General features: G+C 42.1%; 4 protein-coding genes across 13 annotated transcripts; all 4 read left to right on the top strand.

Annotated features, from left to right (window-relative positions):
* The first annotated feature begins 16920 nt into the window (after positions 1–16920).
* On the top strand, positions 16921–26341 carry dcps (decapping enzyme, scavenger). The gene is made up of 6 exons (XM_021617623.2): positions 16921–17153; positions 17616–17766; positions 22081–22226; positions 22954–23067; positions 23249–23359; positions 23802–26341. The coding sequence occupies exons 1-6, from the start codon at positions 16950–16952 to the stop codon at positions 24066–24068; spliced, it is 993 nt and encodes a 330-aa protein (XP_021473298.1). The 5' UTR covers positions 16921–16949; the 3' UTR covers positions 24069–26341.
* Positions 26342–36306: 9965 nt separating this feature from the next.
* Positions 36307–89240, top strand: LOC110533427 (CMP-N-acetylneuraminate-beta-galactosamide-alpha-2,3-sialyltransferase 4). 9 transcript variants are annotated; one of them, XM_021617616.2, is made up of 12 exons: positions 36307–36503; positions 41577–41660; positions 54012–54083; positions 54811–54886; positions 63810–63884; positions 64550–64647; positions 65071–65134; positions 65349–65444; positions 65569–65758; positions 67295–67438; positions 76118–76270; positions 88267–89240. In XM_021617616.2, the coding sequence occupies exons 3-12, from the start codon at positions 54062–54064 to the stop codon at positions 88465–88467; spliced, it is 1119 nt and encodes a 372-aa protein (XP_021473291.2). In that variant the 5' UTR covers positions 36307–36503; positions 41577–41660; positions 54012–54061; the 3' UTR covers positions 88468–89240. The 9 variants fall into 9 exon arrangements, with proteins under 9 accessions (XP_021473291.2, XP_021473297.2, XP_021473294.1 ...); XM_021617619.2 differs by lacking the exon at positions 88267–89240 and adding an exon at positions 76715–76890 and having other exon boundaries at positions 36334–36503; XM_036989810.1 differs by lacking the exon at positions 36307–36503 and adding an exon at positions 36513–36964.
* Positions 89241–101827: 12587 nt separating this feature from the next.
* On the top strand, positions 101828–103028 carry kcnj1b (potassium inwardly rectifying channel subfamily J member 1b). Its single transcript, XM_036934568.1, has one exon. It carries the CDS (start codon positions 101828–101830, stop codon positions 102827–102829), a length of 1002 nt encoding a protein of 333 aa, XP_036790463.1. The 3' UTR covers positions 102830–103028.
* Positions 103029–107770: 4742 nt separating this feature from the next.
* On the top strand, positions 107771–130645 carry LOC110533426 (protein c-ets-1-B). 2 transcript variants are annotated; one of them, XM_036989808.1, is made up of 9 exons: positions 107771–108081; positions 114414–114494; positions 115300–115419; positions 118076–118276; positions 126053–126127; positions 126272–126502; positions 127872–128132; positions 128274–128392; positions 128627–130645. In XM_036989808.1, the coding sequence occupies exons 2-9, from the start codon at positions 114434–114436 to the stop codon at positions 128840–128842; spliced, it is 1284 nt and encodes a 427-aa protein (XP_036845703.1). In that variant the 5' UTR covers positions 107771–108081; positions 114414–114433; the 3' UTR covers positions 128843–130645. The 2 variants fall into 2 exon arrangements, with proteins under 2 accessions (XP_036845703.1, XP_036845704.1); XM_036989809.1 differs by lacking the exon at positions 114414–114494.
* Positions 130646–131045: the final 400 nt, after the last annotated feature.

Raw genomic sequence — 131045 nt, 5'->3', positions numbered from 1 at the left:
CTGGAAGGGCTGAAGTCTTATACCAAGAGTTCAAATTCACTCCTGCCTGTGTGAAAAGTAAATGTGATCAGATATTAACCAAATCCAAATTGGTTAATATCTTTATCCCACCAACACAACTGAAGAGTTTAACAGAACCAGATGGAGACTGCAATGGTGTTTCAGAATGTAGCAGTGTGTGTGAAATTACTTGTGTCTGATATCTGGATAGTCACATTTGTGACCCTCCTCGTGTGGTAAATGTTTCAAATTGAACTCTTATTGCAAGTCCTACAAGGGCCCATACTGGGGAGAAACCTTACTGATGCAGTGAATGTGGCAAATGTTTCAGTCACAACTCGCAAAATATGAGGGAACACACAAGTGAACAACAGTTCAGTGTTCATGTTTGAGGCAAACGTTTCGATTGGGAATCTGATCTGAAAAGGCGTATGAAGGGACACACGGGAGAGACCATACAGATGCTCTTTGTGTAGAAAATACTTAATCAAGGCATCCCAATTAAAAATCCCATGATCATTCACACGCAGGAGAAAACAATGTGTGTGTGTGTGTGTTCTGGTAACAATCAAGAGACTAGGGAAAAACTATCAGTGCAAGGAATGTGGCAAATCCTTCAGGCAGAAGAGTAGCCTGATATGGCATATGAGGAATCGCACAGGAGCAGTTAATGCAGCAAGAACTACAATCTGTGTGAAAAACTGACATTTTATGATTCACATAGAGGTTGCGAGGTGGATGTATTTACAGATGTCCTCAAACATAACCGGCATCCAACCGTCTTAGTGTTCTGGGACAGACAATGTGTACATTGTAAAACAAATGTATGTTTAAAAGTTTAACATCCTTGGATATTTTTTGGGGGGCATTTTGTTTGTACAGTGCCTTGCGAAAGTATTCGGCCCCCTTGAACTTTGCGACCTTTTGCCACATTTCAGGCTTCAAACATAAAGATATAAAACTGTATTTTTTTGTGAAGAATCAACAACAAGTGGGACACAATCATGAAGTGGAACGACATTTATTGGATATTTCAAACTTTTTTAACAAATCAAAAACTGAAAAATTGGGCGTGCAAAATTATTCAGCCCCCTTAAGTTAATACTTTGTAGCGCCACCTTTTGCTGCGATTACAGCTGTAAGTCGCTTGGGGTATGTCTCTATCAGTTTTGCACATCGAGAGACTGACATTTTTACCCATTCCTCCTTGCAAAACAGCTCGAGCTCAGTGAGGTTGGATGGAGAGCATTTGTGAACAGCAGTTTTCAGTTCTTTCCACAGATTCTCGATTGGATTCAGGTCTGGACTTTGACTTGGCCATTCTAACACCTGGATATGTTTATTTTTGAACCATTGCATTGTAGATTTTGCTTTATGTTTTGGATCATTGTCTTGTTGGAAGCCAAATCTCCGTCCCAGTCTCAGGTCTTTTGCAGACTCCATCAGGTTTTCTTCCAGAATGGTCCTGTATTTGGCTCCATCCATCTTCCCATCAATTTTAACCATCTTCCCTGTCCCTGCTGAAGAAAAGCAGGCCCAAACCATGATGCTGCCACCACCATGTTTGACAGTGGGGATGGTGTGTTCAGCTGTGTTGCTTTTACGCCAAACATAACGTTTTGCATTGTTGCCAAAAAGTTAAATTTTGGTTTCATCTGACCAGAGCACCTTCATGTTTGGTGTGTCTCCCAGGTGGCTTGTGGCAAACTTTAAACGACACTTTTTATGGATATCTTTAAGAAATGGCTTTCTTCTTGCCACTCTTCCATAAAGGCCAGATTTGTGCAATATACGACTGATTGTTGTCCTATGGACAGAGTCTCCCACCTCAGCTGTAGATCTCTGCAGTTCATCCAGAGTGATCATGGGCCTCTTGGCTGCATCTCTGATCAGTCTTCTCCTTGTATGAGCTGAAAGTTTAGAGGGACGGCCAGGTCTTGGTAGATTTGCAGTGGTCTGATACTCCTTCCATTTCAATATTATCGCTTGCACAGTGCTCCTTGGGATGTTTAAAGCTTGGGAAATCTTTTTGTATCCAAATCCGGCTTTAAACTTCTTCACAACAGTATCTCGGACCTGCCTGGTGTGTTCCTTGTTCTTCATGATGCTCTCTGCGCTTTTAACGGACCTCTGAGACTATCACAGTGCAGGTGCATTTATACGGAGACTTGATTACACACAGGTGGATTGTATTTATCATCATTAGTCATTTAGGTCAACATTGGATCATTCAGAGATCCTCACTGAACTTCTGGAGAGAGTTTGCTGCACTGAAAGTAAAGGGGCTGAATAATTTTGCACGCCCAATTTTTCAGTTTTTGATATGTTAAAAAAGTTTGAAATATCCAATAAATGTCGTTCCACTTCATGATTGTGTCCCACTTGTTGTTGATTCTTCACAAAAAAATACAGTTTTATATCTTTATGTTTGAAGCCTGAAATGTGACAAAAGGTCACAAAGTTCAAGGGGGCCGAATACTTTCGCAAGGCACTGTATATATATAAACTCAGCAAAAAAAGAAACAATCTCTCACTCTCAACTGCGTTTATTTTCAGCCAACTTAACATGTGTAAATATTTGTATGAACATATGATTCAACAACTGAGACATAAACTGAACAAATTCCACAGACGTGACTAACAGAAATTGAATAATGTGTCCCTGAACAAAGGGGGGGTCAAAATCAAAAGTAACAGTCAGTATCTGGTGTGGCCACCAGCTGCATTAAGTACTGCAGTGCGTCTCCTCATGGACTGCACCTGATTTGCCAGTTCTTGCTGTGAGATGTTACCCCACTCTTCCACCAATGCACTTGAAAGTTCCCGGACATTTCTGGGGGGAATGGCCCTAGCCCTCACCCTCCGATCCACCCTCCGATCACACACAGAACGAGCAGTATGGCTGGTGGCATTGTCATGCTGGAGGGTCATGTCAGGATGAGCCTGCAGGAAGGGTACCACATGAGGGAGGAGGATGTCTTCCCTGTAACGCATAGCGTTGAGGTCCTGCTTCAGAGTACTGACCTCGGTGTAACGCTCATTCCTTCGACGATAAACACGAATCCGACCATCACCCCCAGTGAGACAAAACCGCGACTCGTCAGTGAAAAGCACTTTTTGCCAGTCCTGTCTGGTCCAACGACAGTGGGTTTGTGCCCATAGGCGACGTTGTTGCCGGTGATGTCTGGTGAGGATCTGCCTTACAACAGGCCTACAAGCCCTCAGTCCAGCCTCTCTCAGCCTATTGCGGACAGTCTGAGCACTGATGGAGGGATTGTGCGTTCCTGGTGTAACTCGGGCAGTTGTTGTTGCCATTCTGTACCTGTCCCGCAGGTGTGATGTTCGGATGTACCGATCCTGTGCAGGTGTTGTTACACGTGGTCTACAACTGCAAGGACGATAAGCTGTCCGTCCTGTCTCTCTGTATCTCTGTCTTAGGCCTCTCACAGTACCGACATTGCAATTTATTGCCCTGGCCACATCTGGAGTCCTCATGCCTCCTTGCAGCATGCCTAAGGCACATTCACGCAGATGAGCAAGGACCTTGGGCATCTTTCTTTTCTGGGTTTTCAGAGTCAGTAGAAAAGCCTCTTTAGTGTCCTAAGTAAGCTGTTAGTGTCTTAATGAGCTTTCCACAGGTGCATGTTCATTAATTGTTTATGGTTCATTGAACAAGCATGGGAAACAGTTTTTAAACCCTTTAAAACCCCTTTGGATTTTTACTAATTATCTTTGAAAGACAGTCCTGAAAAAGGGACGTTTCTTTTTTTGCTGAGTTTATATAAATAATGGCCGGGCCTGGCTCCCAAGTGGGTGGGCATATTCCCTCCCAGGCCCACCTACTAGGGAGCCAGGCCCAGCCAATTAGAATGAGTTTTTCCCCACAAAAGGGCTTTGTTACAGAATGAAATACTAATTATGTTACTTTACAGCCTTATTCTAAAATTGATTTAAATAGCTTTTTCCCTCATCAAGCTACACACAATACCCCATAATGACAAAGCAAAAACAGAAAAAAATAAGTTTACAAAAGTATTCAGACCATTTACTCAGTACTTTGTTGAAGCACCTTTGGCAGCGATTACAGCCTCGAGTCTTCTTGGGTATGACGCCACAAGCTTGGCATACCTGTATTTGGGGAGTTTCTCCCATTGTTCTCTCCAGATTCTCTCAAGCTCTGTCAGGTTGGATGGGGAGCGTCGCTGCACAGCTATTTTCATGTCTTTCCAGAGATGTTTGTCCGGGCTCTGGCTGAGCCACTTAGGGACATTCAGAGACTTGTCCCGAAACCACTCCTGTGTTGTCTTGTCTGTTTGCTTAGGGTGACCCTTCGCCCCAGTCTGAGGTCCTGAGCGCTCTGGAGCAGATTTTCATCAAGGATCTCTCTGTACGTTTCTCCATTCATCTTTCCCTCTCCTGACTTGTCTCCCAATCCCTGCCACTGAAAAACATCCCCACAGCATGATGCTGCTACCACCATGTTTTGCTGTAGGGATGGTGCAAGGTTTCCTCCAGATGTGACGCTTGGCATTCAGGCCAAAGAGTTGGTTTCATCAGACCAGAGAATCTGAGAATCTGTTTCTCATACCCTGAGGCAAACCCCAAGTGGGCTGTCATATGGCTTCTGTCTGGTCACTCTACCATAAAGGCCTGATTGGTGGAGTGCTGCAGAGATGGTTGTCCTTCTGGAAGGTTCTGCCATCTCCACAGAGGAACTCTGGAGCTCTGTCAGAGTGACCATCACGTTCTTGGTCGCCTCCCTGACTAAGGCCCTTCTCCCCCGATTGCTCAGTTTGGCCGGGCGGCCAGCTCTAGAAAGAGTCTTGGTGGTTCCAAACTTCTTCCATTTAAGAATGATGGAGGCCACTGTGTTCTTGGGCACCTTCAATGCTGCAGAAATGTTTTGGTACCCTTCCCCAGATCTATGCCTCGACACAATCCTGTCTCGTGGCGCTAAGGACAATTCCTTTAACCTCATGGCTTGGTTTTTGCTCTGACATGCACTGTCAACTATGGGACCCTATATAGACAGGTGTGTGCCTTTCCAAATCATGTCCAATCAATTGAATTTACCACAGGTGGACTCCAATCAAGTTGTAGAAACATCTCAAGGATGATCAATGGAAACAGGATACACCTAAACTCAATTTCGAGTCTCATAGCAAAGGGTACTTATGTAAATAAGGTATTTCTGTTTTTTATTTTTTATTCATGTGCAACAATGTCTTAAACTGATTTTTAACTTGTCATTATGGGGTATTGTGTGTAGATTGATGAGGGAGAAAAAGTATTTAATCAATTTTAGAGTAAGGCTGTAACGTAACAAAATGTGGAAAAAGTCAAGAGGTCTGAATACTTGCAAATGCACTGTATAGATTTTGTTGCCTTAGTATAACCATAGGCCGTAGGGTCCCATTAATTCTGAAAATATGTCCCAAACAAATTGTACGATTCTTAATGACCTATCCTTCTCTCCAGACCTCCAGCAGCTCTCTTTCCCTGTCTCTGAAGAGGAGCTTCCAACTGAGCAGCAGCACTGTGAGCAGGAGTGGAACTCCAGTCTGGGGCAGGAGGACCCAGAGCCCACTCAGATTAAAGAGGAACAGGAGGAACTCTGGACCAGTCAAGGGGAACAGCTGCTTGAAAGACTGAATTCTGATAACAAAGAGTTCATATTAACTCCTGCCTCTGGGAAAAATCAGGAACCACCTCAGCCCTCTCATCTTTTCCAAATCCGAATTGTGGATTCGCCCACCAACACGACTGAGATGAAAACAGAACCTGATGGAGACGGCTACAGAGTATCAAATAAAACATTTACTTGTCAAATTTGTGGCAAATGTTTCAAACGGAACTGGGATCTTAAGAGGCATATGAAGAACAAGATTCATATGAGAAAGGTGCTTATGGTTTCTCACAATACGGAGAAACCATACAGGTGTCATGTTTGTGGCAAAAGGTTCAATTGGGAATCTTTTCTGAAAAGGCATATGAGGACCCATACAGGGGAGAAACCTTATTTCTGCAATGAATGTGGGAAGTGCTACGGTCAAATTGGACACCTGCGAGTGCATATGAGGAATCACACAGGGGAAAGACCATATAGATGTTCTTTTTGCAAAAAAGGCTTTACCACATCATTCCAGTTAAAACGACATAATTGTCCTCCAATTGTTGGGAAATAAGAGATTTTAACGATATCGTGCTGAAAGGACAAAAAAAAGTATTTTACCGAATCATGGCGCTCTCTAGATATGTGCAAATTCCCATAGGAACACAGCCATTTTAAAAGTGCAGGGCTTGGGCCATGCCTTCATTTTTTGTCTTACAGGAATGAAAAGGAAGTCTCTTTTCTCATCCATCATCCATTGATGTAAAAACACATGTATACATACATATGTGTATATACACTGCTCAAAAAAATAAAGGGAACTAAAATAACACATCCTAGATCTGAATGAATGAAATATTCTTATTAAATACTTTTTTCTTTACATAGTTGAATGTGCTGACAACAAAATCACACAAAAATTATCAATGGAAATCAAATTTATCAACCCATGGAGGTCTGGATTTGGAGTCACACTCAAAGTTTAAGTTGAAAACCACACTACAGGCTGATCCAACTGACGTAATGTACTTAAAACAAGTCAAAATGAGGCTCAGTAGTGTGTGTGGCCTCCACGTGCCTGTATGACCTCCCTACAACGCCTGGGCATGCTCCTGATGAGGTGGCGGATGGTCTCCTGAGGGATCTCCTCCCAGACCTGGATTAAAGCATCCGCCAACTCCTGGACAGTCTGTGGTGCAACGTGGCATTGGTGGATGGAGCGAGACATGATGTCCCAGATGTGCTCAATTGGATTCAGGTCTGGGGAACGGGCGGGCCAGTCCATAGCATCAATGCCTTCCTCTTGCAGGAACTGCTGACACACTCCAGCCACATGAGGTCTAGCATTGTCTTGCATTAGGAGGAACCCAGGGCCAACCGCACCAGAATATGGTCTCACAAGGGGTCTGAGGATCTCATCTTGGTACCTAATGGCAGTCAGGCTACCTCTGGCGAGCACATGGAGGGCTATGCGTTGCCCCCTAAAGAAATGCCACCCCACACCATGACTGACCCACCGCCAAACCGGTCATGCTGGAGGATGTTGCAGGCTGCAGAACGTTCTCCACAGCGTCTCCAGACTCTGTCACGTCTGTCACATGTGCTCAGTGTGAACCTGCTTTCATCTGTGAAGAGCACAGGGCAACAGTGGCGAATTTGCCAATCTTGGTGTTCTCTGGCAAATGCCAAACGTCCTGCACGGTGTTGGGCTGTAAGCACAACCCCACCTGTGGACGTCGGGCCCTCATTACCACCCTCATGGAGTCTGTTTCTGACCGTTTGAGCAGACACATGCACAATTGTGGCCTGCTGGAGGTCATTTTGCAGGGCTCTGGCAGTGCTCCTCCTGCTGGGTTGTTGCCCTCCTACGGCCTCCTCCACGTCTCCTGATGTACTGGCCTGTCTCCTGGTAGCGCCTCCATGCTCTGGACACTACGCTGACAGACACAGCAAACCTTCTTGCCACAGCTCGCATTGATGTGTCATCCTGGATGAGCTGCACTACCTGAGCCACTTGTGTGGGTTGTAGACTCCGTCTCATGCTACCACTAGAGTGAAAGCACCGCCAGCATTCAAAAGTGACCAAAACATCAGCCAGGGAGCACAGGAACTGAGAAGTGGCCTGTGGTCACCACCTGCACAACCACTCCTTTATTGGGGGTGTCTTGCTAATTGCCTATAATTTCCACCTGTTGTCTATTCCATTTGCACAACAGCATGTGAAATTTATTGTCAATCAGTGTTGCTTCCTAAGTGGACAGTTTGATTTCACAGAAGTGTGATTGACTTGGAGTTACATTGTGTTGTTTAAGTGTTCCCTTTATTTTTTTGAGCAGTGTATATATATAAAATAGTATGTGGACACTAGTTCAAATTAGTGGATCCGGCTATTTCAGCACACAGCCATGCAATCTCCATAGACAAACATTGACAGTAGAATGGCCCTACTGAAGAGCTCAGTGACTTTCAACGTGGCACCGTCATAGGATGCCACCTTTCCAACAAGTCAGTTTGTCAAATTTCTGCCCTGCTAGAGCTTCCCCGGTCATCTGTAAATGCTGTTATTGTGTTATCGGCAGCGAAGTGGTAAACCACACAAGCTCACAGAAAGATTCTGCCGAGTGTTGAAGGTAAAAATCGTCTGTTCTCAGTTAGAACACTCACTACCGAGTCCCAAACTGCCTCTGGAAGCAATGTCAGCACAAGAACTGTTAGTCGGGAGCTTCAGGAAATGGGTTTCCATGGCCGAGCAGCCATACACAAGCCTAAGATTACCATGCGCAATGCCAAGCATCGGCTGGAGTGGTGTAAAGCTCGCCGCCATTGTACTCTGGAGCAGTGGAAACACGTTCTCTGGAGTGATGAATCACGCTTCACCATCTGGCAGTCTAACGGACGAATCTGGGTTTGGCGGATGCCAGGAGAACGCTACCTGCCCTAATGCATACTGCTAACTGTAAAGTTTGGTGGAGGATGAATAATGGGCTGTGGCTATTTTTCATGGTTTGGGCTAGACACCTTAATTCCAGTGAAGGAAGATCTTAACTCTACAGCATACAATGACATTCTAGATGATTCTGTTCCAACTTTGTGGCAACAGTTTGGAGAAGGCCCTTTCCAGTTTCAGCCTGACAATGCCCCCGTACACAAAGCGAGGTCCATTTAGAAATGGTTTGTTGAGATCGGTGAGGAAGAACTTGACTGCCTGGCACAGAGCCCATCGAACACCTTTAGGATGAATTGGAACGCCGACTGCGAGCCAGGCCTAATCGCCCAACATCAGTGCCCAACCTCACTAATGCTCGTGGCTGAATGGAAGCAAGTCCGGGCAGCAATGTTCCAACATCTAGTGGAAAGCCTTCCCAGAAGAGTGGAGGCTGTTATAGCAGCAAAGGGGGGACCAACTCCTTATTAATGCAAATGATTTTGGAATGAGATGTTCAACGAGCAGGTGTCCACATACTTTTGGTCATGTAGTCTATATCTCCTGATTCCCAGTTCATCCACAAGATAGCAGTAGAAGATCACATGACTTCTCATGGCTACATGAAACTAGTTGCATCTGGTTTGGGTAGTGAGTCACTGTGCCAAAATGGCTGAACTGATATTAAAGCTTGCCATCCCAAAATTAATTTTAGCAATGGGGGCTTTCAAGTTATGGAATTTCTATTTTATTTTACATAAGACACAGACAGCTGAGGAAACTTCAAACTTATTTTCCCATTCACCCTTTCCATGCATACTAAATTTAGCATATTGCCCAGCCCTTTTTTGGTCCAGAGGGAGGAAGCATGACAATGTGATTTGTGAGAAATATGTCAGAGAATAGGAAGGACATACCACTCTAGTCTCTGGCCCTTTGTTCAAATCTGTATGATGTGACGAATGTACATTTTCTGAAGGCCTCATTTGTTGTTTTTGAAGATATATTAAGGATTTCTAAGCAGTCTCCAGCAACTTTCTACATTACATGTAATTTGTAGACAAAGTTGTAATTTGTATTGAAAAATGAAATGTGTCGGTCAAATACATTACCCCACGCGGCATTCTAGAATATTGCATTTGTGGAACATTATATTTTGCTGTGTGTTAAAATTACCATTGAATCTGCCATTTTAAATCTGGGGATAATCACTGTCCCAGTAATTCCCATCAAAATTGATCATAAGTTTGTGTCTGTTTCCTTCATGCAAACTCCATTCATTATAAGTTGTGAGGCGGATGTTATGTTCAGTATCCAAAAATCACACAGGATTGCCTAAAAACATGCCACTTTGATACAGCTACGAGCGGAAGGGACTTTTCATAGCAGTTTAGGAGAGCATTTTACCTAACCCTTTTTTAAACCTAATTCTCCTAACCTGCTACGTTAATTATCCTAACCTGCTGCGTAAGTTCTCCTAACCTGCTACGAAATACTCACTTGCAGTCGTAGATGTATCGAAGTGGCATGTTTTTAGGGAATCTCCAATCTCACAGTGTGCCTTGTTAAGTTAATTTGTGGAATTTCTTTCCTTCATAATGCGTTTGAGCCAATCAGTTGTGTGTGACAAGGTAGGGGTGGTATACAGAAGATAACCCTATTTGGTAAAATACCAAGTCCATATTATGGCAAGAACAGCTCAAATTAGCAAAGAGAAACGACAGTCCATCATTACTTTAAGACATGAAGTTCAGTCAATCTGGTAAAGGAAGACCCAGAATTACCTCTGCTGCAGAGGATAAGTTCATTAGAGTTAACTGCCACTCAGAAATTGCAGCCCAAATAAATGCTTCACAGTTCAAGTAACAGACACATCTCAACATCAACTGTTCCGAGGAGACTGTGTGAATCAGGCATTCATGGTCAAATTGCTGCAAAGAAACCACTTCTAAAGGACACCAATCATAAGAAGAGACTTGCTTGGGCCAAGAAACACAAGCAATGGGCATTAGAACGGTGGAAATCTGTCCTTATGGTCTGTTTTGCGCTTAGTTGGGACTATCATTTGTTTTTCAACAGGACAATGACCCAACACACCTCCAGGCTGTGTAAGGGCTATTTGACCAAGCATGAGAGTGATGGAGTGCTGCATCAGATGACCTGTCCTCCACAATCACCTGACCTCAACCCAATTGAGATGGTTTGGGATGAGTTGTACCGTTGAAGTGTGAAGTTTACATACACTTATGTTGGAGTCATTAAAACTCATTTTTCAACCACTCCACAAATTCCTTGTTAACAAACTCTAGTTTTGGCAAGTCGGTTAGGAAATCTACTTTGTGCATGACACAAGTAATTTTTCCAACAATTGTTTACAGACAGATTATTTCCCATATTATTCACTGTATCACAATTCCAATGGGTCAGAAGTTTACATACACTAAGCTGACTATGTCTTTAAACAGCTTGGAAAATTCCAGAAAATTATGTCATGGCTTTAGAAGCCTCTGACAGGCTAATTTACATAATTTGAGTCAACTGAGGTGTACCTGTGGATGTATTTCAAGGCCTACCTTCAAACTCAGTGCCTCTTTGCTTGACATCATGGGAAAATCAAAATAAATCAGCCAAGACCTCAGACAAAAAAATGTAGACCTCCACAAGTCTGGTTCATCCTTGGGAGCAATTTCCAAATGACTGAAGGTACCCCGTTCATCTGTACAAACAATAGTACGCAAGTATAAACACCATGGGACCACGCAGCCGTCATGCCGCTCAGGAAGGAGACGCGTTCTGTCTCATAGAGATGAATGTACTTTGATGCGAAAAGTGCAATCAATCCCAGAACAACAGCAAAGGACCTTGTGAAGAGGTACAAAAGTGTCTATATCCACAGTAAAACGAGGAAGAAGGAAGAAGCTACTATTAAGGAACTGCCATAAAAAAAGACAGACTACGGTTTGCAACAGCACACATTTCTCCAAAAATATCGTACTTTTTGGAGAAATGTCCTCTGGTCTGATGAAAAAAAATAGAACTGTTTGACCATAATGACCATCGTTATGTTTGGAAGAAAAAGGGGGAGGCTTGTTAAGCCAAAGAACACCATTCCAACTGTGAAGCACAGGGGTGGCAGCATCATGTTGTTGGAGTGCTTTGCTGCAGGAGGGACTGGTGCACTTCACAAAATAGATGGCATCATGAGGAGAGAAAATTATGTGGATATATTGAAGCAACATCTCAAGACATCAATCGGGAAGTTAAAGCTTGGTTGCAAATGGTCTTCCAAATGGACAATGACCCCAAGCATACTTCCAAAGTTGTGGCAAAATGGCTTAAGGACAACAAAGTCAAGGTATTGGAGTGGCCATCACAAAGCCCTGACCTCAATCCTATAGACAATTTGTGGGCAGAACTGAAAAAGCGTGTGTGAGCAAGGAGGCCTACAAACCTGACTCAGTCACAACAGCTCTGTCAGGAGGAATGGGCCAAAATTCACCCAACTTATTGTGGGAAGCCTGTGGAATGCTACCTGAAATGTTTGACCCAAGTTATACAATTTTAAGGCAATGCTACCAAATACTAATTGAGTGTATGTAAACCTCTGACCCACTGGGAGTGTGATGATTATTATTCGGACATTTCACATTCTTAAAATAAAGTGCTGATCCTATCTGACCTAAGACAGGGAATTTTTTACTAGGATTAAATGTCAGGAATTGTGAAAAACTGAGTTTAAATTTATTTGGCTAAGGTGTATGTGGGAAATCCTTCAAGACTGTTGAAAAAGCATTCCAGTTGAAGCTGGTTGAGAGAATGCCAAGAGTGTGCAAAGCTGTCATCAAGGCAAAGGGTGTCTACTTTAAAGAATATAAAATATATGTTGATTTGTTTAACACTTTTTTGCTTACTTCATGATTCCATGTGTTATTTGATAGGTTTGATGTCTTCACTATTATTCTACAATGTAGATACTCATTGCATATGTATTCCTTGTGTTATTGTCTTTCTATTATTTTTTTCTCAGCATTGTTAGGAAGGGCCTGTAAGTAAGTATTTCCCTGTTAGTCTACACATATTGTTTTCAAAGCATTTGACAAATTACATTTTATTTTAGAACACTCAGCTATGCATTTAATGAGTGATTGCCCGTAAAAAACAACTTCTCATTTTGAAAATGACCTATGTGTCATCAATATCAATCCGAAACCTTTATTATTGCGTAAAAATTGACTACCCAGCTGAAATAGGTTAACTTTGGTCATAAAGTTAGTCTCGTCCAAAAACTGAGATTTGTGTAATGATGGGGAAAAAAATTCTGTTACGGAATGAAAGGTACTGTAACAATTTTCCTTAGGTTGGGTTTATTTCAATTCTGGACACATTTCCACAGCTGGAGACACCGAAGTGCAGCTGCACTTCATCCAATTGTAATCCCTATGGGGCTAGTTATGGACCATCAGTAAATTACACAATGGGACAATATTGTAAAATGTCCATAGTTCCAAATGTCGATGATACATTTTTTAAATTTAAAGTCAGGAAGTTCAGCCACCCTTAAAAAATACAGTAGCCTAGCAATGCATTACAAAATGCAGTATCTGCAGTTTTGCCACAAGAGGTACTGCTTTTGAAGTCGAGTGATTGGCTACCCAAAGAGCAGAAGAAGAAGGCACTAAGGCTCCAAGGACCAGGGGTCTAGTGATGTTTGATGACATTCCCCCTGCAGATGTAATGCTGGGGTATATTAACCCAGCTAACTAGGGTTAGGATTAGTGTTCCCACACGGCCATATCTCCATGTTACAGTGTTTGTTTATGGAAGACAGAAGGAAGGCAAAGGTGCCAACTTGTGCTGATTAGCGATCTAGAGTTCTCTGAACACATGGCTGTGTGTTAGCATAACTAGGAAGGAAGTGTAGTTTCTTCAACTGGAGGCACACATAATGTATTAATCTGTGCAAAACTGCTACAGTAAGTGTATATTTTTATTTAAAATTGTATTTCTTGCTGATATGAAAGATAAGGGGCATATCGGCATATGTTTCTAAAAAAAATGTTTGGCAAGCAAAAACCCTACAGAGAAGGGTTTTCGAGATATATTTGTAGTTATTATGGATCCCAATTAGTTGCTGCCAAGGCAGCAGCTACTCTTCCTGGGGTTTGGCAAAATTACATCAGTTATACAATTGTAAAAACATTACAATACGTTCATAACAGATTTCACAACACACTGTGTACCCTCAGGCCCCTACTCCACTACCACATATCTACAACACAAAATCTATGTGTACGTGTGTGTATAGTGCGTATGTTATCATGTGTGTGTATGCATGTGTCTGTGCCTATGTTTGTTGCTTCACAGTCCCCACTGTTCCAAAAGGTGTGTGTGTGTGTATATATATATATATATATATATATATATATATATATATTTTTTTTTTTTTTAAATCTAAAATCTGATTCTACTGCTTGCATCAGGTACCTGTTGTGGAATAGAGTTCCATGTAATCATGGCTCATATATAAAATATGTGGTGAGAGCATATGTGCAAAAGACACTACAATGTTGCAAGTGTAGGAAGTTTGGACTCCTGGCAAGTGTCTACTTTGCTGTTATTCTGGCTGCACTGTTTGACGTGACTGTAAGTTAGCCGTAGTTGGCGAGCTAGCAAGCAAGGGATGAGAATGTTGCCAGCCAGTATGGCAATGGAACATTTAGAACGAACGACTGGGTAGCGTCTACAGATACAGAACAAAAAGACTGAACGACTGGCTTGCGTCTCTGACAACCGAACCAATAGAACAAATGACCAGCCGGCTTGGGTAGAAACCCTAGATTTGTGTCGGGACTATATTTTGTGGAAGGATGAAATAGTATGAATAAATTAATCAAAATAAGTGATAATGCCCGCAAAGCCGGTGTTTGGAGGATATAGTGGCACAGTTTGCCGTCCCTCGACTTTGTCTCGAGCCTAACAACACCCATGCCAATATATCCTACAAACACCGGCTTCGCGGGCATTATCACTTAAGTAGAGTCTAAGGATCAACAATGTTACAAAAGTATCATTGTTCCAGGAGTGTCCGGTTAGGATGAAGGAGATTGAAGTAGTGGCGTGTATTCATGGATGCCAAGGGAAGCCAGGTTTGCCAATTTTTTTTTACCAATAAAATGATAAAATAATTTATCTTCTCTCTCTCTGTTTTCTTAATTTTCCTGAATCTCACCGGAGAAATCATCTGAGTGAGGGAAACAGCGCCCCTCTTCTGTCTCAGTATGTGTAGTCCAGGTATCTGATGCTGTCTGACCAAAAGAGTACAGTACATAACATGTAGCTGTCGTAGCATTTGATTGATTGATGCCAGCAAGCATTTGGCCTCCCTTGATAAAAAAAACATATAAATATTTAGCCAATAAGCATTCAGGTGAGCTCAACTTAGGGTTGTCCTGGTGCAGCAAAACACCCACCAAGGGAGGCCAGTTTGGATTTAGCTTCAAACCAATCAAATCACTTCCTAAGCAAAATGGCATTTTCAGAAAAACTTCTGTTTCTGGTCTACTTGTGTTATTGTCCTGCAGTAGCTAGCTTGCTAAATCGGCCCTTTCTACGCCATGGATGGAGGTTAGGGCTCTGCTCAATCAGTGGCCCGCCCCTGTGAAGAGACATGGGCTGTAAACTACACCCTTCTCCCTCCACTATATAAGCCCTTGACGAAAATGTAACCTCCTGTTCCGGGTACATTAGGATGACGGTCCGATGTCAGAAGGGTTCAGATAATAGCTGTTCCGAGGACGTGAGGACGACGGTCCTATGTCAGAATGGTTCAGATAATAACTACAGAACGAAGCCAACATCAGCGTGAGCTTTGGTTGCGAATGGTATGAACTTTGAACTCTTATTCACTACAGAAGTGATACCTCCTAGCAGTTGAGTTAGCAACCGCAGCTGCAAATGCATAGCAGAGTTTCCTGTCTACCACACAACGACGTTACTACAACGTATACAATTTACCAGCAGAGACATTCTTCAAAGGACTCGGTTGGGCAACACGGCCTGCCATCTACCACCAACCTACCGAAGCGCAGTTCAGAGTAAATATTTATTGCATTTTCCTATTCCAAATGGGTGGTAATTTAGAATGCATAAGATACTGTATTTACGATAGCACAGCTTCTTCCCTTTGTTCCCCAGTCTCCCGCTCTTTCACTCAAACCCAGACCCTTTTATTTTCTGTAACAAGCTGTCATATCGGTTCCGCCCGCTAGGGACATTTTCCTTTATGACGTAATTTGTAATCATGTTATGATTTAATTATGTGTATGTGTAATTCTGTGTGATTAGTTAGGTATTTAGTAAATATATAATTAAACCCAATTTTGTATTGCTGATTCAACTTGTGAGCCAGGGTTTGTGCAGATAACTAAGAATTCACAACTTTCAGATGAGACTGAATTAAGATGACGATTAATATTGACTGCTATTGATGTAAAATATTACTAGGTCTTTAACAGTTTATTCGGAAGATAACAGCTCTATAAATATTATTTTGTGGTGCCCGACTCTCTAGTTAATTACATTTACATGATTAGCTCAATCAGGTAATATTAATGACAGAGAAATTATTTTATAGAATAGCATGTCATATCACTTAATCCGGCATAGCCAAAGACACGACACTGTTTAGTAAACTGGCGAAAACATGAACTTGTTTGACCATGCTGCAGGTGATATACCTGTTTGTTACATGCAATATTTGCTATTGGACAGATGTTGCTCTCTGGTTTTGTGATGAAACAAATGTATGTGTAGTTTAATTTATTCCCCTACTGTGTGGCTGTCGTCTTTTTGTTGTCACAACCTTATTGTATATCATGATGGCTTATGCACAAATGGGTTATAGAGCAAACAATGCAATTATCACAACAGGTTGCAATTTGGCTTTTTTACTGGCTTGGCTTGGCTTCCTCAGTGATTTTACCCACACATAGCTACTGGATTGAAGTAGCAAATATCAGGAGGCAGTGGACATAGTTAGACCAAATGAAGATGAGGAAGACATGGCAATGTATGCCCCACAGTGTGCTGAGAATGTTGTTCAACAGTTGCTTTCCTGATATAGGCCTTAATGATCGTGAAGAAAGTGTATTTTGTTGCATTCATTGAGCAGGTGATAAATTGTACTGGCCAAACAAGCAGAAATTGGAAATCATTGTGAAAGGGTCTAAAAGGCTTTTGGATCTACATGACTAATCAGCTGAAATATTGCAAGGAATATTGTCCAAATAAGTCACCCTTCGTTTATTTCCTATGTTAAAGTTTCTCAGTTTTCTCCCCAACCAGTAGGTCGAGGCAATAAGCATGTAGTCAGTCTGTCGTAAAACCCCACCGAAGAAGAAGTGCCTCAGAATAAAAATGGCGGAGGCTGGTAAACGTGAGGTTGATTTTGCGGACAGAAATGAAACTGATACTGTTAAGGCCAAACGACTAAAGAATGACCCGAATAGTGACCAAGATAATCACAATGAATCAGCATCTGCAAATCCTTTGTTCGGATTTAAAACAACAACGGTTCTGCGGGACTCTGCACGGGAGAAAAATATGTTCATACACGGAAAGGTGGCTAACGTTACTGCTATCTAGGTATCTAACTAGTTAGTCAATGTTGGCTAATAGCTAGCTAAACTAAAACCAAAAAGCGTATAGATGTTTATAAGTGGTGACGTTAAATAGCTATATTTTATAGGTTGGAAATCTGTGGTTGCGGCCACTTAAACTTCAAATGTTAGTAGCTTGGTAGAAGCTCGCATCGCATAATTCGTCTTGCTTGCCTGTTGTCAAAGTGACCAGTCGTCAGTGTACGAACCAATTTAGCGATGGCTGCCCAGGGTCGCGAGGTGTCGTTTGTTGAATAAAATTGTTTATTTGTATCATGCATGTCCTGTCCAACTATATGACAATAATACATGTAGTTAAATACTTAACCTTGTTAACGTTCGATTGTCTAGGTAGCTAGTTAACAAGGTGTACAGTCCATTGAATCTCAAACAACAATGTATTATTTCCTTGATACCCTATCAGTTGAACGACCAGGATGCGGTCATCATTCTGGAGAAGACCCCTATCAGGGAAGACACCCTGTTGGAGATTTTCAATGGCTCCAGACTGAAATTGGACATGAGGAATGATATCTACAGCACGTATCAACTCCAACCCCCTGCTCATTTGAATGGTATGCCCTAGGATACATAGGCTAGATCTGTTCCAAAATGACATGAACAGTTATGATATGAAAATTCGTGATTCCCTTGAGAGGGAGCTTATTTGCATATAGGTCCTACTGTACCTATGATTGGCTATGGCTCACTGGTCTGTGTAGAATCCGGGCCTGGACATGACAAATGTATTATGTCGTATTTACTGCAGTGTCTATTAATTGTCCAAATGCACGGCCGCTTTCCCACTCTATATTGCTATAGTGTTTTCACAAATCCTTAATGTAAGTAATTCTCAAACATATGAATGTGAAAATGACCATATCTAAGTGCTCGCTTGTCAGAAAATGTAAAAAAAGTTGTCAATATTCCTGGGGATGTATATGAACATTTGATATTTTATTAAAATCTGTTAAGTTACATGCGCCGAATACAACAGGTGTAGACACAGTGAAATGATTACTTTACAAGCCCAACAATGCAGTTAAGAAAATACTTTAAAAAAAGAGAGAAATGTCAAATAATTAAAGAGTGCAGTAAAATAACTATAGCAGGGATATATACAGGGGGTACCGGTGTCAAGGTAATTGAGGTAATATGTACATGTAGGTAGAGTTCTTAAAGTGACTATGCATAAATAATAGAGTAGCAGCAGCATAGAAGATGGGTGGGTGGGGGGGGCGCAAATGCAAATAGTCTGGGTAGCCATTTGATTAGCTGTTCAGGGTGGCTTAGGGGTAGAAGCTGTTTCGAAGCCTCTTGGACCTAGACTTGGCGCTCTGGTAGCACTTTCCGTGCGGTAGCAGAGAGAACAGTTTATAACTAGGGTGGCTGGAGTCTTTGACAATTTTTAGGGACTTCCTCTGACACCGCCTGGTATAGAGGTCCTGGATGGCAGGAAGCTTGGCCCCGGTGATGTACTGGGCTGTACGCACTACCCTATGTAGTGCCTTGTTGTCGGAGGCCGAGCAGTTGCCATACCAGGCAGTGATGTAACCTGTCAGGATGCTCTCGATGGTGCAGCTGTAAAACCTTTTGAGGATCTGAGGACCCATGCAAAATATTTTCAGTCTCCTGAGGGGTTTTGTCGTGCCCTCTTCACGACTGTCTTGGTGTGCTTGGACCATGTTAGTTTGTTGGGGATGTGGACGCCAAGGAACTTAAAGCTCTCAACCTGCTCCACTACAGCCCCGTCAGTGAGAATGGGGGTGTACTCAGTCCTCCTTTTTCCTGTAGTCCACAATCATCTCCTTTGTCTTGATCACATTAAGGGAGAGGTTGTTGTCCTTGCACCACACGGTCTCTGACCCCCCCTATAGGCTGTCTCGTTGTTGTTGATCAGGCCTACCACTGTTGTGTCATCAGCAAACCTAACGCTGGTGTTGGTGTCGTGCTTACAAGAGGGAACTAAGCATGCACCCCTGAGTGGCCACCGTGTTGAGGATCAGCGTGGCAGATGTAGCTTTGCCTACCCTTAACACCTGGGTGTGGCCCGTCATGAAGTCCAGGATCCAGTTGTTGAGGGAGGTGTTTAGTCCCAGGGTCCTTAACTTAGTGATGAGCTTTGTGGGCACTATGGCTTTGAACGCTAAGCTGTAGTCAATGAACAGCATTCTCACATAGGTGTTCCTTTTGTCCAAGTGGGAAAGGGCAGTGTGATTGAGATTGCGTCATCTGTGGATCTGCTGGGGCGGTATGCAAATTGGAGTGGGTCTAGCATTTCTGGGATGATGGTGATTTGAGCCATAACTAGCCTTTCAAAGCACTTCATGGCTACTGACATGAGTGCTTCGGGGTGGCAGTCATTTAGGCAGGTTACCTTCGCGTTCTTGGGCACAGGGACTATGGTGGTCTGCTTGAAACATGTATGTATTACAGACTTGGTCACGGGGAGGTGGAAAATGTCAGTGAAGACACTTGCCAGTTGGTCCACACATGCTCTGAGTACACATCCTGGTAATCCGTCAGGCCCCGCGGCCTTGTGAATGTTAATCTGTTTAAAGGTCTTGCTCACATCGTCTACGGAGAGCGTGATCACACAGTTGCCTGGAACAGGTGGTGCTCTCATACATGCTTCAGTGTTGCTACCCTCAAAGCGAGCACAAAAGGCATTTATCTCGTCTGGGTGGCTCGAGTCACTGGGCAGCTCGTGGCTGGGTTTCCCTTTTGTGTTAGTCTTTTTTTCCGCCTATTTAACTTAACCCTTCCTGTGTACTAGATCGCAAACAGCATACAACTGACCTAAACGTTTGGAAATTATAAGTTCACTTTCGCAAGCATGGCCTGAAAACGCATCCCAAGTGCACTGTTTACCTCACTTCTGAAGTATAGAAAAGGTATAGAAAAAAAACTCCAGGCTTCCATCATAACTGTCAATTCATTGGAAAAAAATTAAGAATTACAGGACGCAGTTTGGGAAAAGTAACCTTTTATTTAACTAGGCAAGTAAACCTCTCTGGGATATGTGGGACGCGCCTGGCCAAAAGCCAGGGGAAATGCAGAGCGCCAAATTCAAATAAATTACTATAAAAATCAAAATTTCATTAAATCACACATGCAAGATAGCAAATTAAAGCTACACTTGTTGGGAATCCAGCCAACATGTCAGATTTCAAAAAGGCTTTTCGGCGAAAGCAAACGATACTATTATCTGAGAATAGCACCACCGTAAACAAAGAGAAACCATATTTCAACTCTGCAGGCGCGACACAAAACGCAGAAATAAAAATATAATGCATGCCTTACCTTTGACGAGCTTCTTTGTTGGCACACAAAAATGTCCCATAAACATCACAAATGGTCCTTTTGTTCGATTAATTCCGTCGATTATATATCCAAAATGTCCATTTATTTGGCGCGTTGGATCCAGGAAATCACCGGTTCCAACTTCCGCAACGTGACTACAAAATATCTCAAAAGTTACCTATAAACTTTGCCAAAACATTTCAAACTACTTTTGTAATACAACTTTGGGTAATTTTTAACGTAAATATTCGATAAAATTGAAGACTGGATGATCTGTGTTCAATACAGGAGGAAAACAACTGTAGCTAGCTTTCTGGTCACACGCCTCTATCTAACAGTACACTTCAAGTGACCCGCGTTCAAGATGGCCGTACTTCTTCATTACAAAGGAATAACCTCAACCAATTTCTAAAGACTGTTGACATTCAGTGGAAGCGATAGGAACTGCAAGGTCCAATAAGGTCCCTTAGAAATCTGGATTCCCAAAGAAAACCCATTGAAAAGAGTGACCTAAAAAAAAAAAAATCTGAATGGTTTGTCCTGTGTTTCGCCTGCTAAATAAGTTCTGTTATACTCACAGACATGATTCAAACAGTTTTAGAAACTTCAGAGTGTTTTCTATCCAAATCTACTAGACTCTCTAGTACACAAATGTATTTACCGTTTACACTGGTCCAACCGGTCAGAAAAAATATTGTAATCTAAAAGCAAGTGTTTGGCACACAATACTCACGCAACACTTGCTCCAAAACCCTACTTTTTCTAGATCTCCAGTAGTTTCCACAACTAAGTCAAATGTCTTCCACAGATCTGACTTCCTCTTTCCCTCCTGAACAACCTGTAAACATTTGCCCATTTCAAGTTTATTTTTCACATCCTCCCCATCCATTTTGCTGTCAACATTACTGTGTTCGGAGTTGGTTATAACCAGTTCATTGATGTGACTGATTGGCTATAGGTCATGCCCTATTGGTCGCATGCAATGCTCACGTTTCGAGTAAAGACAGCAAGGGTTGAGGGAATAGGGAATGTTTTTTCCTAAATAAATGAGGGATTTCTATAAAATTTCTAATTCAAAAACAAGTAAACTAAATGGCTGAAATTGTTGCAGCTTCAACACAGACAGCGCAATAAAGACTTGTTGTGCATTTTTTGCTGCAGTTAGGAGGAGAGCGAGAAAACGTGCACCAGTCACACAGGCAATCGCTGTCATTTTTTAAAACTGCGTGTGACCATCAGGCTCTTTCTTGAGTCGTGTGTATGTGTCCTAATTATTTAATCAAACAGTGTGCTTAAAGCATCAGACAAGCTCAGTTCATATGTCGTTGGTTTTATTCAAACACAAGGTGTGTCTGTCGATAAATGGAAAAACAAGTTTAAACATCTTGACCAATCGATTGGAACAGAACGACTCTTGGTCGACCAAGATTTGCTTCAGTCGGGGACAGCTGTAGATTCAATACATTGGACCAAATCAAATAATTCTGCAATGCGAAGTGGCACCATTATCATTTCCTAATGGAATTCAAATCTCTGACTGAAATTTGATGTGATATTGATCCTTGTCTTGTTTCTTGGTTCCAAAGAGATGAAGACCACAGTGGTGTGTCCGGCCACAGAGAAGCATGTGAAGAAATACCTGCGCCAGGAGACCTACTTGGTGCAGGAGACTGGGGAGGACTACCGCTCTATCACCCTACCTTACATTCAGAGTCAGAGCTTCAGTGTACAGGTAGCATTTCATTGCTATCAAGGTGAAAATATTAGTCCCACAGTATCCCACTACACAGTCTCCCACTCCACATCCGAAGGCCTTGATTGTCGACTCAGTAAATGCACGGTTCTTACAGGTGATCATCCTCAATCTGGGATTACAATACCATCCATATAAAAGAGCCAGATTGGGCAATGCGTCACGGATGCTTGAGAGGTCATTAGTAAGGGCTTTCCTCCGATCTTAAAGGGTTAACCTGATGCCGCTGTCAGGGGCAGACTAGTTATTTGGAGGCCTCTGTCAGAGGCCAGTCTGAGGCCCCACCCATGTTTATTTAACACAATCATGGCTACTGAACAAAGAGGTGTTTGGAGCCGGCTCTTTTAGGTGAACAAAGAGGAATGAAAAGGCTAACTGAAAAGACTTGAAATGCCTTTCACTAATAAAGGTCTTTGCATCACCACATAGAACACGAGTGGGCAATTTTCAACAAATGGCAGGTATTTGAAACAGTGTACATTAACAGTACATCGGCAAATATGCCCTTCTGCTGCTTGACAGGCAGAGCCCACAAAGGATGGGGAAATTAACCTAAACTTCTCATACTTGTCAGGTATAGTTTACTTTTATATCACTCAAATATCCAATTAATGGTTGCCAATATTGAAAGATTGTGATTTGTAAACCTGCACTTCTATGATTTATGTGGTAATGATTTTCTTGTTGCTGTGTTTTTCCCCTCCAGTGGGTGTACAACATCTTGGAGAAGAAAGCGGAGGCAGAGCGCATCGTTTATGAGGACCCAGACCAGGACGTCGGCTTTGTCCTGCTCCCAGACTTCAAGTGGGATCAAAAGCAGGTGAGATACCTTGTATGATCCTGTCCAAGTAATCTTATTCATTGTGATCTAAAAGTCTAAACCTATCCTAAATCAGAACTTCAACTTTGAGACACTTTATACATAGGGCCAAAGTGGACAATGGAGATGCCATTCAAGCCTATTCTTGAACACATGGTTACTTTCACCCCCCCCCTCCTAGTTGGATGACTTGCATTTGATTGCCATCGTTCATCGAAGGGACATCAAAAGTTTGCGAGACCTGACAGCGCTGCATCTGCCATTGCTGACTAACATCCACAAGAAGGGAGAGGTGAGAAAGATCCTATAATACATACATATTTTCATATTTAAATTTTATTGTTGAGCGTATTGCGATTGTTTGAGGGATGGGATTTGCCTAGGAATACTGACTGTTTATTTAGCAACCTTCTTGTCATTAAACCATTTCCTTTTCCTGTCAAATACATTCCGTGGTGAAGTTTCCCATAGGTACAGATTAATGATCAGCCTCACTACTTAACTCTTACACTACACGGTCTGTAGCCTGCTAGTTTTCTGTTCTACCTGATAATTCATTGCAGACACCAGGTGTCCCAGGTCTAAATCAGTCCTTGATTAGAGGGGAACAATGGAAAAACTGCAGTTGAACTGTCTTTGAGGTCCAGAGTTGAGTTTGATGGGTCTTGGGGCAACTACTCCTTACTCTGTCATATAGTTGTGCTTGTTTTTCATGGTGCTTTCCCCTATCACAGGAGAGCATTCTGAAGCGGTACGGTGTGGCAGCCAGTAAGCTGAAGGTGTACCTCCACTACCAACCGTCCTACTACCACCTCCACATCCACTTCAACGCCCTGAGCTACGATGCCCCGGGCTGTGGGGTGGAGCATGCCCACCTGCTTTCGGACGTCATCCAGAACCTCCAGGCAGACTCCCAGTACTATCACAGTCGCTCCCTCTCCTTCCCCCTGCGGGCTGACCAAGGCCTGCTCAGCAAGTTCAAGGATGCTGGCAAGCTGTAGTGTCTAGATGCCCAAACACGACAACACTACTATGGAAGGACCTCAGAGGGATGAACACGTTGGGAATGGTGGTGGTTTGGAACTCTGGCCTTTTCGCAATTGAATTTGCTAAAATCCTGTATCTTCTCTTCTCCGTCCTCTCTCGCCTCCTTTTTAAAAAGGAAAATATGCTTGTATGAAATTACTCCTCCACTCGCGTGTTGCATGAATGACGTTTACAGGGGTAAATCCAAAAATACATGTGTTAAGTGATAAAGACAAATAAAGTTAGTTGTGCCAGACATTTTATAGATAAAACGATAAGTAGCATATTGATTTTCAACGTGTGCATGCTTTTCTCCTCAGAAAAAACTAACGCTGATTCAAAGCGGGTTTGGCAGATTTCAGAACTCTTCCACGAAGGACTTGCAAGTTTATCCTCACCTATTAACGAATTGACATCTCCTCAACCACTTATCGGGTTCCTGGTCATGGAGGAGAGAGGGTGGAGGACAGACTTTCCCCAAATGAGAAAAGGCCACAAATGTCCGTCACTTTGACATTCACTTACAAACCAAAAATCAGTATTAGAAAATATTCATGCAGATTTTGTTTTCTAATAATTTAGCCAGATACTGTACATACAGTGCCTTCAGAAAGTATTCATACCCCTTGATTTATTCTACATTTTGTTACAGCCTGAATTCAAAATGGAGAAAAAAAAGTCTCACCCATCTACACACAATAGCCCATAATGACAAAGTGAAAACATATATATATTTTTTTTAACAACATTTTTGCAAATGTGTTTCAAATGAAATGCATCTCATTTATATACGCATTCACACATGTTAGAATCACCTTTGGCAGCGATTACAGCTGTGAGTCTTTCTGAGTACGTTTCTAAGAACTTTGCACACTTGGATCGTACAATATTTGCCCATTATTCTTTTCAGAATTATTCAACCTCAAGTTGGTTGTTGATCATTGCTTGACAACCATTTTCAAGTCTTGCCATAGATTTTCAAGCAGATTTAAGTGAAAACTAACTCAGCCACTCAAACATTGTGTCTTGGTAAGAAACTGCAGTGTAGACTTGGCCCTGTGTTTTAGGTTATTGTCCTGCTGAAAGGGGAATTCACCTCCCAGTCTGGTGGAAAGCAAACAACCAGGTATTCCTCTAGGATTTTGCCTGTGCTTAGCTCCATGATGTTTTTATTTTTTATCCTGAAAAACACCCCACTCCTTAACGATTACAAGAATACCCATAACATGATGAATCCACCAATATGCTTGAAAATATTGAGAGTGGTACTCAGTAATATGTTTGGGGCAAATCCAATACAACACTTTATATTCTGGACAAAAAATGAATTGCTTTTCCACATTTTTTGGCACTTACTTTAGTGTCTTGTTGCAAACAGGATGTATGTTTTTGGAATATTTTTCATTCTGTACAGGCTTCCTTTTCACACTCAATTAGGTTAGTATTGTGGAGTAAATACAATGTTGTTGATCCATCCTCCCTTTTCTCTTATCACAGCCATTAAACTCTAACTGTTTTAAAGTCACTATTGGCCTCATGGTGAAATCCCTGAGCGGTTTCCTTCCTCTCCGGCAACTGAGTTAGGAAGGACACCTGTAACTTTAGTGACTGTGTGTGTTGATACACCATCCAAAGTGTAATTATTAACTTCACTATGCTCAAAGTGATATTTGATGTCTTTTTTTTACCCATCTACCAATAGGTTCCCTTCTTTGTGAGGCATTGGAAAACCTCCCAGGTCTTTGTGGTTGAATCTGTGTTTGAAATTCACTGCTCGACTCAGGGACCTTACAATTATCTGTATGTGTGAGGTACAGAGATGTAGCCATTCAAACATCATGTTAAACATTTATTGCACGGAGTGAGTCCATGAAATTTCTGTGACTTAAGCAAAAAAAAATACTCCTGAACTTTAGGCTTCCCATAACAAAGGAGTTGAATACTTATTGACTCGACATTCAAGCTTTTAATTTGTCATTTTTACCCAAAAATCTATTTAATCTGTTTTAAATTCAGGCTGTAACACAATGTTGAAAAAGTCAAGGGGTGTGAATACTTTCTGAAAGCACTGTATTTGTTTCTCTGTAGCCTATAGATTATTTTGTTTTTAATACGTCCTGAGGCTTGAGGTTCAACTGTAGTTGTACTGTATTGCCTTGGTGGATTCAGAATTTGCAGTTGCTCATTTTTTGTTAAACTTTTTAAAAATATATTTGTTGAACAGAAATAAAGAATTGTACAACCATTTTTGTTTGTCAGTTGTGACTTATCTGAATATGCTTGATGTATTTGGACAAGTGCAGTGGTAGAAAAATAACTGAATTGCCATACTTCAGTAAAGGTACCATAATAGAAAATGACTCAAGGGAGTCACCCAGTAAAATACTATATGAGTAAAAGTCCCAAAATATCTGGTTTTAAATGTACTTAAGTCTAGTGGTGCAAAAAGTACTAAATTGTCATAAATATAAATGGTAAAGTACAGTCGTGGCCAAAAGTTTTGAGAATGACACAAATATTAAGTCTGCTGCCTCAGTTTGTATGATGGCAATTTGCATATATTCCAGAATGTTATGAAGCGTGATCAGATGAATTGCAATTAATTGTAAAGTCCCTCTTTGCCATGCAAATTAACTGAATCCCCCCCCTCCAAAAATTCCACTGCATTTCAGCCCTGCCACAAAAGGACCAGCTGACATGTCAATGATTCTCTCGTTAACACAGGTGTGAGTGTTGACGAGGACAAGGCTGGAGATCACTCGGTCATGCTGATTGAGTTCGAATAACAGACTGGAAGCTTCAAAAGGAGGGTGTTGCTTGGAATCATTGTTCTTCCTCTGTCAACCACGGTTACCTGCAAGAAAACACGTGCCATCATCATTGCTTTGCACAAAATGTGCTTCACAGGCAAGGATATTGCTGCCAGTAAGATTGCACCTAAATCAACCATTTATCGGATCATCAAGAACTTCAAGGAGAGCGGTTCAATTGTTGTGAAGAAGGCTTCAGGGTGCCCAAGAAAGTCCAGCAAGCGCCAGGACCGTCTCCTAAAGTTGATTCCGCTGCAGGATCGGGGCACCACCAGTACAGAGCTTGCTCAGGAATGGCAGCAGCAGCAGAGTGCATCTGCACGCACAGTGAGGCAAAGACTTTGAGGATGGCCTGGTGTCAAGAAGGGCAGCAAAGAAGCCACTTCTTTCCAGGAAAAACATCAGGGACCGACAGATATTCTGCAAAAGGTACAGGGATTGGACTCCTGGGGAGTGGGGTAAAGTCATTTTCTCTGATGAATCCCCTTTCCGGTTGTTTGGGGCATCTGGAAAAAAGCTTGTCCGGAGAAGACAAGGTGAGCGCTACCATCAGTCCTGTGTCATGCCAACAGTAAAGCATCCTGAGACCATTCATGTGTGGGGTTGCTTCTTAGTCTAGGGAGTGGGCTCACTCACAATTTTGCCTAAGAACACAGCCATGAATAAAGAATGGTACCAACACATCCTCCGAGAGCAACTTTTCCCAACCATCCAGAAACAGTTTAGTGACGAACAATGCCTTTTCCAGCATGATGGAGCACCTTCCATAAAGGTAGAAGTGATAACTAAGTGGCTCGGGGAACAAAACATTTATATTTTGGGTGCATGGCCAGGAAACTCCCCAGACCTTAATCCCATTGAGAATTTGTGGTCAATCCTCGAGTCGGATGGACAAACAAAATCCCACATATTCTGACAAACTCCAAGCATTGATTATGCAAGAATGGGCTGCCATCAGTCAGGATGTGGCCCAGAAGTTAATTGACAGCATGCCAGGGCGGATTGCAGAGGTCTTGAAAAAGAAGAGTCAACACTGCAAATATTGACTCTTTGCATCAACTTCATGTAATTGTCAATAAAAGCCTTTGCCACTAATGAAATCCTTGTAATTATACTTAAGTATTCCATAGTAACATCTGACAAAAATATCTGAAGACACTGAAGTAGCAGACTTTGTGAAAATTTAAATTTGTGTCATTCTCAAAACTTTTGGCCACGACTGTACAGATACACCAAAAAACTACTTAATTAGTACTTCAAAGTATTTTTACTTTACACCACTGGTTAGGTGGAATATGATCGTGTGCCACTGACTACACTAACAAACATTTTGGGAGGAAAAACAACCAAGTTTAGAGAAACCATTTTAATACCTGAATAGCATATTTAGGAAACATTTCTAAATAACGGGTATTTAGAAGGGATGGACCGACTCGACCTAGTACAGTTGGTTATAACCAAACGATTCTTCTGCATGACCATTTTACAGTGCATGGCGCATGCGTTTAAGTGTAGCCTAGAAGTCATCAGGAATGTCTATCTGTATAAAAGCAGTTGCTTGACAACAGCGTTTCGAGGTGTGTACTTTTGGCTACATCTGTCTTCAAATATTGTGATCTTTCTGAATTGTCAGATTTGACCCTAAAGAATAGTGTGACGCATAGACGCATCCTCAGTCTTGTATGCATTTACCCACTGTATAGAATTACCTTCAGCTGACAGCTGCAGGGAACAATATTTGTGGTTTTCCAAGGTAAGTTCTATGCTTTTCTTTGGTTTTCTAAATCTATTTACCGTAAGACATGAGTTATAATACATGTTTATTATATGTAACAAGTTGTGGACTGCTGATAAAATTCTGAATCTTTGGCAATGTGTGTGCAAAAAACATCCCAGTTAGCAATGAGGAATCGGCCTGAAGTGGCCCTCTTCCCGGGGCCAGAACTGATTGAATTTATTCTGGGCAGTCATTCAAGTACACTGAGCGTTTCTGTCTAACAGAATTGAGCCGACTTTGCAGGCATCTTACCAGAATCTCCCCAGCTGATGCACATTTAAATACATGTATACAAAATGACCCAATTGTAATAATTTTAAATATGACTATTACACATTTTATACATACAAATTAGACCCATCCACAAAAAAACATTTTGTGTTGGAGGAAACGCCATACACATGATGACCGTGTCAGCTTGCATGCGCCTGGCCCGCTACAAGAGTCGCTACAGCATGTAGGGACAAGGACATCCCGGCCGGCCAAACCCTCCAACGGCGCTGGGCCAATGCAGGTTTTATTATCAAAACAATCTCTGAACCAATTATATTAATTTGGGGACAGGTTGAAAAGCATTGAACATTCATGGCAATTTAGCTCGCTAGCTTGTAGTTGCTAGCTAATTTGTCCGTTTTAGCTAGCTTGCTGTTGCTAGCTAATTTGTTCTGGGATATAAACTATGCGTTGTTATTTTACCTCAAATGCACAAGGTCCTCTACTATGACAATTAATCCACACAAAACGGTCAGCCGAATCGTTTCTAGTCATCTCTCCTCCTTTCAGGATTTTTCTTTTGACTTTATATGGCGATTGGCATCTAACTTTCATAGTTACCACGACAACCGACCAAACTCAGTTCATCTTTAAATCACCAAAGTGGGTATAACCAATGAGGAGATGGCACGTGGACATATGCTTCTAAAAGCCAATGAGGAGTTGGGAGAGGCAGGACTTGCAGTGCGTTCTGCACCACAAATTGAAGCAACTTCTATTTTAGTGCCTGGCAACGCAGACGCTTGTTGATGTGCAATAATTGAATAACATCTATGTTTACGATGCGAGCGGTGTGTTCATGCTTTTCGACCTGTCCCTAAAATAATATAATTGGTTTAAAGTTTGTTTTGATATTTCAACCTGCTTGTCGTGATCGCGTTTGGTGTGGGGGTCAAAATCAATTTGCGCAAGATGCCGCATGCTTGAGTCAGGTTTGGATATGGTGTTAGAGGGAGGCTCGATCCACAACATTATTTATGCTTATCAATTGGCTTGCACAAAGTATCAAAATACTAAAATACTACACAAAATACGACTCTTTAAGAATTTCATTTAAATGTTAATTTTATTTTTTGATCACAGAAACAATGAGAAAATAAGGAAAAATAAATAATGAAATGTTAATTATTTAAAGCAGCCCGTGTAATCATCTGCCAGATAGTAGCCCCATTCGGCCCGAGCCCCAAGTAATACATTTGGACCAGATAACTCACACCGGAATTGGCCCGAGCACAATCCCTGCATACTAGCCATAAGTAATACTGCCTATTTCCGCCAAGTGCCCCAACTCAACCGGGAATCGGCCCAGATCCACTGTGCTAGCTGGGATGGCATCACTGAATAATGTGTATAATTTATCGAATTCATGCAATTTTTTGTTAGGCTACCAAAATTGCAGCATTACATTTTACCTAATCTAGCCTACACTAATTTATATGATGATGTTTGGATTTATCAGACTACATTTATCAGACTGGTGAAGGATATAAGAGTATTAAATTGACTTTATTTTTACACAACTCAAATGTGACTAGATAAAAGAAGGGACGGTGAATAGTAGTTTGATTCAATGCAGACTCACCAATCCATTACAGACATGTAATTAGCTGGTGCTAATTGGGGAAACATTAAATATGGTGTGTAGGCCTATAGCAGCCAGATAGACGCTAAAGAGGTTACTTTTGCTACATTGTATTGTATTCATTTTCTTTTGAAATGATACATCGACTCTGTCCCAAATGGCCTATTCCCTATAAATTAGTGCACTGGGCCTTGGTCAAAATAAGTGATCACAGAGCAGGCCTTAAAGCCTAATCTTGTTGATGCGTGCTCCGTCACAATGGGCTAGTTCCATGCCGTAAACTTTATAGGTCTTCATCCAGGAGTTCACTGCTACAGACATCGGGTTTGCTGAGGTGAAGTTTCCCTAGGTACAGCTCTAGGATAAGCTTCCCCTCCCTCAATCCTAACCTTAACCTTTCATGTGAGAAATGCTAAACTGACCCAAGATCAGCATCTAGGACCAACATCTCACTACAATCTATAGGTATTTGGGAGCTCCTGTGTGGCTCAGTCAACAGACAACTCAATAATACTCATTTCAAACCCCTTTGTTGTGCACACAGTAGTGTGCCTGTAGTGATGGTGGTGGAAACATTTATTCTCACACATTCACCACAAGAGTAGTCTCCCTCACATCCACTTCACTTTCTCACAGGACATACAGACACTCTCTCTCACACATTTAACACACACATACTGTTTTAACTGTGTTGGGATAGTTCAAAAATTAAATGTCACCTTAAGGCTGTTGTTTTTTAGTTTGTAAGCAGGTGTATATTAAGTCCCGTGTCAGCTTATCTCTCTGCAGTGCTCCCCAATCCTGTCCATGGAGAGCTACCCTCCTGTGGGTTTTCGCTCCAACTCCTGGTGTAACCATCCTGATTCAGCAACACAACCAGCTAATTATTAGAATCAGGTGCGCTAGATTAGAGTTGGAATAAACCTACAGGACGGTAGCTCTTCCGGAACAGTGTTGGAGAGTCTTGGTGTAGAGTCATTGCTTGGGTATCAGCCCAGAGAGAATTGTGAGACCTCAAAAGAAGACCACTTTTAACGTGCATAATTTTTTTTAAACAATAATGAACACCATAACCTTTGATATATCCTGAGGAATCACATTTTGTCATAATCCCTAAAGAAATGTGACTAATCACATAAAGTGAGACTGAGCAATTCTGACTTGTCAACTGGGGTGAATTTCAGTCAACTAAGTGACAACGTTTTTTAGGTTGTTTGTGAACAGTCACATTGAAGTCATCTTATCCTTGATGCAGGTGCTTCCCAAGAAACTGATAGGGAGTGACTACAAAATTATTATCTGATGTAGAGATACAGATTCAAGGTGCAGTGTTTGTCTTCATTGTGAAACACCATTAATCTGACCAATTTCAAATAGAAATGTTTAGTTATAGATCTGTCGTTCTCATTGAAAGCAAGTCTAAGAAGTGGTAGATCTGTTCTATGTGTGTTATTTATATGCTTCCTGTTCTTAAGTTTAGTTTTTGCGTCTTTTACTTTGTTTTGTACAGCAACTTCAAACAGCTGAAAATGCAATATTGTTTGTTATTGAAAGGATATTTCAAAGCAGTTTAGATGGTACAATAATTCTTTACATTTATTGCTTTGTCACATAAACTGAAATTAGGCGAACTATCTGAATTTTCGCTACCAGGAAATGGCGGGAGCGATTTCTGCATATTGAACGTTTAAGTCACCTTTGTTTTTTAAAGAGAGTGGATATCCACTCTACTTTAAGGTATTTTTTCATGCTTTGTTAAGACAGGCATGGACACATATGGGGAGATAGAAATGAGGGAGACACAGGAGGAAGGGTGGAGACAGGAAATGAACCCTGTTTCCAGTGGGGAGCCATGTGCTTGATGCCGGGTTCTGCATCACCTTTAGTATTTTTTGACAGAGACATTTGGCATTTTAGTCATTTAGCAACCGCTCTTATCCAGAGCAACTTACAGGAGCAGTTGTGGTGAAGTGCCTTGCTCAAGGGCACATCAACAGATTTTTGTTCACCTAGTCGACTCTGGGATTCAATCTAGCGACCTTTCGGTTACTGGCCCAATGCTCTTAAAGTAAAGTGTGGTCTTAGTGCTGTTTCCTCCTCTGTGTGATTTCCGGTTTAGTCACTGTTTCACATCCACCTGACAAAACGATAGTTAATTGTGTTTCTTTCTTATACGGGTAATTTGTTCTTTTCAGCAGTGTAACATTCATTTCCATTTTGGTCATTTAGTTTATATCAGAGTGATTTATAGTCAGTGCATTCAGATAAGGAAGGTAAAACAACTACATATCACAGTTATTGCAAGTAAAATCTTCCTAAAAAACAGCAGTTATTAGCAAAATTGGCGGTGGTGCTATTAAGTGCAATAACAACAAGTACAACAGTTATGTGTTAATTTAGGGTACCACACAACATGCATTAATTCTATTTTGCTTATTATTTTTTTTGTATTGGCTTTGTGCCATACTGTCTGTCTAGAAATTACAGTGAATGGATGATGTAGCCTAATATTCAATCCCAAACGGTATTCTGTACGATACCAACTGCCACGTGTGACTCCAATGACACTATAAATCCCAACTAATCTTCAATCTTAACATAGGCCGTCCCGAAGCAGAACCGCAAAGCATTGGACCCCTTTTCTATAGGCGACAATGACAGATTATAGGTCCGCCTTGTCTTTGTGTTATGGACAGTTTGTCGCCATGTGTTTGAATGGTACTGTAAGTGTAGCCTTTATCTGTTCTATACACTGGGATATGATGTAGTCAGCCCTTCTCTTATGGACCAACTGTTTGTTGCCAAACATGTTATTTCCATGTGAGGCTGCATGAAAACTTGTAGATAAAGGACGGTGTGTAGAGAGAGCATAGGAGTAGGCCATGGATATAGGAGCATAAATGAGATGTGTGCTTGGTTTATGAATGATGTGTATGCTATTAGGGGCTCCCGAGTGGTGCAGCAGTCTAAGGCACTGCATCTCAGTGCAAAAGGCGTCTCTACAGTAACCTGGTTAGAATCCAGGCTGTATCACATCAGGCCGTGATTGGGATTGGGAGTCCCATAGGGCGGGCACAGTTGGCCCAGCGTCGTCCGTTTGGCCGTCATTGTAAATAATAATTTGTTCTTAACTGACTTACCTAGTTAAATAAAGGAGTGTAGGGGTTGGTAATGATCTCTAGTTGCACCGTGATTGGCTCAGTGTTATGTCACTCATGGGGACACTGTCACCACAAAACCTACGGGGAGAGCTCGGAAATTCAAGCCCCTTGCTACCATAGAGTTACATTAAAAGTGCCAATCCAAGAAGGCTCAATGTCACAGATAAAATTACGTCAAATCACGTTATATCTACCGTAGTTATAAAGTAGATAGACAAGTAGTCATCCTCATGAATCAAGTCCACAATCTACTGGCAAATCCTTTTAAATCCTTGTCATATGAAGATAAATTATAGATAAAACGTATTGGTGGTCATTGGACATAAACATTACACAACTATTTCGAAATTGCAAATTCAACAATGATTGGTTTGAAAGGAATCAGTGGCTAACTGCATACATTGGAAAGCAATCACTAGCCTGCTATTCAGTGGAGTAGGTGTATGGTCTAGGTTTAAGGGTATCTTTGATGACTAAATTTACCCACAAGAAGGACCACCACACCACCTTCCTGTTCAAGTGAGCACATCACAACAAGGTGAGCCCAAAAATGTGTTGTATGCTGCTGCATAAATGATGTAATATGACAGGGATATATGCATACTGTGGATAAGAAAGTAACACTGTGTATGTTGTCTAGTAAGCTTTTAGTAGCCCATGTGCCTCACCCTAATAATGTGGTTCCTTTCCCCCTCATAACTTAGCCTACTGTTCTGACTTGGTGGTGCACATGTAGCCTATAGTCTGTTTTAGAGAAATGTAATCATTGAATATTGTAAGAGCTTTCATTGTCTGCCTATATGCCCCCTTTATTTATCTTGCGGTTCTGGTGTACAGGGAGAATACTGTAAAACTGGCCCATGATCTGAGTTCTGTCGCTGTACATTTCAAAAGTGCTGAACAAATAGGTAAATTGACTATTTCCGTTTTAGCCCGCTCAAGTTTAGGTTATTTCATTCCATTTACGAGTTTTGTCAATTTAGTCATTGTCCATTGTTTGGAGCGCTCCTGTCAATGTTGAGTAAAGAGGCACAAGCATAGATGTAGGCCAATAGGCTACCTGGCCTGCGTGCAAATGTGGGTATATAAATGTGCCTATTTGGGGATCTAATAGTATTTCTGATTGGCTTAACACACCACCACTAATGAACTGTGGAGCTTCTCAAAGTAATGTTTTCTTCACCTCAAACAGCAAGCAAACAAAGTTCATGATTGAGATTTACAATAGTCCCTCAATGTATATGAAATATCTTTCCATCGCTCTCCTTTTCGATAAACTCTTGATAACCACTCAGCGTGAAAGGTTAAAATGTAATGTTCTGATCCAGTGGAAATGTCATACTTCTTATCAGTGCTTGACTTGGACTGAAATAGGTTCCGGTACTCATTTTGGGTGCTGGTACTGTTTATATGTAGGTGCAGGAGCTCCACGATACTTTGAGCTAATACTCTATAAGAGGAACAGGAGCTCAAGCAGTTGAACATTTGAGGTGCTAGTCCTCAGCTCTGGTGAACTCTATATATATATTTTTTTATATATATATTTTTACCCCCTTTTTCTCCCCAATTTCGTGGTATGCAATTATTAGTAGTTACTGTCTTGTTTCATGCTACAACCCCCGTATGGGCTTGGGAGAGACTGAGGTTGAGAGCCATGCGTCCTCCGAAACACAACCCAACCGCACTGCTTCTTAACACAGCGAGCATCCAACCCGGAAGCACCTGGTCAGCGTGCACTGCACCTGGCCCGCCACAGAAGTCGCTAGTGCGCGATGAGACAAGGATATCCCTACCGGCCAATGTGAACCGATGCTTTCTTGGTACGTTTCGAAGGGCTTTGCACACCTGGATCGTACAATATTCGCCTATGATTCTTTTCAGAATTCTTCAAGCTCTGTCAAGTTGTTTGTTGATCATTGCTTGACAACCATTTTAAGTCTTGCCATAGATTTTCAAGCAGATTTATGTCAAAACTAACTCAGCCACTCAAACAATATGGAGAGTGGTACTCTGTAAAAAATACATAGTATACAATCGGTGACTCAATGTCATATTTATCCTGATACCAGATTCGAATTGACGCAACCCTAACAATATTCCATAAAAAAATCTGCCGTTTCCAGCTACAATAGTCATTTACAATGTCTACACTGTGTTTCTGATCAATTTGAAGTTATTTTAATGGACAAAAAAATGTGCTTTTCTTTAAAAAATAAGGACATTTCTAAGTGACCCCAAACTTTTCAACTGTAGTGGACGTTGTCATAGTTTGTCTATTTGATTATTGATTGATTGTACATTGGCTAATATTTTATTTTATTTATTTATCCATTATTTTACCAGGTAAATTGACTGAGAACACAGCAACGACCTGGGGAATAGTTACAGGGGATGAATGAGCCAATTGTAAATGGGGGATTATTAAGTGACCATGATGGTTTGAGGGCCAGATTGGGAATTTAGCCAGGTCACCAGGGTTAACACCCTTATGATAAGTGCCATGGGATCTTTAATGACCTCAGAGAGTCAGGACACCCATTTAACATCCCGTCTGAAAGACCTTACCCTACACAGCACAATGTCCCCAATCACTGCCCTGGGGCTTTGGGATATTTTTTAGACCAGAAGAAAGAGTGCCTCCTACACCACTTCCAGCAGCATCTGGTCTCCCATCCAGGGACTGACCAGGACCAACCCTGATTAGCTTCGTCCCTGATACCTCCGTCTCTTTCTCCTGCGAGTGACGGGGATGAGGGCATTTTCGGGCGTCTAAAGTAAATCCTTCCCGCCCGACTCTCCAGTACGGGGTGAGTAATCTCTGTCCTGATATCTAGAATCTCTTTTCGGTCATAAGACACATACAAAATACGTTTCAAATAACGAGAAAAAACATACACAATAGCACAATTAGTTACGGGATCGTAAAATGGCAGCCATCTCCTTCAGCGCCATTCTCATTGTACAGTTGGTAAAAACCGAAAGATTCTTCTGTAGTGACAAATTTCCAGTGCATGGCGCATCCGTTTAAGTGTAGCCTAGAAGTCATTGGGTATTTGTCCAATATCGTGCGTAAAAGCAGTTGTTTCTTGACAACAGCGTTTCAAATGGTGTACTTTTGAAAACATCGTCTTCAAATATTGTTATCTTTCTGAATTGTGTCATATTTGAGAAGCATAGCCACCATCCCTCAGTCTTGTATGCATGTATCCACTGTATAGACCTACCTTCAGCTGACAGCTACAGGGAACAATATTTGTGGTTCTACAGGGTAAGTTCTCGGCTTTTCTTCGGTTTTCTAAATGTATTTACTATTTTCTAAATCTATTTATGGTAAGAAGAACAAGTTGTGGACTGTTGGTAAAATTCTGAATCTTTGGCATGAATAACAATGCGAGTTGCAAAAACACATGGCATCACTGAATAATGGGTATTTTGTGTATAATTTATTGAATTCCTGCAGGTTTTATTAGGCTACCAACATTGCAGCATTACATTTTAACTAATGTAGCCTTCACTAATTTATAGGGATGATGTTTGGATTAAGGAATATGATAATGCCATATATATATTCATAATAAATAATCTAATTTCAACTGGGGACTTAAAAGTTCTCAAACAATATGAGAAGAAGGGATGGTGAAGAATTCATTGCAAACACACCAACCCATTACAGACTATCAAGACACAGAACCATGTTGATTGGGTGTTTTATAGTAGTAATAGCACCAGATGTCTACATGTCAAGTAGAATAGAGGAAACATTAAATATGGTGTGTAGGCCTATAGCAGCCAGATAGACGCTAAAGAGGTTACTTTTGCTACATTGTATTGTATTCATTTCGTCTGCTGCTGCTGCTATTAGTTTCCGAGGTGAAGTTTCCCTAGGTACAGCTCTAGGATCAGCTTCCCCTCCCTCAATCCTAACCTTAACCTTTCGTGTGAAAAAGACCTCAATAGAAGACCCCTTTTAATGTGCTTAATTTTTCAAAACCATAATGAACACCATAACATTTGATATATCCTGAGGAATCAAATTTTTTCATAATCCTAAAGATGTTATGAATGTAGAAATGTGACTAATCACATAAAGTGAGACTGAGCAATTCTGACTCGTCAACTGGGGTGAATTTCAGTCAACTAAGTGACAATGTTTTTTAGGCTGTTTGTGAACAGTCACATTGAAGTAATCTTATCCTTGATGCAGGTGCTTCTCAAGAAACTGAAAGGGAGTGACTACAGGCTACTATTTCAAAATGCTTATCTGATGTAGAGATACAAATTCAAGGTGCAGTGTTTGTCTCTCTGTGAAACACAATCAACCTGATCAATTTCACATAGAAATGTTTAGTTATAGATCTGTCGTTCTCATTGAAAGCAAGTCTAAGAAGAGGTAGATCTGTTCTATGTGCGTTATTTATATGCTTTCTGTTCTTAAGTTTAGTTTTTGTGTCTTTTACTTTACCTTTAAGTGACCTTTGTTTTTTAAAAAGAGTGGATATCCACTCTACTTTAAGGTATTTTTATCAGGCTTTGTTAAGACAGGCATGGACACATATGGGGAGATAGAAATGAGGGAGACACAGGAGGAAGGGTGGAGACAGGAAATTAACCCCGTTTTCCAGTGGGGAGCCATGTGCTTGATGCCGGGTTCTGAAAAAAAGCATTGTTCACTAAAATGAAAGCATTGTTCACTAAAATGGTCTGTTTCCGTCCTGTTGGGGCAGGTCTATTGGTTACACAGTAATGTCTGGGAAAGTTTAATAATGATGATGTAGATCCTGCTAAGATTGTGCTGGTCTGGGCAATGAGTGGTGAGTTTGTATAATGGCAATTGGTGTATTATACAGCCAATGGTAGCACATATTTCCCACTGCAACCCTGAATTGCTTCACCATTACTCTAATTTAGACATGTCTGTGTGTGTGTATGTGAGTACTCTCAAATATATTTCAAATTGCAGTGGTACTTCAGCCTACAGACACCATTAAGATTGGGGTCATATTTTGTTTACAAATGTGTCACACGTAGGATGTGCCACGTTCAGATGAGTGGGCTGGGACTATATATTTACCTGGAATTTGCTTTGGCATCTCTTACCACCTCTGCCACCATCGCAAGCAGTTAACCAATGTTTTCTGTTTGGTAGAAAGCTGAGTGGTGGGGCTGGGAAAGTATGTATGTAATGTAACCACTCTCAAATTCACTACCATGTGAGAGTTTCACTACCTTGTGAGTGGAACAACTACAGATCCACAGTAATGACCATATTTCAATCAATGGTATGAAAATTATTTTGGAAAGCTCAACCCCTGACCTTAATTGGTGATTTAGCGAGATAGAGAACTTCTCAAAAATGCTGTTTTTACAGAGAGTCAAGTGTGGTCTTGGTGCTGTTTCCTCCTCTGTGTGATTTCCGGTTTAGTCAATGTTTCACATCCAACTGACACAGCAATAGTTTCTTGTGTTTCTTTCTTCTTATACTGGTCATTTGTTATTTTCAGGAGTGTGACATTCATTTCCATTTTGGTCATTTAGTTTATACCAGAGTGATTTACAGTCAGTGCATTCAGACAAGGTAGGTAAAACAACTACATATCACAGTTATTGCAAGTAAAATCTTCCTAAAAAGCAGCAGTTATTAGTGAAATTGGCGGTGGTGCTATTAAGTGCAATAACAACAAGTACAACAGTTATGTGTTCATTTAGGGTACCACACAACATTCATTCTATTTTGCTTTATTTTTGTATTTTTTGTTGATGTATTGGCTTTGTGCCATACTGTCTGTAGAAATTACAGTGAATGGACGATATAGCCTAATATTCAAACCCAAACGGTGTTCTGTACGTTACGAACTGCCACGTGTGACGTCAATGACACTATTAATCCCAACTAATCTTCAATCTTAACATAGGCCGTCCGAAGCAGAAACACAAAGCATTGGACCCGCAAAGCATTGTTCTTATTAACTGACTTACCTAGTTAATTAATGTTAAAAAATATATATATGCTTAGGATGGTTGGCAGGACCATAAAATCAATAGCTCTCACAATGTTCTCTTGTAGAATCTTTCTTTGCGTAAATAATAAGGCTAATAAGGCTCAAATGCACTACCTTGTGAGATTTTCACTACCTTGTGAGTGGAACAACTACAGATCCACAGTAATGACCATATTTCAATCAATGGTATGAAAATTATTTTGGAAAGCTCAACCCCTGACCTTAATTGGTGATTTAGCGAGATAGAGAACTTATCAAAAATGCTGTTTTTACAGAGAGTCAAGTGTGGTCTTGGTGCTGTTTCCTCCTCTGTGTGATTTCCGGTTTAGTCAATGTTTCACATCCAACTGACACAGCAATAGTTTATTGTGTTTCTTTCTTCTTATACTGGTCATTTGTTATTTTCAGGAGTGTGACATTCATTTCCATTTTGGTCATTTAGTTTATACCAGAGTGATTTACAGTCAGTGCATTCAGATAAGGTAGGTAAAACATCTACATATCACAGTTATTGCAAGTAAAATCTTCCTAAAAAGCAGCAGTTATTAGTGAAATTGGCGGTGGTGCTATTAAGTGCAATAACAACAAGTACAACAGTTATGTGTTAATTTAGGGTACCACACAACATTCATTCTATTTTGCTTTATTTTTGTATTTTTTGTTGTTGTATTGGCTTTGTGCCATACTGTCTGTAGAAATTACAGTGAATGGACGATATAGCCTAATATTCAATCCCAAACGGTGTTCTGTACGTTACGAACTGCCACGTGTGACGTCAATGACACTATTAGTCCCAACTAATCTTCAATCTTAACATAGGCCGTCCGAAGCAGAAACACAAAGCATTGGACCCGCAAAGCATTGTTCTTATTAACTGACTTACCTAGTTAATTAATGTTAAAAAATATATATATGCTTAGGATGGTTGGCAGGACCATAAAATCAATAGCTCTCACAATGTTCTCTTGTAGAATCTTTCTTTGCGTAAATAATAAGGTTAACCCCAATTAGTCGACTAGTAGATTGTTTGGTTGTTATGCTGTTAGTCGACTCAAATGGTTTTAGTCGAGCAGAAACAAATATATACAGTACCAGTCAAATGTTTGGACACACCCACTCATTCCAAGGTTTTTCTTTATTTTTACTATTTTCCACATTGTAGAATAAATAGTGAAGACATTAACACTATGAAATAACACATATGGAATCATGAAGCAACAAAAAAAGTGTTAAACAAATAAATATATATTTTATAATTGAGATTCTTCAAAGTTGCCACCATTTGCCTTTATGACAGCTTTGCCGCATACGAAAATTGTCTCTTTTTTTGCTTTCTTGAGTAAGGCACCTCCAACATGCAGGTGTGTTAGCCAAGCTCATTGCTTTCTGTGGTGGTGAGTCAGCCAGCGGGAATATACGGAGTGTCGGGGTTGGTAATGATCTCTAGTTGCGCCGTGATTGACTCAGTGTTATGTCACTCATGGGGACAAAAATTCCAAGCCCCTTGGGTGCTACCATAGAGTTACATTCAAAGTGCCCATCCAAGAAGGCTCAAGGTCGCAGATAAAATGACGTCAAATCACATTATATCTACCGTAGCTTTGATTGGACTGATGTCAACATCATACTTTCAAAATCTTAGCTAGCAAGATAGACAAGCAGTCACCATCATGAATCAAGTCCACAATCTACTGGCAAATCCTTGTCATATGAAGAGAAATTATAGAAAAAACGTATTGGTGGTCATTGGACATAAATATTACACAACTATTTGGAAATGGCAAATTCAAAAATGAGTGGTTTGGAAGGAATCATTGGCTAACTGCATACGTTGGAAAGCAATCAGCTATTCAGTGGAGTGGATGTGTGGTCCAAATCTAGGTTTAAGGGTCTCTTTGATGCCAGCATTTGCCCGCAAGAAGGACGGCCGCACCACCTTTCTTTTCAAGAGGACAGCACAACAAGGTGAGTCAAAACAAATATTGTATATTGCTGCATAAATTATGTAATATGACAGGGAGATATGCATACTGTAGCTAAGAAAGTGATACTAAGTGTATGTTGTGTTAGTAGCCTACGTGCCTCACCCTAATAATGTGGTCCTTTCCCCCTCATAACCGAACCTACTGTTCTGACTTAGTGGTGCACATGTAGCCTATAGCCTGTTTTAGAGAAATGTAATCATTGAATATTGAAAGAGCTTTCATTGTCTGTCTACAGTGCCTTGCGAAAGTATTCGGCCCCCTTGAACTTTGCGACCTTTTGCCACATTTCAGGCTTCAAACATAAAGATATAAAACTGTATTTTTTTGTGAAGAATCAACAACAAGTGGGACACAATCATGAAGTGGAACGACATTTATAGGATATTTCAAACTTTTTTAACAAATCAAAAACTGAAAAATTGGGCGTGCAAAATTATTCAGCCCCCTTAAGTTAATACTTTGTAGCGCCACCTTTTGCTGCGATTACAGCTGTAAGTCGCTTGGGGTATGTCTCTATCAGTTTTGCACATCGAGAGACTGAAATTTTTTCCCATTCCTCCTTGCAAAACAGCTCGAGCTCAGTGAGGTTGGATGGAGAGCATTTGTGAACAGCAGTTTTCAGTTCTTTCCACAAATTCTCGATTGGATTCAGGTCTGGACTTTGACTTGGCCATTCTAACACCTGGATATGTTTATTTTTGAACCATTCCATTGTAGATTTTGCTTTATGTTTTGGATCATTGTCTTGTTGGAAGACAAATCTCCGTCCCAGTCTCAGGTCTTTTGCAGACTCCATCAGGTTTTCTTCCAGAATGGTCCTGTATTTGGCTCCATCCATCTTCCCATCAATTTTATCCATCCAGAGTGATCATGGGCCTCTTGGCTGCATCTCTGATCAGTCTTCTCCTTGTATGAGCTGAAAGTTTAGAGGGACGGCCAGGTCTTGGTAGATTTGCAGTGGTCTGATACTCCTTCCATTTCAATATTATCGCTTGCACAGTGCTCCTTGGGATGTTTAAAGCTTGGGAAATATTTTTGTATCCAAATCCGGCTTTAAACTTCTTCACAACAGTATCTCGGACCTGCCTGGTGTGTTCCTTGTTCTTCATGATGCTCTCTGCGCTTTTAACGGACCTCTGAGACTATCACAGTGCAGGTGCATTTATACGGAGACTTGATTACACACAGGTGGATTGTATTTATCATCATTAGTCATGTAGGTCAACATTGGATCATTCAGAGATCCTCACTGAACTTCTGGAGAGAGTTTGCTGCACTGAAAGTAAAGGGGCTGAATAATTTTGCACGCCCAATTTTTCAGTTTTTGATTTGTTAAAAAAGTTTGAAATATCCAATAAATGTCGTTCCACTTCATGATTGTGTCCCACTTGTTGTTGATTCTTCACAAAAAAATACAGTTTAATATCTTTATGTTTGAAGCCTGAAATGTGGCAAAAGGTCGCAAAGTTCAAGGGGGCCGAATACTTTCGCAAGGCACTGTATATGCCCCCTTTATTTATCTTGCGGTTCTGACTTGGTGTACAGGGAGAATACTGTAAGACTGGCCCATGTTCTGAATTCTGTCGCTGTACATTTCTAAAGTGCTGAACAAATAGTTATATTAACTATTTTCGTCCTAGCTCACTCAACTTTATGTTTTGTCGACTAGTCATTGCCTTTTGTTTGGACTAGTCATTGCCTTTTGTTTGGAGCGCTCCTGTTAATGTTGAGTAAGAACGCGCAAGCATAGAGGTAGATCTATAGGCTACCTGGCCTGTGCGCAAATGGAGGAATATAAATGTGCCCATTTGGGGATCTGATAGTATTTCTGATTGGGTTAACATACCACCACTAATGAATGACCTGTGGAGCTTCTCAGAGTAATGTTTTCTTCACCTCAAACAGCAAGCAAACAAAGTATGTTTTAACATTATTTGGAGTTACAATAGTTCCTCAATGTATTTGAAAAATCTTTCCACCTCTCCCTTTCGATAACCACTCGATAACCACTCAGCGTGAAAGGTAAAAATGTAATGTTCTGATCCAGTGGAAATGTCATACTTCTTATCAGTGCTTGACTTGGACTGAAATAGGTTCCGGTACTCATTTTGGGTGCTGGTATTGTTTATATGTAGGTGCAGGAGCTCCACATTACCTTTGAGCTAATATTCTATAGGATGAACAAGAGCTCAAGCAGTAGAACATTTGAGGTGCCGGTACTCAGCTCTGGTGAACTCCTGCCCAAGTCAAGCACTGTTTCTTATCCCTTGCGCAAATAGCCTACAGCTGTGTCTGTCCCAAGCTCACTGGTGCAGGAAACTCTGAGAGCCCAGAATATTTTATACAATGTTGCAAGTTCACTAGCTCAAGCTTCAGGCGGAACTAAGTTAATAGTTGATGAAATGTTTAAAGTTTGATGCAGACAGGCATCCGTAGCCAATGTGATTTATAGGATATATTTATACCTTGCTTGTTGAGCGTATTGCGATTGTTATAGGGATGGGACTTACTTTTCCTAAGACTACTGACTGTTTATTTGGCAGTCAGTAAGCTGAAGGTGCACCTCCACTACCAGCTGTTCCTACTACCACTTCCACATCCACTTCACCGCCCTGAGCTACAAGGCCCCGGGCTGTGGGGTGGAGCATGCCCACCTGCTTTCGGACTTGATCCAGAACCTCCAGGCAGACTCCCAGTACTACCACAGTCGCTTCCTCTCCTTCCCTCTGCGGGTTGACCAAGGCCTGCTCAGCAAGTTCAAGGATGCCGGCAAGCTATAGTGTCTAGACTCCCAAACACGACAACACTACTACGGTAGGACCTCAGAGGGAGGAACACATTGAGAATGGTGGTGGTTTGGTACACAGGCCTTTTCGCAGTTGAATTTGCTAAAATCCTGTGTCCTGTCCTCCGTCCTCTCTCGCCTCCTTTTTAAAAAGGCCAAAAGTAATCATGGAGTGGCAGCGAGGTGAGGTAATGTGGACGAAGATATGCTTGTATGAAATTACTCTACTTCTCCAGTCGCATGGCGCATGAATGACGTTTACAGGAGTGGATCCCAAAATAAATGTGTAAAGTGATAAAAACATATTAAGTTAGTTGTGCCAGACATTTTACAGATAAAATTATATGTTTTTCAACGTGTGCATGTTATTCTCCTCAGAAAAAACATAATGCTGATTCAAAGTGGGTTTGGTAGATTTCAAAACTCTTCCACAAAGGACTTGCATGTTTATCCTCGATGAAAAGTGGCTATCGAGGAGGGGAGGACACTCTTCTGTTCGCCTGTTAACAAATTGACATCCATTTATCGGGTTCCTGGTCATGGAGGAGAGAGGGTGGAGGACAGACTTTTTCCCAAATGAGAAAAGGCCACAAATGTCCGTCACTTTGACATTCACTTACAAACCAAAAATCAGTATTAGAAAATATTCATGCAGATTTTGTTTTCTAATAATTTAGCCAGATACTGTACATACAGTGCCTTCAGAAAGTATTCATACCCCTTGACTTATTCCACATTTTAGTGTTACGGCCTGAATTCAAAATGGAGATAACCAATTCTCACCCATCTACACACAATAGCCCACAATGACAAAGTGAAAACATTTGCTAATTTATTGACAATATCTCATTTACATGCCCTGGGACAATACATATTAGAATCACCATTGGGAGTGAATGCAGATATGAGATTTCTTGGTACGTTTCGAAGGGCTTTGTACACCTGGATTGTACAATATTTGCTTATTATTATTTTCAGAATTCTTCAAGTTCTGTCAAGTTGGTTGTTGATCATTACTTGACAACCATTTTCAAGTATTGCCATAGATTTTCAAGCAAATTTAAGTCAAAACTAATAGTGATGCACCGATGTGACATTTTTGGCCGATACCAATATCCGATATTTTCCGCGCCAGAAAAAAACGATAACGATAAACCGATGTTTAACATTTTAGCAGCCTTTTTAGCATTCTAATACAGTTAAATAGTTAACACACACACATGGACGGAGCATCTCAGTGCAAAAGGCTTCACTAATGTCCCTGGTTCGAATCCAGGCTGTATCACATCTGGCCGTGATTGGGTGTCCCATAGGCCGGCGCATAATTGGCCCAGAGTCATCCGGATTTTGCCGGGTTAGGCCGTCAATTGTAAATAAGATTTTGTTCTTAACTGACTTGCCTAGTTAAAAAAAGGTTACACATACACACACCACACTGACCAAAAAGTTATATTGTTGGCATTTACGTATGTCCACATTACCAGTAAAACATTATCAAACTGTTTTTTCACTTACTTGCTGTGCTGTTTCGTTGTTCATTTGTTCTGTCGTTTCATTCTCAATCAGGATTTCTATGGAATGCCGTTTTGGGCTTTGCATGTGAAAAACAGATACAAGTCAAATAACACTATTTGACGTGTCAAATTAGCTTGTTGACCAATCAGGACCTGAATATGACTGCACGTTACATAATAATTTAACGCGTTCATACTTTTTTACATAGTTATTACACATTGATTACACTATCACTCGTATTTCATATGTCACAACGATTCATCGATACGCATGGTATGATGCTGGTAATGTCACGTTCTGACCTTAGTTCTTTTGTTATGTCTTTGTTTTAGTATGGTCAGGGCGTGAGTTGGGTGGGTTGTCTATGTTCGTTTTTCTATGATTTGGGATTGCTGTGTTTGGCCTGGTATGGTTCTCAATCAGAGGCAGCTGTCAATCGTTGTCCCTGATTGAGAATCATACTTAGGTAGCCGGGTTTCACTTTTGAGTTGTGGGTGTTTGTTTTCCGTGTCAGTGTTTGTTCCACACGGTACTGTTTCGGTTTAGTTATTTCACGTTGTCGTTTATTGTTTTTGTTTCAGTGTTCACATTTCTTATTGATGAACACTTACTGCGCTGCGCTTTGGTCCTCTCCTTCATACGACGACCATTACAGGTAAAGTCTTGCGCACCTATAGTGCTGGTCATAGAAAAAGCTAGCTAGCTCATGGATGCAAACAATGTTCTTCCCCAAAAACATAGCAAAATGACAATCTGTGTCAGTAGCTGTAGTTAGCTAGCTAACAATATAGCAAGGTGTTGTCATGACGTGGCCTTTTCTGGGTATAGATTGTGGCTTCCCCCTCTCTCACTCTCTCCTACACCCAGGTTCTGTTATCTCAGATCGTAAATTCCTGGCGGAAACTCTCCCCCTTTTCATACAGAGAGACCACAGAGTGAACAAAGGATTTCACGTGGCCGAACTCCTAACTCCCCAAAATGGGAAAGTGAAACAATATGTCCACTTGTGAGATGGTGGGAATGGTCCGTGGACACTAAAGGGACATTATGATGAGTGTGTTTCATTTGGTGACCTCAGAGAGGACAGGAAACACACATAAATATGTCTCTGAATGGGTACATTTCTCAATTATGGGGTTTGCATCTAATTCTTGTATAAAATGAATGAGTAATGATGAAACTATTTGTGAAATGATGTAATGTGATGTTTAACCTTTAATGTGAGCATAGATATGATCAGGCGCCTTTTCTACTTTTACAAATAAAAGCCCCTAAGAAAATCCTCTTTAAACTGAGCAAACCCCTAGCGTGAGCTGTGATTGTGAATAGTTTAGACCACGCATACCTCGATGTAAACTGAGGTGGCACAGGTTTGATTACCAAGATTAGAAAACCATACCACGTGGAGAATTACACGGCTGGAAATGGTTAAACTCTGAGACTATCGATCCCTACAGAATAAGTGCAAATCATAGATACTAATTACTAGTCTGCAGCTAGAAATTATGTAAACCTGGGACAAGAATACCGACAACCGCCGCAACATCTATTCTATGAGAAGAGATGGTACTCTGAAGTATCCATCCTAACCACGAAAGACTTTGATCTTCAAGGAAACTGAAGGAGAGAGAGAGACTCTAATGAACTCTCCACCAGACGGACCGGATGCCAACAAAGACCACAACGACACATGGGCGTAAATATATATTCATTGCAATTATTCCCGAATGAGTGAGCGTTCATGTGCAAAGGATTAGCATTTCAATGAATATAATTATCAACTGTGTGTAGTGATCCCTTTGGTCTTTCCAGTTTCTTTCTCAGTCCGCACCCACTTCCTGTTGTCCACCAAGCTTTCATATCGGCTTAGCCCACTAGGGAATCTTCCGTCAGGCCAAACTGTATGATTTCTGTTGGTCAATATTAATTTCTAGAGCAAGGGCATAGAGCCAGTAAGGTTAGAAATTAGAGGATAGATCTGTCCACCTACCGCGCTAAGCCAGTGTTGGTAGGCCACAGGCGTATCTGTTTTTATTTATGATGCACTCCGGTAATATAATGCTAGCAAAAAGTATGCCGAATAGGTTAATGTGAGACGTCACTAGGAAAAACCCAGTTCAATGTGTTATTGAATTCCTTGTGCTGTATAAGAATAGTCGTGGTTTCTGAAGTAGCCAGTGGGTAACATTAGCAATACATTTCTAGTGCTAGGATACAATCCAGCTACTTATAGAAATTTGAGAAATGGAGCGTTTGGCCAAATGTGGGCAATTTCTGCCTCCCGCATTTCAGAACCGGGTAGCTCAGTCATTATTAATTTCTCAAGCAAGGACAAAGAGCCAGCCAATTGAAATTGAGTAGAAATTAGCTTGACGAGCGATAATTATCTTTCTCACATTTCCACGCGAGTAGAACACGGTGCATTTCGTTGATTGCCGTGCATTCTGTTTAAAACATCTAAAAGATAACGCAGAGAAATGGTTTGAACGTAATTACGTTAGAAGTAAAATCACCCTATTTTGTGCTTGGAAGTGAGATTTCTGTACAAATAGGATAAGTTTAGCATGATAGACTAAGCTAACAAAGGGAAAGCAGACATGTTGTTTTTCCTGTGTCACATTGAAAGTGCCGCCCTTGGTATTTCCGTTTGATTTCAGCTTTCTGCAATCAGTGACCCCCTGCTGGTGAAGAATCGGCAGTACATTTTCTTCAAAAGGAATTATGTAACACCCAAATGTGGATCACGTTAAGATATCCAGCCAATCGCAATTGACTGGATATCAATGTCTCATTCAATTGAACTAATAACTAGAATTACCAGATTTTCCTTTTCAGGTGGACCTTTTAAATAATATCCAAATTGATTGGGTTTCTACAATGAGACAATTTAAACTTTTTCCACATTAACCAGCTGAAGCATGAGCAGGTAATGGTAGACATAAGGGGACAGGTGGAGAGAACCGGGAAAAATTCTGCTATCTCTGGAACTGCCTCCTCATGTGTCCCTCAGTCTTCTCCTCTTGGCCATTCGGCACTGAGTAATATGGTGCCTCTTTGCCAACAAAGCCAAAGCTTGGCTTCTCCTCTTGGCCTTTTGGCCCCAATTTTCCCACGGGAGGAAACCAACCCTCTCCGCCCGCTTGTCGCAGAATTTCCCCATCTTTGACGCTGTTCCAAGTCAGCCAAACGATACTGAGACGTTCCTAGCTGACATAGAGGACGCATTGGATGGCTAACCGGATGCTACGGGTTCTGACAGAGTTTACCTGTTGAAGCGAACATCAAATAGACACATGACGGGGTTCATTCAACACGTGCTAAATGACTACGCTAAACTTGGAATAGCTTTGAAATTAGAATTCAGTGGTTTTGCGACTCGCAAACATGATAGCTAAATGGCTAACATCGTCAAACAAGCTCGGAACGAACACCCACAAGCTTATTATCATAGGCTTCGTTCAGCTTACTTTGGTCTACTCACTGAAACAGGAATGGAAGAGCTGTTACCATTCAAACAAATGTTTCTATCAAACATGTATCCCACCTTCATTACCTACTTGGGCCCTGCAGCCCACATTGGCTTGCCTATCTTACAACTCAGAGAGAATGCAAGCACAGCTTTTGAGGCATCAAAAGTTCACAACGCTAAGAGCCCTGACCACTCGGTTTTGAAGTTTGACCAGGAGCACTCACTCCAGTTAAAGGGTGCATTATCAGGTATTGGAGCGTTGACGGTTTCAACAACGGTTTCTACCACGAAACCACGATTCCAATAACCTCTGCGGTCAAAATAACTGTAAAGTACGTCGCCATTGAAACGCCTACCGCTACAATCGACCTGTTCGCTACATTCCTGCACCCGATCCACACAAAGTGTCAGAGCACAAGGGTAACAAAGGGTTAAAGGACGATCAAAACGTAGACCAATGTTCTCCAGAAGTTCCACTACGTGAAGAACTAAAGTGAGAAACATTTGAGAAAAGGGTAAAAGATAAGTCACAAGGACTAGACGGGGAATTACCGGACACCAGGTTCGCAGGAATTAACACCCATAGCAAGGACGTTAAAATTCAAATTTATCTCGCTCGAGACCATATCCAGGGCCCGCTTGATCAAGCCAAGCCCACTCAAAATCCGAAAAGTCGATCTGCTTTCACCTTGAACAGAAATGGCACATCACGTCGTTGCGAACGACCACTTCACTTTGTGGGGAATATGTCCACTAAACACGAATCTAAACGCCCATATCTGGAAAGAGTCCTGGAGGACTGCTTAACTGTGTTGTTACCTACCCTTACCACCTGGGGGCGGCCTGTCAGGAAGTCCTGGATCCAGTTGCAGAGGGTGGTGTTTAGTCCCAGGCTCCTTAGCTTGGTGATGAGCTTTGAGGGTACTATGGTGTTGAACGCTGAGCTGTAGTCAATGAACATCATTCTCACATAGGTGTTCCTTTTGTCCAGGTGTGAAAGGGCAGTGTGGAGTGCAATAGAGATTGTGTCATCTGTGGATCTGCTTGTGCGGTATGCAAATTGGAGTGGGTCTAGGGTTTCTGGGATAATGGTGTTGATGTGAGCCATTACCAGCCTTTCAAAGCACTTCATGGCTACGGATGTGAGTGCTACGGGTCTGTAGTCATTTAGGCAGGTTGCCTTTCCGTTCTTGGGCACAGAGACTATGGTGGTTTGCTTGAAGCATGTTGGTATTACAGACTCAATCAGGGGCATGTTGGAAATGTCAGTGAAGACACTTGCCAGTTGGTCAGCACATGCCCGGAGCACACGTCCTGGTAATCCGTCTGGCCCCGCAGCCTCGTGTATGTTGACCTGTTTAAAGGTCTTACTCACGTCGGCTACGGAGAGCGTGATCACACAGTCGTCCGGAACAGCTGATGATCTCATGCATGCCTCAGTGTTGCTTGCCTCGAAGCGAGCATTGAAGTGATTTATCTCATCTGGTAGGCTCGTGTCACTGGGCAGCTTGCTGCTGGGCTTCCCTGTGTAGTCTGTAATTGTTTGCAAGCCCTGCCACATCGGACGAGCGTCGGAGCCGGTGTAGTATGATTCAATCTTGGCCCTGTATTGACGCTTTGCCTGTTTGATGGTTCGTCGCAGGGCATAGCGGGATTTCTTGTAAGCCTACGAGTTAGTGTCCCGCACCTTGAAAGCGGCAGCTCTACCCTTTAGCTCAGTGTGAATGTTGCCTGTAATCCATGGCTTCTGGTTGGGGTATGTACGTACAGTCACTGTGGGGACGACGTCGTCAATGCACTTATTGATAATGCAAGTGACTGATGTGGTGTATTCCTCAATGTCATCGGAAGAATCCCGGAACATGTTCCAGTCTGATAGCAAAGCAGTCCTGTAGTTTAGCATCTGCTTCATCTGACAATTTTTTTATAGACCGAGTCACTTGTGCTTCTTGGAGAACATCTTCTGTATTCTGTTAGACAGGTAACTCTTTATCCACAATATAGCAGGGGATGTAAAGCCATAACATATATGTTTTTCCAGCAGCAGACTATGATGGGTAATGTCAAAAGCTGCACTGAAGTCTAACATAACATCCCTACAATATTTTTATCATCAGTTTCTCTCAGCCAATCATCAGTCATTTGTGTAAGTGCTGTGCTTGTTGAATGTCCTTCCCTATAAGGGTGATGAAAGTCTGTTGTCAAATTGTTTACTGTAAAATAGCATTGTATCTGGTCAAACACATTTTTTTCAAAACTTTACTTAGGGTTGGTAACAGGTTTGTCTTTCATAATTTGTTCAGATATACTTGGATTTGTCGTATCAGCGGTTGTTGTTGGCATGTCATGTCTAAATTTGCTAATCTTGCCAATGAAAAAAATCATTAAAGTAGTTGGCAATATCAGTCGGTTTTGTGATGAATAAGCGTTTGCCTTTTTTTTATTAATTGAAGGTGCTCCAAGGCTTTGTACTATCATTCTTTATGTCATTTATCTTTGTTTCATCGTGTAGTTTATTCTTTTTATTCAGTTTAGTGACATGATTTCTCAACTTTCTCAGTTTGCCAGTCGGTTGTGCAGCCAGACTTATTTGCCATTACTTTTGCCTCATCCCTCTCAACCATAATTTTTCACTTCCTTATCAATCACGGTGATTTAATAGTTTTTAGTCATTTTCTTATTGGGTGCATGCCTATTAGTAATTGGGATAAGCAATTTTGCAAATGTGTTAAGTGCAGCGTTTGTTTGCATTTCATGACACACCACAGACCAACAAATATTCTTTACATCAACAACATAGGAATCACTACAACATGAATTGCATGTCCTCTTATACACTATATTAGACCCAGCCTTTGGAACTTTGGTTTTCCTATATATGACTACTATATTGTGATCACTACATCTGATGGATCTGGATACTGATTTTAAGCACATTTTCTGTAAATGTTATAATGTTATATTGCTACCACTGTATCATCAAATGTATTATCTAAGTGAGTTTCAGAGATAGTCAGAATATGAATGTCATCTGTTACTAGCCAGTTATTAATTTCATGAACCTTGTTTCTTAAGCTACATATGTTAACATGGGCTATTTTGAGCTCTGTTCTGTGATGCTTTTCATTGCTTTACTGGGAAGCTTAGCAGAAGTAGATATTCTCATGTTATTTATGTTAGTGCAGGGTGAGCTGCACACAGTGGCATTCCTACTAGGGCACACCACCTCAGTACAAACAGCATAAATCTGGTTCATAGGCATATGATTGCTGCATACAATAGCTGTAGGATCAGCAGAGGCATTCAGGGCAGTTAGAGGGACATAAATGAGGTTACTTACATTGTGTCTACCAACGCCCCTGGTATAATGTACATTTGCTAAAGCTAATTATGACGACTCAGAGTCACAATGGTAGGGATTAACGTATTTGGGCTGGGGCATTGATAAGTCATTGTCTCAACGTAGCCTTATAATGCTGTGAAAGGATCCAGGAACCCAAATTATTTGTTTGGATCCCATACTCCTTATAAAACGTGTTTTGTTTCCAAAAGGTATCAAAATTGTCAACAAAATTACACCCATTGAGCTGCAATAATCACGTAGCCAGTTGTGAAGAGAAAGAATCCTGCTAAAACGTTCAATGCCACATGGAGCGCTGGAGCTGTCTGCAAGCACAGCTCCATGAGTGAGATTTCCAACTGCTCAACTCCGCTCACATGCTCTGACCCCCTCACATTGACTAGGTACTGGTACCACCTGTATATAGCCTCGTTACTGTTATTTTGTTACTTTTTTTCTTACTTTAGCTTATTTTATTTTGTGTTTATTTATTTTTGCTAATATTTTCTTACTTTAAAAAAAATTCTACATTGATGATTAAGGGCTTGTAAGTAAGCATTTCACGGTAAGGTCTACACTTGTTGTATTCGGCACATTTGACAAATAAAATTAGATTTGTGTGTGTTAGTGATGCTGAATTGTTTTTACATATCGGAATATTATTTTTGACAAGATATCTTTTTGACAATATCGCAGTATTATTTTTGCACTAATTGGTTGTACCTGCACCAAAACTCCAGCATTTTTCCTTCATAGCTTGTTCTCCATCTTCTTTTTAAATAAGGAGCCAATTTGTTTTCAGCACTTTTATTTCCATGATTGACCAAAACATTTTATCATGGCTCTCTCGTGTCCCAATATGTTTGGACTATGGAATCTCAATAAAATCACATTATTTAATGGCAAAGCATGTAGAATCGCAATACATATCGTATCGGCACCTAAGTATTGTGATAATATTGTATCGTGAGGACCCTGGCAATTCCTAGCTAGTGTGTGTGTGTGTGTGTGTGTGTGTGTGAGAGAGAGAGAGAGAGAGAGAGAGAGAGAGAGAGCTTTTGTGTGTGTGTGTAGACCAACCTATGAGGGGAGGGAGGAAAAGGGCAGTGTTACAGCTGACTGGTGGCTAGCTGATTGGGCGATCTATTAAATGGGATGTTCCTCTCTCTCTCTCTCTCTCTCTCACTCACTCACTCACTCACTCACTCACTCACTCACTCAGGGTGAAACCATCACCACAAACACTCCAGACATGAGAAGGAGCAGGTGAAGATGTCCCTGAAGAACACCAAAAGTAAGTGATTTAAACCAGTATTTCAATGAATTAGATCCAATTCTATCAGTTTGAGAATTGTCAGATGCTTCAGATTTCAGATAACCTAATGCCAGGTAATTTAGTCAGTTATGGTATTATGTTATTGTATATTCTGCTATTGGGTTTTCCATAACATTAGTCAGTTCAAATGTGAGCGGAGGTTAGTAAAGAAAATGGGCTTTTCTTTGTGAATATATTGAAATGTGTTGCTTGTAACGCCTTATTGTTAATAAGCACCCCAGACGTTATTTTGTTGCTACTCTGCTATATGTAATGTGTTGAAAAACAGGTCGGTTACCATTAGTCAAATTCCAGGGCGTGTTCACTGTCTTGAAGTTCAAGTTCAATTCACTTAAAGGTCACATTTTCAATGACTCATATATTATTATCTGAAAGGATAAACTGATCCTAGATTGATATATACAGCCCCCAGAGCTTGAGTTTGACCAGTCTTTTTTTGTTATTTGTGTCACAGCATTGCACAGCATGTTGCACTCGCCTGGGTCAAAATCGGCTAGTGAAAAATATTTTATTGCATTAAATTGAAATAACAAATGCCCTTGTATCTTCAATACCACCAGGGAGATTATTTTGTGTCTGCCTTTCTTTTACGGATTTTGACCCAGGCGAGTATGGCATGCTGTGTGCTGTGAAGCGTGCAAAAGGTATCTGTACATTAAAATCACCTCCCTGTGTTAATTTGCAGCATGGTCCAGAGTACTTGTACCTGTGCTGCTGCTGTGCTGTGTGTCCTACTACTATTCACATTTCTTCCTTCAGAGGTAAAGCTCCCCTTTGTCTTCATTCAGCCACCTGGTGCTCCTCAAGGTCCTTCTGCATTTGACAGGATTTGAGTGCTACAGAGGATGGCAGAGTTTATGTAAGCACGGTGTGGCTTGTAAGAGAGATACAGGTTGCGTCTCAAATGGCACACTATTCCCTATATAGTGTGCTACTTTTTGACCAGGGCCCATAGGGCTCCGGTCCAAAATAGTGCCTATGGGGCCCTCTTCAAATGTAGTGCACTATATAGGGAATAGGGTGCCATTTGGGACGTACCCATGTGCTCTTTAGCACTGCTGGGGGGAGAGATTAAGCTTGGTTCAGGGCTGCCCTGACCAGGCACTGTTAGAGAAAGACAGAGGAGGGTCTGCTAGACTTCGATAAGCGGCACATTTTATTCAGTATAGCTATCTAAACAGAAAAATTACAGAACATTACAAATTGTACGTATAAGAGAAAAATAGAGCAGTACCGATGACAGATAGCTTCGACCAGACCATCGAATCAAGTTTAGGATTTGCATCTTTTGACCAATGGGTAAAATGATATGTTAATTGTCTAGACAATCGTCTAAGAAAACCAGTAGTCCAAACCACGTCTGTCATTATCCGTTCAAAGGTTATTTGAGGTTTTACCCTTGTATGATAGCAGAATTACGGTGACTAAATCAACGGAGGCCAGAGAAAAAAAGTGGTCAAAAATCTGGAAAATTGCACTGCGTCAGCTAGGCTGGATTCTGTGCCAGAATTAAGGCTAATGGCTTACCTGACAGGCTCACTTTCCCATTGAACTTGTCATCTTTCGTCTCAAATCCGCAGGACATGAAACAACATAGAGACATGACATGTAGTATTTTCATATTTTAGTATACACTTTTCATATTAATTAGAAATTCCTGTTCTTTTTCAAACTTTTCTCACAAAAACAAGCTTTTTATTTTTTAAAGCCTTTTACATTTAATTCAGCTCGTGTCATGATAATTTAGCTTTTAGCTACCTGCGGAAACAACTTTGAAGTCGTCAACAACAAAATGTAAAATCATCAAAAGTTATGAGAAACCTGCACCACTATGTCAACAGAGTTCAGTGCTTATTATTGCATTCATTAGGTTGTGAAATCTGATTTAAAAAAAATATAGAATGTAGTTAGTTATATGTTAGAGAAAGAGCCCACTGAATGATTCATAACATGAATATTCATATTTGTCTTGGTAAAATGTATTGTATAACATAAGGAAGTGAAATTTCACTTCAATTTCAGCGTGTTTTCACCCACTCTTTCACCCACTTTTATCAAATTATAAGATATCCACCCACCCACTCTTAGCAGAGAACCCTTTGAATAACCCTTTTTGGTTCCAGGTACAGTACCAGTCAAAGGTTTGTACACATCTACTCATTTCAGGGTTTTTCTTTATTTTTACATTGTGGAATTATAGTGAAGACATCAAAACTATGAAATAACACAAATGGAATCATGTAATAACCAAAAAAGTGTTAAATAAATCAAAATGTATTTTATATTTGAGATTCTCCAAAGTATCCACCCTTTGCCTTGATAACAGCTTGGCATTCTCTCAACCAGCTTCATGAGGTAGTCACCTGGAATGCATTTCGATTAACAGGTGTGCCTTGTTAAAAGTAAATTTGTGGAGTTTTTTTCCTTCTTAATGCATTTGATTCAATCAGTTGTGTCGTGAGAAGGTAGGGGTGGTATATAGAAGATAGCCCTATTTGGTAAAAGACCAGGTCCATATTATGGCAAGAACAGCTCAAATAAGCAAAGAGAAATGACAGTCCATCATTACTTTTAGACATGAAGGTCAGTCAATCCGGAAAATTTCAAGAACATTGAACATTTCTTCAAGTGCAGTCGCAAAAACCATCAAGCGCTATGATGAAACTGACTCTCATGATGATCGCCACAGAAAAGGAAGACCCAGAGTTATCTCTGCTGCAAAGGATAAGTTCATTAGAGTTATCAGCGTCAGAAATTGCAGTCCAAATAAATGCTTCACAGTGTTCAAGTAACAGACACATCTCACCATCAACTGTTTGCTGCAAAGAAATCACTACTGAAGGACACTAATAATAAGAAGAGACTTGCTTGGGCCAAGAAACACAAGCAATGGACATTAGACCGGTGGAAATCTGTGTCTTTGTGAGATGTAGAGTAGGTGAATGGATGATCTCTGCATGTGTGGTTCCCACCATGAAGCATGGAGGAGGAGGTGTGATTGTGTGGGGGTGCTTTGCTGGTGACAATGTTAGTGATTTATTTAGAATTCAAGACACACTTAACCTACATGGCTTCCACAGCATTCTGCAGTGATACGCCCATCCCATCTGGTTTGCGCTTAGTGGGACTATCATTTGTTTTTCATCAGGACAATGACCCACGCTGTGTAAGGGGTCTTTGACCAAGACGGAGAGTGATTGATTGCAGCATCAGATGATCTGGAGTCCACATTCCTCCAGCCTAAATCCAATCGAGATTGTTTGGGATTAGTTGGATCGCAGAGTGAAGGAAAAGCAGCCAACAAGTGCTCAGCATATGTGGGAACTCCTTGTTGGAAGTAGTGCCAAGTGAAGCTGGATGAGAGAATGCCAAAAGTGTGCAAAGTTGTCATCTAGGCAAAGGGTGGCTACTTTGGAGAATCTAAAAAATAAAGGAAAACTCTTGAATGAGTAGGTGTGTCCAAACTTTTGACTGGTACTGTAGTTCTACCTGGAACCAAAAATAGTTTTACTATGGGGACAGCTGAAGAACCCTTTTGAAACCCTAAGTGTGGCATAACCTTGGGCAAAGTGGTGTGTGGTATCCCAGGCGGTCTACCCTGGGGGATGGTAATAGAGGGGAGGTACGTGAGTCGACATTGGCTCCCTCTGCTGGGAATACGGGAGCTGGGCACCTCGACACGGAGAGCTAAATAAAAGCAGCACGATGGCACACCGCTGGAGAGAAGGGAGAGAGAAGGAAGACCGAGCAAAACCTAAGTTATTTCTTTGATATATTTATTTTCTGTCTTAGTAAAGTTGTTTTTGCGGACTAAAGCCTCACTGTCTCTGTGTCAATCTGCACGCTCAACCCAACACCCCACGGTTTACCACATATGGTGGAGATGCGGGGAACTCAATAGATTTGGGTGCCGTGGGGTCGAGTGTGCGGAGATTACCATGGAGGGCTGCGGGGAACTCAATAGATTTGGGTGCCGTGGGGTCGAGTGTGCGGAGTTTACCATGGAGGGCTGAGCTGGTAGCTCAGTTCATCCTCAGCCAGCAGAAGCAACAGGCTCTCCAGGAGCAAGCACTGGAGGAGCAGCTCCAACAAAACCGCAGACTGGTAGCTGAGGTAGCCCAGTTGAAGGTTGGGAGGCCTCAGGAGTCTGGCCCGAATCAGTTCTTGATTCAGTTAAGGAAGGAAGATGCCGTGGAGCCGTATCTGTGCACCTCCGAGAGGACGGCACATCGGGAAGGATGGCCCAAACCCCAGTGGGCCAGCCTGTTGGCACCCTACCTCTGGGAAGGCCCAGAAGGCCTACTTTGATTTGAACACTGACCAGGCCGCAAATTATGAGGAACTCAAACGGGAGATACTAAGCCGTTATGGGTTCAATCTCGCACGCCGTGCACAACTGGTCCACGACTGGACCTTTGACCCCACCCTGTCCCCGCGTGCGCAGATAAGCGACCTGGTGTGGCTGGCTACTGACGGAAGTACCGTCCCTCCCGATGCTCGACAAACTTGTCCTGGATAAATACCTTTGGGCCCTGCCCTACGAGATGAAGAAGATGGTGAGCATACAGAACCCCCAGAGCCTGGAGGAATTGCTGACAGCGGTGGAAATTCACCAGAACACCCAGGACCTGCTGAGAGGGGCCCGAGCGGAGAAAGGAGACGCGGCGAGGGGGGCGACCAACACAAAGAGAGGCGAGGAGCTGAAGGGGGCCCGGACGGAACCAGCCAAGGCTGTGAAGCGGGAGGGTGACTCAAACCGACGACGCCGGCGGCTGCTGGACCCCGATCAGAGACTCTGCTATGAGTGCGGTGAGCCGGGGCACCTCGCGTGGAGCTGTCCCGCCCGGGAGGAGGCCATGCCCTCCGCACCCCACAGCTCTGGGACAACTCGGATGGCGAGTTACGTCACTTCCTGTTGGGCGCACACCGAGAAGGAAGAAAAGGAAAAAGCATCCACGGGGTTCCCAAGCATCCACTGGGTTCACCCCCTTTGAGCTCCTGTATGGCCGTCGGCCCCGCGGGCTGCTGGACCTAGTCAGGGAGGTCTGGGAAGAGCAGCGGACCCCCCTTCGCAGCATAGTAGAACATGTGGAGGAGATGAGGGAGAGGATGACGGGGATTGGCCAGTGGTGAGAGAGCACATGGCCCAGGCACAACATGCCCAGGAGCGTGTCTACAACCGGGGGGCCCAACCACAAGAGTTCCAACCCGGTGAGAAGGTCTTGGTGCTGATCCCTACCATGCAGAGTAAATTCCTGGCTACAGTGGGGCAAAAAAGTATTTACTCAGCCACCAATTGTGCAAGTTCTCCCACTTAAAAAGATGCGAGAGGCCTGTAATTTTCATCATAGGTACACTTCAACTATGACAGACAAAATTAGAAAAAATAATTGAGAAAATCACATTGTAGGATTTTTAATGAATTTATTTGCAAATTATGGTGGAAAATAAGTATTCGGTCAATAACAAAAGTTTATCTCAATACTTTGTTATATACCCTTTGTTGGCAATGACAGAGGTCAAACGTTTTCACAAGGTTTTCACACACTGTTGCTGGTATTTTGGCCCATTCCTCCATGCAGATCTCCTCTAGAGCAGTGATGTTTTGGGGCTGTTGCTGGGCAACACAGACTTTCAACTCCCTCCAAAGATTTTCTATGAGGTTGAGATCTGGAGACTGGCTAGGCCACTCCAGGACCTTGAAATTCTTCTTACGAAGCCACTCCTTCGTTGCCCGGGCGGTGTGTTTGGGATCATTGTCATGCTGAAAGACCCAGCCACGTTACATCTTCAATGCCCTTGCTGATGGAAGGAGGTTTTCACTCAAAATCTCACGATACATGGCCCCATTCATTCTTTCCTTCACACGGATCAGTCGTCCTGGTCCCTTTGCAGAAAAACAGCCCCAAAGCATGATGTTTCCACCCCCATGCTTCACAGTAGGTATGGTGTTCTTTGAATGCAACTCAGCATTCTTTGTCCTCCAAACACGACGAGTTGAGTTTTTACCAAAAAGTTATCTTTTGGTTTCATCTGACCATATGACATTCTCCCAATCTTCTTCTGGATCATCCAAATGCTCTCTAGCAAACTTCAGACGGGCCTGGACATGTACTGGCTTAAGCAGGGGGACACGTCTGGCACTGCAGGATTTGAGTCCCTGGCGGTGTAGTGTGTTACTGATGGTAGGCTTTGTTACTTTGGTCCCAGCTCTCTGCAGGTCATTCAGTAGGTCCCCCCGTGTGGTTCTGGGATTTTTGCTCACCGTTCTTGTGATCATTTTGACCCCACGGGGTGAGATCTTGCGTGGAGCCCCAGATCGAGGGAGATTATCAGTGGTCTTGTATGTCTTCCATTTCCTAATAATTGCTCCTACAGTTGATTTCTTCAAACCAAGCTGCTTACCTATTGCAGATTCAGTCCTCCCAGCCTGGTGCAGGTCTACAATTTTGTTTCTGGTGTCCTTTGACAGCTCTTTGGTCTTGGGCATAGTGGAGTTTGGAGTGCGACTGGTTGAGGTTGTGGACATGTGTTTTTTATACTGATAACAAGTTCAAACAGGTGCCATTAATACAGGTAACGAGTGGAGGACAGAGGGGCCTCTTAAAGAAGAAGTTACAGGTCTGTGAGAGCCAGAAATCTTGCTTGTTTGTAGGTGACCAAATACTTATTTTCCACCATAATTTGCAAATAAATTCATTAAAAATCCTACAATATGATTTTCTGGATTTTTTTTTCTCATTTTGTCTGTCATAGTTGAAGTGTACCTATGATGACAATTACAGGCCTCTCTCATCCTTTTAAGTGGGAGAACTTGCACAATTGGTGGCTGACTAAATACTTTTTTGCCCCACTGTATTTGATGCACTGCCGATTTTGCAGGTTTTCCTACTTACAAAGCATGTAGAGGTCTGTAATTTTTATCATAGATACACTTCAACTGTGAGAGACGGAATCTAAAACAAATATCCGGAAAAACATATTGTCTGATTTTTAAGTAATTAATTGGCATTTTATTGCATGACATAAGTATTTGATCACCTACTAACCAGTAAGAATTCCGGCTCCCACAGACCTGTTAGTTTTTCTTTAAGATTCCCTCCTGTATTCCTCTCATTTCCTGTATTAACTGCACCTGTTTGAATTCGACTTGCACAAGGCTGGGATGGGCTACAGGACAATACTCAAGCAGATTGGTGAGAAGGCAACAACTGTTGGCGCAATTATTAGAAAATGGAAGAAGTTCAAGATGACGATCAATCACCCTCAGTCTGGGGCTCCATGCAAGATCTCACCTCGTGGGGCATCAATGATCATGAGGAAGGTGAGGGATCAGCCCAGAACTACACGGCAGGACCTGGTCAATGACCTGAAGAGAACTGGGACCACAGAAAACCATTAGTAACACACTACGCCGTCATGGATTAAAATCCTGCAGCGCACGCAAGGTCCCCCTGCTCAAGCCAGCGCATGTCCAGGCCCGTCTGAAGTTTGCCAATGACCATCTGGATGATCCAGAGGAGGAATGGGAGAAGGTCATATGGTCTGATGAGACAAAAATAAAGCTTTTTGGTCTAAACACCACTTGCCGTGTTTGGAGGAAGAAGAAGGATGAGTACAACCCCAAGAACACCATCCCAACCATGAAGCATGGAGGTGGAAACATCATTCTTTGCAGATGCTTTTCTGAAAAGGGGACAGTACGACTGCACCGTATTGAGGGGAGGATGGATGGGGCCTTGTATCGCGAGATCTTGGCCAACAACCTCCTTCCGTCAGTAAGAGCATTGAAGATGAGTCGTGGCTGGTCCTTCCAGAATGACAACGACCAGAAACACACAGCCAGGGCAACTAAGGAGTGGCTCCGTAAGAAGCATCTCAAGGTCCTGGAGTGGCCTAGCCTGTCTCCAGACCTGAACCCATTAGAAAATCTTTGGAGGGAGCTGAAAGTCCGTATTGCCCAGCGACAGCCCCGAAACCTGAAGGATATGGAGAAGGTCTGTATGGAGGAGTGGGTGAAAATCCCTGCTGCAGTGTGTGCAAACCTGGTCCAGAACTACAGGAAACATATGATCTCTGTAATTGCAAACAAAGGTTTCTGTACCAAATATTAAGTTCTGCTTGTGTGATGCATCAAATACTTATGTCATGCAATAAAATGCAAATTAACTACTTAAAAATCATACAATGTGATTTTCTGGATTTGTTGTTTTAGATTCCGTCTCTCACAGTTGAAGTGTACCTATGATAATTATTACAGACCTCTACATGCTTTGTAAGTAGGAAAACCTGCAAAATCGGCAGTGTATCAAATACTTGTCCTCCCCACTGTATGGGGTATTACCCTACGACATCATTGAGCGGGTAGGCGACGTCAATTATAAGGTCCGCCAACCAGTGCAGAGAAACCCCACCAGTTTTACCATGTGAATTTACTGAAGAAATGGCACCCACGCAAGGCGCTGTGCGTAACAGTGCAAGCTGGGCTACGCCGAAGTGGAGTATCTGGGATATCAGATCGGGAGGGGAAATTTGAAACCACAAGAAAAACAATTTGCTATTAGATTTGTACCTAACTTTGCCGCAATAGCTTCTCCCCTCACAGATTTATCCAAGGCACGACTACCCCAGACGGTGAGATGGGCGGAGGACACAGAGGCGGCGTTCAAGGCCCTGAAGGATGTGCTATGTTCGCACCCGGTACAAGTCACCCCGGACTTCTCAAAAAAACTCCTGGTCCAGACAGATGCGTCTGACACCGGGGTAGGGGCCTTTTTGTCCCAAGAGCAGGAAGGCGAGGAGCACCCCATCATGTATGTCAGCAGGAAGCTTCTCCCGAGGGAGAAAGAATACTCAATTGTCGAGAAGGACTGCTTCGCCGTGAAGTGGGCCCTCGCCACCCTCAAGTATTACCTCCTCGGGAGGAAGTTCACCCTGATTACTGACCATGCCCCCCTCATGTGGATGGCACGAGGTGAGGACACGAATGACCCTGTCACCCGCTGGTTCCTGTCCTTACAGCGATTCTCTTTCTCTATCATCCACAGGTCGGGGTCCCAGCACGGCAATGCGGACGCCCTATCCAGGAGGGATGCAAACCTAGCCCTGAGCATGCCTCCCTCCTAGTCAGGGCCAAGGGGGTGGGGTGGCATCCCAGGAGGTCTACCCCGGGGGATGGTAATAGAAGGGAGGTACTTGAGGCGATGTTGGCTCCCTCTGCTGGGAATACGTGAGCTGGGCACCCCGACACGGACAGCTAAGTGAAGGTAATTAGAGGAAAGTGCCAACCAGTTGTGGAGGCTAAATAAAAGGAGCACGATGGCACACCGCGGGAGAGAAGGGAGAGAGACGGACACCAGTTAAGAGAGAGAAGGAAGACTGAGCAAAACCTAAGTTATTTCTTTGATATATTTATTTTTTGTCTTAGTAAAGTTGTTTTTGCGGACTAAAGCCTCTCTGTCTCTGTGTCAATCTCTGCACGCTCAACCCAACACCCCACAGTTTACCACAGGTGGCTAATTTCTACCACAGATATCCACAGTGGAAACCGACGTTATGTCCCCAGCTGTTGGTTCCCAGTTGAGACCTTTAACCATCCCAGAGACCCCATACTGTGTGTGTTTCAGTCGAGTCTCTATTTCAATTGAGTGTTTCTGTTTCGTTTCCATGTTCTGTGTCTTTCAGTAGTGAAAGGGCTTTCAGTAAGGCCCTCTGTGACAGCTGGAATATCTCTCAGAAGTGGGAGAGACTCAACTTCAAGTGAGTAATAAAGTCTACTTGATAAGAAACATGGAGGAGAGGAGGGGGGAGTTGATTTGTTTTTATTCTTTCTTTGTCCCTCTTTCACTCTCATTCTCTCATTCTTTATCCCTTTCTTTCTCTCTCTCACCCTCTGCTGCAGATAAGATGAAGCTTTCCTTTCTCAACTGCCAAATATTTGGGTCATAGGCTCTATTTGAATAATTAATGTAAATATAGCATAGAAGGAAAAAAAAAATACATCTGCAACTTTGGTAGTGACAACAATATCACAAATTCAAAACATGTGCATGTTTGTCTCTTCTGTTTTTTTTTTTAACTTTGTGCTTTCTTGGAAATGTGACCAGTTAGGTGTGTCATGTTTTGCCATGGTAACAGAAGTTTTTTTTTTAAATTTTAGACCGTTAACAAACTAATTTGGTTTTGCAATGATACAATGAGTTTGGGTTTGTTTCTCAACACAAGTGTAATTCTTAACAAATTCGTATCTAAATCAGGCTTCGAAGAAAGTATATAACATCTTCCTTCCAAAATCATAGTTATTTTAAGTGAGTCTATGTAAGTCTATGCCACATTGATGGCATTTAAATAAGTCTATGCCACATTGATTTAATATTTCTTATCAGCAGGTGTATGTATTTCTACCTGTGTTTTTGTCCTACCAGTGTAAGCAGGAATGCTCAACTTTTCTTGAAGCTGGAGGATTTCTTCTGGCGACGCTACTTGTCCACGTCAGCCTTGCCTTATGGTGTTAAGGGCAGTGGTATGTTGTCACCATCCTCCACTTCAAAGGGTATTTCCAGTGGTGGCTGGTGGCATTTTAAATAGAATGGCAGGCTTATTGTAATGGCTGGCACGGAATTCATGGAACGGTATCAAACACATCAAACACGTGTTTGACACCATTCCATTCAATCCATTTCTATGAGCCGTCGTCCCCTTCACCAGCCTCCTCTGGGTACTTCATACAAAATGCATATTCTGTTCAAGGTACTTTTCAGTGTGCTTTTATTTGAATTATGCTTTTGGACTCGACTAGTGCATGTTATGTTATTCTTATGACAGTGTTATTACTGACATGTAATAGCAAGCATCAATGTTACTAGTGTTATCTGCATTAACCATGTCTGTGTCTCATGTTTACATTTCTTGTGTGAGATGCTTATGTTAATTTTCTGTTTTCCAGAGCTTTTTCTCATGAAAGCATTGGCAGCCATGGCTAGCTATGACATGCCTGAGACGATAAAACAGTTAGGTCAAAGTATATCTCATCCCTGACAATGACGCTACTGTAGAAACTAGTCATTGTTTGCATCAGATTACAATCTAGTTTATGAATCTATTGATGTTAATATTTTATTCAGCTGACAGTTGACACATTCCTGATGGACAATTCATGTTTTTTAAAGGTCTACCATGATACCTTGGTTGAGCTGTACTGTTTTGTCCTCTTCCTGCCCTCAGTTTGCCTTGCAAAACCTGCATGGTGGTTGGAAATGGGTTCGCGATCAAGAACACCTCGTTAGGAAGTGCCATTAACAAGTATGACATAGTGATCAGGTAAAGAGACTGAGTGCTTTATGTCTTGCTATGTCACATTTATTTCACATTATGTCATGGTTCTAACAGCAGTATGTAGGCTGTGTGACTATGGTTCATGCAATGTCTTATTGGTCATACCCAGATTGAACGATGCACCAGTTCGGGGGTATGAGGACGACGTGGGGAACAAGACTACCATGCGCCTCTTTTACCCTGAGTCGGCTTCCTACAACCCCAGCATCCACAATGACCCTGACACCCTCATGGTCCTCGTGCCTTTCAAGCAGCAGGACGTGCGCTGGCTCAAAGAGATCCTGTACAATGAGAAGAGGGTACTATACTGGATGTGATATTTTCAACACAAAGACAGGGATGCCCATTACTCCCCATATACCTTTAAGACAACATATGAATAGATGAAGTAAGGTTTTATTGTCTGTTTATACAGAAATGTGCCTTGTAACTTTAAATTGATTACAGGGCATACAGTATCATATATGAGGTAAAAAACATGAATGGAGGACAGGGGATTATACAACTGATTACTCTTTCTAGTTAGTCTAGTCTACCTCTTTCTGTTTCATACACACACACACACATACATCCATACACACACTCTTCTCTCCCCAATGCCACATTAAAACACCCTGTCTGTTTAAACATGATCACCCTCACCTGCTGGAACATTGTATTTCCCACCCTATCTTCCTACCCTGAGGCTCTGTTAGTAGGTTGTGTTGGAGCAGTGTCTAATAATAATGTTGAAAGGAACGGCCTTGGGGTGTAGGGTCATGCCACCCTCATTTACACAGTAATCTAATTCTAAGAGGGACGAGAAGGCAAGTGTGATCAACCAATGACTGGGCAGGAGTTAATACTTAGATCTAGGCTCTGTTGTAATTTCCATGCTAGTTTAGCACATACAGTGCTGTGAAAAAGTATTTGCCCCCTTTCTGATTTTCTACATTTTTCATACTGAATGTTATTAGATTTTCAACCAAAACCTAATATTAGATAAAGGGAACCTGAGTTTGCAAATAACCCCCAAAAATTATACTTATTTTATTTATTTAAAAGTTATGCAATATCCAATTCAACTACAGGAAGCATTTGGTTACAGTCATTGCAGCTAATGGTGGCACAACCAGTTAATAAGAGTAAGGGGGCAATCACTTTTTCACACGGGGGAATTGGGTGTTGCATAAATTTGCTAATTAAAGAAATTAAATAAGTATAATTTGTTTTGTTATTTGTAAACTCAGGTTGCTTTTATCTAATATTAGGTTTTGGTTGAAGATCTGATAACAGTCAATATCAAAAATACAGAAAATCAGAAAGGGGGCAAATACTTTTTTACGGCACTTTAAAATTCAGCAATGTATTGGGAATGCATCCTAAGCAAACCTGGGTTCAAATACAATTTGACATTTTTCAAATACTTCTAGTGTTTGGTGTAGTCTGCCTGCAGTCCTAGATGGGTAGGGTTTGCACTTTTGCAACAATTCCATTGCGCCTTGCTAGCTCAATCAAACCGAGCGAAAGTATTTGAAATTATTTCAAATAGTACTTGAATCCAGGTCTGATTCTAAGTAGTGTGCTGGTGTGGATATTGGCCCTACTAAGTAGTGTGCTGGTGTGGAACGTAAACCTACTGGTGAAGCTGTTTTAACCAGAAGCCGTATTTATCAAGCGTCTCAGAGTAGGAGTCCTGATCTAGGATCAGTTTTGCCTTCATAATGAATAAGAATAGATGGACAAGTGGACCTGATCCTAGATCAGCACACTTAATCTGAGACGCTTGATACATACGGACCACCCAGGACTCTTTCTAACTAGACTCACTCTATTCACCCTATCTGTGGCTTCAGATCAGAAAGGGCTTCTGGAAACCCCCTCCTGAGATCTGGTTGGGTAAAACCAGCCACATCCGCATCCTGGACCCCTACTTCCTGCAGCAAACGGCCAGCCGCCTGCTCCGCTTGCCTCTCAACACACCTCCAAAGACCAACCAGGTGAGAGCTGCAATGCAAATAGTCTGGGTAGCCAATTGATTAGCTGTTCAGGATTCTTATGGCTTGGGGGTAGAAGCTGTTTAGAAGCCTCTTGGACCTAGAATTGGCGCTCTTGTACCGCTTGCCGGATTGGTGAAAGGTATGTTATAGGACCTTTGCTTTCAACTATACAATCACATACTGATCAATGACTAGCTCAAAGAAGGGAAGGCAGGAGGATGCATTTTCTGTGTGGTCCAGTGGTTTCGCCACTGACCCACTGCACTAGTGACAGAGTTGGCATGGGTTTGCATTCGCCCACTGCCCTTTGGCTCTATCTCCTCCAATCTTTCCTGTCTCCTCTCTACTGTTCTATCTGTTCAATATAAAAAACATTTTTAAAAAAATAGTAGAGCTTAGCCTGTGTCTTGTAAACTTGATTAAATTATTTAATGACTGTGACATGGCCACTCTTGATGAGGTCACTTTAGGGAATGGCGCTCCTCCCATTAGTCACAGCTAGGAGTTGGGTCACTGATGCTATCCTTCCTCTCTCGTCTCCTTCTTTCTCTGGAAGGCGTGACTAAGAAAACAAGCCTTGTTTTGTAAGGGAAATGACTGAAAGGGTGGAGAGTCATCTATGTTTTGGAACCTACAGACCTTGGTGTCTGAACTTTGGTCCTTGGGGTTACTAGTTGTCCTTTGTAACTAATGAGTTAGATGGTAACAATGAGTTAGACCCTTTAGTGTTGTGATGCAAAAATATTGGCCAAATGTATTGCTCATAGACTAAAAAAGGTATTTCTGGACGTTATTCATCACAATCAGACGGGATCTTAGAGGGAAGATATACTGGAGACAACGTTAGACAACTACTACAAATAATGGAAAACTATGAGAATGCAGGTAAACCATGTATAACCGTTATAGCAGATCTTGAGAAAGCATTTGATACAGTACGTCTAGAATCTGTTTAGTGCCTGTTTTTTTTTTCAACTTAAGATGGGTAAAAGTATTGTTCAAAAACCTTTATGTAAAATAATAGATAACAGTTACTTCTCTGAGAACACCTCTCCATTTACGAGAAGATTACCCTAATTCATTTTCTAGTGAATTCTCAGTTTACATACATGACCACATGACCAAAAGTATGTGGACACCTGCTTGTCGAACATCTTATTCCAAAATCATGGGCATTAATATGGAGTTGGTCCCACAATTGCTGCTATAACAGCCTCCACTCCTCTGGAAAGATTTCCACTAGCTGTTGGAACATTGCTACTGGGACTTACTTCCATTCAGCCACAAGAGCATTAGTGAGGTCAGGCACTGATGTTAGGCGATTAGGCCTTGCTCGCAGTCAGTGTTCCAATCCATCGTAAAGGTGTTCAATGGGATTGAGGTCAGGGCTCTGTGCAGGCCAGTCAAGTTCTTCCACACCAATCTCAACAAACCATTTATGTAGAGACCTCGCTTTGTGCATGGGGACATTGTCATGCTGAAACAGGAAAGGTCCTTCCCCAAACTGTTGCCACAAAGTTGGAAGCACAGAATCATCTAGAATGTAATTGTAGGCTGTAGTTTTAAGGTTTCCCTTTACTGGAACTATGGGGCCTAGCCTGAACAATGAAAGCCCCAGACCATTATTCCTCCTCCACCAAACTTTACAGTTGGCACTATGCATTTGGGTATATTACGTTCTCCTGGCCTGCCATCTTCTAAACCCCGATTCATCCGTGGGACTGCCAGATGGTGAAGTGTGATTCATGACCCCAGAGAACGCGTTTCCACTTCTCCAGAGTTCCATGGCGCCGAGCTTTACACCACTCCAGCCGACGCTTGGCATTGCACATGGTGATTTTAGGATTGTGTGCTGCTGCTCGGCCATGGAAACCCATTTCATTAAGCTCCCGACTAACAGTTATTGTGCTAATGTTGCTTCCAGAGGCAGTTTGGAACTCGGTAGTGAGTGTTTTAACCGAGAACAGACCTTTTTTTTCTCCCTACGTGCTTCAGCAGTCGCTCCTTTGAACACCAGTATCTCTACTTGCACATTCATCTTCTGCACATCTATCACTCCAGTGTTTAATTGGTATATTGTAATTTCTTCGCCACCATGGCCTATTTATTGCCTTACCTCCCTTATCTTAACTCATTTGCACACACTGTATATATACTTTTTCTACTTTATTATTGACAGTATGTTTGTTTATTCCATGTGTAACTACAGTGTGGCATAAAAGTATTTAGTCAGCCACCAATTGTGCAAATTCTCCCACTTAAAAAGATGAGAGAGGCCTGTAATTTTCATCATAGGTACACTTCAAATATGACAGATAAAATTAGAAAAAAAATCCAGAAAATCACATTGTAGGATTTTTTATTAATTTATTTGCAAATTATGGTGGAAAATAAATATTTGGTCAATAACAAAAGTTTATCTCAATACTTTGTTATATACCCTTTGTTGGCAATGACATAGGTCAAACGTTTTCACAAAGTCTTCACAAGGTTTTCACACACAGTTGCTGGTATTTTAGCCCATTCCTCCATGCAGATCTCCTCTAGAGCAGTGATGTTTTTGGGCTGTTGCTGGGCAACACAGACTTTCAACTCCCTCCAAAGATTTTCTATGGGGTTGAGATCTGGAGACTGGCTAGGCCACTCCAGGACCTTGAAATGCTTCTTACGAAGCCACTCCTTCGTTGCCCGGGCGGTGTGTTTGGGATCATTGTCATGCTGAAAGACCCAGCCACGTTTCATCTTCATTGCCCTTGCTGATGGAAGGAGGTTTTCACTCAAAATCTCACAATACATGGCCCCATTCATTCTTTCTTTTACACGGATCAGTCGTCCTGGTCCCTTTGCAGAAAAACAGCCCCAAAGCATGATGTTTCCACCCCATGCTTCACAGTAGCTATAGTGTTCTTTGGATGCAACTCAGCATTCTTTGTCCTCCAAACACAACGAGTTTAGTTTTTACCAAAAAGTTATATTTTGGTTTCATCTGACCATATGACATTCTCCCAATCTTCTTCTGGATCATCCAAATGCTCTCTAGCTTCAGACGGGCCTGGACATGTACTGGCTTAAGCAGGGGGACACGTCTGGCACTGCAGGATTTGAGTCCCTGGTGGCGTAGTGTGTTACTGATGGTAGGCTTTGTTACTTTGGTCCCAGCTCTCTGCAGGTCATTCACTAGGTCCCCCTGTGTGGTTCTGGGACTTTTGCTCACCGTTCTTGTGATCATTTTGACCCCACGGGGTGAGATCTTGCGTGGAGCCCCAGATCGAGGGAGATTATCAGTGGTCTTGTATGTCTTCCATTTCCTAATAATTGCTCCCACAGTTGATTTCTTCAAACCAAGCTGCTTACCTATTGCAGATTCAGTCTTCCCAGCCTGGTGCAGGCCTACAATTTTGTTTCTGATGTCCTTTGACAGCTCTTTGGTCTTGGCCGTAGTGGAGTTTGGAGTGTGACTGTTTGAGGTTGTGGACAGGTGTCTTTTATACTGATAACAAGTTCAAACAGGTGCCATTAATACAGGTAACGAGTGGAGGACAGAGGAGCCTCTTAAAGATTAAGTTACAGGTCTGTGAGAGCCAGAAATCTTGCTTGTTTGTAGGTGACCAAATACTTATTTTCTACAATAATTTGCAAATAAATTCATTAAAAATCCTACAATGCGATTTTCTGGATTTTCTTTTCTCATTTTGTCTGTCATAGTTGAAGTGTACCTATGATGAAAATTACAGGCCTCTCTCATCTTTTTAAGTGGGAGAACTTGCACAATTGGTGGCTGACTAAATACTTTTTTGCCCCACTGTATGTGTTGTATGTGTTGAACTGCTTTGCTTAATCTTGGCCAGGTCACAGTTGTAAATGAGAACTTGTTCTCAACAAGCCTATCTGGTTAAATAAAGGTCAAATAAAAAAATGACGGTGCCACGTTGAAAGTCAGTGAGCTCTTCAGTAAGGACATTCTACTGCCAATATTTGTCTATGGACATTGCATGGCTGTGTGCTGAATTGTATACACCTATCAGCAACAGGTGTGGCTGAAATAGCTGAATCCACATTTTTTTGTCAGAATCCACATATAGTGTTATATATAGTGTATTTATTCATTGCTCTACCGACTGTACCGACTTTTCAAATCATGCAAAGAAAAACATATTTCACTTTATTTGGAATGGAAAACCAGATAACGTTATACAAGCATATTTGAGTTTGGAGGTTTAAAACAATTAAATATTAAGGCATAAAATCTCTCCCTTAAAGCCTCCATTTTACTGAAATTGTATCTAAATCCAAACTGGTTTTCGAGCAAGCCTTCTAAGAGAGCCCCATCCTATGTTTAAGAGTGGGCTCTGCCTTTTTGCAGATTAAAACCTTGACAATGGGTCCCTCTTTAAAGTATCTTCCTTTTTAAATGAAGTCTTACAGAGTTGGCTACAATTTCAATTTCATCCTCCAGAAAAGGAAGATCTAATATTACAGCAAATAATATGTCTAAACTCCACAATGTACTGAAAGAGAAAAAAGTATATTTATTGGAAAAACTACAAGGGTATAATATTTATGAAGGACATTGTAAACAAGAACGGTAACATTGTCACACAAGCATTTAACAACAGTGTATGGAGGTGTATACTCAATACAAAATTAGAACCAACTCACCATGGCTCTGCCACAAAATTGGAAGAGACAATGACTTAAAGATGAAGTAAAGAAGAAATTAAAGAATTGGTCTGTCTGCCACCCAATCAAGCCTTTTTTTTTAGATCAATAGATGACACAAAGTGGTATACAGGAAGCCAGCCTAAAACCCCATCAGCAAGAAATGCAGATGTAGAAGCAAGATGGCTAGGAAAAACTCCCTAGAAAGGCAGGAACCTAGAGAGGAACCAGGCTCTGAGGGGTGGCCAGTCCACTTCTGGCTGTGTCGGGTTGAGATTATAACAGTACATGGCCAAGATGTTCAAACGTTCATAGATGACCAGCAGGGTCAAATAATAATAATAATGATAGTGGTTGTAGAGGGTACAACAGGTCAGCGCCTCAGGAGTAAATGTCAATTGGCTTTTCATAGCCAAGCATTCAGAGTTAGAGCACGCAGGTGCGGTAGAGAGAGTCAAAAACCGCAGGTCCGGGACAAGGTAGCACGTCTGGTGAACAGATCAGGGTTCCATAGCCGCAGGCAGAACAGTTGAAACTGGAGCCGCAGCACGACCAGGTGGACTGGGGACAGCAAGGAGTCATCAAGCCAGGTAGTCCTGAGGCTTGGTCCAAGGGCTCAGGTCCTCCGGGAGGGGAGGGAGAGAGTGATAATTAGAGGGAGAATACTTTAATTCACACCGGACACCGGATAAGACAGGAGAAATACTCCATATATAACAGACAGATCCTAGCCCCCCGACACAAACTATTGCAGCATAAATATTGGAGGCTGAGACAGGAGGGGTCGGGAGACATTGTGGCCCCAACCAGGCAGGATATAACCCCACCCACTTTGCCAAAGCACAGCCCCCACACCACTAGAGGGGTATCTTCAAACCACCAACCAGCACCACCATTGAATCATAAATGGCTTAAAATCGTTACTATAAATCCACCAAAAATGATGGCTTAAAGTCTAAAAGTTTTGACAGCAATACCATTCTTGATTTCCCAATACCTTGGCATCGGGTCTATGAACTGACATACAGTATAAAACAAACAATCCGTTCGTTTCAATTTAAAGCTGTTATATAAAATACTTGCTACAAAAATAATGCTCAATATATAAGGCATTGAACAGTCCGTCTTGAGGAAACAATCAATTGAACATATTTTCTGGTACTGTCCATTTGTGGCTCTCTTTTGGAGTCAGGTCCAGGTACGGTTGTTATGTCAAAATATTAGGGTTTAGATGGACCTGCAAACATTGTTAGGGGATCTGAAAAACCACGATCAGTTAATGGAAAATATTATTATACTCTGGGGTAAGGTATTTATTTTTAGGGCAATATCAGTAGAAATGTAATAAATAGGGAGATTCTGGACCCTCATAAGACATCATAGTAAAATGGAGGGATGTATTGCAAAAGGAAATATCATTATACTTGGAAAGATGGGTTAATCTGTGGACATTGGAGGGATTGAGTTAAAATCGGAATGATTAGGGGATTGGCCACTGTGAGATTAAATCCAGCACTTGAAGAAAGAGAATATTAGGAATATACGTATAATTATTTAACTACGGGTACTGTAGATGTGAGCGAAAATAGCTGTAAGTAGCAGTATTGCTGTCCGTTAGTTTACTCCAATCAGGATAGGGATGGTAGGGTAGGAGGGAAAAAGTATAAAGAAAATTAAAATAAGGGGGATTAGAAATTATGCAAAATTAAATTCATAGAACCTACAATATATCTGCAATATTAAAGGTGATCTACCCCCCCCCCCCCCCCCCCCCCCACACACACACACGCACACATACAAAAAGGAACATTTATTAGATGGTACAAAATGAGTTAGATGGTACCAAATGAGTTAGGTAACAATGATTTAGATGGTAACAGTGAGTTAGATGGTAACAATGAGTTAGATGGTACCTAATGATTTAGTTGGTAACAATGAGTTAGATTGTACCTAATGAGTTAGATCAGGGGTGTCAAACTCAAATACCCAGTGGGCCAAAATGTAAAACCTGAACAAAGTCACGGGCCAACATTGAACAAATTAACCTTTTAATATGGACCCAAACAAGTTTTGCTTTAACATTGAATATGGAACAAGCATCGCTTATTACCATACAATATATAATTTAATAGTGGAGACATGCAAAATCGAATTTCAAATGAAAAAACACATCAATGGCATTAATTTATTAAATAAATAACATTTAAATAAAAATTGTATGCCTCTTTTCTATTTGCAGCCTTCTGATTTAAATACCAAAATAAACTTTTTCCACTGGCTAATAATTTTACAAATAAAATGATAATAAATCAATCAACCATTCAAGCCCATGCCTTGTAGCAAGAAAAAGTGCATAAAGAAAACGTTAATTATTGCACACTGGTCTAATCTGATGTGCCCAAGCCAGATACCTGGCATCTCTTCTTGGATGCTAGTTCATCAATGTCTGGGCTCAAGCTCTGAGCTGAAGAAATCCTCAGTATAGAGCGAAGATGTTCATCAGTCAGACGTCTCCTGTGAGTTGTTTTGGTTATCTTCATCGAGGAGAAAAGTTGCTCGCATAGATAAGTGCTGCCGAACATGGAGAGCATCTGAGCAGCTTGGGTGCGGAGCTGAGGCATTGTGTCAGGGATGAACCGTGGAAACTGTGCGGCGCCCACAGCATCATACTTTGACTTCAGCGTGTCGTTGCACTGGAGTTCAATCAGCTCCATTTGGATGTTGGTTGGTGCATTTTCCACATCAACTGCGAAGGGATTACTAAGCAGTTCAAACTTGCATTTCTGGGCATCGAAGTCGGCAAATCGCCGGCTAAACTCAGCGGCGAGAACACTGAGTTTTTCAGCAAACTGTGCGCATGGGAACACGGCGGTAGAGATCTGCGCTTTTATGGATTGGCAGCAGGGAAAATGGCAAGGGTTTCCTTGCAGCATCTGATTCTCCCACAACTCTCCCTCATTAAAGGGCCGGGCTGATTTTGCGATCTCTGCTGCCACTATATAACTAGCCTTTACAGCAGCCTCGCTTTGTGATGTGGCTTTTTTAAACATATTCTGTTGTGAAACCAAACTTCTTTTCATCTCCTCTACTTCCTGGCTCCTTTGAGTCATGTCCAGGTCCTTGTATTTGTCATGGTGTTTCGTTTCATAGTGTCGTCTAATGTTGTACTCCTTACTTACAGCCACGTTGACTCCACAAACAAGACAAACAGGTTTGTCTTTTACATATGTAAACAGATATTCTGCCTCCCACTTGTCCAGAAAGCTCCTGTTTTCTGCCTTTCTTTTCGCCATTTTTGGGAAGGGTTAGCTCGCTGACAGTTGTAGCGTCTATGTTGCTATGACTACTGTCACAGAGGAGAGAGCGTTTCTGGGTCCTGTCCTGATTGGCACGCGAAAACAGCAGAGCATTATGGGATTCATAGTATTAGTGGTGAATGCGCTGTATAATACCGGCGGGCCAGCTCTAGTAGTAATTTGGTATTGTCTCGCGGGCCAAATATAATTACCCCGCGGGCCAAATTTGGCCCACGGGCCAGAGTTTGACACCCATGAGTTAGATGGTAACTCATATGGTACAGTTAAATGGTACTGTATTGTACGGTATATACACTAAGGTCCATTTAAGTGTAGTTCTGGACTAAAAAGTATTTTTAATGGATAATTTTTTTAATCCAGGACTAGGCTTCACCTGTGTGTGTGAAACTGGAGGGATGTAAGTATGTACAGTGTTTAGGCATTATGGCTCAGTTGGTAGACGATGGTGCTTGCAATGCCAGGATTGTGGATTCGATACCTGGGGCCACCCATATGTAAAATGTGTGCACCCATGACTGTAAATCACTTTGGATAAAAGTGTTTCTAAATGGTGTATATCATATTATTATTATATTAAAACTGATGTTGTAGTGATGGAGAAGACTGATCGTCTTTCATTGTTATTTTCACACACTAGTGCTGCCACCTACTGGTGAAATAAAATATAATATCTCTAATGTGTCTCTTGCGCTTGTCCTCACAGATCCCAACGCACCCTACAACTGGCATTCTAGCCATCTACGTGGCCCTTAACTACTGTGACGTGATCCACATCGCTGGATTTGGCTACCCAGAGTCTGAAGACCTGAAGCACCCCATTCACTACTATGGCTATGACACCATGAAGTCTATGAAGGTGAGGGAGGAAATTGAAATGGGGTGCTTCAACAATATCTACATTCTTCTGAAGTGTACACTCATTCACTACTTCCCACAAATCTAAAAGCATTGGATTGGTGGATGCATGGGCCAGAGGGAGTTTCCACCACATTCTGTAAACCAGTCATTTCCTTTCAAATCAGTGAAAGCAAGTGAAAGAGAGCACACTTTGGGAGGAAGGAAAGATAATTGGGATGTAGCCCTTGGACTATCAACAATCAGTTGTCTTGTCTAAAACACTATGCAAAGTCACAAATGAATAACATTGAATATGATATGTGGAGACACATCAAATTAAATGTATTGATACAGAGGAGTGACTTTGGCGTTCTGTTGTCATGAACAATTTCAAACCACTTTGCATGGTGTGTTAACATATTTGAAAATCAATAGATTTGTTAATTTCTCCTCTTCCTGACAGAATTCGTACCACAACCTCTCCCATGAGGTGAAAGCTCTGAAGCGACTAGAGGACTCTGGTGCTGTTGTATACCTACACCCTCACTCCTGACCAATGCAACACTAAGAGTAGTGCACAAGTGAATGATACAATTGTATATGATATATTATAAACTGGGTGGTTCGAGCCCTGAATGCTGATTGGCTGACAGCCGTGGTATAAAATGAGCATACATTTCCACATGGGTGGCCCCAGCGGGAATCAAACCCACGATCCAGACTAATGTACCAACTGAGCCACACAGGACCACAGTGAAGGAAGATAGTTGGGACACTGAAAAAGGACTATCCTTTCCTACACACCTTTATCACAATCTGATAAACATCCAGTGTGTTTTAGGGATTAACATGGGTATCCGGGATCTTGGGACTGTCCCAGGAGCACTCTCCACACAGTAGCGGTGGGTGGGGAAAATCACTGGGGGAGCCAAGGCAGGAGAAAAAAGCCATATTACAACCTACAGTTGAAGTCGGAAGTTTACATACACCTTAGCCAAATACATTTAAACTCAGTTTTTCACAATTCCTGAGATTTAATTGGAGTAAAAATTCCCTGCTTTAGGTCAGTTAGGATCACCACTTCATTTTAAGAATGTGAAATGTCAGAATAATAGTAGAGAGAATGATTTATTTCAGCTTTTATTTCTTTCATCACATTCCAAGGGGGTCTGAAGTTTACATACGCTCAATTAGTACTTGGTAGCATTGCCTTTAAATTGTTTAACTTGGGTCAAACGTTTTGGGTAGCCTTCCACAATCTTCCCACAATAAGTTGGGTGAATCTTGGCCCATTCCTCCTGACAGAGCTGGTGTAACTGAGTCAGGTTTGTAGGCCTCCTTGCTCGCACACGCTTTTTCAGTTCTGCCCACAAATTTTCTGTAGGATTGAGGTCAGGGCTTTGTGATGGCCACTCCAATACCGTGACTTTGTTGTCCTTAAGCCATTTTGCCACAACTTTGGAAGTATGCTTGGGGTCATTGTCCATTTGGAAGATCCATTTGCGACCAAGCTTTTTTCCTGACTGATCTCTTGAGATGTTGCTTCAATATATCCACATAATTTTCTCTCCTCATGATGCTATCTATTTTGTGAAGTGCACCAGTCCCTCCTGCAGCAAAGCACCCCCCTAACATGATGCTGCCACCCTTGTGCTTCACGGTTGGGATGGTGTTCTTCGGCTTGCAAGCCTCCCCCTTTTTCCTTCAAACATAACGATGGTCATTATGGCCAAACAGTTCTATTTTTGTTTCATCAGACCAGAGGACATTTCTCCAAAAAGAACAGTCTTTGTCCCCATGTGCAGTTGCAAACTGTAGCTTTCTTATAGCGGTTTTGGAGCAGTGGCTTCTTCCTTGCTGAGCAGCCTTTCAGGTTATGTCGATATAGGACTCGTTTTACTGTGGATATAGATACTTTTGTACCTGTTTCCCTCCAGCATCTTCACAAGGTCTTTGGTTGTTGTTCTGGGATTGATTTGCACTTTTCGCACCAAAGTACATTAATCTCTAGGAGACAGAACGCGTCTCCTTCCTGTGAGGTATGACGGCTGCGTGGTCCCATGGTGTTTATACTTGCATACTATTGTTTGTACAGTTGAACGTGGTACCTTCAGGCGTTTGGAAATTGCTCCCAAGGATGAACCAGACTTGTGGAGGTCTACAATTTATTTTTTGAGCACTTGGCTGATTTCTTTTGATTTTCCCATTATGTCAAGCAAAGAGGCACTGAGTGTGAAGGTAGGCCTTGAAATACATCCACAGGTACACCTCCAATTGACTCAAATGATGTCAATTAGCCTATCAGAAGCTTCTAAAGCCATGACATCATTTTCTGGAATTTTCCAAGCTGTTTAAAGGCACAGTCAACTTAGTGTTTTTAAACTTCTGACCCACTGGAATTGTGATACAATGCATTATAAGTGAAATAATCTGTCTGTAAACGATTGTTGGAAAAATTACTTGTGTCATGCACAAAGTAGATTTCCTAACCGACTTGCCAAAACTATAGTTTGTGAAAAAAATTGTGGAGTGGTTGAAAAACGAGTTTTAATGACTCCAACCTAAGTGTATGTAAACTTCCGACTTGTGTGTTGTTGTAATTGCGGTGTTGTCTCTATAAAGTGTTAGTTCATTTGCCTTGCCACTGTGATATATAGGCCTAAGGCCGAGACAATAAGAAGACACAGTGGAAGAATAAATTCAACCACATTTTTTTTTCATCACAAAACCAGAGAGCAACAACTGTCCGGTGAAGTCCACAAAGCATATTGCATGTAACATGACCTACAGCATGGTTAATCAAGTTAATGCTTCCAACATTTTTGGACTACTAAAAAGCTATTGATTTAGAACACCGGAGAGTTAACGCAAGTTGCAAAGAAACAGGAGCTGCCTCCACCATTCCAGGACCATTTTAACTTCAACATCGTCAAATCACCTCTGCTTAGTCTAATACAGTGCCAACTAAAAGATTCCAAAAACGATTTAGTCCAATCAACATAAGATAAATATCATGTGGTTGCCCATGGTACTGATTTTTGTGTGTGTGTGTAAGTTGAAAAAACATGTTGACTCACCCTACTTGTAGAGAAATGCCAATGCCATCCTCCTCTCTTCATGTTGTCTTACAGTACTTACTTTTAGTTTTGTTATCCTAGGCTACCTGGCTAAAATGCTTGCTCGCTAGCCTAACTTCCGTTCATGGGCAACGATTAGCCAGCTAATTAACATTTGCCTTCCTAGCTACATATTGAACTTCCATCCTCTCAGGCCAGATGCACAATGCATGAACTTATGGTTGGATCAGATTCATCTTTATAATCATTGGCCAGTACTAAAATGACTAGAACATTAATATCTTATATTCTGATAACATGGCAACCACGTTCTGTGTATGTTTGATGGGATGTTGATGGAATATTTACCTAACCCACAAAAAACTGGACACATTAATGTTTTTGCCATGTTCTCATAAAATTGCTACAGATTTCCAACACATTCCTCCCTATCCTGTAGGTGACCATTGCACATAGCATCTTATTGCTTTTCACTCTGGAAACCTTTGTACAATTTTGAAATTAAATAACATTTATTTAGGCCTGGATTCAATCCCTATTGCCGAAGATCCGTGTTAAAATGTAAAGGTAGACTAAGTTCCGATTGAGCCGACATATATGCAGCTTTTACCGTGAATGCAGTCTCCCGGACCACAGAAACATTGCCTTTAATTCTCAATCACTATAAAGCGGATTTTCAGATCTACAGATTGAATAGAGCCGTTAATTCATTAATTCACATGGTAGAGTATAGTGTAGGGAAATTATGCGACAATATAAGATATTAATTTTAGAAAATACACAATAGCTGAAAAGTGGCTGTCACATTGATGACACAGACTGTCTGGAAGTTGGTAGTGCCACCAGACCTGATTCGAGGTGGACCTTTTTGGCTGTGGTGGTTGCCAGATATTTGGCACTACAGCAAGGCGTGTTGGTCTCATAGATGCTGTGGAAGCTGTTGTAGTTCACCTCATAGAAACCCTTATCCAGGGAGAGGACTGGTGTGAAGCGATACCCCCACAGCACCTCAGTGTCCAAATAGGAGCTTCGAGCTTAACACATCATTCCTGTAAAAGATTGGAGAGATTCATTAGATTCCTTTTTTTTGCACTTCAAAAGCATACGAAAAACATCTTAAAGACAAACACAAACAATGCCTGCATCTCATCTGCTCATACCCACATGCTCACACCCCCAACCTTAGTGCCTGCATCTCATCTGCTCATACCCGCATGCTCACACCCCCAACCTTAGTGCCTGCATTACTGTTTGCCGCTTTGCCTTAAATTGTACCAATTTGTTTTTTTCTCGGTTGCCCATCCTATTTCAATAATAAAACATTTTCCATTGTGTCAATGATGGCGGATTGATTGACTTCCAAGTTTTTAATATAAGTTTTTTTCAAGATGAGTGATGAGAATCGTTCAGCCCATTATGTATCTCACTACACCCTCATATTCCATGTTTTTGAAATATGCAGACAGTAAGTTTACATTGTAATACTTCTGACATTGTAATGTGTACGTTGTAATACACATTCTTATTTACAGTTCATTCGGAATGTATTCAGACCCCGTGATTTTTCCACATTTTGTTACATTAATCTAAAATGGATTTGTTTGTCCCCCCTTCAATCTATACACAATACCCCATAATGACAAAGCAAAAACAGGTTTTTAGAAACGTCTCAAATTTATCAGAATAAAAATACGGAATATCACATTTACATAAGTATTCAGACCCTTTACTCAGTACTTCGGCAGCGATTACAGCCTCGAGTCTTTTTGGGTATGATGCTACAAGCCTGGCACAACTGTATTTGAGGAGTTTCTCCCTTCTTCTCTGCAGATCTTCTCAAGCTCTGTCAGGTTTGATGGGGAGCATCGCTGCAAAGCTATTTTCAGGTTTCTGGCTGGGCCACTGAAGGACATTCAGAGACTTGTCCCGAAGCTATTCCTGCGTTGTCTTTGCTGTGTGCTTAGGGCTTGTTTGCTGTGTGCGTTGGCATGTTGTAAGGTGGACATTCGCCCCAGTCTGAGGTCCTGAGCACTCTGGAGCAGGTTTTCATCAAGGATCTCTCAGTACTTTGCTCCGTTCATCTTTCCGTCGATCCTGACTAGTCTCCCAGTCCCTGCCGCTGAAAAACATCCCCACAGCATGATGCAGCCACCACCATGCTTCACCATAGGGATGGTGCCAGGTTTCCTACAGATGTGACGCTTGGAATTCAGGCCAAAGAGTTCAATTTTTGTTTCATCAGACCAGAGAATCTTGTTTCTCATGGTCTGAGAGTGCTTTAGGTGCATTTTGGCAAACTCCAATTGCGCTGTAATGTGCCTTTTTTCTGAGGAGTGGCTTCCGTCTGGCCACTTTACCATAAAGGCCTGATTGGTGGAGTGCTGCAGAGATGGTTGTCCTTCTGGATGGTTCTCCCAGCTCAGTCAGAGTGACTATCGGGTTCTTGGTCACCTCCCTCACCAAGCCCTGATTGCTCAGTTTGGCTGGGCGGCCAGCTCTAGAAAGAGTATTGGTGATTCCTAACTTCTTCCATTTAAGAATGATGTAGGCCACTGTGTTGTTGGGGACCCTAAATGCTGCAGATTTTTTGGGGTAATATTCCCCAGATCTGTGCCTCGACACAACCCTGTCTCAGCGCTCTACGGACAATTCCTTCGACCCCATGGCTTGATTTGCAAAAATGTCTAAAAATCTGTCATTATGGGGTATTTTGTTTAGATTGATGAGGGATTTTTTTCAAATCCATTTTTAGAATAAGGCTGTAACATATCAAAATGTGAAGAAAGGTCAAAGGGTCTGAATACTTTCCGAATGCACAATGACAGCCTACCAAGAGGCAAAAGGCCTCCTGCGAGGATGGGGTCTGGGATTAAAAACTAAAATGTAGGACAAAACACACATAACGACAAGAGAAACAACACTACATAAAGAGAGACCTAAGACAACAACACAGCATGGCAACAACACAGCCCGGTAGCGACACAACATGGCAGCAGCATGACATGGTAGCAGCACATTACGTGAAGCACCCACAAGTGTCAGTAAGAGTGTGTGATTGAGAGTTTTTTGCAGCTCTTGAACATTAGTCAGAAACAAAAACAAACAAAAACAATTTCTCCTGAGATAAAACAAGAACAAACAGCAAATTAAGAGTTTTCAGAAATATTGATAAATTAGCTTTTATTGTGTAAAGAAATGTTTTTTTCACGATCTAATCAGGGTTCTTTTTTTGATAATTCAATACAGTAATATGAAATATGTATGTAAAACATTTACATTTGACATTTTATTATTGTAGTAGATGCTCTTATCCAGAGCGACAGTGAGTGCATGCATTCAAATGTTCATCATACCAGCAACAAGATGGTGAGCCAAGCCCACTTATTCACCTCTATATGTAGTACTCCAGTCCTATGGCATCCTTCATTCGGGTGTGAGGTACCATTAAATCGTCTACAGGACCTGACAACAGAAGCATAGAAATATTCTAAACCTGATGTATAGGTTGTCAGAAAAAGCGATATTGACAGAGAGCAAGGGGGAGACACAGACAGACAGAAATACAAGCAAAAACACATGTATTATATTTGGTCAAACTTAATTCAACACCAAGACCATACTTGGCTTCTATTATGTGATGGTTCTTTACGATGCATCATTATTAAAGCGCAACGTTGATACCTGGTATTTCAAATTAAACCAGTCAATAGCCGGAGGAAATTGTCTGGAAGCATTGCCCCATTTTTATAGAACCACATTAGGATTTGCAGAGAGAGAGTTGCAATGTTGTATTTATCAGTTTTAGTGGAACAATGGTTTTTGGGGAACAGCTTGCCAGGGATCAAACAATGGTGATCAGGCCTAGTACCAATGTATAGTAAGTACATTGTTTAAGGGACCAGTCTCAATGCAGAGAGGATGTTGCAATACGCTCTCCTTCTCTCATAAGTATCACTTCTAAATGTGGGTGTCTTTGTTTGCTTTGCATGTTGAGCTATATCATTCTAATTGCATGTGGCTGTGCTTTCATGCCTCTTCCATTTACTAATAATTTTTTCTGTTTGTTTTAACATTTGTCAGGGAAATTACCTTTCAAATGTAAGTATTCTATCATAAGAGATTTGTATTCTGCATTTGATCATTTGTGCCTGCCCTATTCTAATCTGAGCTTCTTCCACGTCAGCTGTTCTTTTTGAATTACAAAACAAATGCTCATTGTCTGGGTTTGAGCAATCGTCTCTGTCTAATCAAATCAAATTGTACATGTCACATGCACCGAAAACAACAGGTAGACCTTATAGTGAAATGCTTACTTACAAGCCCTTAACCAACAATGCAGTTTTAAGAAAAATAAGTGTTAAGTAAAAAATAGATAAGTAAAAAATAAAAATATTTAAAGAGCAGCAGTAAAATAACAGTAGCGAGGCTATAAACAGTGGGTACCGGTACAGAGTCAATGTGCGTGCGGGGGAACAGGTTAGTTGAGGTAATTGCGGTAATATGTACATGTAGGTAGAGTTAAAGTGACTATGCATAGATAATAAACAGAGAGTAGCAGCAGCGTAAAAGAGGGGGTGGGGGACAATGCAAATAGTCTGGGTAGCCATTTGATTAGCTGTTCAGGAATCTTATGGCTTGGGGGTAGAAGCTATTAAGAAGCCTTTTGGACCTGTACCTGGCGCTTCGGTGTCGTGCGGTAGCGAGAACAGTCTATGACTAGGGTGGCTGGAGTATTTGACAAATCTATATTTGAGCAATTGAGTTTATATGATCAGCACACAACTGTGATACGGAGAGTGAATGGTGACATTTCTTAGGGGTTAGGGTAGGGTTTGGCCGGCAGGGATGTCCTTGTCCCATCTCGCACTAGCGACTCCTGTGGCAGGCCGGCCAAGTGCACACTGACACGGTCGCCAGGTGCACAGTGTTTCCTCTGACACATTGGTGCGGCTAGCTTCGGGGTTAAATGGGCATTGTGTCAAGAAGCAGTGCGGCTTGGTTGGGTTGTGTTTCGGAGGATGCACAACAGTGGATGGAATTTTTGACCGCCTCATTGAAACAATTGAGCATGTCAAATGCAAGATCCGTGAAGATACTCACACAAAAGGGATGTGGGTATGTTATGGACAAGAGCAATGCAAATTTCAATTCAGAGAGACACAACAATTTGTTTCACTGTCTGGCTGAGCTGCATGATAATGCTCACAGGAGGGGGTTCTGACCACCTTGAAGTCAGTGATGGAACTGATGGCCCCACAATCCTTAGCCCTGGCCTGTGTACTAATGGTATCAGATAGAACTTTGGACGTCTTTGACTTGAAAGCCTACAATGCAGAACAACATGGCCACTCAAACCGCTTGCCAGTCATCAAGTTACACAATACAATTCTGTGAGTATTTTCACTTACAGCAATGTTGTTTGATATTTATTCACAGAACTGAGTTTGCACTTCCTTCAACAGATATATGCCACTCATTTGCTTCTGTTGACACTCATTGACACTTTTCTCAGGTTGGACCACTGTCGGATTCAACCAGACAGCTTTGAAACTGTGGCATTATCTCTAATGTGTGCCAATAACTATATCAGAGAACTGGATCTGAGCAACAACAACAGTCTCAAATGATTAACTGTTCAGGAGTCTCATGGCTTGGGAGTAAAAACTGTTGAGAAGCCTTTTTGTCCTAGACTTGGCACTCCGGTACCGCTTGCCATGTGGTAGTAGAGAGAACAGTCTATGACTGGGGTGGCTGGGGTCTTTGACAATTTTTAGGGCCTTCCTCTCACACCGCCTGGTGTAAAGGTCCTGGATGGCAGGCAGCTTAGCCCCAGTGATGTACTGGGCCGTACGCACTGCCCTCTGTAGTGCCTTGCGGTTGGAGGCTGAGCCATTGCCGTACCAGGCATTGATGCAACCAGTCATTTGACAGTCGTGATGCTCTCGATGTTGCAGCTGTATAACCTTTTGAGGATCTCAGGACCCATGCCAAATCTTTTTAGTTTCCTGAGGGGGAAAAGGCTTTGTCGTGCCCTCTTCACGACTGTCTTGGTGTGTTTGTTGTTGACCCACCATACGACCACCAGTGTTTCCTGATCAAGTGTGACAGTGAGAGACAGGTACGGTGTGGGATAAAGATCGAAAGTGAGAGGCATACCCAGTGAGCGAAATGATGTTAAAAAGAAGTCTGATGTTAAAGTTAATGTTTTAAAGACTATGTAGCGTTGCAAAGGGTTGGAAACTTTCTGGTTAATCTCCAGAATTTTTCTGGAAGTCTTCCATGGGAAGTTAAGCCCTGGAATTTGGGGAATTTAGCTTAAATTCATCAAAAATGTTAGCTTATAACAGTGAACCTTTTTTGTGGGATAAACACAAGGCAATTATAGGTCTTGTGGCATATTTTGGTTAAACTATCCCCAATTCAATGGAATTGCAACCCTCTGCATGCACAGTGCATTCTTACATCACATGTGCAGTGCGCTCTTCCATCACATGTACAGCTGATTGTAAGTCTTGCACACTAATGAGATGCTATTGAGCCCATACTACTACGCTGTCTGAGCCAAGAACTACATGCTTTCTGGGAAGTTTTGATTACAATACTGGGTGGGGTGAATATATTTTATAAGACATACATGATTTTTTGTTAACTAGTAAATAGTAGCCTACAGAAAAGTTGTAATGTTCGTTGTCTTCCTCTGATGAGGAGTAAGATAGATCGGACCAATTTGCAGCGTGGTATGTGTCCATTTTAATATAAAAAAAACCTACACCAGAAAATAACAACGTGAAACAAACGGAACAGTCCCATGTGGCACAAACACGGAAAATAAACACTCACAACTCAAAAGTGAAACCAGGCTACCTAAGTATGATTCTCAATCAGGGACAACGATTGACAGCTGCCTCTGATTGAGAACCATACTTGGCCGAACACAGAAATCCCAAATTATAGAAAAACGAACATAGACAACCCACCCAACTCACGCCCTGACCATACTAAAACAAAGATAATATAACAGAACTAAGGTCAGAACGTGACAAAAGTGTGTTTAAATAATTTCTAACTGCTAACTGAGGAGTGTTAATTAAGCTGTTTCATACATGTTTCATTTTAAAACATTTATCTTACAAAGGAGTTGGTTAATCTAACTGCTTAACTATTTATATGTACCTGGAATTGTATTTGTTGTTTTTTATACAATTCCCTTTCTAATCTTTACAGGAAAATGCCACGGGCACTATCTGATGTGTGGAAACATTTCATTGCAGCTAACATAGAAGGAAATGTGTACATTTGTAAATACCATGCCAAATCATATGTGAAGAATGCAGCAAAGATGCAGAATCATCTGGCCAAGTGCATAAAGTTCCCTCAGTGTTCACAACAAGCAACCTCTAACAAAAGTCCCTTATGTTCTATTTGAGGTGAAAATGATGAATCAGACACCTTATCGATAGCAACAGCTCATGGTCCTCCTGGAATCAGAAGTTGTTTTGACTCAATGGAGGGACGTAGTCAGATAAATGCTGATGAATGTCTGGCATGAGTTGTGTATGCAACTGGTTCACCTCTATTGGAAGAGATTTCTGAATGTTCTTCGGGCCAGCATACACCCCTCCAATCAGCCATGCTTTATCTATTAATTTGCTGGATGCAGAGTTTAACAGAGTTCAAGTGAAGGTCAAGCAAATCATAGAGAAAGCAGACTGTATTGCAATCATCTCTGATGGGTGGTCGAATGTTCGTGGGCTGGGAATAATTAACTACATTATCTCCACCCCTCAACCAGTATTCTACAAGAGCAGACACAAGGGACAACAGACACACCGGTCTCTACATTGCAGATGAGCTGAAGGTAGTCATCAATGACCTTGGACCACAGAAGGTATTTGCACTGGTGACAGACAATGCTGCGAACATGAAGGCCGCTTGGTCTAAAGTGAAGGAGTCCTACCCTCACAACACACCCATTGACTGTGCTGCTCATGCATTGAATCTGCTCCTCAAAGACACCATGGCACTGAAAACAATGGATACACTCTACAAGAGAGCCAAGGAAATGGTTAGGTATGTGAAGGGTCATATAGCAGCAATCTACCTCACCAAGCAAAGTGAGAAGAATAAGAGCACCACATTGAAGCTGCCCAGCAACACACGTCGGGATGGTGTTGTCATCCTGTTTGACAGTCTCCTGGAGGGCGCGGAGTCACCAACATCAGCCACCTCAGAGCACAACTGGCACTTGTTTGGGAACACACACACCAAAGCACGCAACAGGCTGACCAATACAAGGGTTGAAAAATTGGTGGCCATCCGGGCAAATCTGAGGCTTTTTGAGCCTGACTACAAGCCATCCTCAACAAGGTTGAAAAGTAACAGTGAAGATGAGGCCTCACAATCGGATGTTGAAGAGGTGGACATTGAGGAGGTCCAGGGAGAAGACATGGAAACCTGAGAGGAAGACAACCAAAGCTTTAGTTTCTAAACTATCATTTTACAGATGTATGTTGAAAACGTTTTTTGGAAATGCGATGGATAATTGGGGATCATTCAATATTCCCTTTCTTTTGTTGTTCGGTGAAATCATCTCATGTGAAGAGTCAACTAATTTAATTAAAGTTAAATTTTTAATTAAATTGGTTTTAAAAAATTATATTGGAAGGATTTAATAATTTGCAATTATGTCTACTTATGATATATTTTATATAGACATTGAAAAGACAACTCTGCGGATGTTGAAAATCAGTCTTTGTCCTATGTTAGAAAGTGCATATTTTAATGACGAAGAATTGTTTTGTTTTTTTGTTTGTCGTTTCTATGGTTTAAATGTCAACTGTACATAATGTCACATAATATCTAGATGTCAGTGATGTGCAGTTCGCAAACAATTCATCATTTTCTTGTACTTTTACCTTTTTTTCTCCCCAATTTGTAGTTACGGTCTTGTCCCATCTCTGCAACTCCCCTCCGGACTCCGGAGTGCCGAAGGTCAAGAGCCATGCGTCCTCCGAAACACGACCCTGCCAAGCCGCACTGCTTCTTCACACACTGCTCGCTTAACCCAGATGCAACAATGTGTCGGAGGAAACACTGTCTAGCTGGCGATCGATTATTTTTAAACAACTCTTTTTACTGACACCAGAGTCATAATTTATTTTTTTCTGAGTAACTCATTCATTTTAGTTGTTAATTTGACCTGCTGGCCGCAATGAATCCTACGGGCAATATTCGCTCCTCCGGCTCAACGGCTCCAGACATGTTCCGACCATCCACTGTCTATAATATGTAGCCTATGCGCAGGAAACTACATGTTTAGAACTGATTGATCGCATGGTGCAAGTATTAATGTAATGAATTGATTATTGAATATAATTGATGGACATGGACGCAGCCTGGTAGAACAAAAAAAATGGATACACAGCCTACCTCTGCTCAACAAACTCGAGAACTAATCATGTGGGGGGCTGGCTGCTGCAGTTCGCTGACGATATTGTGCTATTCTCCCTTGCAGCAGTCAAGCAATTGCATTCCGCCAAGAATTGTTGACAATCTATTCTTGTTGCAGATGCAACGGACCTCATTTCAACGTTATCAGGAAATAATCTTATTTGTATGCCTAGCAATGACAAATGTACATCGTTTGAAGCACACTTTTATACGTCTCAGTCACAAGTGGTAGCTCCTATAAGTCCAATGTTGGTGAACGAGAGAGTGGTAGAATTCTGATTATTTTGAGATTTTTGTTCATTGGTCATCCGGTAATGGATACTGCGTACTCTGGACATGACTGAAGCAAATTAACGGAATGAGTCAAAGGATTCAGTAAAAAGAGCCACTCCTATAATGTTAGAGGAAAGCATTATGTCAGATATAAAAAATACTAAATAAAAATCTAATTGGAGCAAAACAGATATTGAAGTAAGAAACGTATAATTGCTCCCATATATCACTCACACTTATGTTAGCCATTTCATATCCTTCAGAATTGGTAGTGATCATTTTCTAGGGCTTTTGACACAATCAACAGAACACTTTAACAATCTACAGCAACATTCTCAGTAATGGCTATGGAAACATTTGACTTGCCATGACTGTGATATGTGGTTGTTTATCTACCTTAGTTGAATGCACAGACTGTAAGTCGCTCTGGATAAGTGTCTGCTAAATTACCAGAATGTAAATGTGAAAACGAACACTTGCAAAGCACACTGGGTATATTTCTGATGAGATCTGCCCCCAAACAAGGCCCGAATTTGGTCGGTCTGCCCTTGCCTTGATTTGAACGTCTACAGACGTTGATTTTTGGGCCGGTCCGAAACAAATCTAACCAATCATTAACGTCTATTTTTAGGCCAAATGAAGGCCGTTCCGGCCCAAATCGGAACCAATCGTAGACATCTATTTTTAGGCCAAATCCAGGCTGGACTGGACCAAAAATCACTGTCTGTGGATGCTCAAATCAACATCCATGGACTGGGTAGGGGTAAAGGTATCCAGAGAGAATTTTCATTTCAAGGTGAACTGCCCTGATTGTTTGGATGTGCACTGTCACTTCAAATTCTCTCTATCTTTTCCCTCCTCATCTCCACTCTCTGAAGACTAGAGAGGTGTAGACTAACCGAGAAGGCTTGTGAGGGTCTGGCCTCAGTGATCAGATCAAACCAAACTAGGTTGGAGGATTTGAATGTCAGTGATAATGAGCTGCGGGATTCTGTAGCTGAACTGATTTTTTATGGGTTTATGGCTCCTCACTGCAAATTGCAGAGACTTTGGTTAGTTCCTTTGACATTTGCTCTGGATGCACTTATTGATGTTCACAACAAAACCCTGCATGCTGTGAAGTACTTGAACTTGAGGGGTCAGTTTTATTAAGCTTAGTCCTGGAATAAGAAGCATGTTCAATGGATATTTTTGGTTTAAAGTCCAGGACTACACTGTACAAAATATAGTAGTTTTTACTGTAAATTACTGGCAGCCAGTTACCTGTAAGTTACTGTAAAAAAGGTACTGTATGTTAGCATAAATTACAAAGTAACTTTGGTTTAACATTACATTACTGTAAACTTACAGGTAACTTGCTGCAAAAACAACAGTGTACGCTTAAACTGTCACAGGGTGTCTTTACACAGGGAAGGTATGGCGCCACGGGGCACCTCTGCATTTTTCTTTGTGTGTCATTCCACCAAAAATCTGAAAATAACTATTTACATTTGATGTACCCAACGAGATAAATGAAATGGAAGTGCCTTTCTCCTGTTGAAAGCATGGCATCCTTCAGCATTTCTGAGGAGGTGTGTTTAAAAATAAATAAAAAGTAACCTTAATTTAACTAGGCAAGTCAGTAAAGAACAAATTGTTATTTTCAATGATGGCCTAGGAACAGTGTGGTTAACTGCTTTGTTCAGGGGCAGAACGACATATTTTTGTCTTGTCAGCTCAGGGATTCAAGCTTTCAACCTTGCGGTTACTAGCCCAACGCTCTAACCACTAGGCTACCTGCCACCTCTTGCACTGAGATGCAGTGCCTTAGACCACTGTGCCACTCAGGAGCCCAATTGAAAGTATTTTTTATTTCCCTCAAGCAAGATCTCACCTAGGGCCTGTCTTGCCAAATAGTGTCTCCCTGCCAAAAAGTGTTCCCCCCCTCCGTTACAATGGGATTCGATGAGTTCTAGTTTCTGTTGCTAGGGCTGTTGCTAGAACGTGCAAAATTCTGACCGGATTACGTAATGAACCAAAGCATCCGTTGCTATGCTGGTTGCTTGGCTGTATTTTACCTTGTAGCGGTCACGAAGGAAGGAGGACGCGGGCAGTTCTTGTTCTATTTCACCTCAAAACGCTCGCTCAGTCCGCGCAAATCTATTACCTCAGAATTGCTCTCCAAGGACGGTGTTTTTGACAGTGACAACCTGCTGCCTCAAAGGAGCGAAAAGACTGGAAAGAGAACACTTTTCCTTACCATGTCGTTGTTTTTATATAAGAAAATATTGTTAAATAGGAAGAAATAATTGATGCTGTTTTTAGATTGACTTTGCTAGCTAGTGTACTTATTTACCTCAGCCTGCCTAGTCAGAGGCCAACAACATTCAGAGTAACGTTAAGCAGTTAACTTCTATTAGAGAACTGGACGGATTTAGCCATGTACAACCATTTTTCAACAACCATTTTCCATCTAGCTAGTTGGTAATCTACATGTTGCTAGCTATACATGTAATTATATGTCATATTGAGGTATCTAGCTATAAGTTAAACCTGATAAATCAAGTGGATAGGTGTAAGCAATTATGGTAATTTCAAATGCCCTTAACCAGGTGTCTTTGCTAGACAGACACAGAGGGGAGGGGAGAAAGGATGACAGTGAGAGAGGGAGCGAGGTGGGAAGAGAGTGGAAGACAGACAGAGAGAAACAGAGAGAGAAAGACAGCAGTGAGACAGCAAGACTTCTTCTGACGGGGAATTGTCAAGGAGTTGGACAGCTTGGCAATTGAACTAACCTTCTGTTTATCAATCACATTATATTATCTGAAATTATTATGATTTCAATGAATGTCATATCAGAGAGCACACAATGTGCACACAAAATAACCTGAAGCTAGTGTTAGTTTCCCTAGCACTTGGTGGAAGCCAACAATCTTCTCCAGTTGGAGTAGTTGGATGGTCGACCACTGAAAGCACTGACGCCCTACACTGTGGTGAAGCCCAATACGCAAAGTATGTTAAGCTTTGGTTGACATTTGAGAAAGCAAGAAATGGTAGTTATGCTGAGCTAAAAATGTACCTCTTCAATTTACCTCTCCACATGACTTTAGGACCATCGACTGTCCGAAACCCCCCAGGAGGTATCCCATCTACCAGAACCAATGAGTTCGGATCAGTCTGATTCTCTGTGCTCTGAGTTGGTGGGGGACTAGCTATATGTAGGCTATACCTTCCAAAAGTGTTGAAAAGTACAAAACTCCCATTTATAACACTGCACTAATCCATCAAAATTTCTCACAGTAAAGTGTAACCTGCGTGTTTGCTTGTTTACGTCTCTGGCTCCTACCCTGTTCCCTTTAACTCTGCTCCTGTTCTCCAGGACCTAGGGGTTCTGCCCAGCACCCAGATGTGGGTCCACCTGATGTCTTCAATTACCAACCTCCCTCCAACTTTTCATTACATCATCTACAGCTACTGTTATTGTCATGTTGTCATTATCTGCTAAGAAACTTTTATTTCTCTATCATACTGGGCACATAATATGTGACATACCCAGATTAACTAAAAACACTAGCACTGCAAACACTCAGAACAAAGAGAGCAGTCTACCTCTTCAAGTCCCCCTTCCGAGACTGGCTAGCTGTTGAGAACAAATGACAGGCAGAACCTCCCAACCACACAGCAACCACCTTCCACATACCAGAATTCAGTATTTTAGTCTATGATTGTCATGTGAGTGTACAAAACATGTGAAAATAAATGAATGACACAACTGTACCAAAAAATATCAAAGGTGTGTTAAAATATTAAACATTGCCAGGTTGGTTTTCAAAGCTGTTTTACAAGGTGTTCATTATTGTAAGTTGTAAGGTGCCCTTTGATGCTATTTATTTGTTCTACATTATTCACTGTTGTATCCTAGGAATTACAATAGATACATATTTGTATTTTTTTTTTCACCTTTATTTAACCAGGTTGGCCAGTTGAGAACAAGTTCTCAATTACAACTGTGACCTGGCCAAGATAAAGCAAAGCAGTGCGACAAAACAACAACACAGAGTTACACATGGGATAAACAAACGTACAGTCAATAACACAATAGAAAAATCTGTATACAGTGTGTGCAAATGAAGTAAGGAGGTAAGTGTCACGTTCTGACCTTTATTTCCTTTGTTTTGTCATTATTTAGTATGGTCAAGGCGTGAGTTGGGGTGGGCAGTCTATGTTTGTTTTTCTATGATTTGGGTATTTCTATGTTTCGGCCTAGTATGGTTCTCAATCAGAGGCAGGTGTCATTAGTTGTCTCTGATTGAGAATCATACTTAGGTAGCCTGGGTTTCACTGTGTGTCGATGGGTGATTGTTCCTGTCTCTGTGTTTGCACCAGATAGGACTGTTTTGGGTTTTCACGTTTCTTGTTAGTTTGTTCATGTGAAGTGCTTTATTAAACATTAATCAAAATAACCACGCTGCGCTTTGGTCCGCCTCTCCTTCACCGCAAGAAAACCGTTACAGAATCACCCACCACAACAGGACCAAGCGGCGTGGTAACGGGCAGGAGCAGCGAAATAAAGACTTCTGGACTTGGGAAGAAATCCTCGACGGGAGAGGACCCTGGGCAAAACCAGGGGAGTGTCGCCGCCCCAAGGTACAGCAGGAGAAGCGGCAGCAGGAGCAGCGCGAGGAGGAATGGACATGGGAGGACAAAGTGGACGGAAAAGGACCCTGGGCACAGCCTGGAGAATATCGCCGCCCCAAAGAAGAGCTGGAGGCGGCTAAGGCAGAGAGGCGCTCGTATGAGGAGGCAGCACGGCAGCGTGGATGGAAGCCCAAGAGTCAGCCCCAAAGATTTATTGTGGGGGGGGGCACACAGGAAGTGTGGCGAAGCCAGGTAGGAGACCTGCGCCAACTTCCTGTGCTTACCGGGGGACGAGAGAGACCAGGCAGGCACCGTGTTATGCTGTGGAGCGCACGGTGCGGTACATACCAGCTCCGCGTATCGGCCGGGCTAGAGTGAGCATTGAGCCAAGTGCCATGAAGCCGGCTCTACACATCTGGTCTCCAGTGCGTCTCCTTGGGCCGGCTTACATGGCACCAACCTTGCGCATGGTGTCCCCGGTTCGCCTGCATAGCCCAGTGCGGGCTATTCCACCTCGCCGCACTGGCAGGGCGACCGGGAGCATTCAACCGGGTAAGGTTGGGCAGGTCGGTGCTCAAGAGCTCCAGTGCGTCTGCACGGTCCGGTCTATCCGGTACCACCTCCACGCACCAGCCCTCCGGTGGCAGCCCCCCGCACCTGGCTGTCTCTCCGTCTCATCCCTACAGGTGCTCCCGCCTGTCCAGCGCTGCCGGAGCCTTCCTCCTCTCCAGCGCAGCCGGAGTCTCCCGCCTGTTCGGCGCTACCAGAGCTTTCCTCTCCAGCGTTGCCGGAGCTTCCCGTCTGCCCAGCGCCATCTGAGCTACCAGTCTTCTGAGCGCCATCTGAGCTACCCGTCTGCCCAGCGCCGCCTGAGCCACCCGTCGCCGCCTGAGCCGCCCGTCTGCCCGGCGCCGCCTGAGCCGCCCGTCTGCCCGGCGCCGCCGGAGCCGCCCGTCTGCCCGGCGCCGCCTGAGCCGCCCGTCTGCCCGGCGCCGCCTGAGCCGCCCGTCTGCCCGGCGCCGCCTGAGCCGCCCGTCTGCCCGGCGCCGCCCGTCTGCCCGGCGCCGCCAGTCTGCCCGGAGCCGCCAGTGCCGCCAGTCTGCCCGGCACCGCCAGTGCCTCCAGTCTGCCAGGGGCCGCCAGTGCCGCCAGTCTGCCCGGCGCCGCCAGTGCCACCAGTCAGCCAGGGGCCACCAGTCAGCCAGGGGCCGCCAGTGCCGCCAGTCAGCCAGGGGCCGCCAGTCAACCAGGGGCCGCCAGTGCCCCTCAGCCCAGAGGCGCCGGTGCCCCTCAGCCCAGAGGCGCCAGAGCCCCTCAGCCCAGAGGCGCCAGAGCCCCTCAGCCCAGAGGCGCCAGAGCCCCTCAGCCCAGAGGCACCAGAGCCCCTCAGCCCACCCATGAAGTGGGGTCCGCGTCCCGCGCCAGAGCCGCCACCGCGGACAGACGCCCACCAAGACACTCCCCTATAGGTTAAGGTTTTGCGGCCGGAGGGGGGGGGGGGGGGGGGGGTACTGTCACGTTCTGACCTTTATTTCCTTTGTCATTATTTAGTATGGTCAGGGCGTGAGTTGGGGTGGGCAGTCTATGTTTGTTTTTCTATGATTTGGGTATTTCTATGTTTCGGCCTAGTATGGTTCTCAATCAGAGGCAGGTGTCATTAGTTGTCTCTGATTGAGAATCATACTTACAGTGTCTTGCGAAAGTATTCGGCCCCCTTGAACTTTGCGACCTTTTGCCACATTTCAGGCTTCAAACATAAAGATATAAAACTGTATTTTTTTGTGAAGAATCAACAAGTGGGACACAATCATGAAGTGGAACGACATTTATTGGGTATTTCAAACTTTTTTAACAAATCAAAAACAGAAAAATTGGGCGTGCAAAATTATTCAGCCCCCTTAAGTTAATACTTTGTAGCGCCACCTTTTGCTGCGATTACAGCTGTAAGTCGCTTGGGGTATGTCTCTATCAGTTTTGCACATCGAGAGACTGACATTTTTTCCCATTCCTCCTTGCAAAACAGCTCGAGCTCAGTGAGGTTGGATGGAGAGCATTTGTGAACAGCAGTTTTCAGTTCTTTCCACAGATTCTCGATTGGATTCAGGTCTGGACTTTGACTTGGCCATTCTAACACCTGGAAATGTTTATTTTTGAACCATTCCATTGTAGATTTTGCTTTATGTTTTGGATCATTGTCTTGTTGGAAGACAAATCTCCATCCCAGTCTCAGGTCTTTTGCAGACTCCATCAGGTTTTCTTCCAGAATGGTCCTGTATTTGGCTCCATCCATCTTCCCATCAATTTTAACCATCTTCCCTGTCCCTGCTGAAGAAAAGCAGGCCCAAACCATGATGCTGCCACCACCATGTTTGACAGTGGGGATGGTGTGTTCAGAGGGATGAGCTGTGTAACGTTTTGCATTGTTGCCAAAAAGTTCAATTTTGGTTTCATCTGACCAGAGCACCTTCTTCCACATGTTTGGTGTGTCTCCCAGGTGGCTTGTGGCAAACTTTAAACGACACTTTTTATGGATATCTTTAAGAAATGGCTTTCTTGCCACTCTTCTATAAAGGCCAGATTTGTGCAATATACAACTGATTGTTGTCCTATGGACAGAGTCTCCCACCTCAGCTGTAGATCTCTGCAGTTCATCCAGTGATCATGGGCCTCTTCTCATGGGCTGCATCTCTGATCAGTCTTCTCCTTGTATGAGCTGAAAGTTTAGAGGGACGGCCAGGTCTTGGTAGATTTGCAGTGGTCTGATACTCCTTCCATTTCAATATTATCGCTTGCACAGTGCTCCTTGGGATGTTTAAAGCTTGGGAAATCTTTTTGTATCCAAATCCGGCTTTAAACTTCTTCACAACAGTATCTCGGACCTGCCTGGTGTGTTCCTTGTTCTTCATGATGCTCTCTGCGCTTTTAACGGACCTCTGAGACTATCACAGTGCAGGTGCATTTATACGGAGACTTGATTACACACAGGTGGATTGTATTTATCATCATTAGTCATTTAGGTCAACATTGGATCATTCAGAGATCCTCACTGAACTTCTGGAGAGAGTTTGCTGCACTGAAAGTAAAGGGGCTGAATAATTTTGCACGCCCAATTTTTCAGTTTTTGATTTGTTAAAAAAGTTTGAAATATCCAATAAATGTCGTTCCACTTCATGATTGTGTCCCACTTGTTGTTGATTCTTCACAAAAAAATACAGTTTTATATCTTTATGTTTGAAGCCTGAAACGTGGCAAAAGGTCGCAAAGTTCAAGGGGGCCGAATACTTTCGCAAGGCACTGTAGGTAGCCTGGGTTTCACTGTGTGTTGGTGGGTGATTGTTCCTGTCTCTGTGTTTGCACCAGATAGGACTGTTTTGGGTTTTCAACTTTCTTGTTTTTGTTAGTTTTTTCTTGTGAAGTGCTTTATTAAACATGAATCAAAATAACCACGCTGCGCTTTGGTCCGCCTCTCCTTCACCGCAAGAAAACCGTTACAGTAAGGCAATAAATAGACCATAGTAATTGCAATTTAGCAATTAACACTGGAGTGACAGATGTGCAGATGTGGATGTGCAAGTAGAAATACTGGTTTGCAAACCGCAGAGTAGGTGAACAGATGATCTCCGCATGTGTGGTTCCCACCGTGAAGCATGGAGGAGGTGATGGTGTGGGAGTGTTTTGCTGGTGACACTCATTTATTTAGAATTCAAGGTACACTTAACCAGCATGTCTACCACAGCATTCTGCAGCGACAAGCCATCCCATCTGGTTTGCGCTTAGTGGGACTATAATTTGTTTTTCAACAGGACAATGTCCCAATACACCTACAGACTGTGTAAGGGCTATTTGACCAAGAAGGAGAGTGGAGAGTGCTGCATCAGATGACCTGGCTTCCACAATCACCCAACCTCAACTCAATTGAGATGGTTTGGGATGAGTTGGACCACAGAGTGACTTCATTAAATAGTACCTACAAAACACCAGTCTCAACGTCAAAGAAAAAGCCATTTCTCAGACTGGTCAATAAAAATAAAAGTTTAAGATGGGCAAAAGAACACAGCCACTGGACAGAGGAACTCTGCCATAGAAGGCCAGCATCCCGGAGTTGCCTCTTCACTGTTGACGTTGAAACTGGTGTTTTGCGGGTACAATTTAATTATGCTGCCAGTTGAGGACTTGTGAGGCTCCTTTTCTCAAACTAGACAGTCTAATGTACTTGTCCTCTTGCTCAGTTGTGCACTGGGGCCTCCCACTCCTCTTTCTATTCTGATTAGAGCCAGTTTGCACTGTTCTGTGAAGGGAGTAGTACACAGCAATTCGACCATGAATGCCTGATTCACACAGTCTTCTCTGAACAGTTGATGTTGAGATGTGTCTGTTACTAGAACTCTGTGAAGCATTTAATAGGGCTGCAATTTCAGAAGCTGGTAACTTGAACTTATCCTCTGCAGCAGAGGTAACTCTGGGTCTTCTTTTCCCGTGGCGGTCGATATGAGAGACAGTTTCATCATAGCGCTTGATACGTTTTGCGACTGCACTTAAAGAAACTTTCAAAATTCTTGACATTTTCCGGATTGACTGACCTTCATGTCTTAAAGTAGTGATGGACTAATCATTTCTCTTTGGTTATTTAAGCTGTTCTTGCCATAATATGGACTTGGTATTTTACCAAATAGGGCTATCTTCTGTATACCACCCCTACCTTGTCACAACAACTGATTGGCTCAAACACATTAAGAAGGAAAGAATTCCACATATTAACTTTTAACAAGACACACCAGTTAATTGAAATGCATTCCAGGTGACTACCTCATGATGCTGGTTAAGAGAATTCCATGAGTGTGCAAATATGTCATCAAGGCAAAGGGTGGCTACTTTGAAGTAATATATTTTGATTTGTTTAACACTTTTTTGGTTACTACATGATTCCATATGTGTTATTTCATAGTTTGAAGTATTCACATTTTTTCTACAATGTAGACAATAGTACAAATAAATAAAAACCCTTGAATGAGTAGGTGTGTCCAAACCTTTGACACACCTACTGGTAATGTATATATTTGGGCAGAGCTGCCTTGGTCTCGGTAGTTTCATCAAGTTCTTCATCTGAAAGAGGTAAGTTCATAATTTGGTTTTCCCAATTGAGTTATTATTAATTACAGATAATTTGAGAATTTTGTCGACATCATCGGCCGATAATTCAGTGTAGCCATTTAGTGTTGCCTAACTACATTTTAAGAGTAAGTTATTATATACTGATGTCATTGTTTATCATGGCGCATTCAATCAGAATTCTATTTCATACATTAACATAAGTAATTTTATTTATGTACCATAACTGTCCTTGAGATGTAGTCGGCATTATAGCTTATAACGGCTCATAAAAATAATAGTTAAATTAAAATAGACTTAACACAGCCAGTCAGGTTTTAATAGTATAATGAGACGTGCATTTATAATGACATTCAGCAAACTTTAAGTAAACATCAAATGATCAAGTTTCTATCATATGAAGGGATCAAATTTGTTTAAATGAACATGTGATACAGAAGAAAAAGATTCTGTTTCAATATGAACTATGGTGTAATTGTAAGACATTTTATTGAATGTACACTCAAATCTTTTCACAAAATACAGACTTTTACAGGGCAGTATCATGTTTAAATCTATTTGGTAAAATCAAATAAATAAATGATCTAGGGCATTTCTCAGTAATGCTTCTGTAAACCCCAACAAAAAGGTATATGTGGTCAGGCTAAAGTGTTGAGTAAATCTGCAAATGCGCGAGGTTACATACCCCAATTTTATGAAAATGAAAGTTCTACAATACCCTGCACTGGATGGTACAGCTACAATCATAGGAAACAAGAGTTGGATTGAATATGGTCACTAAACCGAATGATACTGTACCTTCCTAGAAGTGTCTGCTGTATTTAAAGAACAGAAGAAATGACATCAATAAGTCATGTTTTTGTATTTTTTTCCTCTCTACTCCATTGACTTTCTCCATTCTTTGCTTTCTCCATTCTCCATTCCCTAACCCTAACCCATTTAACATTCAGTTGATGCTTTCTATTTGCTGTCCAATCATATGGTCTATCACATTAGATGTTCTTTTCTTTTTTCTTGAAGGTGGAGTTACTTTTTGCCTGAAAAATATGGATTGGTAAAGAGTTCCATTCAGCATTGGCTCTATATAAAACTGTACATTTAAGGCGATTTGTCTTAGCTGCACTGAATTTGCCTGTCTGGTTTGGTGGTTATGCGTGTTGCTAGTACAGTGGCTTGCGAAAGTATTCACCCCCCTGGCATTTTTCCAATTTTGTTGCCTTACAAACTTGATTTAAAATACTTTTTTTGGGGGGGGTTGTATCATTTGATTTACACAACAAGCCTACCTCTCTGATATTGCCAATACAAGCATGGTGTAATTGTAAGACATTATATTTAATGTACACTCAAATCTGTTTGCAAAATACAGACTTTTACAGGGCAGTATCATGTTTTATCTATTTGGTAAAAGCAAAGAAATAAATTATCTAGGGCATTTCTCAGTAATAGTTCTGTAAACCAAATAAACAGGTGCGTGTGGTCAGGCTAAATTGTTGAGTAAGGTTACGTGCCCCAATTTTATGAAAATGAAAGTGTTTTGAACATGTATTTAAACACAGATCTAAAAATCGACATCAAAATGATATAAGACAGTACCATACACTTGGTGGTACAGCTACAATCATAGTAAACAAGTGTTGGATTGAATAGGGTCCCTAAAACCAATGATACTGCACCTTCCTAGAAGCGTCTACTGTATTTAAGGAACAATTGAGAAGAAAAGACATCAATAAGTCATGTCTTTGTATTTTTTTCTCCCTATTTCATTGACTAATGGTTTCAGTTGAAAATCAAAACAGCATGGATGCTGCAGTGGTCACGTTGTCCCATCTTCAATAGGTGCACCTCCTGCCTGTCGTAGGTCTTGTGTGGCAAACTGTGCGGCCACTGAATCCAGAATATTCCATTTATGGAATTGAGGCTTCACATATGGTGGTGGTGGAGACCATGTGCAATGGGCCACCATGTCAGGGAGAGCCACAGCCAACCACGACACCCTGGCTGGGATGGAGTGAGTGGCTGTACTAGGGACTCCGGAGGAGTGTGGTGGGGTGTTGACAGGGGTCTAGTAAGGCTAAAATAGTGATGCACTGTCTGGAATATTCCAACCTGCCTCTCTTGTCTGTCTGTTTGAGGGCTGTGTACACCATGACATGTGGCTGGGATTAGGACATTTCACTGTAGATTAAAACCTTTGCAACTCCTTCATGGCAACTTGCTCAGAGGAGGAGTTCCCGAATTGATCCTGTCTCTGCAGTGTGGCCCATGGTTTCACTTAGCAGGTACGTGAAGTGTATTTTCCATTGTTTAGATAGACAGACCAACAATGTCTTAAGTGGTATTGACATTTTTATAAGTGCAAAGTTTTGTGTGTATGTTTGCTGAATAGGAAATTGTGAAAAAAGGCTGTTGTCTTTTTAAGGGCAGAAACAGTGTTGCCTCATTGAGTTTTATTAGAGGACGAGTGACTTATGTTAAATGGTTACTTGGGGAGAGGTTGCCATAGTTATTTAAGACAGAGATCGTAAAGTGCAAGGGCATCACTATTGTCTGGTTTCCCTTCAGTGGAACTGCTGCCAGGGATTTGTTTAGTCAATTACATAACAGGGGAACAATTAGAACCACAAATGTACTCATGCCACTTTGTAGGGTGGGTAACTGTGAAATATCAAATGTAACTTTTATCAACTATTTCATCTCCTAAGGCATTGAAAACATAATAGAACACAACATGTTGTGTTTTATCTCTTGTATCTAAGGCAAATAAAATATGTCCTGTTACGGGAAGAAACATTTGTGGAATATCAAAGACACATTTCAAATCTATTGCTGACGAGCTGTTTTATGAACAAGGTTAGTGAACAATATAAATGGGGGATACGTTTTTTCAAAAGTTTATCTGAGATAAACACTCAAGTTCTTATTCTTTTTTCTATATTCATTTTATTGATGTTCATTTTCCATAACCAAATAAAACTAGTCTGTCAGCTAATTGACCACTTTGTGGTTCCTCCATTGCGGTTTATCCCGGCCTTTCCCCAGAGCTCAGGATGTTTCAGTTCGTCCAGAGGCCCAACCACGACTACCTGACAGAGCACAGAATCCGCCGGACCCGGCTGGTGACCAAATATGGCTGCTGCAACATTAAGTTTGGCAACATCAAGTACCACAACCACTTTGCCTTCCTGGTGGAGATCCGCTGGTATTCCGTCCTCCTCTTCATTGCCTCCGGCAGCTGGTTCACAGGCATCTGGTTCATCTTCAGCCTTCTATGGCACTGGATCGCCAAGAGCAATGGGGATCTAATTGGACAGAACTTTACAGCCAGTCATGCCCACTGTATAGTCAATGTTAATGATCTCACCATGTCTTTCCTGTACTCCTTAGAGACCCAGACCACCATTGGTTATGGTGGACGGGCACTCTCCGGGCACTGCCCTGGCACCGTGGCCATCATCGTCGTCCAATCCCTCATTGCGGTCTTTATCAACTGCTTCATGTGTGGGGTGATCCTGGCCAAGATCTCTCTTCCCAAGAAGAGTGAAAAGACAGTGACTTTCAGTGATGCAGCGGTCATCTGCCTGAACAAGGACCGCCTGTGCCTGGTGATTCAAGTGGTCAACCTCCGTAAGACCTTACTCACCGGGAGCCAAATCTACGGCAAGCTGCTTAGGACAACTGTCACGCCGGACAGCGAAACTATAATTCTGGACCAGGTAGGCATTGACTTTGCAGTGGACGCTGGCCAGGACAACCTGTTTTTTGTCTGCCCGTTGACATTATACCATGTCATTGACAAGGCCAGTCCGTTCTACGGCATGACAGCAGACTCCCTTCAGCAGCAGAACTTTGAGCTGGTGGTCTTTCTGGACTGGACGGCCGAGTCCACCAGCTCCGCCTGCCAGGTATGGGCCTCCTTCATCCCCCAGGATGGGGATACAGCTTCCTGCTGTATCTCCCGCGACAAGATGGGCAAGTACCGCGTGGAATTTTCCAACTTCTCCAGAACCGTGCCGATGACTACCCCACATTGTCCACTACTTTCAGAGTAATTTAGGCCAATGCAACAGTAACCAAAACAACCACCACAAGACGCTGGGTATTGACAACCCCGGATTCAAGGTGATGGACATTCAAGACACAATGGATGTCACAAAAATGTGAGCTGGAGGAAATGTACCAGTGTAAACCACAGACAGACAGCAGCCCCCACGATGTGGGACATGGGTCAGGGAGGAACATGTGGGTTAAACTCTTGTTTATGACAGTAGTCAGGTCCTCTCTATAGATTGTCAGTCCGGAAAGCAAATTTTGTGGTCAGGGGCTCATACTGAGTGATAGACGATGAGCAGGTAGCCACGGTAGGAGCTAAGGTGTTGGTAAAAACAGCTCATTACAATCAATCATATGTATTTATAAAGCCCTTCTTACATCAGGTGATGTCACAAAGTGCTGTACAGAAACCCAGCCTAAAACCCCACACAGCAAGCATTGCAGGTGTAGAAGCACAGTGGCTAGGAAGAACTCCCTAGAAAGGCCAGAACCTAGGAAAAAAACAAGAGAGGAACCAGGCTATGAGGGGTGGCCAGGTAGAGATTATAACAGAACATGTCCAAGATGTTCAAATGTTCATAGATGACCAGCAGGGTCAAATAATAATAATCACAGTGGTTGTAGAGGGTGCAACAGGTCAGCACCTCAAGTTGGCTTTTCATAGCCGATCATTCAGAGTATCTCTACCGCTCCTGCTGTCTCTAGAGAGTTGAAAACAGCAGGTCTGGGACAAGGTAGCACAGTTGAAACTGGAGTAGCAGCACGACCAGGTGGACTGGGAACAGCAAGGAGTCATCAGGCCAGGTAGTCCTGAGTCATGGTCCTATGGCTCAGGTCCTCCGAGAGAGAGAGAGAGAGAGAGAGAGAGAGAGAGAGGAGAAAAAGAGAAATAATTAGAGAAAGCATATTTAAATTCACACAGGACACTGGATAAGACAGGAGAAATAGTCCAGATATAACACACTGACCCTAGCCCCTGACACATAACACACATGACGAATATCTCCCTTATGGCACAAACCCAAGGGAGGGGGGGGGGCAACCCGGACAGGAAGAACATGTCAGTGACTCAACCCACTCAAGTGGCGCACCCCTCCTAGGGATGGCATGGAAGAGCACCTGTAAGCCAGTGACTCAGCCCCTGTAATAGGGTTTGAGGCATAGAATCCCAGTGGAGAGAGGGGAACCAGCCAGGCAGACAGCAAGGGGGTTAGTTGCTCCAGTGCCTTTCCGTTCACCTTCACACTCCTGGGCCAGACTACACTCAATCATAGGACCTACTGAAGAGATGAGTCTTCAATAAAGACTTAAAGTTCGAGACCGAGTCTGCGTCTCTCACATGAATAGGCAGACCATTCCATAAAAATGTAGCTCTATAAGAGAAAACTATGCCTCCGGCTGTTTTTTCTTAGAAATTCTAGGGACAGTAAGGAGGCCTGTATCTTGTGACCATAGCGTACATGTAGGTATGTACTGCAGGACCAAATCGGAAAGATAGGTAGGAGCAAGCCCATGTAATGCTTTGTAGGTTAGCAGTAAAACCTTGAATTCAGCCTTAGCTTTAACAGGAAGCCAGTGTAGAGAGGCTAGCACTGGAGTAATATGATACAATTTTGGGGTTCCAGTCAAGATTATAGCAGTCGTGTTTAGCACTAACTGACGTTTAGGTTCTGTCGTAACCGGCCGCGACCGGGAGGTCCGTGGGGCAACGCACAATTGGCCTAGTGTTGTCCGTGTTAGGGAGGGCTTGGCCGGTAGGGATATCCTTGTCTCATCGCACACCAGTGACCCCTATGGCGGGCCGGGCGCAGTGCGCGCTAACCAAGGTTGCCAGGTGCACAGTGTTTCCTCCGACACATTGGTGTGGCTGGCTTCCGGGTTGGATGCGTGCTGTGTTAAGAAGCAGTGCGGCTTGGTTGGGTTATGTATCGGAGGACGCATGACTTTCAACCTTCGTCTCTCCCGAGCCCGTACGGGAGTTGTAGCGATGAGACAAGATAGTAGCTACTAAAAAAAACAATTGGATACCACGAAATTGGGGAGAAAAAGGGGTAAAATTCAAAAACAGAAAAATAAAAAAAATAAAAAATAAAATAAGTGTGATAAATGATCAAAATGTAAAATGTTAATGTATCCATTAGAGGGCGACACATACCCTGTGGGCATGATTGTCTCCTCCTCAACACCAAAGATGTGCGTGAACAGCTTGAGAAGACTGCTGCCTTCTTCTGTCTATGACGTGTGCCTTTGTTTGTTGCACAACTCCCACTCGCATTCATACTTTCAAACTCATAAAAGCACACAGGAATTAATACACTGAGAGAGTCAGTCACACACATGGACTGCATATGTACTTCTATGAACATAAATTAACTCATAGCTGTACATAAAAGTAGATATGGAGAAATAAAATACATGTTTGGGTTGTGGCCATAGGGTGTTGCAGTAGAGGAAACCTAATGTTGTTTTCGTTAAGTCAGTTAAGAACAAATTCTTATTTATAATGATGGTCTTCTGGGGAACAGTGGGTTAACTGTCTTCTTCAGGGGCAGAATGACAGATTTGTACCTTGTCAGCTCAGGGATTCGATCCAGCAACCTTTTGGTTACTGGCCCAACGCTATAACGACACGACAGGAAGAAAACAGCAGGGAGAAAAAAGGGTGGAGTGAAACTGGGAGCTACTACCTAAACTTGTCCAATAAGAACACTAATTGTCCCAGGATGTTGCAAAGCGTTTAACTAATATGTGCTCTACAGAACACATCCCAGGCCTAGTGTGAGAGGATGTCAGAAGGACACTTTGTGGATTGGGTGGGGGGTACAGCCATGTTTCCTTTTCTCTTCTATGTAAACAGATGTGAACAAGGTGGGGCATTGGGAAAAGAGGAAACTAATCAGCTTCATAACACATTTAATCCTGTCATAAACCACTGAGATAGAAGACCTCACTCTCTCAATTAGCCAAGTTAACATTGGCAAAGCGCCATCTCTTCCATTTAATCTGAATGCGTCATAAACGTGTATGTTGTATTGAGCCCAAAGACTTGCTAACTTAGGGGTGAATACTAACTTCCACTTAAATGGAATTTTCCCTTAGTAATGCATTGATGTCAATGTAATGCATTGATGTCAATAAGTGAACATTTTACTAAAGTGGATGTTAGGATTCACCCCTTAATGGGAAAGGGAAAGGGGGATACCTAGTCAGTTGTACAACTGAACGCATTCAACTGAAATGTGTCTTCCGCATTTAATCCAACCCCTCTGAATCAGTAAAATACATGTGTTGTTAACAAGATTGATATCGTAATAATAATTGGTCGTCTTTGTCTGTGCCACACAATGCTTCATTCACTGTGTGTACATTAAGTCATTCCTGAATGCACATTCCTCCTCAGACGTTTGGTCAGTCAGTAGGCTAGACAATGAATGCGTCCAAAATGGTATCCTTTTTCCTACCTACATAGGGCCCTGGTCAAAAGTAGTGTACTATATAGGGAATAGGGTGCCATTTGGGATGCAAACTATGTGATTGAGTGGGGGAGACAATGTTAAGAGAGGCCCTTTGAGCCCTGGTCAAAAGTAGTGCACTATATAGGGAATAGGTTGCCATTTGGTACACACTATACCATATGTGATTGAGTGGGGGAGACAGCGCAAATAGAGGCTGGGGGGGGGGGGGGGGGGGGGGGGAGATAATGGACTTACGACCACTATGATTTGATGGAGGGCACATGATGGCAGTAACGGGATGAGCTGACTCTTTGACTGGGCTAATTGGTCAGAATGAGCCAAAGCTTTGTTCACTGTGACCCCTTGTCTGTCCCTCCTTCCCCACAGGGAGACCCTGCTGGACCCTTGCCCCACAGACCACACTACACTGTCCCCTCTGCCTCTCCACACAGTCCCCACAGACCACACTACACTGTCTCCTCTGCCTCTCCACAGAGTCCCCACAGACCACAGACCACAAGGAGAGGAGACTGGGATAGGCAAGGCACTGAGGACACAAGATGCATTGTGTGTGACAGGGTGTGTGTCTGTCTGTCTGCGTGCGTGTGCGCATGCATGCGTGTGCATGTGTGTGCGTGTGTGCGAACGAGCAGGCATGTGTGCGTCCCTGAGTGAATGAGTGAGTCAATGAGCAAGCAAGTGACAAGGTGTATGTGTGTGTTTGTGCTTTGTGGTTAGAATCAGTCACCAAAGGAAACATTCCAATCAATGTGACTTGGTGTCTCTCCACTGACTGGAAATGATAACTGGGTCTCATTAATATGGAACAATCAATCAGAGTGAAGTTTCCCCTAGGTACAGATGTAGGACCAGCTTCCTTTCCCCCAATCCTATTACTTAACCATTAGTGGGGAAATTGCAAAACTGACCCAATATCAGCGCTTAGGGGCACATTCAATCTACTCATAGAAGGATAGCATTAACGGCAAAAAACAAACTATAACGACACAGTGCAACATTTTCTACACACGTTGCCTCATTCCTTGACTGGATGATGGACAAGTTGAATTTGACTGACTCCCAGAATAAATCAATTATTAGATCATCTGTCTGCATTCACTCAGGCTATGGAATCCACATAGACGTTTTCACCCTGGGATATTCCATCTATTCAATGTTATTAATCAGTCATAAACCAAACCAACTACTATGAAGTTCAACTAATGCATCCTCCTTTTTCAAGCTTGAGAAGGGAAATTAACATGAATGTAATGCTATTTGTAGAACACATATAGTTAGTTATTGGTGCATGACTCACCTTGGCATGGACTCACACTCAGTGTAAACCATTTAACGGTTTTATTTACCTAAAATTGCTCTGTTTATGATTAGTAATCTGACAGGCATCTGTAGAGTTTGTGGCCTCGCCTCTAATACGCGTCATGTGTCAAACCCTGCCCCTTTCAGCGAAGAGCGTACAACATAATCATCATGAGTGTTTGTTGTAGCTTTCAGTGGCGTATACGTCATTTCAGAGGGACTTATTACACACCTTTATGTTTTAAGAAAAATTATGGGGAATAATACCATTCGAAGTTGTCAATAAAGGGATCGCAATCAAGATTCGCCCAGAGCTCAAATAGCCTACACATCAATCAATTGAATAACGCATCAATCGGCAGCGGCTGGGACTCAAAAGTGATAATTGGATCAACGTTGTGAAGAAGCTGCCGAGATGACGGCCGTTCTTGATATCAAATCAGCGTTAACTTTGATGAAGTCCGAAAAATTGGATTGTAAGTAGCTTTGTCTAATAATTATTTGTATTACTGATATGACATCTAGGCATACTTTGAGTTTACACAGACAAGACAACTACCAATATTAACCCTATTGCAGACTATTTATGTTGAGTGCCATAAATATGATGTGTAGCATCAAAATGCCGTTTCATTTGATAGCTTTTATTCCATTTAGCCTAAGTCTATGTAAATGATGGAGAACACGATTGTGTTATCATGCATGCATACATTTTTTTATAACGCAAAATTGTATTCTAGCTATGCAGATAAGTGATGATTTAGGCGCGAATCAGTAATTGTGCACACCTTTTGTTAACATCGGTAAATAGCCCACCCAATTTACCTACCTCATCCCAATACTGTTTTTATTTATTTACTTTTCTGCTCTTTTGCACACCAGTATCTCTACCTGCACATGACCATCTGATCATTTATCACTCCAGTGTTAATCTGCAAAATTGTAATTATTCGCCTACCTCCTCATGCCTTTTGCACACAATGTATATGGACTTTTTATTTCTACTGTGTTATTGACTTGTTTATTGTTTACTCCATGTGTAACTCTGTGTTGTCTGTTCACACTGCTATGCTTTATCTTGGCCAGGTCACAGTTGTAAATGAGAACTTGTTCTCAACTAGCCTACCTGGTTAAATAAAGGTAAAATAAAAAATTGTGAGGAAAAAAATCCATTAATTAATGGCAGCACTCTTAATCGGTGCACCGGTTTATCCCTGTGAGTGACCTCAAATCGAACAGTAAAATCTGCGCTGTTCGGTCAGGTCAAGGCATCATGGTGCATCGTTCAGAAATATAACTATTTTCTATAAAATATATGTTCAAATTAGTTTTCATTGGGAATGCAGATAGTGTTTTTTTTTTTTTATCAAAAAGCAATCATTTTTGCATGTGAAAACACAGAATCCTGCTCATTACCCCGTGCTTAACCTATGTCACTTTTGTTTTGAGCCGACTTTGCTGTTGGCCAGAGCTCGACTTTGCTGTTGGCCAGAGCTCACCTTGCTCACGCGCGAGAGGCGTAGCATTCGTTCCAAAACGAATGCTATCACATGTCCGACGACAAACTTCTTCCACCGGGGCAACTCGGGTCGGATAATCGAATCCCCTCACTAGCTAAAGTCGTCTATTGGCTCAGATACCCTTTTTAGCATAGGTTACTGACTTGTCTACACTTTCTTACCTGTTTTTAGATGTTCTTGTTCGTTTTCTCTCATCCGTGTTATGATATATCTCACATTGCCATAGTTGTCCTATTTGTCACCCATAGACTCAGTTGTCAATAGGTTGCCAATGCTTAAATATCAGATTATGTAGCTTGCTCCCTTTTTATATTTGTTTCATATTCTACTTTCATTGATATGATTCAAACTATATGATTTCTCAGATGTTTTTGCTCAAGACTTGCTGTGTTAATGCAGACGACATAAAACGTCATGGAAACTAGGCTATTCACACATTCGTCAACCACATTAAACTAAGATCCAAGTGCGAAAACAGAGTACCACACACACACACACACACACACACAATGTTCAAGTGATCAGCAGAGCGTGAAAGTGCTGATAGTTACAGCATTGTCTGCACAAGCTTGCACCATCCTGCCAACTCTCCCAACAACCAGCCTCTTCACTCAAGGGGGAGAGCTACCACACTGAGTAACACAACCATGATACTTTGGTCGTACACTTGTTTTATTACACTTGTGCTCAGTGACAATGGTATTGTAAAAAGCGCTATTAAATGAGTTAGAGGTTGAATGTTATGTCTATAAGCCCTAAATGTCTAATGACGTTTGTTGTGATGGGTTTAGTCTGTCACATCTTTCAAAGGCGTGTTGGGCTGGTGAGGTTCTGGCAGGTGTTGGACATCTAGAGAGAGCAGCCTTTTCCACCATTTTGCATTGAAGTGACACACGTTACCTCTCCGGTCCTGGAGATGTCTCACTTAGGATATGTACACTAGTCACTGATAGGAATCTGTCCCCATCTGATCACTGCCTGTGATCACTAGACTTCTGGAGAACGTCTTTGCTTGAAGTAAGCCGATCAGCCAGGTACATGATGACTGAAACATTAGCTGTCAAAATAAAGCCAGCTACTGTGGATAGGGGACAGGCCACACCTGTGGAGATACTTTTTTGGGCAGGATGCCCCTGAATCAACAGCAACAATTATTAGACTGTTATGTTACAATTGTTTTAATAATGGGTTCATGCTGAGACCAAGGTCTCTATCACAGATGATCCCTGTATACATATCAATATACACTATACTAATCAACATACACCATTATTCACATCAATATATGAAAAGAAAAACCAGCACAGAAAAATAAACACATTCTTCACCAAAAAGTTCCTTAATCAGCCTTTTGAATTGCCCTAGAGGCACCAGTTAATACAACTCTAGAGAGCCTTTTGATATCATTCCACAAGTAAGGTACAGAAAAACTAAAAGCAGATTTACCTAACTCAGTGCAGACCTAGACTGGGTCTGGAATCTTGTACATCTGTAAGTAAACAATTAAGTTACAGTGGAAGTTTATGCCAGGAGGGCTTTATAGACAAAAATAATGCAATGCGTTGGTCTACGAAACTTCAGAGAACCAGCCTACTTTTCAAAACAGTGGCAGCTGCACTCTTAAAGATAATATTGCCATAGTTTACAGCTTTAGGATCTTAATTTGATCACTTTTGTTGCTGAGAATTTGTGCAAGAAATCCAAACTTGTATTTTATTCAAGCTTTAAAAAGGGTTCTACATTTTTATTTCCACTTTAAAATGTGAGACTTGATTTGAACGAATGAAAAATGTATCAACCCCTCCAAAAAATTTCCATGAATTATAAATCACATTTCCTAAATCACATTTCCTGTCGCTAGCACACTGGTTCAAATTAAGATACTACATCTGTGTAACACTTATGAATGTCGACTGAATATTTTTTTTCTGCTATTTAATGAAAGGTATGACTTATTCCTGTAAAAGAAGACCATTTTAATTAGGACTGGGACAACAAGGTGCTGTAGGTAGTCTAGTGGTTAGAGCGTTGGGCCAGTAACCAAAAGGTTGCTGGATTGAATCCCCGAGCTGACAAGGTAAAAATGTCATCCTGCCACCCTAACCCACTATTTCCCGGTAGGCCGTCATTGTAAATAAAAATGTGTTCTTAACTGACTTGCCTAGTTAAGTAAATAAAAATACCAGTATCGCAATATTTTTTTCCATGGCAAAAATGAAAACACTTGGTCCTTTTAAAAACCTGCTGTATGTAAAATATTATTTACTATCTTGGAAAATAAATAAATGTGACTTTGGATGACAACATAATGTTTGTTTCCAACATTAGGGCTATTTTCCTAAGGAAGTTAAATCTGCTTCGTGTTTTGTTTCCTTGCCACGATATTAATGAGTATCGCGATACTGGTATTGGCCCTAATAAAATTTTCTTAAGTAACTCATCAATCCAAATAACCGGATATTTATAAGCGAGGACACGATCAATGAGGGCACCATCCAATGTACATAAATTTTTACATGATCTGGAAATGTTTAATTCAAAGTCAAACACAGATCTTCTTGAGTGATATTATTGCAAGATGATTTGAATTGAAGTGAGCTATTTTAGGTTGGTTTTAGGTTTTCCTACGTGTGTTCAATGTATTGTTTACTTCATGGGGCTTTCCTTAGTGCTTGTATAGAAATTCTAGGACAGTCGCGTAACTCCTCTTGTGGTAAGAACACGTGAGGCATCTGTTTTACTGTGAAAGGTGGCAGTTAAATATGAAATGGCCATGAATCTACAGCTTTGGGTATTGTAATGAATGCTAGAGTCAAAAGGTTCGGGGGGGCCGGGGGAATGTTTTTATATTTTAAAATTTGTAGGATTTCGTCATGTGACCTAGTTAATTATACTGAGAGTGACTTGATTTAAATAATGTAAAAAAATATATTTTTATATATATATAAAAAAAAAAAACTATTCACACTGATGTGGAGTTCCAGGAAGGAGGTTGAGGCATTGTCTGACAAGGGTGGCTAGGTGAGCCATTCACGTGTCGTGTGGAAGAGGGGGGCCGCATTCCATTCCATTCTCTTACACCCTGGCCTTGGTGTGCTTTCTCTAAACAGTGTAGTTCTCTTGGCATGCCAGTGGACTGACTGGACTGCCTCATCCCGCCTTGTAACGCTTAGTCATAAAACACAGTGTGCGTCCCAAATTAGCACCCAAATCTCTATAAAGGGCACTACTTTTGACTGAAGCCCTATGGGTTCTTTGCAATGTATAGGGTATGATTTGGGATGTAGCCACACTCCTAATCTGAGATATATTATCAGTGCTGAATGACAGCCATGCCAGAGAATGATTAGGGTTTAGAATAATCACAGAAACCCAAGCTGACTGGTAACCTGCATAATGGTTCTGTGTGATCTTTTAACCAGACCACCGGGGTAACATGGCTGTGTGTGTGGTGGAGGCTGTCTCCTCAAGCAATACTCGCAATGGGAGATCATTGCTCAGCCCATATTTTGTGAGGGTGTGTTCTCGTTTTCCTCTCCCAGCACATGATGACACACGCGTGAGTCAGGCTTCTTGGTCCACGAAATCCAGCAATGTCATAGAGGGTGTCAAACTAATTCAGTGATTATTTATTTTATTTTTTTTCCATCTCCCTAATCACTTATTCATGCACTTTTGGATCTGTTTCATTTGAGTTTTTCCCCCCAGAATGCCCTGAGGAATAGGTGGATATCTTTAGAAACTAGATTTTGACCCCAAGTAATGTTTTTATATGAAATGTTTAATCAAAATGTAATACATTACCTTTGTTGTTTGATGCCCCTGACTCTAAAAAATTTGTGAATCTTATTTCTTCATCAGTATCCAAACAGACATCAGTAATTTCAAACAGAAATTGTTTCTCGGCTAAATAATCTAAACCTGGATATATCGCCCAACTTATTTGACACATACAAAGAGAACAAAAGTCACAAGCTTTAGGCTAGTTGGCAATTCAAATTAACAGCATGTTTGAATGTGTCAGTAGTGAGACAAACTTACATAAACTAGGGCTGTGACAAGGCCAGTATCCCAATTATTTTTTCATAAAAAATAAATACAATTTTAGGGCAAAAAAGAAAACATGAAGCAGACCTAACTCTTTGGTCCTTTAAATACCTGTGTGTAAAATATTGTGTGCAATAGCTTGGTACATAAATGTGACTCTGGATGACAATAAAATGAAGTTTGTTTCCAACATGAAGGCTGTTTTTTAAAAGAAGTTAAATCTGCTTCTTGTTTTGTCTCCTTGCCACGATACTAACTAGTATCTTTATACTGGTATCGTCCCATGTCCCAATATGAACCTACATGTTTTTAGCAGTAACCATCTCTGGTAGCATTCAAAATTAAAAATACACACCAACTAAATGAAGTTAGTTTCAATTGCCAATAAGTTGCTATCTGCTTATTAGGTCATTGTTGTTAATGATTTCCGGGCTATGCAGACAGTGCAGTGGGAATGTGTTGTACACCATAACTTGAGGTTCCCACTTGGGCCCTTGTGACTTCCTGTGTCGCTGTTGGCAAACAGGGGCGGCCAGACTATCCCAGAGACATCATAGCAGGATATCCAACATGTGGTTCCCATTCCCTGTCTCTCCTTGCCACAGATTCCAGGAAATTTCCACAACTCTCTGAAAGAATATCGTAGGCTAGACTGGAGTGTTTGCCAGTGACATGTCTGGCTTTGTGATGGCTGCCCTTTTTTTAAAATCATGTTTTAGAACAGGAAGTTATTAAGGGAGGGATTGGATAGTGGGTGCTTTAGTAGTATTCGCTTTGATTGGGATTTTCTGTATCAGGCAGGACAATAAAGTGTGCTGAGAGTACAATGAAACAAATCAACCTGCTCACAAACTATTATTATTATTAAAGCATTATTTGTAACTTTTTTATTTTATATGTGGTATTTCTGCCATCGTCTCTTTTGAGCGAAAATAGCTTCTGGATATCAGGACAGTGATTACTCACCTCGTACTGGACAAAAATACGTAATTTTTTTATTCGAACGCAAAGGATTTACTTCAGACACCGGACAAGGTCCAAATCCCTGTCAATCGCATGAAGAAGAGACAGAGATATCGTGGAAGTAGGTCGGGGTGCCTTGTAAGGATCCGATGGCGAGTGGGTAATCCGCCTCTACCATCAGTCCTATTAGCCAACGTGCAATCATTGGATAATAAACTGGATGAGCTCCAATCAAGACTCCCAACGGGACATTAAAACTGTAATATCTTATATTTCAGAGTCGTGGCTGAACGACGATATGGATAACCTACAGCTGGGTGGGTTTTCCGTGCATCGGCAAGATAGAACAGCTGCCTCTGGTAAGACAAGGAGTGGCGGTCTGTCTATTTGACAATAACAGCTGGTGCACGAAATCTAATATTAAGGAACTCTCTAGGTTTTGCTTGCCTGAGGTAGAGTATCTCATGAAACGCTGTAGATCACACTATTTACCAAGTGTTTATCTATATTTTTCGTAGCCGTCTATTTACCACCTCAAACCGATGTTGGCACTAAGACAGCACTCAACGAGCTGTATAAGGCCATAAACAAACAATAATGCTCATCCAGAAGTGGTGCTCCTAGTGGCTGGAGACTTTAATGCAGGGAAACTTACCAGCATGTTACATGTGCAACCAGTATAAAAAACCTTACTCCACACTGACGCGTACAAAGCTCTCCCTCGCCCTCCATTTGGCTAATCTGACCATAACTCTATCCTCCTGATTCCTGCTTGCTACTCTGTTTATTATCTATGCTTAGTCACTTTACCTACATGTACATATTCCCTTAATTACTTCAACATTAAATATATCCAAGTTGGTGCTTCTGACTCTCTCGGGGGTTGGACAGGCACAGGGCTTCTGTCTCTTTGGTTTGGGGGGGGGGGGCAGGCGCAGTGATCAGGGCAAGGCCCCTTTTCATGCTGTTTGTGGTATAAACCACTGTTTGGGCCACAACGAGTCGATGGAGCGGACAGGAGACTTGAAGTTGTGACATACTAAACAAGTAGAACCGTCACTGCATACTAATGTTGCCCGGAACCCAGTTCACAGTATGGTATCAGATTGGTGACCAAGGGTACTAGCATTGGGGCTGAGTTGTCTTTTTTGTTCGTATTGGCAGATGTGGACTTCAGCGACGTGCCCCTGCTCACCCCGGGAAGCAGGGAGATGATGTCACAGGCCCTAAGGGCCACGTTTAGCGGCTTCACCAAGGAGCAACAGAGACTGGGCATGCCCAGAGGTAAGTCCACCCCCCCCCCCCTATACAGCATTCAGAAACGCACTGCCTGTGGAAACCAATAAAACAGGGCCCTGTTTAGGAGAGCATTACAATGTTAAATGTTCAGGGCCCAAATTCAAAAAGCATCTCAGAGTTAGATTGCTTATCTCGGATCAGTTTGCATCTAAAATCACTGCTATTTTGAGACGCTTTAAGAATATGGGCCCAGATAGAAATTAATTGTGTAGAATAGATGTCTGTACATGAAGTACAGTGCCTTTGGAAAGTATTCTGACCCCTTGACCTTTTCCACATTTTGTTACAGCCTTATTCTAAAGTTGAAGTTTTTTTCCCTCATCATTCTACACACAATACTCATAATGCCAAAGCAAAAACAGGTTTATAAATGTTTGCTCTTTTATTACAAATAAAAAAATGGAAGCATCACATTTTATATAAGTATTCAGGCCAGCTCTAGGCAGAGTCTTTGTGGTTCCACACTTCTTCCATTTTAAGATTGATGGAGACCACTGTGTTCTTGGGGACCTTCAATGCTGCAGATATTTTTTGGTACCCTTCCTCAGATCTGTGCCTCGACACAATCCTGTTTCGGAGCTTTATGGACAATTCCTCTGACCTCATGGCTTTGTTTTTGCTCTGACATGCACCGTCAATTGTGGGACCTTTATATAGATCTGTGTGTGCGGTTCCAAATCATGTCCAACCAATTGAATTCTTGGACTCCAAGTTGTAGAAACATCTCAAGGATGATCAATGGAAACAGGATGCACCTGCGCTCAATTTTGAATCTCATAGCAAAGGGTCAGAATACCGATGTAAATAAGGTATTTCTGTTAATTATTTTTTATTAATTTGCAGACAGTTCTAAATGTGTCTTGGTCATTATGGAGTATTCTGTGTAGATTGAGTTTTTGAATAATTAAAATAAAATCAATTTTAGTGGTTAATGTAAAAAAATGTGGCAAGTCAAGGGGTCTGAATACTTTCTGAAGGGACCGTATATGAATCGTGTAAATTGTGCAAAACATTTCAGATAGAAATGTATACATTTTACACACACAGGTCAATCCAAGTTATTGATTGATGAAACGGAGCCTGCCTTATTTATTTTTCTCCGAGGCAAATTTTTTTGACCCAGCAGGAATGTGCTGCCTCAACAGTGTTTACAACATGCGGGTGGGAGCTGTCTGTCAAAGCCAAGTTGGTTGCAGTGGTGTAAAGTACTTAAGTAAAAATACTTTCAAGTACTACTTAAGTTTTTTTGTGGTCTGTACTTTACTATTTATATTTTTGACAACTTTTACTTCACTACATTCCTAAAGAAAATGATCTACTTTTTATTTCATACATTTTCCCTGACACCCAAAAGTACTTCCCTACTGCCTCTGATCTGGTGGACTCACTAAACACATACTTCATTTGTAAAGGATGTCTTTTAGTGTTGGATTGGATTTAAAATAAACTAGAAAATGTGTCTGTCTGCTTTGCTTAATGTAAGGAATTTTAAATGATTTATACTTGTACTTTTACTCTTGATACTTAAGTATATTTTAGCAATTACATTTAGTTTTGATACTTCAGTATAATTAAAACCAAGACTTTTACTCTAAGTATTTTACTGGGTGACTCATGTTTACTTGTCATTTTCTATTAAGGTATCTTTACTTTTACTCAAGTAGGACGATGGGTACTTTTTCCACCACTGGTTGGTTGTTAAACCAACTTGCAATATACCTCGACATGACAACCCATTCACTCTTTAGAGTAGGCATGAGACCATGTGACCTGGTGGGAGAGTTGGAGGAGCAGCCTGTTAAGAGTAAACAAACGTGTGAGGCGTGGATAGACAGTGAGTCACTCCGTCTAGGGGGTGTCTGTTAATAAGCGCCTAGGAGTCTCGGCAGTTGCTGAGGAATTTTGGTGCAGGGAGTTTGAACTTTATCTGCCAAAAAGTCTAAGGATTGGGATTCGGTGCGAGAGGGTTATAACTTCTGCTAAACACCACACTATACACAAGTGTATATGATGCTCCTCAAACAGTTTTGAGAATAGATTTTATTTTTTGGATAAGGTCCCACCCACTGACTTAAAGCCGGAATCCCTATTTGTGAAACGGCTACATGTGTTTTAGGATATTACAGCAACAGCGTTAGTTCAAACAAAACCGTTTTTTTATTTAACCTTTATTTAACCAGGTATGTACTGCAAATATTTTTTTCCACAATGCTGGATGCCTGTTTCTCCAACAAAAACATGTGCTGGCAATGTTTCACTTATGGCGATTTCAGATTAAGGTTGACCTGCTCCCAGTGTCAAACCGTTGCTGTTAGTGTGTTGTACAAAAAGTGCTATTTCAAGTTTAAAACTGGATGTACAGTATTGCTCCAAAGATAATGCATTTTCATGAATGATGCACAATTTATCATGAATAATACAAATAAAATACATTTTATTTTGTGACTGTTCCAGCCTCTTGCTCTATGTTTTGGCCCTTGGCAGAAATACTGTATTGATCCAACACTGTAGAGGGTCACTGTTAAGTAACCAACGTATCTGCATACACAGCGACATATGAACCAGATAGTCAGTGAATACACAGGGATCACACTAAGGAAGACTGTTTTTGATGTTACACCCCTTCCTCCTCTGTGTCCAGACCCCAGGCACTGGTCAGAGAGCCAGGTGGGCCAGTGGCTGCTGTGGACAGTGAACGAGTTCAGCCTGAAGAGCGTGGACCTGCACTGCTTCCGTATGGCTGGGGTAAGTCTCTGTGCCCTGGGGAAGGAGTGCTTCTTGGACCTGGCACCTGACTTTGTGGGGGACATCCTGTGGGAACACCTGGAGATGATGCAGAGAGGTAGGTAGCACCTGTCATCGCTAGGATAGCAACAGATGGCTTTTTACATTTCTATTAGCATCATTACTAGACCAGCAACATACAGTAGCCTATGGCTATTCGCATCATCGCTAGGCCAGCAGCATACAGTAGTAGCCTATGGCTTTTAGTATCAATGTTAGGCCAACAACATCCATTAAGGCTATTAACTTCATTGTTAACCCAGCAACTTCTAGTAAGGCTATTAGCATCACTGCTAACCCAGAAACATGGTGCCCATAACCTTACTGGATTACTATTTATTAAGGGTCAAAAGCTGAAGAACATATGCACATCCAGGTACTTTCTGCAGGTGCTGGAGCAAACTCATGGACAACACCTCACTACTGCTCCACGCCGCACACTGCTGCTCCATGCCTAATGAAGGCCTAAGGGTTGAAATGTTGTTATAAATAAATATCACTTGGGCAGCAGATAAACTTCCTGGGGTCCTGCAACATTAGGGTGGTTAAATACAATTTTGAAATATTAGATGACATTCATCGCCATTTACCTGTTTTTGTCTTAGCTCTCCCGATCAACACCTGTGATTGCTTTATGCCTCTAATGTCAATATGCCTTGTCTACTGCTGTCTCGGCTAGTTCTTATTGTTTTATTTCACTGTAGAGCCCTCAGTCCCGCTCAACATGCCTTAGATAGCTCTTTTGTCCCACCCCACACATGCGGAGACCTCACCTGGCTTAACTGGTGCCTCCAGAGACAACCTCTCATCGTCACCCAACGCCTAGGTTTACCTCCACTGTACTCACATCCTACCATACCATTGTCTGTACATTATGCCCTGAATCTATTCTACCACGCCTAAAAATCTGCTCCTTTTATTCTCTGTTCCCGACGCACTGGACGACCAGTTCTTATAGCCTTTAGCCGTACCCTTATCATACTCCTCTTTTCCTCTGGTGATGTAGAGGTTAATCCAGGCCCTGTAGCCCCCCAGTTCCATTCCCCAGGCGCTATCATTTGTTGACTTCTGTAACCGTAAAAGCCTTGGTTTCATGCATGTTAACATCAGAAGCCTCCTCCCTAAGTTTGTTTTATTTACAGCTTTAGCACACTCTGCCAACCCTGATGTCCTAGCAGTGCCTGAATCCGGGCTTAGGAAGGCCACCAAAAATTCTGAAATTTCCCTCCAAGTACAACATTTTCCACCAAGATAGAACTGCCAAAGGGGGTTGAGTTAGTCTGCAGAGTTCTGTCATAATATCCAGGTCTGTGCCTAAACAGTTTGAGCTTCTACTTTTAAAAATCCACCTTTCCAGAAACAAGTCTCTCACTGTTGCTGCTTGTTATAGACCCCCTTCAGCCGCCAGCTGTTAATTCCAGCTGTGAATGTTCCCCACTTATCTTCAGAGTTAGTACTGTCAGGTGACCTAAACTGGGATATGCTTAACACCCTGGCCATCCTACAATCTAAGCTAGATGCCCTCAATCTCACACAAATTATCAAGGAGCCTACCAGGTACAACCATAAATCTGTAAATACGGGCACCCTCCTAGATATCATCCTGACCAACCTGCCCTCTAAATACACCTCTGCTGTCTTCAACCAGGATATCAGCAATCACTGCCTCATTGCCTGCGTCTGTGGTCAAACGACCACCCCTCATCACTGTCAAATGCTCCCTAAAACACTTCAGCGAGCAGGCCTTTCTAATCGATTTGGCCCGGGTATCCTGGAAGCATATTGACCTCCATTCCATCAGTAGAGGATGCCTGGTTATTCTTTAAGTACTTTCCTCACCATCTTAAATAAGCATGCCCCATTCAAAAAAACAGAACTAAGAACAGATATAGATAGCCCTTGGTTCACTCCAGACTTAATAGCTGATGTTCTGAAAGAGCTGCAAAATCTGGACCCCTACAAATCAGCTGGGCTAGACAATCTGCACCCTCTCTTTCTAAAATGATCCACCGCAATTGTTGCAACCCATATTACTAGCCTGTTCAACCTCTTTTGTATTGTTGGAAATCCCCAAAGATTGGAAAGCTGCCATGGTCATCCATCTCTTCAAAGTGGGAGACGCTCTAGATCCAAACTGTTACAGACCTATATCTATCTTGCCCTGCCTTTCTAAAGTATTCAAAAGCCAAGTTAACAAACAGATCACCAACCATTTCAAATCCCACCGTACCTTCTCCGCCATGCAATCTGGTGTCCGAGCTGGTCATGGGTGCACCTCAGCCACGCTCAAGGTCCTAAACGATATCATAACCGCCATCGATAAATGACAGTACTGTGCATCCGTCTTCATCGATCTGGCCAAGGCTTTCGACTATGTCAATCAACACAATCTTATCGGCAGACTCGACAGCCTTGGTTTCTCAAATGACTGCCTCGCCTGGTTCACCAACTACTTCTCAGACAGTTCAGTGTGTCAAATGGGAGGGCCTGTTGTCCTCACCTGGCAGTCTCTATGGGTGTGCCACAGGATTCAATTCTCACTTTTTTTTCTGTATATATCAATGATGTTGCTCTTGCTGCTGGTGATTCTCTGATCCACCTCTACGCAGATGACACTATTCTGTATACATCTGGCCCTTTGGACACTGTGTTAACTAACCTCCAGACAAGCTTCAATGCCATACAACACTCCTTCCGTGGCCTCCAACTGCTCTTAAATGCAAGTAAAACTAAATGCATGCTCTTCAACCGATCGCTGCACGCACCCTTCCGCCCGACTAGCATCACTACTCTGGACGGTTCTGAATATGTGGACAACTACAAATACCTAGTCTGGCTAGACTGTGAATTCTCCTTCCAGACTCACATTAAGCATCTCCAATCTAGAATTGGCTTCCTATTATGCAACACATCCTCCTTCACTCATGCTGCCAAACATACCCTCGTAAATCTGACTATCCTCGACTTCGGCGATGTCATTTACAAAATAGCCTCCAACACTCTACTCAGACTACATCCAATTTGCTATCACAGTGCCATCTGATTTGTCACCAAAGCCCATATACTACCCACCACTGCGACCTGTATTCTCTCATTGGCTGGCCCTCACTACATATTCGTCGCCAAATCCACTGGCTCCAGGTCATCTAGAAGTCTATGCTAGGTAAAGCCCTGCCTTATCTCAGCTCACTGGTCACCATAGCAACACCCACCTGTAGCATGCACTCCAGCAGGTATATTTCACTGGTCACCCCCAAATCCAACCCTTCCTTTGGCCACCTTTGCTTCCAGTTCTCTGCTGCCAATGACTGGAATGAATTGCAAAAATCTCTAAAGCTGGAGACCCATATCTCCCTCTCTAACTTTAAGCATCAGCTGTCAGAGCAGCTTACCGATCACTGTACTTGTACACAGCCAATCTGTATATAGCCCACCCAACTACCTCATCCCAATGTTATTTTCTTTTGCACCCCAATATCTCTACTTGCACAACTCACTCCAATGTTAATGCTAAACTAATTATTTTGCCACTATGGCCTATTATTGCCTTACCTCCCTAATCTTACTGCATTTGCACACACTGTATATATATATTTTTTTTCTATTGTGTTGACTTTACCTTTGTTTATCCCATGTGTAACCTCTGTTGTTTTTGTCGCACTGCTTTGGTTTATCTTGGCCAAGTCACAGTTGTAAATGAGAACTGGTTGTTTTGTTAAATATGATTCTACTGCTTGCATCAGATACCTGATGTGGTACTGTGCGCCTCTATAGTCTGTTCTTGACTTCGGGATTGTGAAGAGACCTCTGGTGACATGTCTTGTGGGGTATGCATGGGTGTCCGAGCTGTGTGCTAGAAGGTTAACCTGACAGCTTGGTGCATTCAGCATGTCCATACTTCTTACAAAAACAAGTAGTGTTGAAGCCAATCTCTCTACTTTGAGCCATGAGAGATTGACATGCATATTATTCATGTTATCTCTTTGTGTATATTTAAGGGCCAGCCCTGTTCTGAGCCAATTCTAATTTTCCTAAGTTCCTCTTTCTGGCACCTGACCACACAACTGGACAGTTGCCCAGGTGCGATAAAACTATGGCCTGTATGACCTGCCTTGTTGATAGTGTTAAGGCAGAGCAGCGCTTTATTATGGACAGACTCCTAGCTAATGTTGCATCCATCAACATGTTTTGACATGACAGTTTACAATCCAGGGTTACTGCAAGCAGTTTAGTCTCCTCAACTTAAACAATTTCCACATTATTCATTACAATATTTGTCCCAAATACAATTATTTTAGTTTTAGAAATATTTAGGACTAACTTTTATGCCACCATTCTGAAACTGACTGCAGCTCTTAAGTGTCGCTGTGATTTCACTCACTGTAGTAGCTGATGTTTAACTACTATGGCAGCAGCAACATTTATTGCGTACTTTGTCTATATTAACAATTGCTAGTTACAGTGGGGAGAACAAGTATTTGATACACTGCCGATTTTGCATGTTTTCCTACTTACAAATCATGTAGAGGTCTAATTTTTTATCATAGGTACACTTCAACTGTGAGAGACGGAATCTAAAACAAAAATCCAGAAAATCACATTGTATGATTTTTAAGTAATTCATTTGCATTTTATTGCATGACATAAGTATTTGATCACCTACCAACCAGTAAGAATTCCGGCTCTCACAGACCTGTTAGTTTTTCTTTAAGAAGCCCTCCTATTCTCCACTCATTACCTGTATTAACTGCACCTGTTTGAACTCTTTGCCTGTGTGAAAGACACCTGTCCACACTCTCAAACAGACTCCAACCTCTACACAATGGCCAAGACCAGAGAGGGTGTAAGGACATCAGGGATAAAATTGTAGACCTGCACAAGGCTACAGGACAATACGCAAGCAGCTTGGTGAGAAGGCAACAACTGTTGGCGCAATTAGTTCAAGATGACGGTAAATCAGCCTCGGCCTGGGGCTCCATGCAAGATCTCACCTTGTGGGGTATCAATGATCATGAGGAAGGTGAGGATATCAGCCCAGAACTAAACGGCAGGACCTGGTCAATGACCTGAAGAGAGCTGGGACCACAGTCTCAAAGAGAACCATTAGTAACACACTACGCCGTCATGGATAAAAATCCTGCAGCGCACGCAAGGTCCCCCTGCTCAAGCCACCGCATGTCCAGGCCCGTCTGAAGTTTGCCAATGACCATCTGGATGATCCAGAGGAGGAATGGGAGAAGGTCATGTGGTCTGATGAGATAAAAATAGAGCTTTTTGGTCTAAACTCCACTCACCGTGTTTGGAGGAAGAAGGATGAGTACAACCCCAAGAACACCATCCCAACCATGAAGCATGGAGGTGGAAACATCATTCTTTGCGGATGCTTTTCTGAAAAGGGGACAGTACGACTGCACCGTATTGAGGGGAGGATGGATGGGGCCATGTATCGCGAGATCTTGGCCAACAACCTCCTTCTGTCAGTAAGAGCATTGAAGATGGGTCGTGGCTGGTTCTTCCAGCACGACAACGACCAGAAACACACATCCAGGGCAACTAAGGAGTGGCTCCGTAAGAAGCATCTCAAGGTCCTGGAGTGGCCTAGCCAGTCTCTAGACCTGAACCTAATAGAAAATCTTTGGAGGGAGCTGAAAGTCCGTATTGCCCAGCGACAGCCCCGAAACCTGAAGGATCTGGAGAAAGTCTGTATGGAGGAGTGGGCCAAAATCCCTGCTGCAGTGTGTGCAAACCTGGTCAAGAACAACAGGAAACAAATTATCGCTGTAAAGTTTCTATACCAAATATTAAGTCCTGCTTTTCTGATGTATCAAATACTTATGTCATGCAATAAAATCCAAATTAATTACTTACAAATCATACAATGTGATTTTCTGGATTTTTGAGATTAAGATTCCGTCTCTCACAGTTGAAGTGTACCTATGATACAAATTACAGACCTCTACATGCTTTGTAAGTAGGAAAAATTGAAAAATCGGCAGTGTATCAAATACATGTTCTCCCCACTGTATATTAACATAATTTCTAGGCTATTGAGAGACTACGGCTATCATCAGCGCAAAATAGTTTAACAGACATCTCAACCTATTGTATAAAACGTGTTAGCATCCGATCCCACAAACATTGATACTTTACTGTGGCATTGTTTAGTTGGTAGACAGTGGGGCAAAAAAGTATTTAGTCAGCCACCAATTGTGCAAGTTCTCCCACTTAAAAAGATGAGAGGCCTGTCATTTTCCTCATATGTACACTTCAACTAATACAGACAAAATGAGAAAAAAAATCCAGAAAATCACATTGTAGGATTTAAAAAAAAAAGAATTTAATTGCAAATGATGGTGGAAAATAAGTATTTGGTCAATATCAAACGTTTATCTCAATACTTTGTTATATACCCTTTGTTGGCAATGACAGAGGTCAAACGTTTTCTGTAAGTCTTCACAAGGTTTTCACACTGTTGCTGGTATTTTGGCCCATTCCTCCATGCAGATCTCCTCTAGAGCAGTGACGTTTTGGGGCTGTTGCTGGGCAACACGGACTTTCAACTCCCTCCAAAGATTTTCTATGGGGTTGAGACTGGCTAGGCCACTCCAGGACCGTGAAATGCTTCTTACGAAGCCACTCCTTCATTGCCCGGGCGGTGTGTTTGGGATCATTGTCATGCTGAAAGACCCAGCCACGTTTCATCTTCAATGCCCTTGCTGATGGAGGTTTTCGCTCAAAATCTCACGATACATGGCCCCATTCATTCTTTCCTTTACACGGATCTGTCGTCCTGGTCCCTTTGCAGAAAAACAGCCCCAAAGCATGATTTTTCCACCCCCATGCTTCACAGTAGGTATGGTGTTCTTTGGATGCAACTTAGCATTCTTTGTCCTCCAAACACAATGAGTTGAGTTTTTACCAAAAAGTTCTATTTTGGTTTCATCTGACCATATGACATTCTCCCAATCTTCTTCTGGATCATCCAAATGCTCTCTAGCAAACTTCAGACGGGCCTGGACATGTACTGGCTTAAGCAGGGGGACACGTCTGGCACTGCAGGATTTGAGTCCCTGGCGGCGTAGTGTGTTACTGATGGTAGGCTTTGTTACTTTGGTCCCAGCTCTCTGCAGGTCATTCACTAAGTCCCCCCCGTGTGGTTCTGGGATTTTTGCTCACCGTTCTTGTGATCATTTTGACCCCACGGGGTGAGATCTTGTGTGGAGCCCCAGATCGAGGGAGATTATCAGTGGTCTTGTATGTCTTCCATTTCCTAATAATTGCTCCCATAATTGATTTCTTCAAACCAAGCTGCTTACCTATTGCAGATTCAGTCTTCCCAGCCTGGTGCAGGTCAACAATTTTGTTTCTGGTGTCCTTTGACAGCTCTTTGGTCTTGGGCACAGTGGAGTTTGGAGTGTGACTGTTTGAGGTTGTGGACAGGTGTCTTTTATACTGATAACATGTTCAAACAGGTGCCATTAATACAGGTAACGAGTGGAGGACAGGGGAGCCTCTTAAGAAGTTACAGGTCTGTGAGAGCCAGAAATCTTGCTTGTTTGTAGGTGACCAAATACTTATTTTGCACCATAATTTGCAAATAAATTCATAAAAAATCCTACAATGTGATTTTCTGGATTTCTTTTCTAATTTTGTCTGTCATAGTTGAAATGTACCTATGATGACAATTACAGGCCTCATCTTTTTAAGTGGGAGAACTTGCACAATTGGTGGCTGACTAAATACTTTTTTACCCCACTGTATTTATATTTTTGTGTTAAATCAGAGATGGGGGAGGGGGGGTACCATCATAACTAACATGTCTTTCTTGGTGAAGATGTGAGGCATTTCCCCGTCAATTGCTTGATGCCCACATTCCAGGAGTCCCGGTTCACTTATGACTACTTTGCCAGTGAGTATAGCTTCTCTGCCTCTGCCCAAAACACGAGACAACTATTGTCCAAATCACTGTCCATTTTATAATGGAGAGAAATATCATTACTCCCTTTTTTGGGAGAGAGATGTAATGTCTCTCCCCCCCAATTCTTCTCCATAGACTATGGAACTGAACGTGCCCAGTGCATCCTTCCATCGGACAACTCAGAGCCAGGCTTCATCACAGAGTCCAATCAGACACTTCTACCAACCACCTGTGAGGACCTGCTGTCAATCAAGACTGAGAACGGACATTCTACTGGCCCACTGGGTCCTAAGCAGGGGGACTACCTCACCATCAAACAGGAAGTGGTCTCCCATGACAACTTGTGCATGGGGCATGTCATTCGAGGTAAGACCAGTCATGTAATATAATAACATATGCCATTTAGCAGATGCTTTTGTCCAAAGATATTTACGTGCGTAAATTTTTTCACCTTTATTTAACCAGGTAGGCTAGTTGAGAACAAGTTCTCATTTGCAACTGCGACCTGACCAAGATAAAGCAAAGCAGTTCGACACATACAACAACAGCGTTACACATGGAATAAACAAACATACAGTAGAAAGTCTATATACAGCTTGTGCAAATGAGGTAGGATAAGAGAGGTAAGGCAATAAATAAGCCATGGTGGCGACGTAATTACAATGTAGCAATTAAACACTGGAATGTTAGAATGTGCAAGTAGAGATACTGGGGTGAAAAGGAGCAAGATAAATACAAAATATGCTATGGGGATGAGGTAGCTTGGATGGACTATTTTATAGATGAGCTATGTACAGGTTCAGTGATCTGTGAGCTGCTCTGACAGCTGGTGCTTAAAGCTAGTGAGGGAGGTAAGAGTCTCCAGCTTTAGAGATTTTTGCAGTTCGTTCCAGTCATTGGCAGCAGAGAACTGGAAGGAGAGGCAGCCAAAAGAGGAATTGGCTTTGGGGGTGACAAGTGAGATATACCTGCTGGAGCGCGTGCTACGGGTGGGTGCTTCTATGGTGACCAGTGAGCTGAGATAAGGCGGGGCTTTACCTAGCAGAGCCTTGTAGATGACCTGGAGCCAGTGGGTTTGGCGACGAGTATGCCGCGAGGGCCAGCCAACAAGAGCGTACAGGTCACAGTGGTGGGTAGTGTATGGGGCTTTGGTGACAAAATTAATGGCACTGTGATAGACAGCCTCCAACACTCTACTCAGCAAATTGGATGCAATTTCGTAAACGACATCGTCGAGGATCGGTAGGATGGTCAGTTTTACGAAAGTTATACATGCATGCATACATTTATCTTATTGACCTCAAGTGGAAATCAACCCACGACCCTGATGTTGCAAACGCCATGTTCTACCAATTGAACCACATTCTCCTCCACCTTAAATGCTATAGAAGACATCATGGGAGAATGTTTGTCTGCTATATATAATATTCTCCCGTACATTGAATGTATGACATTTTAGCCTGGTAGAATCAGATTAAGCAAGGAGATCATTAACGAGCTCATTATGGACATTGTGTGGATGGATATTCTTCACTGTGATGCAAATTAACATTCAGTTTTATGATCCTCATTATAAATACCTGGTTGGTGTTCAGTATTGCACACAGTAGCAACTATTTTGCAGCAGAATTTTTTTTTACAATTTTGGTTCAGGTAGTGCCCCCATGCTTCACTTTGTTTCAAAATGTTTTCCCCCAACTGAACATGGCTGTGGTGTTCCACTCTTTCATCCCAGGTAAAATTGGGGGCCAAGAATCCTTTGAGAGTGTGGAGAGCCTAGAGGCTTGTGAGTGTCTCACCCAGTCCTGGGGCAGCCACTCCCACTTCTGCAGTCTGCACCGCGTGCCCTCCTACGACAGCTTTGACTCAGACGACTACCCGGCCACACTGCGTGACCACCCAGCAAAAGGCACCTTCAAAGACTATGTGAAGGAGCGCATGGACCTGACCAAAGACAAGTCTGTCATACCGGCAGCGGCTCTTGCGGGATACACAGGTGTGTGTGTGTTTATGTAACCCAAGAATGCAAAACAATTGCTGACTACCTCAAAAGGTGACTATTTGTTTCTTTGAGATTCAATTAAATACCAAGTAATTTAAGTAATAAACTTTATGTTCCTTGGTTGTGCTTCCACAGGAAGTGGTCCGATCCAGCTGTGGCAATTTCTGTTGGAGCTCTTGACCGACACTTCCTGTCAGTCGGTCATCAGCTGGACGGGAGATGGCTGGGAATTCAAATTGACCAATCCCGATGAGGTGAGAACATCCCTTCCACTTAGGCAACCAGGGAAGTGTCAAGCAACACCTGATTTGATCATCACGTCATCCTATATCCAGCTACTAATTCACATTGACAATACCTAATGGAATAGACAAAGTTAAAAGTATGTTTGCTTGATCTTGCCATAGGAAATTGGGGATGAGGTGGATCAAGATAATTTGACCCTCTCCCGCTCTCTCCCACCTTTCGTCCTCACTCCTCCCCTCCAGGTGGCTAGGCGCTGGGGCCAGAGGAAGAACAAGCCCAAGATGAACTATGAAAAGCTGAGCCGCGGCCTGCGCTACTACTACGACAAGAACATAATCCACAAGACGTCTGGCAAGCGATATGTCTACCGCTTTGTCTGCGACCTGAACGGCCTTCTGGGATACAGCGCAGAGGAGATTCACACCATGCTTGACATGATGCCGGACACAGGAGAGTGATGTGGGTGTGGTCTGGCACCACCAGGTAACATACATGCTTGTGTAGGACAGGGGTTGCCAACAGGTTGCCCATGGGCCAAAACCGGCCCTCAAGTGATTTTTTTTTTGGTTGTTGTGAGGGGGCTCCCCAAAGTTGAGTTTTTAGAGGGATTTTAGTTTTTGGTCAAAAAAGACTGAAATCACCAGGATTTCAGAAAAAAAGGAGACTTTAGGAAATCTGTTCCCAAGAATTCCATAAAAAAAGATGTGATTGTGTCTCAATGTAATCCTTATTATGTTCTGGCAAAAATCATCTCAAGGCTGAATCTAGTTGCCTACCGCTGTTGTAGGAGATCATGATGAAAGCATTTACAATCACAAAAAAAATATACATAATGCAAATACAATAAGACTCCTGTCAAGTTGCTGAAGACAATGGAAGCGAGTTACTTGGAAATGGACATGGCCATCACCCAAGGAGGTTAGATCATTTTATTCAAATGGAGCACATGGTAAAAGAAATGTACCCTTTGGGACCTAAGACTGGTGTTTTTCTGTGTTACGTAATTGTTCTCTGGAAACCACATTGACAATCCACAGCCATTTTAGCAGCCAAGCATTGGGCTTTTTGTGTCAGTCTCAAAGCAATGACTCTACTCTTACACAAGGGGCTACTGAAGTCCTTTTTAATTAATTATTTGTTTGAGGACTGCTACAGACATCCAGGGTATGGAGGGCAACACTAGTGCTCTATATATCTATCAATGCCACCACTGTCATGTTTCCACCTGCCAAAAATATGCTAAATTTGTCATATTTCCCTGACCAAAGACATGTATTTTTTTTATACTGCACAAGCCATAATTCACTGTCTCGACATGCTTTGTCATGAGTTCCTCTAAATGTGTTAAGAGCTTTCACATTTCGACTGGGTTGTATTCACTAGAAAATTGAAGAAAACGGACCGACACGGGAGGGACTACCTGAACCTGTCCAATAAGAAACTAATTTGTGTTGCAAAACTTTTTGCTACAGGTTGTTGCGGTGTGCCCTATTGAATATAGTTAGAAAGGTGTGAAGTACTCTCATATTTGAGGGAACCAAACCCTACAACCAAATGCTATCGCAAGTTCTATAAATAGAAGTTCCAAAATTATTTTACAGCATTTGTTTATCTTTTTTATAATGTAACAAAGTTTTGTATAATTTTAAAGTTTTTTAATTTATTTTTTAAATGAGACAGCTGGTTCTATGCGTGGGTCTGTATTCATCAAGCGTCCCCGAGTAGGAGTGCTGATCTAGGATCAAGGATTCCCTTAAATTATTAAGAAGATTACATTGAGAGGGGCTGGCTGGCTGATCCTATATCAACTCTTAATTTGAGACTTTGTGAATATAGGATAAAAAAAGGTGGCAGTATCCTCTTTCTTTCTTTATACAAACACGATTTCTTGGGCTGAGCCTGGCCTATCACTGAACATTAAGAGCAGAGCTTTTATTATGATTGTACATGAGAATGTTGTATACCAAACAGTATAAACAAAACTGTTGTGGGTCTCCTATTTTTACTCCTCGCATACACACAAATGCCCATGCAACACACAGAGCTAAAAATAGCCACAGTTGAGTAGCGGCTAGACCGACATCATTGCCAAACGTGGGGCTGCTGGACAGGAAATTCCACCTGATACATGTGTTAAATGTAGCTGTGAGTAAAGAAGTGATGTATTGTCCATTGTTTTGCCCCTGTCCCTCTGGATTACATGCTTAGTCTTTGCCCATGTGACATTCTAGGCCTAAGGTATTGTTACGGTTTTCTTCAGGTGAAGGAGAGTCGGACCAAAATGCAGCGTGGTATTGTTGATACATATTTAATAAAAACGAAAACACGAACAATACTAAAACAAACGTAACGTGAAAACCTATACAGCTTATCTGGTGACAACAAACACAGAGACAAGAACAATCACCCATGAAACACTCAAAGAATATGGCTGCCTAAATATGGTTCCCAATCAGAGACAACGATAAACACCTGCCTCTGATTGAGAACCACTCCAGACAGCATAGACTTTGCTAGAGAACCCCACTAAACCACAATCCCAATACCTACGAAAACCCCAAGACAAAACACACCACATAAATAAACCCATGTCACACCCTGGCTTGACCAAAATAATAAAGAAAATACTAAGACCAGGGCGTGACAGGTATAACATTCTCC

The sequence above is a fragment of the Oncorhynchus mykiss genome, chromosome 10, assembly GCF_013265735.2.
Source record: "Oncorhynchus mykiss isolate Arlee chromosome 10, USDA_OmykA_1.1, whole genome shotgun sequence".
Taxonomy (NCBI): Eukaryota; Metazoa; Chordata; class Actinopteri; order Salmoniformes; family Salmonidae; genus Oncorhynchus; species Oncorhynchus mykiss.
The sequence above is the reverse complement of the archived record's forward strand: the minus strand, read 5'-3'. Positions and strand labels throughout refer to the sequence as shown.

Excerpts from the sequence above, each read along its gene's own strand:
- dcps (XM_021617623.2), top strand. The coding sequence starts at position 16,950 with ATGGCGGAGGCTGGTAAACGTGAGGTTGATTTTGCGGACAGAAATGAA. Across the intron at positions 23,068-23,248 it reads TCAAGTGGGATCAAAAGCAG|TTGGATGACTTGCATTTGAT; the intron begins GTGAGATACCTT and ends CCCCCCTCCTAG. Across the intron at positions 23,360-23,801 it reads ACATCCACAAGAAGGGAGAG|GAGAGCATTCTGAAGCGGTA; the intron begins GTGAGAAAGATC and ends CCCCTATCACAG.
- LOC110533427 (XM_021617616.2), top strand. The coding sequence starts at position 54,062 with ATGTCCCTGAAGAACACCAAAA. Across the intron at positions 54,084-54,810 it reads GTCCCTGAAGAACACCAAAA|CATGGTCCAGAGTACTTGTA; the intron begins GTAAGTGATTTA and ends GTTAATTTGCAG. Across the intron at positions 64,648-65,070 it reads TTATGGTGTTAAGGGCAGTG|AGCTTTTTCTCATGAAAGCA; the intron begins GTATGTTGTCAC and ends TCTGTTTTCCAG.
- kcnj1b (XM_036934568.1), top strand. The coding sequence starts at position 101,828 with ATGTTTCAGTTCGTCCAGAGGCCCAACCACGACTACCTGACAGAGCAC.
- LOC110533426 (XM_036989809.1), top strand. The coding sequence starts at position 108,021 with ATGACGGCCGTTCTTGATATCAAATCAGCGTTAACTTTGATGAAGTCC. Across the intron at positions 115,420-118,075 it reads GAGACTGGGCATGCCCAGAG|ACCCCAGGCACTGGTCAGAG; the intron begins GTAAGTCCACCC and ends CTCTGTGTCCAG. Across the intron at positions 126,503-127,871 it reads CATGGGGCATGTCATTCGAG|GTAAAATTGGGGGCCAAGAA; the intron begins GTAAGACCAGTC and ends CTTTCATCCCAG.